The sequence below is a fragment of the Rhinoderma darwinii genome, chromosome 3, assembly GCF_050947455.1.
Source record: "Rhinoderma darwinii isolate aRhiDar2 chromosome 3, aRhiDar2.hap1, whole genome shotgun sequence".
NCBI classification, from domain to species: domain Eukaryota; kingdom Metazoa; phylum Chordata; class Amphibia; order Anura; family Rhinodermatidae; genus Rhinoderma; species Rhinoderma darwinii.
Window position 1 is genome coordinate 236397624 of NC_134689.1, and position 144179 is coordinate 236541802.

General features: G+C 44.5%; 1 protein-coding gene across 1 annotated transcript; it reads left to right on the forward strand.

The window, feature by feature from the left end:
- The first annotated feature begins 12048 nt into the window (after positions 1-12048).
- Positions 12049-94276, forward strand: CCDC136 (coiled-coil domain containing 136). The gene is made up of 9 exons (XM_075857553.1): positions 12049-12126; positions 22089-22151; positions 26863-27054; positions 30055-30129; positions 30680-30994; positions 32137-32248; positions 43779-44028; positions 46831-46965; positions 84764-94276. Exons 2-9 carry the CDS (start codon positions 22124-22126, stop codon positions 84845-84847), a joined length of 1191 nt encoding a protein of 396 aa, XP_075713668.1. The 5' UTR covers positions 12049-12126; positions 22089-22123; the 3' UTR covers positions 84848-94276.
- Positions 94277-144179: the final 49903 nt, after the last annotated feature.

A 144179-nucleotide genomic window follows, 5' to 3' on the forward strand; every position in this document is an offset into this window, starting at 1 on the left:
CACGGACCAATTCTAATAAAATCTATAAAACACCTGAGGCCTCAAAATGCTCACTACACCTCTAATTTAATTCTTTCAGGGGTATAGACTCCAAATTGGGATCACATCTGGGGAATTTCTACTGTACTGGTACTTCAGGGACTCTGCAAATGCGACATGGCCCCCAGAAACCAATTCAGCAAAATCTGAGCTGCAAAATCCAAATGGTGCTCCGTCCCTTCTGAGCCCTGCCGTGGGTCCAAACAGCAGTTTATTACCACATAATGGGGTATTTCCGTAATCAGGAGAAATTGCTTTACAAATGTTGAGGTGCTTTTTCTCCTTTATTCCTTATAAAAATTAGAAAATTCTGTGTTTTTTCCAAAAAAAAGTCTCTTTTCATCTTCACAGACTAATTCCAATAAATTCAGCAAAAAACCTGTGGGGTCAAAATGATAACTATACCACTAAAAAAATTCCTTGAGGGGTATAGTTTCCAAAATGGGGTCACTTTTGGGGGGATTCCACTGTTTAGGTCCCTCGAGGGCGTTGCAAACGTGACACGGCACTGAAAACCATTCCAGTAAAATCAGAGCTCCAAAATCCAAATGGGGGTCCTTCCCTTCTGAGCCCTGCTGTGGGTCCAAACAGCAGTTTATTACCACATATGGGGTATTTCCGTAATCGCGAGAAATTGCTTTACAAATGTTGGGGTGCTTTCTCTCCTTTATTTCTTGCAAAAATTAGAAATTTTTACGTTTTTCCAGAAAAAAAGTAGATTTTCATTTTCACAGACTAACTCCAGAAAATATAGCAAAATACCTGTGGGGTCAAAATGCTAACTATACCCCTAGATAAATTCCCTGAGGGGTGTAGTTTTAAAAATGGGGGTCACTTTTGGGGGTTTCCACTGTTTTGGCACCACAAGACCTCTTCAAACCTGACATGGTGCCTAAAATATATTCTGAAAAAAGGAGGCCCCAAAATCCAAGAGGTGCTCCTTTGCTTCTGAGGCCTGTGTTTCAGTCCATTAGCGCACTAGGGCCACATGTGGGATATTTCTAAAAACTGCAGAATCTGGGCAATAAATATTGAGTTGCGTTTTTCAGGTAAAACCTTCTGTGGTACAGAAGAAAATGTATTACATATGAATTTTGTAAAAAAAAAATGAAATTTGAAAATTTCAGCTCTACTTTCCTTCAATTCCTGTAAAACGCCTAAAGGGTTGAAACACTTTCTGAATGCTGTTTTGGATACTTTGAGGGGTGCAGTTTTCAAAATGGGGTGTTTTATGGGGGTTTCTAATATATAGGGCACTCAAAACCACTTCAGAACTGAACTCGTCCCTGAAAAAAATCGCTTTTTGAAATTTTCTTAAAAATATGAGAAATTGCTGCTAAAGTTCTAAGCCTTGTGAGGTCATAGAAAAATAAAAGGATGTTCAAAAAACGATGCAAACATAAAGTAGACATATGGGAGATGTTAATTGGTAAATATTTTGTGTGGTATTACCATCTATTTTACAAGCAGATGCATTTAAAATTGGAAAAATCATAATTTCTTCATATTTTCGCTAAATGTTGGTGTTTTTCACAAATAAGCAATGAATTTATCGACCAAATTTTTGCACTAAACTAAAGTACAATATGTCACGAGAAAACAATCTCAGAATCAATTGGATAGGTAAAAGCATTCCGGAGTTATTACCACATAAAGTGATACATGTCAGATTTGAAAAAATGGGTCTGGTCCTCAAGGCCAAAATGAGCTGGGCACTCAAGGGGTTAACATTTTATATTATGTTTTACAAATATTGACACACCTATATGATAATAAATCATTATTTGCATGTTATGCACTGTGAGGGTTTAGCATCAGGAGAGGTTGGTACAGCGGTTTCTTTGTAGCCAGAGACAGGGACACCGTGCATTAAAAGTCATAACAGGGCTTTGCCTGTGTTTTTATTCTTGTCAAAGAAACAGCCTCTTGTACAACAAGGCAAAATACAAAATAAATCCTGCTCGTCTGAGCACTAACTAAACAAGATATTATCTAACTATACCGAGTGCCTTCCTACCAGGCACTGGACACAAAGTAACACAGGTCTTTACTCACATAGAATACAGGCTACTCCAGCCTTAGTAGTCTCCAGTCTGAGTCAGGGGTGAGACTCACACACACTGTGTCTGCACCTTTTTATACACAGGCTACAGGTGCAGCTAATTGAGCAGCAGCCTTGTCCTACAAACAGAGATGGACTAGGGATTGGGGAACCCGCCCTGCTCTTCTCCAATCCAACTCCAGGCCCTTTTTCTGGCTTTTCCTTAAGCCGAGATTGGAAAGCTAGAGCTTTCTATTGCAAGAACTACTCATTCCCTGGAGCCTAGGATACATATGACAGGATTCTAGGGGAAATGTACCTTCCCTCAATGACTTTACCTGTCACTGTCTCACATACCCTCTTCCTCTGTTCGAGCCCGTGGGATCGGACACATTTAGCTACAAGGCAGTGTGTCCTAGACAAAGCGTCAGCATTGCCCTGCAGTTTTCCTGCTCTGTGTTCCACAGTATATTTGAAGTTCTGCAAAGTAAGAAACGACCGTGTAACTCTTGCATTTCTCTCTTTAGCTTGACACATCCACGTAAGAGGAGAGTGGTCTGTAACCAACCTAAACCGACGACCCAATAAATAATATCTCAGGGACTCAAGTGCCCACTTAATTGCCAAGCACTCCCGTTCAACTATGCTATAGTTTTTCTCAGCCGGAGTAAGTTTTCTGCTCAAATAGGTCACAGGATGTTCCTCACCACCCACCTCTTGTGACAGAACTGCTCCGAGCCCCACATTAGAAGCATCAGTTTGGACAACAAACTCCTTTTTTAAGTCAGGAGTGACTAAGACTGGTTGGTTACACAGGGCCAGTTTCAACTCTTGAAAGGCGCTTTCAGCCTTCGTGTCCCACTTGACCATGACAGACTTACTTCCCTTGGTAAGATCTGTCAGGGGCGCTTCTGTGCTGGCAAAGTTTGGAATGAACCTGCGATAATAACCTACAATTCCTAGAAAAGCTCTGACCTGCTTTTTGGTTGAGAGCTGGGGCCAGTTTTGGATAGCCTCAACTTTGTTGACCTGTGGCTTTCTCATCCCTCTCCCAATTATGTACCCCAGATACCGTGCTTCCTCCAAGCCTAAGGAACATTTCTTTGAGTTTGCTGTTAACCCCGCGGCTCTGAGGGAGTTTAGTACTGCTTGTACTTTTGGTAAGTGGCTTTCCCAGTCATCACTAAAGATTATAATGTCGTCCAGATATGCCGAAGCATACCGACGATGGGATTTGAGGACTATGTCCATTAACCTTTGAAAGGTTGCTGGAGCCCCATGTAGCCCAAATGGTAAACAAATATATTGAAACAGACCATCCGGGGTGATGAACGCAGTTTTCTCTTTGGTGCCCTCCGTGAGTTGTACTTGCCAATAGCCTTTGGTTAAATCAAGTGTTGAAAAATACCTTGAATGGCCCAGTCTCTCTATTAACTCGTCAACTCTTGGCATTGGGTATGCGTCAAACTTTGACATCTCATTTAACTTGCGGAAGTCGTTACAGAAACGCAATGACCCATCTGGTTTCGGAATCAATACAATGGGACTTGACCATTCACTTTTTGACTCTTCAATAATCCCAAGGTCTAGCATTTTCTTGACCTCCTCAGATATGGCTTGTCTACGAGCTTCAGGGACTCTGTAGGGTTTCAAGTGGACCCGAACCTGAGGCTCGGTCACAATGTCATGTTTTATTATACTGGTCTGTCCTGGCAGTTCTGAAAACACGTCTGTGTTTCTCTGCACAAACTCTTTTGTCTCCTGTTTCTGTGGCTTTGCGAGGGATTCTGACACATACACATCTGGGTTAGGACTATAGGGGGTCCTTACTGCCACGAGGGTCTCTCTTTCTTTCCATGGCTTAATTAAGTTTACATGGTATAACTGCACTGTCTTCCTTTTACCTGGTTGGTAAACTTTATAATTTACATCCCCCACCTTTTCAATTATCTCATACGGCCCTTGCCATCTAGCAAGAAATTTGCTTTCTACGGTTGGCACTAAGACCAACACTCGATCACCAGAGTTAAAATTTCTAACTTTAGCAGTTCGATTATACACCCTGCTCTGAGCATCCTGAGCTTGCTCCAAGTGTTCCTTAACTATCGGCATGACCGCAGCGATTCGGACTTGCATCAACGTGACATACTCAATTACACTCCTATAAGGTGTGGACTCTTGCTCCCAGGTTTCCTTGGCTATGTCCAGGAGACCACGGGGTTGTCTGCCGTATACAAGTTCGAAAGGAGAAAACCCTGTGGATGATTGAGGAACTTCACGTACAGCGAACATCAAATAAGGCAGAAGACAGTCCCAATCCTTCCCATCCTTACTAACTACCCTCCTCAACATGCCTTTTAATGTCTTATTGAATCTTTCGACAAGACCATCAGTTTGAGGGTGATATATAGAGGTACGCAGGTGTTTAATTTTCAGCAGTTTACATAATTCCTTGGTGATTTTGGACATAAAGGGAGTTCCCTGATCGGTAAGGATTTCCTTAGGTAAACCAGTACGGGAAAACATGTAAAACAACTCTCTTGCAATGGCTTTTGAAGAGGAATTTCGCAAAGGGACTGCCTCAGGGTAGCGTGTGGCATAGTCCAACACCACTAGGATATATTGATGTCCTCTAGAGGATTTGACTAAAGGGCCGACCAGATCCATGGCAATTCTTTCAAAAGGGATCCCAATGATAGGCAAAGGCACCAGCGGACTCCTAAAATGTGGCATAGGAGCCATTATCTGACACTCCGGGCAGGACTCGCAATACCTCTGAACTTCCGTATATACCCCCGGCCAGAAGAATCGTTGTAAGATACGCTCTCTGGTCTTTTCGCAACCTAGATGTCCACCCAGCACGTGCTTATGAGCCAGGTCCATCACCGTTCTATGATACGGTTGGGGTATCACCAGCTGTTCAACAACCTCCCCACCTACGTTATCTATCCGATACAGCAAATCCTGGTTAACCGCCATGTGTGGAAACACCTTATCAGCCCCTGGATGTTGAGGCACTCCATTTAATACCTTAGTATTTTCCCTGGCTTTTACCAATGTGGGATCGCTAAGTTGAGCGGTCCCAAAATTCTTACGTGATACATTTAACTCTGGTATCTCAGAAATTTCCTCCTGCTCATCTGTTTCACCAGCAAAAACAGCCAGAGGAAATTTATCAGGCTCAGTGGTCACCCCTACTGCTGGCACCTCAGCATCTTTGTTAAAGGGTTCTGGGCTAATCACAGCGCACACATTAATACCATCATTAACATTTACAGTGGAGGTTACATCTTTCTTCCTCCACAATTCCCAGAACACTGGGAAGTCTCTCCCCAGGATCACACTGTGCATCAGGGACTTGACCACACCCACTTCATGGCAAGCGGTTCCACAGGAAGTCTCTAGAGTGACCAAAGCGGTGGGGTATTCTTTAGTGTCCCCATGTATGCACAGGACCCCTATACTATGTCCGCTGAATGTTCCAGGGTCTATCAGGCTGGCATGCACCAGGGTAACCAGACTCCCAGAATCCAGCAAGGCACTCACAGTACACCCTTCCACTTTTACGACACACATTTGTTGCTCAGTCTCGTAAACCGTCTCAGCAGAACAAACAGGACGTGCAAACAAGGATATTCGCCTTGCTGCATCACACTCCATTGGCTCGGTAGTCAGGGGACAATTGGCAGCAATATGCCCAGGTCCATAACACCGCCAGCACTGTATGCGGCCCCGGTCCCCAACTTGAGACCCTGGTCTGGCCTTCAGTGTCTCTCTGGGATTTCTTCCCTCCATCTGCTCCCCTTCTGAGCCACCTCCCTTAAAGACATTTCTCACCCCTCTAGTAAATGGAACAGTCTTACCGGGTACTCCGCACGATTTGCTGTTCCTGGGGTTAGAACATGCAGGCGGTACTTCTTGGAGTAGATCCTGAGTAGCTCTGTACCTTTCAATCAGGTTCACCAGCTGTTCCGCATCTGTAGGATCTCCTTGACCGACCCAATGCTGAACCTTCGGTGGTAAGGAGCGGATGTATTTGTTAAGCACCACTCTCTCCACGATCGGCGCAGGGGTTGATTCCTCTGGCTGTAGCCATTTCCTTGCAAGATGGACAAGATCATACATTTGTGATTGCGCAGGTAGGTGTTCCACGAAAGTCCAGTTGTGCACCCGTCGAGCACACACTTTCATATTAACACCCAGACGGGCAAGGATCTCACCCTTCAGCTTGGAGTAATCCTTGGCATCCTGCTCATTGAGATCAAAGTACGCCTTTTGCGGCTCTCCGGTTAGGAAAGGTGTCACCTCTGCTGCCCACTGATCTGAAGGTAACTTCTCTCATTCTGCCACTCGCTCAAACACCATGAGATAGGCCTCAACGTCGTCGGTGGATGTCATCTTCTGCAGAGATGTCTGTACCGCTGCACGAGTGGTTTGGCGCAAACCATGAGGCCCCGCTGACCTCTCCACTGAGGCCTGAATTTGGTCTTGCAAATAGCGATTAATTTGCTGCTGTTCTCTTAAGGCCAGTCTGTGGGCTTCACCCAGCAGAATATTGGTTTCAGCCTGTGCACGCATGGCTTCCTCAGTCGCGCTGGCTTCTTGCAGAACTGTGCTTATCTTCCCCTGGTTGATATTAGCCTGAATCAGCTGTTTAAGTATTTCATCCATTTTAACAGTCTCTTTTAGCCCTGTTGCCGCCTTCACCCAAGACATACACTTTCAAGCACTCTCGGGGAGAAAAAATTGTGTTGTTGCCCCTAGCAACGATTTTCCACTTGGAGCAGCAAAAGTCCTTTTAAATAGGTGTATGTCTCTTTAAGACCGTGCCCGCATTCTCCACCATATGTGAGGGTTTACCATCAGGAGAGGTTGGTACAGCGGTTACTTTGTAGCCAGAGACAGGGACACCGTGCATTAAAAGTCATAACAGGGCTTTGCCTGTGTTTTTATTCTTGTCAAAGGAACAGCCTCTTGTACAACAAGGCAAAATACAAAATAAATCCTGCTCGTCTGAGCACTAACTAAACAAGATATTATCTAACTATACCGAGTGCCTTCCTACCAGGCACTGGACACAAAGTAACACAGGTCTTTACTCACATAGAATACAGGCTACTCCAGCCTTAGTAGTCTCCAGTCTGAGTCAGGGGTGAGACTCACACACACTGTGTCTGCACCTTTTTATACACAGGCTACAGGTGCAGCTAATTGAGCAGCAGCCTTGTCCTACAAACAGAGATGGACTAGGGATTGGGGAACCCGCCCTGCTCTTCTCCAATCCAACTCCAGGCCCTTTTTCCGGCTTTTCCTTAAGCCGAGATTGGAAAGCTAGAGCTTTCTATTGCAAGAACTACTCATTCCCTGGAGCCTAGGATACATATGACAGAATTCTAGGGGAAATGTACCTTCCCTCAATGACTTTACCTGTCACTGTCTCACAGCACCTATTGGATGACTAATAAAGGTAAGGGTTTTGCTACCAATGGTGATCACATTACCTTGTACATTATTTATAGGCTGTTTATTCACATTATATGATGAATTAAAAAGACCTCTGGGTGGGTTGAAATGTTGCATTTTTTACTATTAAATATATTTTTTGGACATTCGTACACCCAGGTGGACGCTGTCACCTTCTTCCTATGGTGGTGTTATCCAGTCACTTTATGGTGGTGTTATACAGTCACAGAATTATGGTGCTATGCAGTCATGCTATGGTGGTGTTATCCAGTCACATTATGGTTCATATTATTCAATCAAGGTATGGAGTTATTATTCAGTCACTGTTTGTGAGTGTTATGCAGTCACTATATGGTGGTGTTATTCAGTCACAGTATTGTGTTATTCAGTCACGGTATGGAGGTATTATTTAGTCATGATATGGTGTGTTAAACAGCCATGGTATGGTGGTGTTAATGAGTCACTGTATGGTGATATTATTTAGCCACCATATGATAGTATTATCCTTTCACATCATGGTATGGTGGTGTTAATTAATTACTGTATGATGGTATTATCACAATAAGGTGGTGTTATTCAGTCATGGTATGGAGGTATTAGCCAGTATTGGTATGATGGTATATCCAGTCACGGTTTCAAGGTATTATCCAGTAACGGTATGGAGGTATTATTCAGTTACGGTTTTGTAATTTTATCTAGTCACAGTATGGTGTTATTCTGTGACGGTAGGAAGGTATTATGAAGTCACGGTTTGGTGGTATTATCCATTCAAGGTATGGTGGCATTATTCAGTCACAATATGAAAGTATTATTCAGTTACTGTATGGTGGTGTTGTCCAGTCACAGTATGGTGGTATTATTCAGTTACCTTATGATGGTATTATCAGTTATGGTTTAGTTATATTATTCAATCACTGTATGGTGGTAATATTTATTCACTATATTTATTATTTGATGGTAGGGCTAATCTATGTATACAGATTCTGGTACAATGTGGCCTATACTTCCCAATATAGGACGTGAGGCTTGGAAAACATAGTCCACACCACTGAATACCAGGACCGAGCTGTTCTCTAGGCAGCAATGCCAAGTGTAAACGTCACTGACCGTGATTTACATTTATCAATAATGCCACCGATGACAATTATTTTTACGGCATCACAATGGATGTTAGATATAGTTTTGACAAAAGTTTTATCATTGATCTCCTCCTTTTAAACACTGACTAATTCTAATTACAGTTGCTCAGAAACAAGTGGTTTGTGACGATAATCGGCGAGTGCAAATGGGCCTTTAATGGAGCATGTTCAGGCTTAGTGCCTAGGGCAGCGTGAACTGTAAATACAGCCGCCACTAAAACAAACCGCCGCCACCCCCTCCTGCACTATAATTGTATCTGCGTCTATAGGTTGCAGATACAACTACATAAATCACTTGGTAGGGATTAGTTCCCTGCCCTGCCATTCAGCGCCTTTCAATGATACAAGTGGCGCGATGATGTAATTGCGCCCCTTGCCTCATTCATCTCCAGCAGTCTTGGTCAGAAGAGACCAGGCCTGCGTTGCTAGAGGACAGCACGTGAATGGGATTAGGTTAATATGTAAGTTTTTTTTTCAGTTACCATTGTGAGTGCCTCTATCTACAGGGTTGCCCCCATCTACAGTGTTGCCCCCATCTACCGGATGTACCCCTATCTACAGGGGGCCCCAACCTACAGGGGGCTCTATGGTGGGGCACTATCTACAGGGGGCACTGTGTGTGTGTGTGTGTGTGTGTGTGTGTGTGTGTGTGTGTGTGTGTGTGTGTGTGTGTGTGTGTGTGGTACACAATGTATGGTGCTTTTATAATAATTGACACAGTGTATTGCACTATTATATTTAGGGGTGTAGTGTGTGGCACCATGAGAATCTTATCTTTATAGTATAGAAAGGGAGGAAACCTCCAGCTAACCGGTCTGATGCGTCTCCATACTCTCCGCTCGGATCCCCGCTACGGCTGGCGGTACGTAATGGAGAAAGAGAAAAAATGATCCAGCGCTGAGTCGTGCTTTGGTTTAAAAAGGAAGAAGTATTCCCACTTTTATTGGGGAAATGAGATTAAAATTGAAGGGAGACGCAGTCCCAAGATGTATAGTAGTTCTGGGTGATTACCCTGGCCTACGCGTTTCAAGCACGTACCGTGCTCTTAATCATGGCAAAGAAAAACTGCGTCTCCCTTCAATTTTAATCTCATTTCCCCAATAAAAGTGGGAATACTTCTTCCTTTTTAAACCAAAGCACGACTCAGCGCTGGATCATTTTTTCTCAATCTTATCTTTATTTATAGGTGTGGAAATGTTTGAAAAGTGAGAAGCTGAAGACATCTAAACGACAAACTGCAGAAATGGGCCGTGGCTGGGAGAAGTCGTTATGAAGTCTGGACCGAATAGAATAGAAAAGAGAAAAAGAACGATTCCAACCTGAGAAGACGTCACCTGTGAGTCACTCAATGTAAATGTTTATTCTGTCTCAAATCAGTACTGTAGTCACTGTATGATCTGCAGAGAGATGATGGATGGTATGATTTTTTTTCTGTGAAACAGCAACTCCCAGCATATCCTTACTATTGTTCGGGGCATGCTGGAGGCTATAGTTTTATGCTGTACAAACCTGTATGGCAGGAGTTACACTGAATTTGCAAATAATCTCTGTACTGAGGTGTATTTGTGCCGGTGCTGTATATATGTACTGAGCTTGTTCTGGTGCTGTTTTTATGTACTGAGCTTCGCTCTAGTACTGTATTTATGTACTGAGCTTTGTTCTGGTACTGTATATATGTACTGAGCTTGAGTCTGGTGTTGTATTTATGTACTGAGTTTTGTTCTGGTTGCTTATACTTTATATGTACTGAGCTCTGTTCTGGTGCTGTATATATGTTCTGAGATTGGTTCTGGGGCTGTGTAAATGTACTGAGCTTGGTTCTGTATTTATGTACATAGCTTGGTTCTGGTGCCATATATATGTACTGAGCTTGGTTTTGGTGCTTTATTTATGTACTCAGCTTTGTTCTGGTGCCGTATACATGTCAGAGCTTTTAAAAACAGTGCATGCTCTATGCTAATTATTCTTTAAAGGGTTATCGGGCTGTCCTGACTCCAAACACACCTTTCCATGCCTGATTGACATCTTCCTGGCTGTTCTACATCACTACCAGTTTCGTCCAGCTTTCTCGGATGCGGCATTGTCTTGTACTCCATGGGCAGGCACCGTGCACTGCGGTGTATTTTGCAACAGCGCATTCGCAAGAGTTAGAGGAGGCTGGTAGCAATGAAGAAGAGGCTGGAGGATGTCAATCAAGATCTGGGGGGTTCCATTTCAATTTTGGCCTCAGGCAGCAGAAAAGCTAGAATCGGCCCTGAATACAGCCCTTGTCATATGATCATTTATTGCTATAACTGATATTATGGTCAATTTCTGGAAACTTACTTATGACATTTAAAAGTGTGTTAGAAGACAGAGGTCTTAGACTTTGCTTGAACTGCATTCTCTTGAATAGCTCCAGTTCCGCAAGAATGTGTTCACAAATGTCATTTTGTTTTGTGCTTTTGCGGAAGCATTTATAAGGTTTTTTGACAGGACAGAAAAAAATACTGTTAGGCCCAGTTCACACAGATTCCTGTGGCGCTGATTCCGATGCGGTTTCCGCGTCAAAGTTCGGCCAAAATAAATGAGAGGCAGAAGAAGCCATTTTCGCTTCGTCTTTTGCCCGCGGTGCTCACCGGGCGAGGGCGAAAAACTCGGCAAGAAAGTGCAGACAGGTGAAAATCTGCCTCAAAATACCTGAAGGAATTTTAAGGCAGATTTTTTTCTGTTCGCAAAATTCTTTGTGTGAACTAGGCCTTAAAACTGTGAGAAAACCATGGCAAAACTGTACAAATGAGCACAGCCTAACAATTAACATTAACTTCCAGGGCACTGTACATATGCAGTACATAACATATGACCACATAATTAGAACAAGCAAATACAATAAATTACATAAGCTTAGGCTCTCTTATCAGGAGCGCTATCGTAGATTCTGTCACATTTGACGGGGAAAGTAGCACTGCAGGGAAAACAACGGACACCTAAGCGAAACCCAACGGACCCAATTTTAAGTCAATGGGGTCATCAGTGCAGTGGTTGTCCATAACACCACGATGCAGATGTGAACAGAGCCTTACAGAGTAACAGACTGTCACAGAAGCCGAGGGTTAGAAGATTATACGGTTTTGTAGTGGAGACAGGGTTATTGCAGATTGCAAGTTTTGAAGGGGTTGTCGGTGATATAGCTTATTTAATTAATTACATAATTAAACTCCATAGGTCTTTTTACATTCTCAGTATTTAACTAAGGGTACTACCTCACGCATTAAATTGTCAACAGATCCCATCAAAATTGTTTGGGTCTGCCAACAAATATTTAATGTTCATGGCCACCTTTTGTAAATTATGCAATTTATTTAAATATTATAGGTTCCAGCCCAGGCTCATGTTCCTCCGGTCGCTGGCTTCCTCAGCCTTTTACCAGAAGGAATAATTCTTATCCTACAGAGTTGCTGAATGGTGAGTGTAAGTAAAAAGTATTCCGTTTCTTCAACATATTTTGACCGAAGTTGTGTGTGCTGAGCCAAAATATATTTAAAGGTTAAAAGGGTATATAAGAAGTTATTTTAAAAAAAACCTTGTACTGACAGGTATTAATGAATGAACAAAAAGCTTATTATAAATGTGATATGTAATTTAGCGATATATATTTTATATATATATATATATATATATATATATATATATAAAAGTATATATATCTTTAAGGAGAGCAGCACCGTAAAAGTACGGATGCGTGGGTGCAAGCCTCAGGACCCCGACCTTCAGCGCTATCAGGATAGATAAACTTCAATGGAATATGCAGCACTCCAAAAATAAATTTTGGGGGAAAGAAATAGTGTTTTCTTTCACCCTTAAATAAGAATATTTATGCGTAAATCCAAATTTTACAATTTTTTTCACTTCATTTCTTTTTGGAGTGCTGTCTATTCCATTGATCTATCTATCTATCTATCTATCTATCTATCTATCTATCTATCTATCTATCTATCTATCTATCTATCTATCTATCTATCTATCTATCTATCTATCTATCTATCTATCTATCTATCTATCTACTAGTATATGTATATACACTGATAATAATGTAGACATGGGATAGATAGATAGATAGATAGATAGATAGATAGATAGATAGATAGATAGATAGATAGATGATTACACGCAGTAGATTTGTTGCAGAAATTTTAGTGACTGAATATCTGTTCATTACTGTACATGTGAATGGGGTTGTTTTTTCAACAAGCCCCATTCAGATATTTGGAATGGTCACAGAATTTCTCATTTGTTATATTGGGGGACACAGACCATGGGTATATGCTGTTGCCACTAGGAGGCTTGACGCTAAGAAATAAAAAAGTACCCTGCCCACAGACACTGAGCTATTTAGTCATAGCTTAGTGTCGTAAGAGGCAGATACTTCTACTAATGCAGCAGAGTCTCTACCAAAGAGTTTTTGGTTTTACTTTTTATTTTCATTTTTTTTTTTCATCAAGCAAGAAGATGGGACACAGGTCTCCTGAGTCCTCTTCTTGGTGGGCACACAGTGCCATATTGCAAATTCACCAATGTCCAACCTGCATGTGAAGACAAGTGGGACAAGAGCGTCAGCTCCTCTGTCCCCCACCAGCCTAAAGAGTAACACTGAGGGGGTGCTCCTTCTGTTTACTCATCTGGGAGATGGAAATAAAGCGCTGAGAGGATGGTGAGATTTACTCACACCCTCCCCTTCCCCCGGTCCTCCACTTGTATGAAGCATAGGCCCCCTGACCTAATCTTCAGTAGCATTGAGTTTTGGGCTCTTTGGTACATTTCACCTGTGGCACCATTTATTTCAACATGGCTAGCGCCATTTCCAGCTCCATAGTACAGGCAAAGGGGGCGGTCCCTTCCCCCCTTTACAATCACGCTCCCGTGCACTCTTTTCCTATTCTCTCATGGAGACTCAGCCTTCTCCTCTGATTGGCCGGTCTCATCACATGACACGCAAGCGGCTAATCGTGGCGCTCCGGGCAGAGCCTATGTGTCTGTCAGCTCCAATCCCCTCCTGACAGCCGCAGCCACGTTTCGCTTCCACTCACCTCAGCCGAATCCCGTAGGGTGCGTGTGCACGCTCATGCCCACTCTTAAAGGGGCAGCGCATGTACCGGACTTCTTGATGAACTTTGACCCGGGAGTACCCGGGACTATAAGAGGGGTCCAGCCCACTGCTTCTATGCCTGAGCGTTGTTGATGTTTCCTAGTTTGTCTATGTGATCGCCTCCTAGTGTGTTTCCTGTACCTGTTCCAGTTCCTGTTTCCTGTACCTGTTCCAGTTCCTGTTCCTTGCATTCCATACCATCCTGGTCGAGCACTGTGCTGTGCCAAAGTCGTGTCATGCTGTACTCCACGTCTGTCTTGCTTCACCTCACCTGACGTCTACCTTCTGCCTAGTCCTAGCCGAGCCTGCCCTGCTGCTATCTGAGCTGCCACAGGTACCTATACGAACTATAGACTTATAGTTGGCTAGCTGCCTTACCACCAAGGCGATACAGCTCAGTGGGTCCACAGACCCTTCGTGACCGTACGCTCAGGCCATGGACCCTGCTGGTCGATTCAAGACCATGACGACGTCACAGGAGATGCGGGCGGATATGCTGGACCTCCGGTCTCGACAGGACCAACTCCTCTAGGCGTTGAACATACTTGCATGTCGGCAGGTGGCACAAGCTGATGTTCCTTCTACTACACCTCCTGGCAGTGTTGATCCTCAGACTACACCTCTTGTCAGTGTTGACCCGCGTGTTCCTTTGACACTTCCTGACCGCTATGATGGAGAAGCAAGTACCTGACATGGATTTTTGAATCCGTGCCAGATCCACTTCCGCCTGTATAACAGGACATTTTCGTCTGATGGCGCAAGGGTCGCTTTCATCATCTCTCTCCTCACTGGCAAGGCTCTTGCATGGGCGAACCCTATCTGGGAGAGACAAGGACCAGAGACCCGTGACTTCCAAGCCTTCCTACGGACTTTTCGAATGGTGTTTGAGGAGCCTGGACAGGTCTCATCTGCAGCAGCATCTTTGATTAACCTACGCCAAGGAGACACGTACGTGAGTGAGTACGCCATCCACTTCAGCACCCTGGCAGGAGAGCTGTTATGGAACAATGAGGCTCTGGTGGCTGCATTCTGGCATGGACTGGCTTCTAGAATTAAGGACGAACTTGCCGCTCGGGATCTGCCGTCTACCCTGGATGACCTCATCCTTCTGTCTGCTCAGATTGATATACGGATCCAAGAACGCCTCCAAGAGGTTCGACGGGAGGGAGTCCTTCCCAGTCTGGCCCCTACTTTGCAGCAACCCCTGCTGTCCTCAGATGTTGATCCTGCTAAGGAGTCCGTAACCATTGACCAGTGTAAGTTATCCACCCAGGAGAGACTACGCAGACGCACGTCTGGACTCTGTCTTTATTGCGGCCTCGGTGGCCATCTCGTACACCTGTGTCCCCAAAGATCCCAAAACCTAAGGTTGCTAGGAGTGACAACCTTGGGTAAGAATGTACTTCCGTCTAGATTATCCATACCTGTGACCATAGTGTCCGGCGAAAAAACGCATCAGGTCTCTGCGTATCTGGACTCTGAATCCACTGCTAATTTCGTCCGTAGAGACTTGGTGGATCTTCTGCAATTACCCACCACCCCTCTGGAGAACCCGTTGACAGTAGCTTCAGTGAATGGACTACCTCTGCCAGACCCAGTTATAGCTGTGACCAAGCTGCTGAGGCTCCAAGTGGGAGCCCTTCACTCCGAACTTCTGCCTTTCTATGTGCTATCCAAAGCTGTTAACAATGTATTGCTGGGCCTGCCTTGGCTCCGACTGCATGCCCCCGTCCTGGACTGGAATTCTGGAGAGGTTCTCCAGTGGGGCCCTGAGTGTCAAGGTCGTTGCCTGGTGCAGATTCGTTCGGCTCAGCCTTCTCTGCCTCGGTCATTGGCAGGATTGCCGAGTCATTGTGCTGCATTTTCGGACGTCTTCGGCAAGAGGGAGGCGGAGACATTGCCTCCACATTGGGCATATGACTGCTCTATCGAGCTGATTCCTGGTGCATCCCTTCCCCGTGGTAGGGTATATCCTCTCTTTTTGCCAGAGACTATGTCCATGTCCGCCTATGTGAAAGAGAACTTGGAGAGGGGCTTCATACGAAAGTTTTCCTTCCCGGCAGGAGCCGGGTTCTTCTTTGTGAAAAAGAAAGATGGCTCTCTTCGTCCTTGTATCGACTACCGAGGTCTCCACCAGATCACTGTGAAGAATAAATATCCGTTGCCATTGATCTCTGAACTGTTTGATTGTATACGTGGTGCCCAGATTTTTTTCTAAACTAGACTTGCGTGGGGCTTACAACCTAGTCCGGATTCGCCAGGGTGATGAATGAAATACTACATTTAACACCCGTGATGGACACTATGAGTATCTAGTAATGACCTTTGACCTGTGTAATGCTCCCGCGGTCTTCCAGGAGTTTGGTTTGTGAATGACATTTTCTGTGAACTCCTCTATGTTTGTGTAGTAGTCTACCTTGATGACAACTTGATTTTTTTCTCCAGATCCTATGACGCACCAGAGACATGTCCGTCAAGTTCTGCTACGGTTAAGGGAGAATCGTCTGTACGCCAAGTTGGAGGAGTGCGTGTTTGACAAAGATGTTCTACCCTTCCTGGGCTACATCTTCTCGAATCGAGGTCTCGAGATAGATCCTGAGAAGGTAAAGTCTGTTCTGGAGTGGCCATGTCCTCAAGGCTTGAGGGCCATACTGCGCTTTTTGGGATTCGCTCATTTTTACAGGCAGTTTATTCCAAACTTCTACTCACTGACTTCTCCCATCTCTAACCTTACTAAGAGGGGTATGAACGCCAAGGTGTGGACTCCCGAGGCAGAGTCCACATTCATTAGCCTGAAGAGTGCCTTCACGTCAGCCTCTATCCTCCATCATCCGGATGTCTCTCTGCAGTTCTCGTTGGAGGTGGACGCATCCTCTGTCGGTGCTGGTGCACTCCTGTTCCAGAGAGGTCCCAAGGGCAACTCAAGGGTATGTGGATATTTTTCTAAGCTCTTCTCTTCCGCAGAACGCAACTACTCAATTCGGGATCGGGAGTTACTGGCCATCAAATTGGCCATGGAAGAATGGAGACATCTATTAGAGGGCGCAGCTCATCCGATCCTGATTTTTACAGACCACAAGAATCTGACCTACCTCCAGACGGCCCAACGGCTGAACCCTCGTCAGGCCAGGTGGTCACTTTACAAGGTACCAGTTTAAGCTCCATTATCGCCTGGCTGACAAGAATGTGAGGGCCGATGCCTTGTCCAGGTCTTTCGAGACGGAAAACATTTTGGAGAGTCCACAGAATATTATTGATCCGTCTTGCATTATCTCTGTCAATCCCCTGCAAGTTGGGGACATTCCTCCAGGGAGGACTATTGTGCGCCTGGCTGACCGTGGAAGAATCCTCCGCTGGGGACACTCCTCTAGACTGGCAGGTCACGCGAGGGTCCGTAAGACCCGAGATCTGATTGCTCGTCATTTCTGGTGGCCCACACTGCCCATTATGGACTTTGTTTCTTTTTATTCTGTATGCGCAGCCAACAAGGCCGCTCACTCCAGACCTGTTGGTCTGTTCCAGCCATTGCCTGTGCCCAATGCTCCCTGGCAGCATACAGCTATAGACTTTATTACGGACCTGCCTCTCTCTGCTGGATGCAGTGCTGTCTGGGTGGTGGTGGACCAATTTTCGAAGATGGCCCACTTGGTTCCTCTGACCGGTCTTCCTTCTGCTCCTCAGCTGGCCAAGCTGTTCATCCAACACATCTTTTGCCTGCACAGCTTTCCACAGCATATTGTGTCTGATCGGGGTGTTCAGTTTACATCGAAGTTCTGGAGAGCCCTCTGCGTACTCCTCGGTGTGAAATTGGACTTTTCATCAGCCTACCATCCTCAGTCTAATGGTCAGGTCGAGAGGATCAATCAGATCTTGGAGAACTACCTACGCCACTTCATTTCCAAGTAGCATGATGACTGGGTGCAGTTGCTCCCATGGGCAGAATTCTCCTAGAATAATCACACCAGTGAGTCCACAAGGAATATGCCGTTCTTCATTGTTTATGGCCAGCACCCACGAATTCCTCTCCCGGTGCCCGATACTTCCGAGGTTCCTGCGGCTGACTCCACCTTTAGAAACTTCCTACAGATCTGGCAGCAGACTCAATCCTCCATCCTAATGGAGGTCGACCGCATGAAACGGAAGGCTGACACAAGGAGAAGAGAACCTGCTCAGTTTCTTCCTGGCACAAAGGTCTGGCTGTCTTCCAGGAATATCCGACTAATGGTGCCATCATGCAAATTTGCTCCCAGGTTCCTCGGACCCTTTGAGATCCTACAGCGGATCAACCCTGTCACCTATAAGCTTCGGCTGCCTCCTACCCTCAAGATCCCCAACTCCTTACATGTCTCCCTCCTGAAGCCGGTGGTTCTGAACCGCTACACCAAGACTCCAAGCCCTGTGGTTGCCTCCAGCGGCCCTTCAGACACCTTTGAGATTCAGGAGATACTGAACACCAAAAAAGTGAGAGTAAAGACATTTTATTTGGTGGATTGGAGGGGGTTTGGTCCTGAAGAAAGGTCTTGGGAGCCAGAGGAGAACCTCAATTCCTCTGCTCTTCTGAAGAAGTTTCTCTCTCGCTCTGGTCCAAAGAAGAGGGGGCGTAAGAGGGGGGATACTGTAATGTCCGTGGCTGCGGGTTGTCAGATCCAATCCCTTCCTGACAGCCGCAGTCACGTGTCGGCAAGCGCTGGCCCCAGCCTCCTCCTCAGGAGACGCAACCGCTCGCTTCCATTCACCTCAGCCGGATCCTGTTCTTGATGAACTTTGACCCATGAGTACCCTGGACTATAAGTGGGGTCTAGCCCCCATGCTTCTAAGCCTGAGCATTGTTGATGTTTCTTAGTTTGTCTATGTGATGGCCTCCTAGTGTGTTTCCTATTTCCTGTTCCTGTGCCGGTTTCTGTTTTCTGTTCCTGTACCTGTTCCTGTTCCTTTTCCTTGCATTCCATACCATCCTGGTCGAGCACTGTGCTGTGCCAAAGTCATGTTGTGCTGTATACCACGTCTGACCTGTTTCACCTTGCCTGACGTCTACCTGGTACCTAGTCCTAGCCGAGCCTGCTCTGCTGCTGTCTGAGCGGCCACAGGTACCTTTACGAACTATACACTTTCACCTGCGCCCTGTTGGCCAGCTGCCTTACCGCCAAGGCCGTACGGCTCAGTGGATCCACAGACCATTCGTGACACTTCCTTATGCGATGCATGCAGACCTCCTGGCCAAATGCTTGTGGTCTCTGCACCCCTGCCACCCCCAGTATTGCTCACCCCTAGTATGATGGGTGTGGATCCGGAATGGACCCATTCCCTTTTCAGAACAATTGATAACTTAGCGAACATCACTCAGTCCATCTTGGGCGTAATGTCTGCCCGCCCTTCCCTGGACTCCTGTTCTGACTGTCCTTATTTGGACTCCAGGTCCACTCGTTTGCCTTCGCTTTTACTGTCCTCTTCTGTTTCACCTTCCCTATCAGAGGTGAGGTCCGCTGCTTCCTCTCCCCCCAGAGAGGTTTTGTCTGAGGGCGAACTGTCTGATTCAGACTCGGATTCAACTGGTAATGGTTCTACCCCCCTCCCCACCTCGTGGAGGTCCTTATTAGGGCTGTCAGTGACACCGTACAGGTTACTGATTCTGCACCTTCCTCTTGAACTGACTCCATTTCCTTTCTTCAGCCTCAATGTTCTCTAGCGGTGTCGAGGCACCGTGGTCCGACTTAAGTCTCCTATATGTCTTTCCTCCTCCGCCTCTCTTGTCATGGCTCCTCTGACAGCTCAAGGCAGAAGGGATTCCAGCATTCTGGTAGCCCCAAATTGGCTGCGCCATTGTTGGTACGTGGACCTCGTGTGCCTGTTGGCCGACATGCCATGGCCCTTGCCTCTCCGTGACAACATTCTCTCTCAGGGACCTCTCTTCTACCAGAGTTAAAGGCCGCTATGTTTAACAGCATAGCTGTTGATCCCGCTGTTCTGAGGGCTTGTGGTCTCTCGGAGAGTGTTGCTCTCACTATGCTCAAGTGAGGATCGCAAGTTCCCCCCTTGAGTTTTTCCCTATCCAGAGTTGTTACCTTTTTGCTGGGTGGCCTAGATCAAGGTTTGTCACTCAGCTCCCTGGGGTGGCTGGTGTCTGCACCTACCATCTTGTTCAGTCACCCATTGGCATCTAAGGTTGACAAGACTTTTCTGCAAGGGGTGGCTAGTGCAGTCCCTGCTTATCATTCTCTGATCCCCTCTTGAGATCTCAATTTAGCTTTGGATGTCTTACAGTCGGCACCCTTTGAACCCTTGCGAGACATCTCCCTTCGTCTTCTGTCCTGGAAAGAGGTTTTTCTGGTCGCATTGACCTCCGTCTGGAGGGTCTATGAGTTGGTGGCTTTCTCTTCTGTTTGCCATTTCTTACTCTTCATCAAGACAAGGTGGTGCTCCCCACAATGCCTTATTTTTTGCCCAAGGATATTTTGGCTTTCCACATGAATGAGGATATAATTTTGCCATCTATGTCCATCTCCCAGTCATCCGAGGGAGCGTTCCCTCCACAACCTGTGTAACGTCTATGGCCGCGGACCGTCGTCCTGACTCCTTCTCCGATGGCCGCGGCCATGGACGAGCGAGTGCCCGGCGGCATCTCTCTCCTGGGAGACGCCGGCACTCACTTCCTGGTCCGGACACTGTCTCCCGCAGGGCGCGCGCACCCGCATGTGCACATCCTTAAAGGGCCAGTACTCGCACAGTTGCAGAATACTGCTATTAGCCCAGAATGCTTCCTGACTATAAAAGGGGCTCTGCCCTCTCGATCTTTGCCTGAGCGTTGTTGTGTTACCTTAAGTTTGTCCTTGCAAATGGTCTCCTAGTGTTTTCCAGTTCCCAGTGTTACCCGTTCCTGCTGCCTGTACCCTGTATCCCTTGCTACCGTGCCTCTGTGCCTTCAAGAGTTGTAGTCGTGTCGTGCCCTCCGCTGCATCTATTGTGCCGCACCCCGCCGGGTGTCTGTCTGCTGTCGGAGCTTCATCTTAGCCTGAATCCACCGCTACTGTCTACATTGCCTCAGGTACCCTTTCTGGACTATAGACATTGGATTATACCTGTTTGACCAGCTGCTATCCCGCTATGCAGAATGGCCCAGTGGGTCCACACCCCGCGCTGTGACAACCTGGATGTAGTCCACGCCCTGCGGACTTACCTTTCTGTCCCTGCTTCCTTCCGGAGATCAGATTTCCTATTCAGCCTCCCGGAAAGGATCCCAGGAAGGGTTTAGCTGCCTCCAAGGCCACCATTGCTCTCTAGATTGAGATGATGGTTCGTGAGGCTTATCTGGTTTAGGGAAAGGATGTCTTACAGTCGGCTCCCTTTGAACCCTTGCGAGACATCTCCCTTCGTCTTCTGTCCTGGAAAGAGTTTTTTCTGGTCGTGGGATGCTGTCTGGAGGGTCTTTGAGTTGGTGGCTCTCTCTTCCGTTTGCCATTTCTTACTCTTCATCAAGACAAGGTGGTGCTCCGCACAATGCCTTAATTTTTGCCCAAGGTTATTTTGGCTTTCCACGTGAATGAAGATCTTTGTCCATCTCCCAGTCATTTGAGGGAGCGTTCCCTCCACAACCTGGACTTACCTTTCTGTCCCTGCTTCCTTCCGGAGATCGGATTTCCTATTCATCCTCCCGGAAAGGGTCCCAGGAAGGGTTTAGCAGCCTCCAAGGCCACCATTGCTCTCTAGATTGAGATGATTGTTCGTGAGGCTTATCTGGTTTAGGGAAAAGGTTTCTCCTTTCTGGGTTGTGGCCCAATCTACCAGAGCGCTTGGGGCTTCCTGGGATGTGTGCCATGAGGCCTCTGCCTTTCAGTTGTGCAAGGCAGCCTTGTGGTCTTCTTTGCACACTTTTTGTCAAGTTCTACCAGGTGCACACCTTTTCTACTGCAGACGCTTCACTAGGGCATAAGGTCTTGCAGGCATCTGTGAAAAAGCTGACCATTCCTGTGTTCTGTTCCCACCACTGGGGACTGCTCTAGGATGTCCCATATGTGTCCCCCAATGTAACAAATGAGAAAACAGGGTTTTTGAGTTCTAACCGCAAAATCCTTTTCTTGTCCATTGTGTTTTCAAGGTCTTTTGTTCATGGTTGTCAGTTTGAGGGATTCTCACCATGGGTTTGACATACCTCTCTTACCTTGTAAGAGAGGTATGTCAAACCCAAACTACTACTTGCAGACACACTGAAAAGCCCAATGTTTGCGGGCAGAATATATAGTGTAGGAGGGGCCACTTTTTTATTTCTTAGTGTTATTCCTCCTAGTGGCAACAGCATATACCCAAGGTCTGTGTCCCTCAATGAACTGGATGAGAAAAGGATATTATGGTGAGTACTCAAAAAAATCCTGTTTTCTGCAAAATTTCTGCCACATGTGAACATACCCATGAATAGATTCTTATTTGCCTATAGATAATGTTCTTATTTTTGCAGCAATAAAACAACTATTTAGTAATGCCTTTGAGGGAACTTATACAGGTTAATCAGAAACATGGAGAATCAGTATAATATCTTTGTCTTGATCTGTTGAATATCGCATTATCTTCTGCAATGCACCAAAATAACCAAATCTATAGGCTTGCATGTTTTACCCCACATCTACAATTTTTCAATGGCACATTTTGAACACAAGAAAACCCAAAATAGCAATAAATAAGAATAATGTAATAAGTTTAATAAAATACAATAAAGAATAAAAAATAAATGTACAGTATATAGTTAAATATATGGCAGAGTTTTATGTGACATGGCAGTGACACCTTTAGTGAAGGGAAATTATCCTATTACACGTTTTCTACTTGCAGACTGCGTATGTAGTGGGTTTTGTTGGTTATGTCTAGGCATAATTTACATTACATGCACTGGCGTAGCTATAGGGGTCGAAGCGGTCGCAATTGCGACCGGGCCCCGAAGCCAGGGGGGCCCACAGCCCCCCGCACCACATCAATAACTATAACTCTAACTATAACCCCTGTTACTATAGTAACAGACTGTACTTACCTTCCTGGTTCCGGATCGCAGCGGAGGTCCTAACGTCAAGCACTGTGCGCAGCGCATGACGTCACAGCGCTATGCGCCGCGCACAACATCGAGAGGACAGAACTTCCGCCACGGCTGAAGAGGAAGGTAAGATTAGTAGCCCTGACTGCTAAAGCTGACTCCCGAGACCCGCCAATCAGCTGTTTTGAAGGGGCCGCAGCACTCGCACGAGAGCTGCTTCACCTTCATTTCGGTCACACTGTGAATCGGTGTCGGCGATTCACAGTGTGAGCGAGTAGTGAAATGAAGGGGAAGCAGCTCTCGTAGGAGTGCTGCGGCCCCTTCAAAACAGCTGATTGGCGGGTCCCGGGAGACGGACCCCGACACATCAGCTATTGATGGCCTATCCTGAGGATAGGCCATCAATGTTTAGAGACTGCACAACCCCTTTAAGCCTACGATGTAGCAGGCTTAGAGGGCCCATGAGACAGGATCACAGATTGTGTGATCCTGTCTGCTGGGCCCTGTATCTAAGCCAATCACATGGTAGGCTTAGATACATGGCCCACGTGGGATCCTGTCTGATGGGCCCTGTATATAAGCCTACCACACTGTAGGTTTAGATACAGGGCCCCAGCACACAGTAATCTTATACTGTATAAGATTACTGTCTGCTGGACCCTGTATCTAAGCCTACCTTGTGGTAGGCTTAGATACAGTGTCCCACAGACAGTATCACACATGGGCCCTGTATCTGAGCCTAACACATGTGTTACTAATCGTTTTTTGTGTGTTTTCTTACAGGTTCGGTCGTTGGACTACGTCGGATTCCAGGACTACTTCGATGACGGCTTTTTTTTTTATTATCAATAAAATGATTAATGAGGGTTGTGTGGGTTTTTTTTATTTCAATAAAATATTTTTTCTATGTCTTTGTGTTTTTTTTTTAAACTATATTACTGCCGCCTTAGTAATGGCCGCCGGCTGATTGACAGCATCCATTGCTAAGGCGGGGCTTAGTGTTAGCCAGTGCAGAGGCTAACACTAACCTCCTTTATTACCCCGGTACCCACCACCACCAGGGGTGCTGGGAAGAGCCGGGTACGATCCAGTACCTGACCATCTGTAGTGATGGTCGGCCACTGGGGTGGCCGCAGGCAGGTATTATCAGGAGGGGAAAGGCCAAAAACAGTGGCCCTTCCCACCCTGGTAATGCTAGGCTGCTGCTGCTTTATTGTATCTGGCTGGTTATGAAAAATGGGGGGGACCCCACGTCATTTAAAAAAAATAAAATAAAAAATAATTGGAAAGAACGATGTGTGGTCCCCCCCAATTTTCATAACCAGCCAGATACAACACAGCAGCAGTAGGCAGCATTACCAGGGTGGTAGGTGCCACTGTTTTTGGCCTTCCCCAGTCTAATGCTACCAGCCTGCGGCCACCCCGGTGCCTGCCCGTCACTACAGATGGACGGGTACTGGTTCGTACCCGGCTCTTCCCAGCACCCCTGGTGGCGGTGGGTACCGGGGTAATAATGGGGGTTAGTGTTGGCCTCTGCACCTGCTAACAAGCCCCGCCTTAGTAATGGAGGTTGCCAATCAGCCAGCGGCCATTACTAAGGCAGTGATAATAAAGTTTAAAAAGATACAAGCACATAGAAAAAATATTTTATTGAAATAAAAAAACACAACCCTCATTAACCATTTTATTGAGAATAAAAAAACGCCGTCATTGAAGTCCTCGTATCCGAAGTCCAACAACCGAACTTGTAAAAAAACACAAACACACAAAAATAATCAGTAACACATAAAGAAGCAAAATTATTATTCTTACCTTTCCTGGGTGCAGCGCTGGAGCCGCAATGTCAGTGAGCTGAGTCCTGTATCTAATCCGATCATGTGTGATACTGTCTGCTGAGCTACTGTATCTAATCCTATCATGTGTGATACTGTCTGCTGGGCCACTGTATCTAATCCTATCATGTGTGATAATGTCTGCTGAGTCATTGTATCTAATCCTATCATGTGTGATACTGTCTGCTGGGCCACTGCATCTAATCCTATCATGTGTGATACTGTCTGCTCAGCCACTGTATCTAATCCTATCATGTGTGATACTGTTTTCTGAGCCACTGTATCTAATCCTATCATGTGTGATACTGTCTGCTGAGCCAATGTATCTAATCCTATCCATAGTTTATAGGGTCCTAGTGCTATAGATATGCTATGCTGTCTCCTATACACACATTTTTTTGGGCGGACACATATGTATTGGGGCTATTTCCCCTGACATTTTAAGCCCTTAGTGACGCCCCTGGCTGCTAGTGCTGCATTGTTGGGTCACTTAGGAGACCCAGCGATGCAGCTGAAAGCTGCGGACCGTCAGCCATGAGAAGTTTGCGCGGGGGGGGGGGCTCAATAAGAACTTTTGCATCGGGGCCCATGAGCCTTTAGCTACGCCCCTGATTACATGGCCAAACGTATGTGGGTACTTAAATATCACATGCATACACTCTTGTTGAACATCTTATTCCAAAATGATGTGGGTACTGGGGTTGGACTCTTTTGGAAAGTTTTCTTTCCTACCAGATTTTAACCCTGGCCCATTTAGCGAGAAGAACATTGGTGAGGTCAGGCACTGTGATTGAAAGACAAGGTTTGGCATACAGTTAACTTTTCATTTCATTCCAAAGTTTAGGGCTCTGTCTAGTTCTTCCACACTAAATCATTTTTATATACCTTTCAGGTATTGGGGCTTGTCATGCTGATACAGGAAAGTACCTTCCCCAAAATGTTGTCAAGATGTTGGAAGCATACAATTGACTAGAATGACATTCTATGATATAGAATTATCTATGCTAAGCATTACCAGAGCATTATTTCTCTTTCATCAAACTTTAGTTCCTTAGAATATCATTTAGTGAAGCATGATTCACCACCTGCTTTCCACCAGCGTGTTTAAACATCGTAGAAAGCTGGCATACATATTTGTATGCTTGACTTTATGTGCTGGTTAATAATAAGCATGGCTGAAATGGCGGTACTCACTAACTAGAAGTAGTATCCAATATATGGGTTTCAAAGGTAAGATTACTCGGGACAAAATTAGGCCCTTCACTTCATCGTTGGGCCACAAATCGTGTTCATCCAAAGCTGGGACAAAAAGTAGGGATAGACATATATGGGGTATGTTTACAGAGCCGTATATGTGGTCCAAGTTTCTTCTGGATCCGCCATCTGACAGGAACCACCGGTGCCCGACGGACCCCATTGACTTACAATGGGGTCCCTCGTGGTGTCCGACATCAGACGGGAAGAATAGCGATGCATGCAGCGCTATTTCTCCCATCAAATCTGACGGAAATTACAATGGAGGCTTCGACCCAAATGTGATCAGAGCCGTAGATACACTCATATGAACGATTTGCATGCATACAGATGTAGCCAAGTTGATATTGACTCTGATAAATTGCTGCAGCATTATGTCACACAACAAAAGCCATTGAAAAAGTCAAGTTAAAGATTCTTGCCACTGTGTATTTAATGCGTTAAGTGTCAATATAAAGATGGCTACATCTGTACATATAAATATATTTACATAATTCAAACAGATATGCATGTACATATATAAACGAACACACACATACAAGATAGATAGATAGACGGATGGATGGATAGATAGATAGACAGACAGACAAATATATGTACAATAGCACCTACATGATATACATACAGATTAGATGTGCCATCTTCCAAACTCGATGATTTGTTTTTTTCCTGGGACCATTCCTGCTTGGCAGACACATGTGGGCAGCCAGTTGGCAATAATGGTTATGATAAACTCTCACAATTGTTTTCGGCTTGTGATGTTTGTTTGTCAAGGGTTTACTTTTTTGTTTGTTCTACTCTGGCCCTCTTGAATTTTGTTAGAGCAAAGTAGGATATTTTGCCACTAGTCTAAATACTGAACACCGGATACATAATGTATGGAAACTTATTTCATATACAGTCATCAACTTTTTCTAAATATCTAACAGTTTAACTTTCTTAACTGCTCTCAGATTCAGAAGATGAAGAGCCACCGGACCTTGAGTCAGAGTCTGGAGATGTTCCAAGTGGTTCAGAAAGTGGCCCAGGTAGCATGCTTTTAGAAAGCCAAGATTTAAGAACCCAGATCATACAACTGCTCACAGAGCTGGAAGAAACCCGAGAACTGGCACTAAAACATGAAGACAGCTTTTTGGAGATGCAGGGTAACTATTCCAAAGCATCAGATGTTATTAGTAGAGTACTACACTGTGACAATATGTAATATTCACATTTCAGTTCAAGTCTGAATTTTTATACCCTTTTTAGAGTTAACATTTGTTTCCAGGTGACTTTACATACCCATGCTACCAAATATCATTATTGTAAAGTATAGATTGGGAGAGAGGCATTATTAATAACTACTCATATTTAACGTGTGTTACAATTTGACGGGAGGTCATATAAAATCTGTAAAAAACAAACATGGCCACCAATGTCCGAACATCATTAACAGACTCATTCCTGTTACATCATTCTGCTCCCCCCCCCCCCCATCCCTTTGCATTATGTATAACCCCTAGTAGCATTACCACCCTCTGGCATCTCTGCCCCATTGGTACCACACCTTAACCTCTAGCAAGAAAACCCCCCCAGGCAGCGCATCACACCCCACTAGCAGCACATCTCTTCTTGCAACACACCCCATCCCCAGCAGTGCATCTACCGTCTTATACATGTTTATTAGAGATGAGCAGACTTATGAAAAGTTCGGTTCGGCTGGTTCGCCGAATTTCACGAAAACCTGACCGAACCTGTAATTTCCGTGCGCCGAGCATGGTACTGTCCAGGGTGCTGAAAGAGTTAATGGGCTGCACTAACTCTTTCAGCAACCTTGACAGTACCATGCTTGGCGCGCGGAAAATACAATTTTAGTGTAATAAAAAAAAAAAATAATACGTTCATACTTACATTCCTCCTGTCCGGCCTCCAGCGATGACGTTTCATCCATGTCGCCGCTGCAGCCAATCACAGGCTGTAGTGGCGGTCACGCACGTCACGTGACCGCCTCTGCAGCCAATCACAGGCTGCCGCGGCCTCTCAGCGTCATACACTCCTCAACATCTGCACGCTCCTCTCCTGAAATATTCTGTGCTGCTGTGAACTCTGCTCTTACCATTACGTAGCTCTCAGTCTGTTACCACTCCTCCACTCCTGTCCTCAATAACACCTTCACATGATTGGCAAGTCACCACCCCGCACAAAATCCGCACGCTCATCTCCTGAAATACTCTGTGCTGCCTTAAACTCTGTGGACAGGTCAGGATCCTGTTTCTTTTAAATGCTGCTGGGGAACCTGCTCGATCCACTATATAAGGCTGCGCCTCCATCCTCTTCTGCCCCAGTCGCTTATTCCCAAGCACTGTAAACTTTCAGATTGGTTGCGCTGTGAATATTCGGAGAACGTGATTGATTTATGTGCAGGGTAATGAACATACAGACAAGCAGTAGAAGACTGACTAAGGGCTGAGCATTTCATTGAATTCAGTCTTCTACTGCTTGTCTGTATGTTCATTACCCTGCACATAAACCAATCACGTTCTCCGAATATTCACAGCGCAACCAATCTGAAAGTTTACAGTGCTTGGGAATAAGTGACTGGGGCAGAAGAGGATGGAAGCGCAACCTTATATAGTGGATCGAGCGGGTTCCCCAGCAGCATTTAAAAGAAACAGGATCCTGACCTGTCCACAGAGTTTAAGGCAGCACAGAGTATTTCAGGAGATGAGCGTGCGGATCTTGTGCGGGGTGGTGACTTGCCAATCATGTGAAGGTGTTATTGAGGACAGGAGTGGAGGAAAGGTAACAGTCTGAGAGCTATGTAATGGTAAGAGCAGAGTTCACAGCAGCACAGAATATTTCAGGAGAGGAGCGTGCAGATGTTGAGGAGTGTATGACGCTGACTGGTCACTGATTGGTCAGCGTCATACACATAAACACACCCAGTTAAAAACACAATACACGCCAAGTTGGACATAACGGAAAAAAAACGCCCAGTTGTCCATTTCAAAGCTCATTTGCATATATGCACACGACCGTAAAAACTCCCGTTATTACGGGTCGTATTTACGACCCGTAATAACGGGCTAATAGACTTCTATTGGCCACGAGTACCTTCCCGTTTTCTTACGGGAAGGTGCCCGTGCCGTTGAAAAAGATAGAACATGTCCTATTTCAGGCCGTAATAACGGCACGGGCAGCCCATAGAAGTCTATGGAGCTGCCGTAATGATGGGTGGCTACATGTGTGCACCCGTCATTATGGCAGCGTTGCTAGGCGACGTCAGTAAATAGTCACTGACCAGGGGGCTGAAAGAGTTAACTGATCGGCAGTAACTGTTTCAGCACCCTGGACAGTGAATTCTGATCAGAATATAGAGTAACCTGTAAAAAAAAAAAAAGACGTTCATACTTACCGAGAACTTCCTGCTTCCTCCAGTCCGGTCTCCCGGCCGTTGCCTTGGTGACGCGTCCCTCTCGACATCCGGCCCGACATTCCTGGATGACGATTCAGTCCAAGTGACTGCTGCAGTCAATCACAGGCCAATCACAGGCTGCAGCCAATCACAGGCCAATCCCAAGCTGCAGCGGTCACATGGACTGCCGCGTCATCCCGGGAGGTCGGACTGGATGTCGAGAGGGACGCGTCACCAAGGCAACGGTGACGCGTCCCTCTCTTGACATCCAGCCCGACCTCCCTGGATGACGCAGCAGTCCATGTGACCGCTGCAGCCTGGGATTGGCCTGTGATTGGCTGCAGCGGTCACTTGGACTGAATCGTCATCCCGGGAGGTCGGACTGGAGGAAGAAGCAGGGAGTTATCGGTAAGTAGGAACTTCTATTCTTTTTGCACGTTGATGTATATTGTGATCGGAAGTCACTGTCCAGGGTGCTGAAACAGTTACTGCTGATCGTTTAACTCTTTCAGCACCCTGGACAGTGACTATCTCCGCCGGGTTCGGTCAAAACGTGTTCGGCCGAACCCGGTGAAGTTCGGATTCGCTGCGAACCGAACTTTTCCTGATGTTCGGACCGAAACCGGGTTCGGTTGTCCCGGTTCGCTCATCTCTAATGTTTATATGAATATATAAGACAATATGAATATGTAAGATTTATTAAACTGATTTTACATTGGTGCTGCCAGCTACTACTTTTCTTTTATTACAGGTATCCTGGAGGAAGAACGATTGGCGAGTGCTCAACAAGCTGAGATTTTTACCAAGCAAATTCAAAGACTGCAAGGTGGGGTGTGCAGTAACATAAATGTAACTGGGATTATTTAATATATTTATGACTTTTTCTGTGTAAATTTATGATGACATAGAGGAAACATTTTCCTGTGTCGAGGGGCCAATAAATTATCAGGGCAGATCTGCCTGCAATACAGATTTATATGAAAGTGGTACAAAAAATACAAAAGAACTGGTATGAAAGATAAAATATTTCTAGAACAAGCTTTTGTCTGAGAAGCCTAAGATGAAACGGAACATCACGCTAATATGAGAAAAATGGTTTGAAACCCGTATAGTAGTCTGAAATACATACTTTTGTATTCTTAGGTGGGACAGTTTTAGGACCCTCTTACTATAGTTTCAAAGCTATGGACATACCGTAGATACTGGGATAAATGTGCTCATGTCTCATAATGCACATCTTGACACAGTCAACTTTCATTTGTAGCCTGATATAAAGCCGTATGCCACAGCTGCTCCACACTGTTTGGAAATGCATTATGTCGCCCCATATCTTTTCATTTTGTCTCAGAACATGTTTTTTTTCCATCTCTCTGAAGCTCAGCTGCACTCTGTGCAGGAAGAAGTGGACAGCTTGGAGCAGGAGAAGGATTGTGAGTTGCTGGAGGTATCTCAGGAGTTACGATGCGCACAGGAGGAGATCATGTCTCTGCGGCAGGCGGCGGAAGAAGCCGCAGCTGAGCGGGAGAGTGACATTGCTTCCTTGCAGGAGGAGCTGTGCAGGCTGCGAGCAGAGCTGCATGAATTGCAGGAGACACGACAGGAGTATGAAATGGAGATAACCTCTCTTAGAGCAGAAATCAGCATGAAGGGCTGTAGCGGCCATGCAGGTCCGGAGCCAGAGACCCTGCAGGGTAAGTACTTGCCTCCATCCTTATGTACACAAAATGCTATTTGGATGGAATATGTTTTAACTATTCTAAAAATGCAATGCTGTAGGGTAAGCACTTTCACCCTTTATAATGTACTCTGAATGTATCATCAAAATATTTTAATGCAACATTAGGCTGCACAAGAACAAAAACGTCATAAAATAACATTCCTAACTGTCCTATGTTAAAAAGTTTAGAGGGCATTTGTGCATTAAATCCACTTATACATGGATGCAGTCAGCAGCTGAACCATTTACCCTGTCAGATCACTCATCATGGATTTTATGTTTGGGAACATGCAAATACATTTGAAATATTCAGGAACATTTTCCTCTCACCTCGCAGCTTATAATACAGAAAGTACAATTGAGTTCTGTATTTAGGTCATTTGGAAATTTGTATGACTATGAAACCAAGTTTTACAAAACCGTACGATACATTATTTGTGGACTTCTGGCCAGTGTAGGTTCCATGGAGAGTATTATATAATGATGCCAGATGATGTGTGAATCATCCATTGTTCAGAAAAGATGTGAAACAAACAAGGGCCGTCAATTCTCTTTCTCTTGTTCTTTCCATATATGAATTGTTACATTATGATGTACTAAACTTTGGAGTCGCTATATAATTATCGGTAATCGACAAGGATCTACTTAAAGGGGTTGTTTCGTTTACAAAACCCATTTCCAAACACCCTATTTTGGTAACCATCAGCTGTGTGCATCACAGCCTAGTTATTTCAATAGGAAATGTGTAATGCTCGATTGCCCCCGCAGAGAACAGTTGATGCTGGGTTCAACCACAGTTTACAGCTGATCACTAGATGTCTCGGCAGCGAGACACTCTGTGACCAGCTTATTGTCCGAGAAGCCTTATAGCAAGAAAAGATTGTCCACCCCTTTAGCATGTAGGCCGACGAGACATTTGTTTGGATCAGCAAAAAAATTAAATGACAGCATTATTTTAACATTTTCCCTCTTCCAATTATAGCTATAGAGACCAATACTGTGTATTACTATGTCTATTTTTTTTTTAACTCGTTTGATATGCTGCGATGCATTTTATTATTTGTCATGTCTGCACTTATTAGGAAGGTTCACTCCATATTTCTTTCCCTATGACAGGAGAGCTGCAGTTCCTACGCGACCAGTGTCAGCACCTTCAGATGGAACGCAGTATTCTGCAAGAGAGTAACAGTCAACTGAAGAGTCATCTCTTGCTCCTGGGTGGAGAAAGGTGCATTTTTATGTGTTTGCATTTATATTACTTGCTGCTTTTGTCTCCGTTCTGTAAGGTTTTCATTTTTTAGCAGAACCAATAGCGCAATCGACTACGTTATTGTTTCTGCTAAAAAGATGGAAACCCTACGGAACAGAGATAAATGGAAACCATTTGCAATGGAAGCATTACCATTGAAATCAATGGTAATGCAAACGGAAGATATGGTTTCGGTTTGGCTTTTCGTTCATGGGTTCCCCTGATGGAAAGGTCTAATGGAACCCATGAATGGAAGCCCGATGCAGATGTGAACGAGGCATAACCTGCTTTATCTGTGATTTCGTAAAAAAGTTAATTTTGAAAGGTTTTAAAGTTAAAAGGGTTTTCCAGTTTTACTGAAATATAATAATCACTGTATAAATTAAAAGTTCTACAACTTTCTAATATACATTGTGTTTCAATTCACCATGTTTGCTGTCAGTAAATCTGTACATAGCTGGTCCTGCAACCAGCTAGGAAGTGGATACAATTGAATCCAGTCCATGATCGGGCAAATGAGCGCTCATACAAACGCTCATTCCCAATCATCGGCCCCGTGTTAACAGGGCAACTTTTAGCCGACGAACAAGTAGATGTTTGTCTGCTGATCAGATCTAAAATGATAATTTGTCGGTAGCACATATCCCAGTGTAAACCGGAGATGTGATGCCAACAGTATGCAAACTGTGTGGGAACACACTATCTTATTAACATTCATCCACATACAGCCACGATCATTGCTCGTCATGTCATTATCGCCGATCGGTGCTCATTACTGAGCAGAAATCTTTCCATGTAAAAGGGCCCATACCTAAACATGATACAGTTGTATCTGCTGAGAGCAGGACTAGTTATGTATTGGTTTGCTGCCTCCATGGCCGGCACAGGGCGCCAGCCACCACACTGCAAGAGGGGCGCCAGCGAGTGTGTGTATCCCTGCGCCGTTGCAACTACCAGTGGGGATACACACACTAACTGCAGTCGCCTTTCCACTCAGGCGCTTCTTCACTTAGTGGCCGTCGCTACCGCTGTAGCAGCCATAGCGGCTGCTAGCGGTGACACCGGGCTGCTGCGGCTGCTATAGCGGTAGCGACGGCACTATAGCAGAGCAGGGAGGTATCTCCCTGCTCTGCTATCTACTAGCGCCACTGTAGCTACCTGAAGGAGTGGAATCCCCATGTGGCCGGGGATTCCACTCCTGGAGCGCTGCTTGATGTTTCTGTCCATATATAGACAGTGACATCAGAGGAAACTCCTGAAGCGGAATCCCCAGTCACAGCGTTGCAGACTCTATGACCGGGGATTCCACTCCAGGAGAAGCCAATGACGTCATGGACACAGACGACAGGAGCTTCTCCTGGAGTGGAATCGACGGTCATAGCGTCTGCAACGGTGTGACCGGGGATTCCGCTTCAGGAGTTTTCCCTGATGTCACTGTCCATATATGTCCACACGGGGATTCCGCTCCTTCAGGGAGCTACAGTGGTGCTATCCATACTGGAAGGGGGGGGGGGGTTTGCTATCTACAGGGGGGCTGTGGGCTGTGTGGCACTACCTACAAAAAAGGACAACTGTGCAGGAGCACACAAAATACCCAGCTTTTCCGGGTATAAAAAAAAAGTGTGGACATAAACTAAGATATAACTTTTATTTAATGTAGCTAAAAGGATTAATCCTTTACTCAGACTAAATAAAAGTTATATCTTTATTTCCACACATTTATTTGATAGCTGGGATAGCTGGGTATTTTGTGTGCTTCTGCACAGTTGTCCTTTTTTTAATGTCTATTGCCCACCAGCTATCAGGGTCATTTCGTAGTCCTTGCACTACCTACTAGGGGGCTGTGGGCTGTGTGGCACTACCTACCAGGGGGCTGTGGGCTGTATGGCACTACCAACCAGGGGGCTGTGGGCTGTGTGGCACTACCAACCAGGGGGACGTGTGGCACTACCAACCAGGGGGCTGTGGGCTGTGTCGCACTACCAACCAGGGGGCTGTGTGGCACTACCTACCAGGGGGCTGTGTGGCTCTACCAACCAGGGGGCTGTGGGCTGTGTGGCACTACCAACTAGGGGGCTGTGTGGCACTACCAACCAGGGGTCTGTGGGCTGTGTGGCACTACCAACCAGGGGGCTGTGTGGCACTACCAAACAGGGGGCTCTGTGACACTACCAACCAGGGGGCTGTGGGGCACTACCAACCAGGGGGCGGTGGGGCACTACCAACCAGTGGGCTGTGTGGCACTACCAACCAGGGGGCTGTGTGGGACTACCAACCAGGGGGCTGTGTGGCACTACCAACCAGGGGGCTGTGTGGCACTCCCTACCAGGGGGCTGTGGGGCACTCCCTACCAGGGGTCTTTGCAACACTTCCTACCAGGGGGTTGTGTGGCGCTCCCTACAGGGGGTTGTGTGGCGCACTCTACAGGGGGCTGTGTGGCGCTATCTACAAGGGAGCTGTGTGACGCTATCTAAAAGGGGGCTGTGTGGTGCTACCAACCAGGGGGGTGTGTGGCACTCCCTACCAGGGGGCTGTGGGGCACTCCCTACCAGGGGTCTTTGCAACACTTCCTACCAGGGGGTTGTGCGGTACTCCCTACAGGGGACTGTGCGGCACTCCCTACAGGGGGCTGTGTGGCGCTCCCTACAGGGGGTTGTGTGGCGCACTCTACAGGGGGCTGTGTGGCGCTATCTACAAGGGAGCTGTGTGACGCTATCTAAAAGGGGGCTGTGTGGTGCTACCAACCAGGGGGCTGTGTGGCACTCCCTACCAGGGGGCTGTGGGGCACTCCCTACCAGGGGTCTTTGCAACACTTCCTACCAGGGGGTTGTGCGGTACTCCCTACAGGGGACTGTGCGGCACTCCCTACAGAGGGCTGTGTGGCGCTCCCTACAGGGGGTTGTGTGGCGCACTCTACAGGGGGCTGTGTGGCGCTATCTACAAGGGAGCTGTGTGACGCTATCTAAAAGGGGGCTGTGTGGTGCTACCTACAAGGGGGCTGTCTGGCGCTACCTACAAGGGTGCTGTCTGGCGCTATCCACAAGGGGGCTGTGTGGTGCTACCAACAAGGGGATTATGGCACTGTCTACAGGGAGGCTGTATGGAAAAATCTACAGGGGGGCACTATACTGTGTGGGGGTCACTAAGCGGACATTATACTGTGTAGGGGTACTACAGGTGGCATAATAATGTGGACACAATTAGAGGACAAAATACTGAGTCCTTGAAGGGGTTGTAATATATTATATTCTTAAATATTATTATTATACTATATGGGGGCACTAAAGGGGCATTATAATTTTTTTATGGGGCATTTTTTTTTAATGATGGGGTGGGGCACCGAAAGATCATTTCGCCCAGGGCGCCATCTATCCAAGGGCCGGCCCTGGCTGCCTCTAAATATAAACCAGATTGTTCTCATGACCTAACAGCAAATAAATATCTGATACATTGTGGGGATTTTAAACCCAAAGGGAGGAATTTACTTCCTTTTTACAATGTTGGCGTAGCTTAGTGGAAAGGGCATGGCCATCACAGTCCAACAAATTTACTATAATTGAAGCCAGAAACTGTCGTAAATGATAGCGCAAATCTGCCCCAGCTCATAGCTGGTGTACATTAACTTTCTGGCACACACAGACGGCCCGAGATGTACATAATTTATTAAGGGGCGCACTACTCTTAATAACTTAGTCGTATTGTGAAGGATCTGCCAGGCACAGCTTCTGTATCCACGCCCATAGGTAATCAGTCTGCACCTGCTTCTATGTCTGTGAGACTGACTCCATCTTCCACCACTCAGGATGGCAGGCTTAGGAGTGGGAGAGCCTATCACAGCCTGGCCAGACGGAGCTAGCTCCCGCCCTCTGTCTATTTATACCTGCCTTTCCTGTTCCTCCTTGCTTGTGATTCTTCTCTGTTGGTTTCCTGGCCCTGCTGCAGCTTCTTGAACTACTTGTCCCTGCTTCGTATTGACCCTGGCTTACTGACTACTCTTCTGCTCTGCGTTTGGTACCTCGTACACTCCTGGTTTGACTCGGCTTGTTCACTACTCTCCTGCTCTGCGTTTGGCACCGCGTACTCTCCTGGTTTGACTCGGCTCGTTTACTACTCTTGTTGCTCACGGTGTTGCCGTGGGCAACTGCCCCGTTTCCCTTTCTTCTGTGTTTCCTTGTCTGGTTGTCTGTCGTGCACTTACTGAGTGTAGGGACCGTCGCACAGTTGTACCCCGTCGCCTAGGGCGGGTCGTTGCAAGTAGGCAGGGACTGAGTGGCGGGTAGATTAGGGCTCACTTGTCTGTTTCCCTATCCCTGTCATTACATAATCACAAGCCCATATACCTACTCTACCCTGGTCCCTCACACCACTATGGACCCCCTTGAGATCCTGGTTCAGCAAATGCAGGGTCTCTCCCTACAGGTCCAGGCCCTGGCTCAGAGGGTCAACCAGCCTGATGCTACCATGGTAGTGCCCCTCACCTCTTGAACCCCACCTCAAGTTGCCTGACCGGTTCTCAGGGGACCGGAAGACTTTTCTCTCTTTTCGGGAGAGTTGTAGGCTCTATTTTCGTTTAAAGCCCCACTCCTCAGGTTCTGAGAGCCAGCGGGTGGGTATAATTATGTCCCGGCTCCAGGAAGGGCCCCAAGAATGGGCCTTCTCCTTGGCTCCTGACGCCACTGAACTTTCCTCCGTTGATCTTTTCTGCTCTCGGACTCATTTATGACGAGACTGACAGGACTGCCTTTGCCGAGAGTCAGCTTGTGACCTTACGTCAGGGTAAGAGACCTGTTGAGGAGTATTGCTCTGACTTTAGGAAGTGGTGCGTAGCTTCTCGGTGGAATGACCCTGCCTTAAGGTGCCAGTTTAGGTTGGGTCTGTCGAACGCCCTGAAAGACCTGCTAGTTAGCTATCCCTCTTCTGACTCCCTAGACCAGGTTATGGCTTTAGCGGTACGACTTGACCGACGTCTCAGGGAACGACAACGTGAACGTTTATGTGTTTTCTCCTCTGACTCCCCCATGATGCCTCCCGAGGTTCCGTTGCTTCGTTCTTCCACGGAAGACTCGGAGGTACCTATGCAACTCGGGGCCTCCGTGTCCCCCCAACAACGTAGAGAGTTCCGCAGGAAGAATGGTCTCTGCTTCTATTGTGGGGATGACAAGCATCAAGTGAACACCTGTCCTAGGCGTAAGAATAAGCAGCCGGAAAACTTCCGCGCCTAAGTGATCATCGGGGAGGTCACTTGGGCGCACAGGTATTTCCCGTAAATATGAAACGTAATAAAATCTTGCTTCCCTTTCAGGTCTCTTTTGGTGGTAGGTCTGCTACCGGCAGTGCCTTCGTGGATTCAGTGTCATCTGCTAATATCATGTCTGTGGAATTTGCTATGTCTCTAGCTATGCCTTTGATTGATTTGCCTAAACCTGTCCCGGTAGTGGGTATCGACTCCACTCCTCTTGCTAATGGTTATTTTACACAGCATACCCCTGTTTTTGAACTCCTTGTTGGCTCCATGCATTTGGAGCAGTGCTCTGTACTGTTGATGCAGGGATTATCGTCCGATTTGGTTTTAGGCCTTCCCTGGTTGCAGTTGCATAATCCCACGTTTGACTGGAATACTGGGGATCTTACCAAATGGGGTAATAAATGCTTGATGTCATGTTTTTCTGTTAATTCTATTTCTCCCCCTGAGGAGGTGAACACGCTACCTGAGTTTGTTCAGGACTTCGCTGATGTTTTCTCTAAGGAGGCCTCCGAAGTGTTACCTCCTCATAGAGAATACGATTGCGCTATCGATTTGGTACCAGGAGCTAAGCTCCCTAAGGGTAGGATATTTAATCTCTCTTGTCCCGAACGTGAAGCCATGAGAGAGTATATCCAGGAATGCCTGGCCAAGGGTTACATTCGCCCCTCTACTTCTCCGGTAGGTGCTGGCTTCTTCTTCGTATGGAAGAAGGATGGTGGTCTTAGGCCATGCATTGACTACCGTAACTTGAATAAGGTCACTGTAAGGAACCAGTATCCCCTTCCTTTGATTCCTGATCTCTTTAATCACGTTCAGGGGGCCCAATGGTTCTCTAAGTTTGATCTACGGGGGGCGTATAACCTTATCCGCATCAAAGAGGGGGATGAGTGGAAGACTGCGTTTAACACGCCCGAAGGTCATTTCGAATACCTCGTCATGCGCTTTGGGCTGTGTAATGCTCCCGCGGTCTTCCAGAATTTCATAATTGAGATTTTAAGAGATTACCTGGGGGTATTTCTTGTAGTGTACCTTGATGACATACTTGTGTTTTCCAAGGACTGGTCCTCCCACATTGAGCATGTCAGGAAGGTGCTCCAGGTCCTTCGGGAAAAAAACTGTTTGCGAAGACCGAAAAATGTGTGTTTGGGGTGCAGGAGATACCATTTTTGGGTCAAATCCTCACTCCTCATGAATTCCGCATGGACCCCGCCAAGGTCCAGGCTGTGGCGGAATGGGTCCAACCTGCCTCCCTGAAGGCGTTACAGTGCTTCTTGGGGTTCACTAATTATTACAGGAAATTTATTGCTAACTTCTCGGTCATCGCTAAGCCTCTTACGGACCTCACTCGCAAGGGTGCTGATCTCCTCCACTGGCCTCCTGAGGCTGTCCAGGCTTTTGAGGCCCTTAAGAAGTGCTTTATCTCGGCCCCGGTGTTGGTTCAGCCCAACCAAATGGAGCCATTTATCGTGGAGGTTGACGCGTCCGAGGTGGGAGTGGGGGCTGTCTTGTCCCAGGGTACCAGGTCCCTCACCCATCTCCGTCCCTGTGCCTACTTCTCCAGGAAGTTTTCACCCACTGAGAGTAACTATGATATTCGCAACCGCGAACTCTTAGCCATTAAATGGGCATTTGAAGAGTAGCGCCACTTCCTGGAGGGGGCTAGGCACCAGGTAACGGTCCTTACCGACCAAAAGAATCTGGTTTTCCTAGAATCGGCCCGGAGGCTAAACCCGAGACAAGCTCGATGGGCGTTATTTTTTACCAGATTCAATTTTTTGGTTACCTATAGGGCTGGGTCTAAAAATATTAAGGCTGATGCACTGTCGCGTAGCTTCATGGCCAGCCCTCCTTCGGAGGAAGATCCTGCTTGTATTTTGCCTCCAGGTATAACCATTTCCTCTATTGATTCTGATTTAGTCTCTGAAATTGCTGCTGATCAAGGTTCAGCTCCCGGGAACCTTCCTGAGAACAAGCTGTTTGTTCCCCTGCAATTCCGGCTAAGGGTACTTAGGGAAAATCATGACTCCGCACTATCTGGTCATCCAGGCATCCTGGGTACCAAGCACCTCATTGCCAGAAACTATTGGTGGCCTGGGTTGCCTAAAGACGTTAAGGCCTACGTCGCCGCTTGTGAGGTTTGTGCTAGGTCCAAGACTCCCAGGTCCCGACCAGCGGGCTTACTACGTTCTTTGCCCATTCCCCAGAGACCTGGGACCCATATCTCCATGGATTTTATCACCGATTTGCCTCCATCTCAAGGCAAGTCGGTGGTGTGGGTTGTAGTAGACTGCTTCAGTAAGATGTGCCACTTTGTGCCCCTCAAAAAACTACCCAATGCTAAGACGTTAGCTACCTTGTTTGTCAAACACATCCTGCGTCTCCATGGGGTCCCTGTCAATATTGTTTCTGACAGAGGGGTACAATTTGTTTCTTTGTTTTGGAGAGCCTTCTGTAAAAAGTTGGAGATTGATCTGTCCTTCTCCTCTGCCTTCCATCCTGAAACTAATGGCCAAACCGAGAGGACTAATCAGTCTCTAGAACAATATTTAAGGTGTTTTATCTCTGACTGTCAATATGATTGGGTCTCATTCATTCCCCTCGCCGAATTTTCCCTTAATAACCGGGTCAGTAACTCGTCAGGGGTCTCCCCCTTTTTCTGTAATTTTGGGTTTAATCCACGGTTCTCCTCCGTTTCACCTGGTAGTTCCAACAATCCCGAGGTAGAGGTCGTTCATCGGGAACTGTGCACAGTCTGGGCCCAGGTTCAGAAGAACCTAGAGGCGTCCCAGAGCGTACAAAAAACTCAGGCAGATAGAAGACGTTCTGCTAACCCCTTGTTTATGGTCGGGGATCTGGTGTGGTTATCATCTAGGAACTTGCGCCTTAAGGTCCCGTCCAAGTAGTTTGCTCCCCGGTTTATTGGGCCGTATAAGGTCATTGAAGTCCTCAATCCTGTCTCCTTCCGACTGGAGTTGCCCCCATCTTTTCGAATACACGACGTGTTTCATGCCTCCCTCCTTAAACGCTGCTCCCCGTCCTTGGCTCCCTCGAGGAAACCTCCTGTCCCCGTTCTCACCCCTGAGGGGGTAGAATTCGAGGTGGCCAAGATTGTGGACAGCAAGATGGTCCAAGGCTCCCTCCAGTACCTGGTCCATTGGAGAGGATATGGGCCTGAGGAGAGGACTTGGGTACCCGCCCGGGATGTTCACGCTGGGGTATTGGTCAGGAGGTTCCACCTTCGTTTCCCCAATAAACCAGGTCCATCTAGAAAGGGTCTGGTGGACCCTCATAAAAGGGGGGGTACTGTTAAGGATCTGCCAGGCACAGCTTCTGTATCCACGCCCATAGGTAATCAGTCTGCACCTGCTTCTATGTCTGTGAGACTGACTCCATCTTCCACCACTCAGGATGGCAGGCTTAGGAGTGGGAGAGCCTATCACAGCCTGGCCAGACTGAGCAAACTCCCGCCCTCTGTCTATTTATACCTGCCTTTCCTGTTTCTCCTTGCTTGTGATTCTTCTCTGTTGGTTTCCTGGCCCTGCTGCAGCTTCTTGAACTACTTGTCCCTGCTTCGTATTGACCCTGGCTTACTGACTACTCTTCTGCTCTGCGTTTGGTACCTCGTACACTCCTGGTTTGACTCAGCTTGTTCACTACTCTTCTGCTCTGCGTTTGGCACCTCGTAGTCTCCTGGTTTGGCTCGTTTACTACTCTTGTTGCTCACGGTGTTGCCGTGGGCAACTGCCCCGTTTCCCTTTGTTCTGTGTTTCCTTGTCTGGTTGTCTGTCATGCACTTACTGAGTGTAGGGACCGTCACCCAGTTGTACCCCGTCGCCTAGGGCGGGTCGTTGCAAGTAGGCAGGGACTGAGTGGCGGGTAGATTAGGGCTCACTTGTCTGTTTCCCTATCCCTGTCATTACACGTATCTTATTTCAGCGTGTTTTAGATTTAGACTGGCGTATAAGATGCCAGTTTTTATAAATTTCCAACATATTATATTAGAATATTAGAAAGTTGTGTAATTTTGAATTTATACAGTAATTACGTTTTATTTACAGAAAAATGGAAAACCCCTTTTAGAGCTGTGCTGTGTACTCTGAGCCAATGAGATGTATATCCCTGCTGTGCCCTCTAGCATACGTTCTACTGACAAACAATAAGCTTACGTACATAAACGATCAATTTTGTCACCATAGCTCATTCTTGTCATTTACACTGGACGGTTATCAATAGTAATGCTTGTAACTTTTAAGATCTGATTAAGAATTGCTGTGTGTAAATAGAGAAATATTTCCATTTCTTTTTAATGAAAAGGCCAAATCAACAAAAATGTAGACAATGTAGCACAGGACATTTTAGATAATGATGTGCTGGGTGTCTTGTAGATATTTCACATTTAATTTGAACTCTATTTTTGGATCGGTAGGAATTTTTTCATGCTTTTTATATTCACTGATCTAATGTGAACAAGTTAATTATTAGGATTATATATTACAATAATTAGGAAAGAGAATTGTAAGCATCTGTTGAATAGAATTTGCAGGTTACAATGAAAAGAGCAGAATGGTTGAAATTATGACAAAATTATAACCAAATGCAATAGGGTCTGCATAGAAAAATATTTATACATTGTGAGACATAGGGGATTTTATGCAGATCTCAGTCACTCTTATTGAATATTGACTTCTCCTCAAAACAAGAGCTCTGGTGGATATGTTTCCCCTTCCCATAATCCATCATGCCGCCCTCTTACTTCACTCAATATATTACAATTTACACACGTTCATCTCAAGTGACATTTCACAACACCATTATGAGCGATGCTGCAAATAACACCAATGGGGCCCCACTTCATATGCCTATTCCACTGTAGATCCACCATCAAAGGGAGCTGCAGCATGGGACTCTAACATCTAAAAACTTTCCAGGGCTTTAATATTCTTTAGCTATTCTGCTTGTAATTTAGCCACTGAGGGCCTTCATCTAAGCGGGTGATACCTTGGTAGATACAACTTCTACCATTGAGGTGTAGGAGAGGAAGCCTGATACCAACATCAGAAAGGTTTTCAACTTTCTTATACCTTTTCAATCCCAGTCTCCAATGTTTTATGATTTTTCTTTTATTCAAACGTTGGACAATTTTTAAGTAAGAACTTATTCATACGATTGTGTGTCAAGTCGGCTGTGAAAAATGACAGTTTTTTCATGGCTGATTTGCAACCATCCGGGACCCAATTCACAGATCCCACATACAATTGGGTCTATTGAGGGATCCGTGAAAGATGGCAAAAATAGGACATGTCCTATTTTTTTTACAGGCCGTTCACACAGTCCGTTAAAACAACGGCCACGTGAATAGCCCCAAAGAAATACATTGATATTTATGCAGCCGTGTGACGGCCATTAAAAAACCTCCATCACACGGCCGATTTCCACATTCATGTAAATAAGCCCTAACATTCCCAGCATTCAGAGTCGTAACAAATATGTTACTGGGCTCCCTACCATTAATGTGCTATTTATGATACGATTGTCTTCTTATGTGGCAAAGGGGCCTTTGTGCGCTCTTATGCACCAGTTGCCCGGGTGCAATTGGTACTTTTGCAGCACCTATAGCTACGCCCCTGCAAGTATTCTTTGCAAGATCAGGAATATTTCCTCAATACCCACATGATCTTCCAGGCCAATAGCTTTCTAATGTAAATATAGTATATAAACATAGTCTGTCCCATTACAGATCTATCACAGCTGAGTTTCTTGGTTGTCATGATTTGCTGGGATCTTACAATGTGAACAGAAAGAGTTATTGGGAATGGCAAATTTAGCTGTACAGTATCTCTATAGCATGTTATATAAACAGTCCAATAAAACCAACATGGTTGCATTTTAACTCTTTACTACCTCTAGCATTAAAGGGATTGTCCAGTCGCAAAGAATTGATGGCCTATCCTCAGGATAGGCCATCAATAGCTGATAGGTCGGGTTGGACTCCCCGGGCCCCCGCTAATCAGCTATTTTGAAGGGGGTGCAGCACTTGTACGAGCTGTTTCCCCTTCATTTCTATTGCTCACTGTGAGTCGTTGACACATGTAGCGGCGATTCACAGGTATTACAGCCTTCTTTGCACATTCACTTCAATGGGAGAAGGCTGTAATACTGTGAATCGCAGCTACATCCTGAGGATAGGCCATACATTTTTAGGGACTGGACAACCCCTTTAAATTATGATAAATGTGTGATAAAATTATTATAAATACTACTTAGGGTGGAGGAGACAGATCATGGGGATGGCATAGAGGAGGAACAGCAAGACCATGGAGAAGAGACTGACAGTCTGACAGAGACAAACATGACACAGTATGATGTTGAAAACATCATTGCTCTGAGTGGAATTATTGAGACAGAAAGCATGGCTGAGCTTGAGAAATATAAAATGACCCGTGAAGAGGACAAGAACAGACTGCATGTCCAGCTTCAGAGTGCCGAAGAGAAAGTGCAGAGAGCGCAGAGCGAAGTGAGTGTTTATTTAATGTATTATTTCATAATGAAAACCTATTTGCAAAAGTTTCGGACGTGCTCTCATATAGAAAACATTTGCCATGCAAGTAAAACAATCTTATTGTGTTAGAAGAAAAATAAAAATCTGTACCAAATAAAAAAATAAATATTTTGTATTGGGTTGGCTGAAGAGTCTCTGCACATATGGATAGATGGAATGTGAAAAAAAACTTGATAAAAAGGTGAATTAATTGTGGACATTCAAGTACACTCAGACATCCAAACTATGTGAAAAGCTTTTTTCTTAAAATCTCTCTCTTTTATGTAAATATCTATATTCTATTACCATGGAATTGATGAAAACACAAGTAAAATATTTTATTAAATTACTGATACAGATTAGTTATTAAAAGAAAATAAATTATTGATCAGTTCCATAAGTGTATCTCATGTTTTTGTGAAAGCTGCGTGCCACTAAGATGGCTGCAATTATGATGACTGCCATAGAGGTTGTTACCTATTTTTACTAGTCTAAAAGGACAAATCTGACTAGTATATAGCACTTTGGATGTGGGGCTGCATCACTACATAACTAGGCTGGTAAAGCTGGGTGAAAACAGAACAGATAACAGTAGAGCAGGTGTCACACAACCTTCGGCCCTCTCCAGCTGTTGTGAAACTGCAATTCCCAGCATGCCCTGACCGCTTTCGGCTAGAATATTAAAGCCTTTGGCTTTCAGGGTATGCTGGGTGTTGTAGTTTTTCAATAGCTGGAGATCTCTGCAGTAGAGGATACTGTGTGTTCTTCTGACTTTAATTGTAGGAAAATGTTCGATAATGTATTATTATTATTATAGTTTATAGAGCAAGGATAAAAGAGGGAAAGAAAGCCATGCTCAAAACAAGCCTACTGTCTAAAAAATAGTAGGTGAGGGGGAAGAGTGTTTTCAGGAACTGGTAGTTGTTGGCTACAGGTTGAGGGACAATGCGAAAAAACATTGCAACAGCACTCTGCGAGCGCTCAGAGGACCAAATGCTGTAAATAAGGTAGATCATTTTAAATTGCATTACGGCTATGTTTATTATACTTACAAATGTAAGGTTGTTAGTGCAAATTTTAATCATACTGTGTGGGCCAACTTGCCACGACAAGACAACGAGGGACAATGTAAGAGTACAAAGATATGTATGCATTATGGAACAAGTGAGTTTTGTGGTCCTGATCTTTTTGAAGGTATAGGAAAGTCCAATAGGACAGGGTAAAGAGTTCAAAAGAATGGGTTGCCTGGAAGAAATTCTGCTGAAATAATGAGGTGATCAGAAAAGTGGAAAGGTATAAACCTAAAGAGAAATGGAGATGGCAGTTCGAGAAATATCTGCAAACAAGGGTAAAGATATAGGGTAGGTATTTGAAGATAAAACATAGCAGTTTAAATTTGGTTTGCAGGTAGATGGGAGGTTAGTGTAGACACTGGCAAAGAGGAAGAGTTGTTAAAGAGTGCTGGTAGGGATAGATGGGTCTAACAAGAGTCTTCATGATAGATTGAAGTGAAAAGAGTCTTGTTAACCGGAGATCTGACAGAAGGAGGTTGCAGTAGTCAAGATGGGAAATCATTGTGTCACAAATTAGAGCTTTGGTGGACCCATGAGTGTTAAAAGGGCATATATTTGAGATAGTTCTTAATTGTAGACAGCAGGATTTTGGGATATTTGGAATGTGGGGGTGATGTATAGAGCTGAGTCAAAGGTGACACCAAGGCAGCGAGCATTCGAGGTGGAAGTGACGACAAAACCATTCACTAATGTAAGTAGGGGTTTGAAGGGTGAAATAAGAAAGATTATGAGCTCAGTTTTATATAGATTAAGTTTCAAGTACCTCTTGCACATCCGGTAGGATATTGCTTAACGGCAGTTTGAAGCATTAGGCAGAACAGAAGGAGAGGTATTTGGAGTAGACAAGTAGATCTGGGTGTCATTGGCATACAGGTGGTATTGGAAACTAAAAGAAGAAATGGATTTTCAAAAAGGAAGAAGTGTAAATTGAGAAAAGTACCGGCCAAGGACTGAACCTTGAAGTACATAAACAGTGAGCGGTATAGCACAGGATGAGGAACCCTTGAAGGAGAGATAGGAGAAAACCAGAAGAACACAATGCCATGAATGTCTCGAAAATGCTGAATTTGTAGAATTAGAACAGTGTGCACAAGAGAGTGGTCAACATTGTCACATCCAGAGGATAGAGAAAGCAGAAAGAGAAGCATGTAAAAAGAATAAGGGTATGTGCACACACACTAATTACGTCCGTAATTGACGGACGTATTTCGGCCGCAAGTCCCGGACCGAACACAGTGCAAGGAGCCGGGCTCCTAGCATCATACTTATGTACGATGCTAGAAGTCCCTGCCTCGCTGCAGGACAACTGTCCCGTACTGTAAACATGATTATACTACGGGACAGTTGTCCTGCAGCAAGGCAGGGACTCCTAGCGTCGTACATAAGTATGATGCTAGGAGCCTGGCTCCTTGCACTGTGTTCGGTCCGGGACTTGCGGCCGAAATACGTCCGTCAATTACGGACGTAATTAGTGTGTGTGCACATACCCTTAGAACCTAGACTGAAGAGGGTGAAGGAGCAAGTTAGATGTGAGGAATTGTGTTAATCTACAAATGTTTAGAGTATATAGTATTTTATTTCAACATAAATTTCAGATCATATTCACATAATACATAGTTCATATTTCTTCTTAGTTCCTTAGTCATGTTTGGTCACTCACCACACTGACTACCTGGTCCATTAAACTTGTTGCTTATTCTTGCAGTGTGCTGGTCTCCTCTCTGAGATTGAAGAACTGCAACAACGTCACCGTCTCAGCCAGGAGGAGCAGGACAAGTTACAGGAGGAGCTGAGGTTGTGCAGAGAGGAGATCCATAGGCTGAAGGAGAGTGGCTTGCAGGTAACTCTAATGTTTCTTTTTCTACAACATCCCAAAAAAACAGTGCCACTCTTGATAAAGGGCAGAGCTAAGGGACAACGGTGGTGCTGTTTTTTTTTTTAAAAAAAAAGAAAATTTTCCTCATTTTATTTAACCCTTTTAAATTACTGACTTGATTAGCAGTTAAGGTCCTTTTTTTACATCGGCCCATTTTGGCCATAACAACGAGGGCCGGTTAACGAGACAGCTCGTTGATCGGCACTCGATTGCTCCTTTCACAAATAGCTATGTATGGGGACGAGCACTCATAACTACGCTCGTCCCCATACATTATTATCATGTCGGCAGAACGTCACCCTGTTTACACGGGGAAATGTGCTGCCGACAACGACAAATCCTGCAACGGCTGTTCGTTGCCCTGTTTACACAGGGCAATGATGGGGAATGAGCATTCTGCGAATACTCATTTGCCCGATTATTGCCCCGTGTAAAAGGGCCCTTAGTGTACAATGTTTGCTACTCCTAGCTCTAACTGTGTGAATGTAGTATCCGTGTAGTTTTGTCATTCTACGTGTATCCTGGTTCACTGATCAAAGTTCTATGTTCAATGTGCTATGCTGCAAAGTCACCTTACTCTATCTATAGTGTGACACTGCAAAACTACTATGCAAAGAACTGTGAATCTTAACTAATGGCATTTTACTTTCTATGGAATTCTCCATTGTATTAATTCATCAGGAAGTTCTTTAGTTTCCCCATAATCTGTGCAAGGAATGAACCTGTTAAGGACTGCCAGAGTGATTTTGCCAGAAAGAGGTGACCATGCTCGGCCTCCAAACTGTTGTGGAGACCAGCATCTTGACCTTCTATGCTCCAAAAGTGCTAGTGGTGTGTATTGCTAAAAAGCTACTAGAATTTCCATCTGCCTGAATAGGGAAGATCGTATCTAGACTGGTAAGTACAATTATTTTTGCTTGTGTGCTATGGAAATGGTTCAAGGGACGGGTCCAACAGGGAAGACATTGGGGAGATTTTTTCAAAACTAGTGCAAAGGAAAAGTGGGACATAGCAACCAATCAGATTGCGTCTTTAACTTTCAAAAGGGTCTCTTAAAAATGATCTGGAATCTGATTGGTTGCTGCCATCTTTTGGGCTTTTTTTTTCACCAGTTTTGATAAATCTTCCACAATTGATGGGCCACAGAGTTTAAATCATTAGCTACTGTCACTGTAAGCTGTCCACCGAACACCATGGTATGCTGTAGTATGCGTCGCTGGAGAAATCTTCAGTAATCTGCAGTCACCTTCCAACTTGTGACTTAAAGTTGAACTCAGATGACACTAAGGGTATGTGCACACACAAACTCAAAAACGTCTGAAAATACGGAGCTGTTTTCAAGGGAAAACAGCTCCTGATATTCAGACGTTTTTTAAGCACGTCGCTTTTTTCACTACGTTTTTTACAGGCGTTTTTGGAGCTGTTTTTCTATGGAGTCAATAAAAAACGACTCCAAAAACGTCCCAAGAAGTGACATGCACTTCTTTTTTTTGGGTGTCTTTTTACGTGCCATTTTTTTTAAAACGGCCGCGTAAAAAACGGCCTGTTGGAACAGAACGCCGTTTTTCCCATTGAAATCAATGGGTAGATGTTTGGAGGCGTTCTGCTTCCGATTTTTCAGCAATTTTTCGGGACGTTTACGGCCCGAAAAACGGTTGAAAACACTGCGTGTGAACACACCCTAGAAGAGAAGCAAACCTGACAAAACCAAATAACCCTTAAGGTATGTTCACACGCAGTGTTTTCAGGCGTAATTTGGGGCGTTTACGCTTTGAAACACGCATGAAAAAATGGACGCTGAACGCCTACAAACATCTTCCCATTGAAATCAATGGGATAAACAGTATTTAGTTCATATGGGGCGTCTTTTTACGCCGCTGTTTTTAAAAAACAGGGCGTAAGAAGACGCTCCGTAAAAAGAAGTCACTTCTTGAGGCATTTTTTGGAGCTGATATTCCATTGAACACTATGAAAAACGCCTTAAAAAAACGCCTCAAAAGAAGCTCTATATTAAAAGAAGCTTCATTTTAAGGGTATGTGCACACACACTAATTACGTCCGTAATTGACGGACGTATTTCGGCCGCAAGTACCGGACCGAACACAGTGCAGGGAGCTGGGCTCCTAGCATCATACTTATGTACGATGCTAGGAGTCCCTGCCTCGCTGCAGGACAACTGTCCCGTACTGAAAACATGATTACAGTACGGGACAGTTGTCCGGCAGAGAGGCAGAGACTCCTAGCGTCGTACATAACTATGATGCTAGGAACCCGGCTCCCTGCACTGTGTTCGGTCCGGTACTTGTGGCTGAAATACGTCCGTCAATTACGGACGTAATTAGTGTGTGTGCACATACCCTTAGCTTCAAAAACACCTGAAAATGAGAGGCTGTTTTCTCTGAAAACAGTTCCGTATTTTCAGAAGTTTTTTATTCAGCGTGTGCACATACCCTCAGGGTATGTGCACACACAAACTCAAAAACTGTCTGAAAATACGGAACTGTTTTCAAGGGAAAACAGCCTCTCATTTTCAGACATTTTTTAAGCCACTCGCGATTTTCGCAGTGTTTTTCGCAGCGTTTTTTTTACGGCTGTTGTTGGAGCTTTTTTCAATAGAGTCTATGAAAAACGGCTCAAAAAACGTCCCAAGAAGTGACCTGCACTTCTTTTTCGCAGCCGTTTTTCAAAATGTCCACATAAAAATACGGCCCGTCAGAACGGAACACCGTTTTTCCCATTGAAATCAATGGGCAGATGTTTGGAGGCGTTCTGCTTCCAATTTTTCGGCTGTTTTTTGGGCATTTACGGCCCGAAAAACGTCCGAAAATGGGCCGTGTGAAGATACCCTTAGGGTGTGTGTGTGTGTGTGTGTGTGTGTGTGTGTGTGTGTGTGTGTGTGTGTGTGTGTGTAATCACAACATGGTGTTTCTTTTACTACTACTATTGTTTCATACAGTGTGAGTAGGTATTAGTGTCCTTTCTTCGTTCTACATAATTTCGTCACCCTGTTGGAATCAAAGAGAGTGGTAAGAATATAAGAGAGTATGCCATGAATCTGGTTTGGGAACCCGAGTGCTGATAAACATTTCACTTAATTTATTTTCTTTGAATACCATTCACTTGTCCTCTGGACAGCATCAGCTAAGATAATTTCTTCATTTATCAAGATGACATATTTTGTATGTGACTGAGTCCAAAGAAAAACACAAATCTTAAAAACATGTCCTATGTTTAATTTATTTAATTTTCTCTGGTTATAATAATTTTTTTTACCTCCCAGCAAAGATAAGGTAAAAAGGGTAACTGCTTCACTATATGGCTGCTGCTGCTGCATATTTGTATACTGGCCTTTCTAAAGAAATAATGTTAAAGTTATCATAGTAAAATTATGTAAATGGACATCAGTTATCGTTCTTGTATGTGTGATTTGAGCATTTTCATGGTATAAATTTCCTAATTTCAAATTGAGTGATATTAACCACAGTAAACACAAAATAAGAATTTAACAGTATGTTTTAATTAACCAGGTATAGAACATGTACAGTATATAAATGAACATATATGTAATGGCGTGGGGTGTGGACCCACTGGGCTGTACCACGTAGCGGGATATCAGCTAGCCAAACAGGTATAATACAATGTCTATATTTCTGAAAGGGTACCTGAGGCAATGTAGACAGTAGCGATGGATTCAGGCTAAGATGAGGCTCCGACAGTAGACAGACACCCGGCGGGGTGCGACACAATAGATGCAGCGGAAGGCACAACATGACTCCAAGACTTGAAGGCACAGAGGCACGGTAGCACGGGACACAGGGTACAGGCAGCAGGAACGGGAAACACTGGGAACTGGAAAACACTAGGACAAACTTAAGGTAACACAACAACGCTCAGGCAAAGATCGAGAGGGCAGAGCCCCTTTTATAGTCCAAAAGCATTCCAGGCTAATTGCAGCTATTCTGCAAATGTGCGCATTCTGGGCCTTTAAGGCTGTGCACGCGCGGGCGCGCGCTTTCCTGCGGGAGACAGTGTCCAGACCATGGCCGCCAGAGGGTAAGCCAGGACGACGGTCCGTGACCATATACGTTACAATATATGTGAACATTAGATGTCAAAGTGGTTCTATAGGGGTTTAATAGATAAATACACAAAACGCCCTCTGTTCTACAAAGCCACTTAAACTTGTCCTTATCTTACTTTAAATTAGAATCAAGTTAGTCCTGTCATGAGGTAATGGCAGTATTTGTGATGTCTCTTAGAGTGAACTGGAGACTAAAAGAGAAAAAAGACACAGTCCTCCATATCATAATACTGTGCGTGAAGGGTATATCAATAGGAGGCAAACTGTTAGGTGAGCGCTCACCTAATGTAATTGTGCCAGTCAGACACAATAAAAATGAAAAGCGGATGAATGCTGCTGCTCGACCTGTTCCGGATCTGTACTGGCAGTCAGTGTCGGACTGGGGTTCCTTGGGCCTACCAGAGCTGATGATTCTGAGGGACCACACTCCATCTGTATGGAACATGTACATGTCCACTTTTAATTTTATCACAGTCCTTGTTGTTATCGTTGTACACACAGGACATATCATCAATAAGATCTAATAGCTAATTTGTGAATCATCCCATAAGAAATAGAGGCAAGTGATTGGCTCCATAGAGCTCCAAATGGAGTTGTCTTCTGTTGGACATTTAACATTACTGTGTCAGAGCCTGGGCCCACCATAGGCTGCTCTGGTCCTCTAAAGGGCCAGTACGACACTGCTGGCAGTACGTCCGTAGAAGTATATAGATAAAATAGTAAAAGTACAGGTTTTCAAAGCGCTACAGATCCAAGTAAATATGGTCACTGGTGCTTTATTCAGATACTACTCGTTGTGGCTCCGGACCGGAGCCTTCATCAGGTACAAGCAACAGTACAGAAGGATAAGAGAGGCTTCACATTTATACTCAGAAAGTGAGAAGAAAAAAGTGCGTGAAAAAATGCTTAACCCTAAGCGTCTAGTTGCTGTGGCAACCAACTCTGTCGATCTATACTCCGACATTTACCACGCACCGCTGACGACGATGTGGGGACACGGATCGTGGGTTACAGTCCCTGCCCCATCATTTATTTGCTTTGCTGCTCGGCCAAACATAGAAAACATTTAAGGCTATCGGCTATTTAATGGTGCTCACGGAGCACAGGCACCCCGCTCTGTGACTATTATACCATGCTTACCAGGAAACTATTGCATTTTATCTTATTCTTATTCTTTTTCCTAACCATGATTTTTGGTACCTGTTGAAGGCTCTGGTTTGGAGCCGCAAAGCGTATTACCAGAATAAAACACTTTTAACTACACCAGTGACTAGAGATGAGCGAACCGGGACAACCGAACCCGGTTTCGGTCCAAACATCGCGAAAAGTTCGGTTCGCAGCGAATCCGAACTTCACCGGGTTCGGCCGAACACGTTTTGACCGAACCCGGGCGGGCAGAAAAAACATTACAAAAATATTATACTAATCGGCAGCCACTTGTCTCTATCAATCACTGATAGAGAAAAGAGGCTGCTGATTAAAAATAAAATAAAAAGCATTTCATACGTACCCGGTCGTTGTCTTGCTGACGAGTCCCTCTTCTTCCTCCAGTCCGACCTTCTTTCCTGACGCTGCAGCCTGTGATTGGCTGCAGAGGCCGCTGCAGCCTGTGGTTGGCTGCAGAGGCCGCTGCAGCCTGTGATTGGCTGCAGAGGCCGCTGCAGCCTGTGATTGGCTGCAGAGGCCGCTGCAGCCTGTGATTGGCTGCAGAGGCGGTCACGTGGGATGAAGCGTCATCCCTGGAGGCCGGCCTTCTGACGTCATCCTGACGTGCGTGACCGCCACTACAGCCTGTGATTGGCTGCAGCGGCGACATGGATGAAACGTCATCGCTGGAGGCCGGACAGGAGGAATGTAAGTATGAACGTATTATTTTATTTTTTTTATTACATTAAAATAGTATTTTCCGCGCGCCGAGCATGGTACTGTCAAGGTTGCTGAAAGAGTTAGTGCAGCCCATAAACTCTTTCAGCACCCTGGACAGTACCATGCTCGGCGCACGGAAATTACAGGTTCGGTCAGAACTAGTTCGGTCCGAATCAAACTTTTTAGTGAAATTCGGCGAACCAGCCGAACCGAACTTCTCATAAGTTCGCTCATCTCTACCAGTGACCATATCTACTTGGATCTGCAGCGCTTTGAAAACCTGTACTTTTACTATTTTATCTATCTTAGTGTGAATTGACAGAATGATACAACTGTATGGAAGGTTTTAAAGAGCTGTCTTGTAGCACTAATAAAATTAATACGTCATTTTCTTATTCTAAATTCAAGGTTTCCTTGAGGAGAGCTGTTTACAATTACCGTACCAAGGGGAAAAGAAGGTTTCAAATTTCCCAATAGTAATGTGTATCTCCCCGATAGAATGTACCCGTTAAAAGGTAGACACAAGATTCGAGCACAAGGCAGTGCAGATCTTACTATAAGTATTCCATATCCAATGACAGAACATCCCGTTCCATGATGATTTATTATGTAAACTCATCACATCTGTAACATATTGATATAATAAATCTTCATTGAGTGGGATAGCATCATTGGTCCTTGGATATGGAATAGTAGTTACTGTAAAATACTTTACTAGAAATACACAGTAATACTGAGTACTAAAAATGTATAAAGACCAGCCAATGCAGAATGTTTGAGTAACTAGTTTCCATAGGAATAATACTCCATTACATTCTGCAATGCCCAGATATAAACTTCCTAAAAAATAAAGTATTAAAGATAAATGTCCAGGACTTACATTACTGGTCAAAATATACATTATACAGACTCAATACTTCATTCATAATTCAGTGGAGATTGCAAAAAGAATAATCAGCCCCTTAAAAAGTGAAATGAAAACATTAGCATGACATCAAATGTCAAGAAAAGAAAGGGGAAAGAATAAGCACAGAAAATAAGCAAGGAAGTTGTTATACAGTCCCCAAATGTAGAGGTAAACAATCATGTATATAGGATAGTCCACTTCTCCCAAGCAAAATGGCCCAAGCAGCAGGACACGCATTGCTAATTCTCTGAAGGACTATCCATAGACTTCTTTCTCAGCTGGTTATCACCCCTCCTCTCCTACTCTATTTCAGATCTCTAAATCATGCCTAATTTTTTGACAGGTCAATGACTATTTCTATTTTTGTCTATTTCAAGTCTACAAATTGTAGGTTTTTGGTGTCATCCGTCCCTGTTGTATGGTGAAGGTGATCATTATCAGTTCTATATACAAGTTATTTTTCTCCAATCAGGTTGGCTCGGGGCAGTGAATCCTTTTAACTTTCTTTGCTTTTGGAACCCAATGATTAAGCATTTCTAAGTTGCGGGTTTCACTAGTACATTAATTTATAACATATGCAGTATCAGGCCAACTGGAAGTGCAACCTGGTAATAAACGTTGCCACTTGTTACTTCGTCAGCATGTATAATCAATAGCAATATGGCTGCACTTCCTGTTATCTCTTTTCTAAAAATGTCTGATGACAGTGAATAAAAGAATGTCAATATCTCAGTAAGTAAAACAAACATAATGAACATTGAATATGGCAACTGTTCTAATTTCTGATTTACAAATATATACTATTTAATAAATTTGGGTGGAAATACTCTCTAAGTATTTTTGTAACAGAAGATATATTTTTTATGGTGGAAAACTCCTACCGTGTGTAGGAGTGTAGTTCTCGCTAAATATGTAGCTACTCCGACAGAGTAAGAAACCTACAATAGTATATTGAAAACTCCTAATGGATAAAAAGAAGCCCATTGTAATGGCTTTGCTGACCACTAAGTCGACATCTCATATACAATGATGTTTTATTTGTTGCTTATTATTTGACATCTAATAGCAAAAAGTCAACTCTGAATATTATTTTGGATTTAATGATTACATTTCGCAGACTTACCTTTCTACTGACACCTGTGTAACCAATGTATTTCTCTTTTTCTCTCCATATTTCTATTTCTCTCTCTTCCTATCTCATTCTCTTTATTCTTCCTTTCTCTTCTCATATCTAATCTGGCTGCTTTTTCACTATTTATAATTCCTATTACCTATGTTCTACTCTTGACTCTCCTGACTTTACATTACTCTGTCCATTATTCTCATCATCCAAAAAAATGTCACTTCTTTTGTACGTCAATGTGCCTCATGCCTCTTTCACAATGTTTTTGTCCAATGAACCGTCTGCCCGTTCCTGTTGGAATTTACCATCTATAAACAATTCTTTACATGATTTTTTGGCGGAACTTGCTTTCCTTCACTGCATTTATTACTCACATATTCAAACAATGTACAAATGCTAACTTTCTGACCGGCTTCATCAATTTTCCTTTGCTATGGGCCGTTACCAATTGTGTTCATTAAATGTTTATACATCAATCTCTGTTTGCGTCCATATGATGTGATGTTAAATTCTCTGTGGTTGGACCGATCACTCCGATGTATACCATCCTTACTGGCTTCTGTCTCTTCTATTGCGCATTACTTTTCTGTTCCATTCTTCTTCTTCTTGAAACTATGTTCCTATATTGTATGATACACAATCATATGCTTTCATTTATTATTTGGCCTTGATATATTTTTTATTTGGTATGAAATAATCATTCTCATTCAATACAACTCATATTACTGTCGATTTTATTTTGCATTACATTCTGGATTCTCTTCCACATTTTACCATTCATCGATCTCTTCTTACTCTTTTTCTCTCCTGCTTTTTTCTCCCTCCTCTTCGTCTCTCAGGCCCCCTGTGGATCTGACCCTCCTGTTCTCTCCCTTCCCCTCCTAGGACTTATTGTTATAATGGGAACACTCTGGTGCTGGTGGGCTGAGACGTCCTAGTGTACATCAGGTACTGGTTTCCATGTGACTCCTCGTGCTCTGCATGCTTTGCTTTGCACGGCTAGGAGTATCTTGCTGTCTCTGCTTCCATGCCTGATGCCGCATATGTCCTTCCAAACTCTTGTCTCCCTTTTCATCTTAACTCTCTATTCACCTCACTGTATATTATTGTTTATATCGTATGTTCTTTAAAAATGGCAAACACCATAAGAGGCAATATCTGGTTTAATTCCTTGCAAATTATGGATGTAAGTAAATATTTGTTTTTATTCCTACTCATTGTCAGTGTTTCATTGGTCATAGATGGAGGTCAGTAAATATCTCCTTTTAATACATTATATACCTCTTCCTGCCATTATCAGTCGGCCACCTGTGTTTAATACACTTAGGTCCAGAATTATTGGGACAGTGACACAAGTTTTGGCATTTTAGCTGTTTAACAAAACATATTGAATATACAGTTATATAATCAATATGGGCTCTCAGCTTTAATTTGAGGGTATTCACATCCTAATTTGAGGAAGAGTTTAGAAATTACAGCTCTTTAATTTGTAGCTGCCTCTTTTTCAAGGGACCAAAGGTAATTGGACAATTATCTCAAAAGCTATTTAATGGGCTGCATGGGCTATTCACTCATTAATCCATCATCAATTAAGCAGGTAAAAGGTCTGGAGTTGATTCCAGGTGTGACATTTGCATTTGGTGCTGTGAACCCGCAACATGAGGTCAAAGGAGCTCTCAATGCAAGTGAAACAGACCATCGTAAGGCTAAAAAAATGCAGAAATCAATCAGAGAGATAGCACAAATGTTAGGAGTGGCCAAATCAACAATTTGGTACATTCTTGAAAGAAAAAAAAAAGAGCACACCGGTGATCTTGTGAATTCCAAAAAGCCTGGACATCCACGGAAGACAACATTGGTGGATGATCGCAGAATCCTTTCCATTGTGAAGAAAAACCTAGACTCTAAGTCTACCATAAAGAGAAGACTTCATGAGAGCAAATACAAAGGGTTCACTACAAGGTGCAAACCATTAATCAGACTCCAAAATAGAAAGGCCAGATTAGACTTTGCCAAACATCATGTAAAGAAGCCAGCCCAGTTCTGGAACAGCATTCTTTGGACAGATGAAACTAAGATCAACCTGTACCAGAAGGATGTGAGGAAGAAAGTATGGAGAAGGCTTGAAACGGCTCATGATCCAAAGCACACCAGATCCTCTGTAAAACATGGTGGAGGCAGTGTGATGGCATGGGCATGCATGGCTGCCAAAGGCACTGGGTCACTAGTGTTTATTGATGATGTGACTGAAGACAGAAGCAGCCGGATAAATTCCGAAGTGTTCAGGGATATACTTTCTGCTCAGATTCAACCAAATGCAGCAAGGTTGATTGGACGTCGCTTCACAGTACAGATAGACAATGACCCAAAACATACTGCGAAAGCAACCCAGGAGTTTTTTAAGGCAAAGAAGTGGAATATTTTGCAATGACCAAGTCAATCACCATATCTCAACCCGATCGAGCTGGATATCACTTGCTTAAGACAAAACTTAAGGCAGAAAGACCCACAAACAAGCAACAACTGAAGACAGCTCCAGTAAAGGCCTGGCAAAGCATCACAAAGGAGGAAACCCAGTGTTTGGTGATGTCCATGGGATCCAAACTTCAGGCAGTCATTGCCTGCAAAGGATTCTCTACAAAGTATTAAAAAACCCATTTGATTTATGGTAATGTTAATTTGTGCAATTACTTCTGAGTGTAATGATAGGGGTGGGGAAACAGACAAGTGAGCCCTAATCTACCCGCCACTCAGTCCCTGCCTACTTGCAACGACCCGCCCTAGGCGACGGGGTACAACTGGGCGACGGTCCCTACGCTCAATAAGTGCATGGCAGACAAACAGACAAGGGTACACAGAAGCTAAGGGAAATGGGGCAGTTGCCCACGGCAACACCGTGAGCAACAAGAGTGGTGAACGTGCCGAGTCAAACCAGGAGTGTACGAGGTACCAAACGCAGAGCAGGAGAGTAGTCAGTAAGCCAGAGTAAATATGAAGCAGGGTCAAATAGTTCAGAAGCTGCAGCAGGGCCAGGAAACCAAACGAGGAGGAACAGGAAAGGCAGGTATAAATAGACAGAGGGCGGGAGCTAGCTCCGTCTGGCCAGGCTGTGATATGCTCTCCCACTCCTAAGCCTGCTATCCTGAGTGGTGGAAGATGGAGTCAGTCTCACAGACATAGAAGCAGGTGCAGACTGATTACCTATGGGCGTTGACACAGAAGCTGTGCCTGGCAGATCCTTTACAGTACCCCCCCTTTTATGAGGGGCCACCGGACCCTTTCTAGGTGGACCTGGTTTATTGGGGAAACTAAGGTGGAACCTCCTGACCAATACCCCAGCGTGAACATCCCGGGCGGGTACCCAAGTCCTCTCCTCAGGCCCATATCCTCTCCAATGGACCAGGTACTGGAGGGAGCCTTGGACCATCTTGCTGTCCACAATCTTGGCCACCTCGAATTCCAACCCCTCAGGGGTGAGAATGGTGACAGGAGGTTTCCTCGAGGGAGCCAAGGACGGGGAGCAGCGTTTAAGGAGGGAGGCATGAAACACGTCGTGTACCCGAAAATATGGGGGCAACTCCAGTCGGAAGGAGACAGGATTGAGGACTTCAATGACCTTGTACGGCCCTATAAACCGGGGAGCAAACTTCTTGGACGGGACTTTAAGGCGCAAGTTCTTTGACGATAGCCACACCAGATCCCCGACCATAAACAAGGGGTTAGTAGAACGTCTTCTATCTGCCTGAGTTTTTTGTATGCTCTGGGACGCCTCTAGGTTCTTCTGAACCTGGGCCCAGACTGTGCACAGTTCCCGATGAACGACCTCTACCTCGGGATTGTTGGAACTACCAGGTGAAACGGAGGAGAACCGTGGATTAAACCCAAAATTACAGAAAAAGGGGGAGACCCCTGACGAGTTACTGAGCCGGTTATTAAGGGAAAATTCGGCGAGGGGAATAAATGAGACCCAATCAACAGTCAGAGATAAAACACCTTAAATATTGTTCTAGAGACTGATTAGTCCTCTCAGTTTGGCCATTGGTTTCAGGATGGAAGGCAGAGGAGAAGGACAGATCAATCTCCAACTTTTTACAGAAGGCTCTCCAAAACAATGAAACAAATTGTACCCCTCTGTCAGAAACAATATGGACAGAGAACCCATGGAGACGCAGGATGTGTTTGACAAACAAGGTAGCTAGCGTCTTAGCATTGGGTAGTTTCTTGAGGGGCACAAAGTTTCACATCTTACTGAAGCGGTCTACTACAACCCACACCACGACTTGCCTTGAGATGGAGGCAAATCGGTGATAAAATCCATGGAGATATGGGTCCAAGGTCTCTGGGGAATGGGCAAAGAACGTAGTAAGCCCGCTGGTCGGGACCTGAGAGTCTTGGACCTAGCACAAACCTCACAAGCGGTGACGTAGGCCTTAATGTCTTTAGGCAACCCAGGCCACCAATAGTTTCTGGCAATGAGGTGCTTGGTACCCAGGATGCCTGGATGACCAGATAGTGCAGAGTCTTGATTTTCCCTAAGTACCCTTAGCCGGAATTGCAGGGGAACAAACAAATTGTTCTCAGGAAGGTTCCCGGGAGCTGAACCTTGATCAGCCGCAATTTCAGAGACCAAATCAGAATCAATCGAGGAAATGATTATACCTGGAGGCAAAATACAAGCAGGATCTTCCTCCGAAGGAGGGCTGGCCATGAAGCTATGCGACAGTGCATCAGCCTTAATATTTTTAGACCCAGCCCTATAGGTAACCAAAAAGTTGAATCTGATAAAAAATAACGCCCATCGAGCTTGTCTCGGGTTTAGCCTCCGGGCAGATTCTAGGAAAACCAGATTCTTGTGGTCGGTAAGGACCGTTACCTGGTGCCTAGCCCCCTCCAGGAAGTGGCGCCACTCTTCAAATGCCCATTTAATGGCTAAGAGTTCACGGTTGCCAATATCATAGTTACTCTCAGTGGGCGAAAACTTCCTGGAGAAGTAGGCACAGGGGCGGAGATGGGTGAGGGACCTGGTACCCTGGGACAAGACAGCCCCCACTCCCACCTCGGACGCGTCAACCTCCACGATAAATGGCTCCATTTGGTTGTGCTGAACCAGCACCGGGGCCGAGATAAAGCACTTCTTAAGGACCTCAAAAGCCTGGACAGACTCAGGAGGCCAGTGGAGGAGATCAGCACCTTTGCGAGTGAGGTCCGTAAGAGGCTTAGCGATGACCGAGAAGTTAGCAATAAATCTCCTGTAATAATTAGCGAACCCCAAGAAGCACTGTAACGCCTTCAGGGAGGCAGGTTGGACCCATTCCGCCACAACCTGGACCTTGGCGGGGCCCATGCGGAATTCATGAGGAGTGAGGATTTGACCCAAAAATGGTATCTCCTGCACCCCAAACACACATTTTTCGGTCTTAGCAAACAGTTAGTTTTCCCGAAGGGCCTGGAGCACCTTCCTGACATGCTCAATGTGGGAGGACCAGTCCTTGGAAAACACAAGTATGTCATCAAGGTACACTACAAGAAATACCCCCAGGTAATCTCTTAAAATCTAATTTATGAAATTCTGGAAGACCACGGGAGCATTACACAACCCAAAGGGCATGACGAGGTATTCGAAATGACCTTCGGGCATGTTAAACGCAGTCTTCCACTCATCCCCCTCTTTGATGCGGATAAGGTTATACGCCCCCCGTAGATCAAACTTAGAGAACCATTGGGCCCCCTGAACGTGATTAAAGAGATCAGGAATCAAAGGAAGGGGATACTGGTTCCTTACAGTGACCTTATTCAAGTTACGGTAGTCAATGCATGGCCTAAGACCACCATCCTTCTTCCCTACGAAGAAGAAGCCAGCACCTACCGGAGAAGTAGAGGGGCGAATGTAACCCTTGGCCAGGCATTCCTGGATATACTCTCTCATGGCTTCACAAGAGAGATTAAATATCCTACCCTTAGGGAGCTTAGCTCCTGGTACCAAATCGATAGCGCAATCATATTCCCTATGAGGAGGTAACACTTCGGAGGCCTCCTTAGAGAAAACATCAGCGAAGTCCTGAACAAACTCAGGCAGCGTGTTCACCTCCTCAGGGGGAGAAATAGAATTAACAGAAAAACATGACGTCAAGCATTCATTACCCCATTTGGTAAGATCCCCAATATTCCAGTCAAACGTGGGATTATGCAACTGCAACCAGGGAAGGCCTAAAACCAAATCGGACGATAATCCCTGCATCAACAGTATAGAGCACTGCTCCAAATGCATGGAGCCAACAAGGAGTTCAAAAACAGGGGTATGCTGTGTAAAATAACCATTAGCAAGAGGAGTGGAGTCGATACCCACTACCGGGACAGGTTTAGGCAAATCAATCAAAGGCATAGCTAGAGACATAGCAAATTCCACAGACATGATATTAGCAGAAGACCCTGAATCCACGAAGGCACTGCCGGTAGCAGACCTACCACCAAAAGAGACCTGAAAGGGAAGCAAGATTTTATTACGTTTCATATTTACTGGAAATACCTGTGCGCCCAAGTGACCTCCCCGATGATCACTTAGGCGCGGAAGTTTTCCGGCTGCTTATTCTTACGCCTAGGACAGGTGTTCACTTGATGCTTGTCATCCCCACAATAGAAGCAGAGACCATTCTTCCTGCGGAACTCTCTACATTGTCGGGGGGACACGGAGACCCCGAGTTGCATAGGTACCTCCGAGTCTTCCGTGGAAGCAACGGAACCTCGGGAGGCATCATGGGGGAGTCAGAGGGGAAAACACAAAAACGTTCAAGTTGTCGTTCCCTGAGACGTCGGTCAAGTCGTACAGCTAAAGCCATAACCTGGTCTAGGGAGTCAGAAGAGGGATAGCTAACTAGCAGGTCTTTCAGGGCGTTCGACAAACCCAACCTAAACTGGCACCTTAAGGCAGGGTCATTCCACCGAGAAGATACGCACCACTTCCTAAAGTCAGAGCAATACTCCTCAACAGGTCTCTTACCCTGACGTAAGGTCACCAGCTGACTCTCGGCAAAGGCAGTCCTGTCAGTCTCGTCATAAATGAGTCCGAGAGCAGAAAAGAAAAGATCAACGGAGGAAAGTTCAGGGGCGTCAGGAGCCAAGGAGAAGGCCCATTCTTGGGGCCCTGCCTGGAGCCGGGACATTATTATACCCACCCGCTGGCTCTCAGAACCTGAGGAGTGGGGCTTTAAGCGAAAATAGAGCCTACAACTCTCCCGAAAGGAGAGAAAAGTCTTCCGGTCCCCTGAGAGACGGTCAGGCAACTTGAGGTGGGGTTCAAGAGGTGAGGTGAGGGGCACTACCATGGTAGCATCAGGCTGGTTGACCCTCTGAGCCAGGGCCTGGACCTGTAGGGAGAGCCCCTGCATTTGCTGAGCCAGGGTCTCAAGGGGGTCCATAGTAGTGTGAGGGACCAGGGTAGACTAGGTATGTGGGCTTGTGATTATGTAATGATAGGGGTGGGGAAACAGACAAGTGAGCCCTAATCTACCCGCCACTCAGTCCCTGCCTACTTGCAACGACCGCCCTAGGCGACGGGGTACAACTGAGCGACGGTCCCTACGCTCAATAAGTGCATGACAGACAAACAGACAAGGGTACACAAAAGCTAAGGGAAATGGGGCAGTTGCCCACGGCAACACCGTGAGCAACAAGAGTGGTGAACGAGCCGAGTCAAACCAGGAGTGTACGAGGTACCAAACGCAGAGCAGGAGAGTAGTGAACAAGCCGAGTCAAACCAGGAGTGTACGAGGTACCAAACGCAGAGCAGGAGAGTAGTCAGTGAGCCAGAGTCAATATGAAGCAGGGTCAAATAGTTCAAAAGCTGCAGCAGGGCCAGGAAACCAAACGAGAAGAATCAAAAGAAAGGAGGAACAGGAAAGGCAGGTATAAATAGACAGAGGGCGGGAGCTAGCTCCGTCTGGCCAGGCTGTGATAGGCTCTCCCACTCCTAAGCCTGCCATCCTGAGTGGTGGAAGATGGAGTCAGTCTCACAGACATAGAAGCAGGTGCAGACTGATTACCTATGGGCGTTGACACAGAAGCTGTGCCTGGCAGATCCTTTACACTGAGCCCCTGAAATGAGGAGTCTGTGTAGAAAAACGGTTGCAATTCCTAAACGTTTCACGAGATACTTTTGTTCAACCCCTTGAGTTAAACCTGAAGGTCTACACTTCAATTGCATCTCAGTTGTTTCATTTCAAATCCAATATGGTGGTATGCAGAGCCCAAATCATGAAGATTGTGTCACTGTCCAAATAATTCTGGACCTAACTGTTTTTCATATACATGGTATCGTAATTTTTGTAGTATTATCATTATTAATATTATGCACTTTTACGTAAATAGTCTGCTTTATCTATAGATACCAATAGAGATCTGTCATATATATAAATATAAATATATATATATATATTAAAGAAAAACATGTACTACTGTATAAACCCATGTAAAGCTCTATTTAAATAGAAGATACCAGAAAGTGTAGAATAAGAACCAATCCTATTCAACATAACGAATATTTTATTATTATTATGTATTAGGCTAAGTGCACACAGGATGGATACACTGCATAAAAGTACACAGCGTACCCATCCTGCAACCCACAGGGAATTCAGCCCGAAAAACAGCACCAAATTGTGGTGCAGATTACCCTGCAAAATCTCAGCTGCGGAAACAGTGCTAGAAAAAAAAGAAGTTAATACTTACAATCTGGGCGTTGTCATAGTGACGCGTCCCTCTGTTCACCAGCCTGTGATTGGTGACAGCCATCACATTGGTTGAATTGTCATCCCAGGAGGCCGGCCTGGAAAGAGAACAGAGGAACGCATCGCTATGGCAAAGCCAGGAAGGGGGGGGGGGGGGGGTAAGTATTAACCTTTTTATTCATTTTGAACAAAAAAAAGTAGTTTTTTTCTGATTTGCGATTTTTGCAGTGGAATTGCAGATTTTACACCGCAAAAATCACAACATTTTCTATACCCTAAGGCTAAGTTCACACACTTAACAAAAAACGACTGTAAATATGGAGCTGTTTTCAAGGGAAACAGCCTCTGATTAACAGCCATTATCTATGCATCAAGCGTGTTTTATGTGTTTTTTTATGGCCCTTCTTGGAGCTGTTTTTCTTCTGACCCAATGAAAAACGTCTCCAAAAATGGCTCAAGAAGGGACATGCACTTCTTTTTTACGGGGCGTTTTTTCACGCAACATTTTAAAAAATGGCCGCATAAAAAACGCCCCGTGGGAACGGATCACCGTTTTTCCCATTGAAATCAATGGGCAGAAGTTTGGAGGCGTTCAGCTTCCATATTTTCATTGTTTTTTTCGGGGCATTTATGGCCCAAAAAACGGCTAAAAATAAGCCGTGTGAACATACCCTAAAAGTTATAGCAATCTATTTACCAGGAACACAAGACTTTATCTAAAAGTTCATAAAAGAAAACGGTATTGTCTATCATGTGATGAAACGTCTACATTCAAAACTATTCTGTACAGATTTATTCTCTGCCACCTTTGCCTGGAGATATCTGAGACAACTAGGACTGTTTTAATAGGCCACTCTGCTATGTTCGAGTGACTTAATAATCTGTATAAATACTTCGAAAAGAACAATGGATTCTAAATTTCTCCTGGATCTAATATGCGTCTCTGAATGATATCAACTTCTATTCCTCCAAGAATTGAAAATAAATACAGAACAGCCTCTTTAGGGTTTGTAAAAAATGTAGAAACAGAGGGCAGTATTCATTAACTTTTCTATGCCGCAAAAGTGGCAATTTGCAGGAAAAATTTCAATTTTTATTGCCGATTCTGCCGATTTTTGCAGAATATGTGATTTGATGTGTAGAATTTCAGCTTTAGTTCAAGTGGTTTAACAAAAGTATTGCATAAACCATTTAGGAACTTTAGCCTTTTTTTTTTCCATAATCCCTCCATTTTCACAGGTTCAAAAGTAATTGAACAAACAAACATAATTATAAATTCAAGGATTATTTCTAATACTTAGATGAAAATCCTGTGCAGTCAATAACTGTCTAAAGTAGACATCACCAAATGCTGGGTTTCCTCCGTTGAGATGCTTTGCCAGGCCTTTACTGCAGCCGCCTCCAGTTACTGCTTGTTTGTGGGTCTTTCTGCCATAAGTTTTTTTTTCAGTACTGTAAATGAAAAACATGCTCAATTAGGTTAAGAACGGGTGATTGACTTGGCCATTGAAGAGTATACCAGTTCTTTTCCTTTAAGAAGCTCTTGAAATGCTTTTGCGTTATGTTTTGGGTCATTATCCATTGTACTGTGAAGCACATCCTATAAGTTTTGCAGATTTGACTGAATCTTAGCAGTAAAAGGATTTTTTCCGGCTTCCGAATGAGGAAGCCGGATAGGTGAAACTGGTTGGTACATAACTGAGAATTTTTATGGTCAACTAAAGATTTTAAATTTGCTGTCTGCCCTACAGGCCTTTTCACCTTGTAAGTAGGATAGTAAAACGTGCTGATCCTATTACAAATGTTGTCGCACAGTGGTTTTGCTCTTCTTTCTTACACAGGTGTGACAACACTGGTTGCACTAGAGTGTACAGAACATCTGGAAAAGGGAGAAGTTCGAGAGACTAAAGGGATATAAGTGAAACAGTCTGTCTTCTCCAAATAATTGACACAATAGACTGAGCGTGGGTATAAAGTGGGGGTAGGCCACAGCTTTATTATTTATAGCATGGAGGGAAAAAACCTTGTCCGCAGCTAAAACCGGAAGATCTTGATCTCGTTGACAATAACCGTCACCTCGCATGCCACGCCACCGCTGCCGCAGTGGGCACGTCCTAGTTGATACGGCAGGTGACTGTACTCCCGTCGCCCCTAGCTTGACCGGACAAGGCCCCTCCACACCGCCACAGGAGTGAGGTGTACCCCTATACCGAGCTCCTACCCCCACCAGCAAAAAGGAAAAGCGCCCTATCAATGGCATCCTGAAGGCCTGACAGGAAGATGTCCAGCCCTATGTCATTTAAATGGACACCATCCTGTAACATCAACCCCTTGTTATCCCCCTCCAATTGTCGATGGCGTATAACCACTCCTCCTATAGACCTAACATGCCGGGACACCCGCATGTTGACCATACGCCTTGCCCTTTCAATGGCCGAATGGTTGCGAGCACCATTCCACAACACCCTTGGGACTATCTCGGACCATACTATAACCAATTCAGGAAAAAAGGTGGCAAAACGATTGAAATCAGCCCTAATGATAGAAATGAGTTCCGTCACCCTAACAGAACATAGGTCGTTTCCCCCCGCATGCACGACCACAACTGCTGGTCCATTTGTGACCTTGCTTAAATTAACCACTTCAGGGAGAACCCTAAAACCCTTCCAATGCACATCCGCTTGACGGAAGCCGAGACTGGTACCCTCGGGCCGATAAGAAGCTTGTTGTGCAGCCCAATAAATGTATGAGTGGCCCAGCAGCCACACCACAGGCCTCCTGAAACCTAGAAAGAAAGAAAATAGAAATAATTATCAAATCAACAAATGAGGGCGAACATAACGGCGGAAAGCATCTGACTTCCAACGCCCCAACCTTTTAACCTCCGCATCAGACATGCCCCCAGCCTCCGCTACTGTCGCAGCGCCAATGCGGAACGAGTGAGTACCATATTCCGACGGATTTACCCCAGCTACGCCCAAACAACGCTTGAATACCTTCGTAAACTGGAATTTTGTTAAGGGGGTGCTATCGGCGTGTACCAAGAAACAAGGACCGGAGGGACGAACTGCAACATATCTCGTGATAACGTCTACCAGGCACAATGATAAAGGAAGACTAAAAATGGACAACCACGCGCCCTGCCCATATAAGTCTGTTTTGAAACGACTAACTCTCACCCTGATTGAATCGGGCAGCAAAACTACATCCTCTCTGAGGAGGCCCGCTACACGCATGCGCGAAGGGGAGACTAACTCACTTATGCGCAACGCACCAAAGAATGCTAACATAAAAGCACACTGAAACAATAAACCCTCGTACGCGGATGCGCAGGTCTCCGCCGTGCTACCTACTATCCGCTGCAATAATGAGAAAGAAACAGGCCAGCGCATGTCAACAGTTGGCTCTTCCTTCTTCCAACCCCGCAAGATCAACGAGAAAACCGGACTTTTAGTGGCGTCCAGCAAACCCAACAACTTGAACGCAAAGGCTACCCCAGACAAACGCTTTTGAGCCACCCCGGCAGACACCCCTTTATCCCGCAACCAAGACAGGTAAGTAACAGTAATACCATGGCAATTCTGATGAGAGAGGAGCACATCCTCCTCCGCGCAGGCTAACCACTCTCGCCACGCCTTACCATGCCCGCGCCATGTAGCAGGAGCAACCGAGGACTGCACCAATGGTATCAGATGTTCACTGGCAGATCCCAAAGGAAAGAGGGGCATGGGTAACCCTCCTGTTCTGCCAGCGGGTGCAGGTCCCTGAAACGATGCCACTGGAAACGAGATAAAGAGTCAGCAATCTCATTACATACACCAGGAACATGACGTGCCTTGACAACCATATTAAACGACAAACACAAGAAAACAAGATGACGTAACAAAGCCAGAACTGGCGGAGAACTCGAGGTAAGTTTGTTAATGGCTATGACAGTGCTCTCATTGTCTGACCAAAACAATATCCTCTTATTGCGCATGTCACCTCCCCATATTTCTAAGGCAACAACGATAGGGAATAACTCCAGCAGTGTCAAATTCCCAGTGAGACCTGCTGCAAATCAATCCTGGGGCCACTGATGGGCCGACCATTTATTGCCAAAAATCACGCCATAACCCAAAGACCCTGCCGCATCGGTGAACAATTCGAAATCTGCATTGCAACACTCCCGTTCAGGAAAACAAGAGAGACCGTCGTAATCCGACAAGAATTTCAACCACATACGCAGGTCGTCCTTCAAGGCTGCCGGCAGCCGGATGAAGTGATGAGGTTGCTTAACACCCGTCGTAGCCAGTGATAGACGACGCAAAAAAAACTCTACCCATGGGGAATATCCTACAAGCAAAAGCTAATTGACCCAAAAGGGATTGTAAGTCCTTCAACGTCACTTTCTTTACCTTAAGACACGAACCTATGCAGTCCTGCAGCCGGGCTAATTTGTCCTGTGGTAAACTAAGAATAATTTTTTCGGTGTCAGTCATGATACCTAGAAAAGACAAGGACGTAGAGGGACCTTCCGTTTTGTCCTCTGCCAACGGGACCCCGAACAGGGACATGAAATAACGAAAACAGTCTAACGTAGAACGACAAACCGGCGAATCAACTGGGCCAACGAACAAGAAATCATCGAGATAATGCAATACCGCGGAATTACCCGATTCCGACCTCACCACCCATTCGAGAAAAGTGCTAAACATCTCGAAATAGCGGCAAGATATGGAACACCCCATTGGTAAACAAAGATCAACATAATATAGCCCATCCAATTGACAACCAAGCAGGTGAAAACAGTCAGGATGTACTGGGAGGAGACGGAAAGCGGATTCAATATCTGACTTGGCCAGCAGGGCACCCTGGCCCGCTTTTGATACTACTTGGACGGCCCAGTCAAAAGACATGTAAGACACAGCCGCCTCCTCCTTAGGTATACCATCATTGACCGAATCACCCTCAGGGAAAGACAAATGATGGCTGAGTCTATATTTGCTGAGTTCTTTCTTGGGGACCACACCCAAAGGAGAAATCCGAAGATTCTCCAAAGGTGGGGAGGTGAAAGGGCCAGCGACGCGGCCCAGGCTAACCTCTTTATCCAACTTTTCCTGTACCACTGAGGGGAATTCCGTAACAGATTTTAAATTTGCGGCAAAAACAACCGCCACTTGCTTAACGTGCGGAATATAAAAACCATGTGAAAAACCTTCAATTAGCATTACGGCTTCCTCGGTCCTATGATACCTGTACAGACATGGGCGCATCTTTGTGATGCTCACTGGTGTCCTCTGGCTTACCTGAAGGCACAAGTCTGGCAGGCATCTTCCCCTTTTTGAAACAGCGCAAGGCTGTATGCGAACCACCGCAGAATGAACATTTGTGTTTAAATTTACATGAGTTAAAGAACCTGCAATGACCCTTGTTAAAGAGCCAGCACGCTCCGGGACGTCTCCCCACCGCTGCAGACTTTCCGGAATGTCCCGAAGCGGCGGATGACTGAAAGGAGTTAGACGGTTTTTGAGACAACATATGTTGAATCCAAACATCCGTAGCCTTTGAAGACCAGCCTCGGCGCCAGACGTCGTCTGAATTCCTCATCGTATCTCCACCAAGCTGTACCACCATGCAATTTATAAGCAGAATATATCGTATCCAAATATGTAAACAACTCAAAACTTTTTTCCGGGTGCTTTTTGCTAAACGCACTCGCTAAAACCGCAAAAGCTTGCACCCAATTCCCAAATGTTTTAGCCACTTTAGGCTTTTTATCCTCAGTTTTCTCAAACCGTCTCTCCTTATCCACTGTTAACTGTTCCGGGGACAATAATGTCCATATATCCACAAATTCACATTTCTCCACTTTTTCCTTTATGTCCGAGGACAAATGCGTCCCCAAGGGGGCGACGCCACAAAAATAAGAATCCCGAAATAATAAACCCGAATTAGCCGGGGCCAACTCAGGCGGTGCGATTGGCGCCCCTGGAGAATGCACTGACCCTCCATTTTAGCCAACATACATTTTAAAATATCCAACATTTCACCCCCGCCATTCAAGGCGGCCTTACCCCAAGCTGGAACGCAGGACAACTCACCAGTCATATGCGTCGAGGCAAGTGCATCAGGAGTCGACACGGTAGGCAGCGGAGGAACTACGGTAACCGCAGCAGCAGGTGCAGATGGATGTCTCTCCTGCCCTCGGTCGTGTGACCGCCTGCTCCGCCCATGTCTCCGGCTCCTATGTGAACACCTCGTAAAGCGACTGTCCCTACTGCTCACAGACGATGACGATGAATGGTGACCAGACCAGCCCCTGCGGGAACTGCGGGAACGTCTTCTACTATGCTTGCTCCTGGAATGGCGTATATAACCGCTCCGGCGTTCCCCGCTACAAGAACGCCCAGGTGATCGACTGCGCCTCCTACGCCTATTATCTATGCAGCGACTCGACCCAGCCACAGATGGGGAAATGCTACGCCCACCACGGGGCCCATCTCTCTGGCATGATACACGGGCCCTGTGACGCTGTCCAGCAATGGGGACCTGAGCGCCATCCGTAGGCGTGCCTGGCACGCAATCAAAAAGCTCATCCGAGCTGTGAAAGGCCTGAGAGCCAAGCTCCTCTTGGGGAACTACATCACTATAGATTCTTCCCTGTTGAGCCTGCAATTCCGCAGAACCGACACTAGGTGGCAGTGTTGCTGCATTTACTGTGGGAAGCTGTAGTGCAGGGGGAGGAGGAGCTGTTTTACTCCCGAACCATCCAGCTAAACGGCCTTGTGGCCTGGTGACTGGCTCTGTAGTAGCCTCTAAAGCCACCCCATTATCAATAATATGTGGACTAGCAGCAGGGGAACTTGCCCTAGCAATCCCCTGCTGCCCTGAACGCTGCTCTGCTGCTAATGCAGAGCGGTCACGTGACAGGGCTCCCTCAGCTGTACTAGGCAGCGCCTGTGGGTTTCTAGCTGGAGCTCTGCCTCTTTGACGAGGCAGAGCAGGAGAGGGACTCAGACGGGAGGGGGGACGGCAGCGCCGCGCAGGCCGCGCCTGCCTACCTGTTGGACGCCCAGCGACATCAGACGGCTGATCAGGGGGAGACACAAGCAGAGAGGAAAGCCATCCTGCTCCCTCCCTCTCAATCTTCTCCTTCAGGAGTGCCATCAACGCTGCGTCCGCCATGCTACTACTCTAACAAGGTTAGTAGGACAATCTCTAGGGTTCCTGCCACGATCCAAAGGGGGGTCCAAGAGGAAGCAAATCCCCCGTGTAGCCTAATTTATATGGGTGGGAGAGGGCCCACCCAGGATACTCCCAACAACCCCACCCTACCTAGGGGATAAGCCTGCTGGGTAAATCCCTTAAAGGGAATGTGTTGCCAGCAAAACATGTTTTTTTTTTTTTAGTTAAACAATTAGTGTGTAGGTGATTAAACATTGTTCACATTTTTTTTATTTTTTCACGAGTCAGGAAATATTATAAATTAGATTCTAATTTATAATATTTCCCAGCGCTGGTCACTAGATGGAGCTATTCCCAAAATTGCAGCATTGCATGTGGTAAAGCAACCACATTGCTTTTTGCTGCAAAATTGGGATAAAATCACTCGCTCTAGTGAGCTCTGAGAATCCCCCCCTCCTTTATCCTGGCTAGTGCCGGGAGAAACAAGGGTATTGAACTGTCTAACCTCCTACACTGTGTGTCGCCATTTTTTGAGCTAACACACAGTGTAGTAGGTTTACATACAGTAGTAAACACACACAAACACGAACATACATAGAAATCTCTTACCTGCTCCTGCCGCCGCGGCTCCCTCCGGCCCGTCCGCTCCGTCTGCTGCCGCTGCTTCATGTGCACAAGTCCGGAAGCCGCGACCGGAAGTAGTAATCTTACTGTCCCGGCGCGACTTCCGGTCCACAAGAAAATGGCGCCGGACGGCGCGCATTTCAAATTGGTCTGTGTGGGAGCGGCGCATGCGCCGTTCCCACACAGACGGCGTACACAGAAGTGGATGGGACGGGGCCCGTTCGCAGTCCCTATGGGACTGTGGCTGCCGTATTCCATGTCTGTATGTGTCGTTAATCGGCACATACAGAAATGGAAAAAAAAATGGCAGCCCCCATAGGGAAGAAAAAGTGTAAAAATAGAAAAAAGTAACACACAAACACACAAATAAATAAAAACGTTTTTAATAAAACACTAACATAAAACTGACATGAAAAAAAAATTTTTGGCGACACTGTTCCTTTAAGGGGACATACCCTATAGTCACCAGCTCCCAAGCCTAAACAGCATGGGAGCTGTGAGGAACATGGTATTGCCAGATTCTAGCTAATGATCGGCATCCATAGCATACAAGCAAACAAGAGGTACGAGAGTGAGAAGATGGACGAGATCACCGATCGAGTTGGGCTGCGGTATATACACCTTTGGGAGAAAGAACCGTCATGAACGGTGAGGTAGAAGTTCTTCTGGACAGCACTTGACTGGAGCCAATTTCATCCTTACAACAGAACAATAAAGAAGTACAGTTTTTGAAATTTTGTGTTCACGTAACTCAAAGTAGAAAATATCGCCTGGACAAGAATGCTTAAAAAATATTTTAATTTTATTAAGTCTTTAAAGTGGTCTAATCAAGCCAATAATTCCTATAGATACCAGGCTAAAAAGGTAGGTAAGACTAGATAAGGGTGCCAATATACTTGGTTTAAATTATTATGGAACTATTCCAAATATCTCGTTAAAACATATAAATTCAGTCCCTACCTGGACTAGATAGCAGTGTGCATTCACACCGAGTAAAGATCTGATACCTAGCAGCAGAGTCTGTGTGAACACTCAGTAGAAGAAACGCAGCACCTGCGACACAGTGTGCATTCACACTGGAATGAGCCACAGCACCTACATTTCTTGTGCACTAGCACCCAATATAGGGCTGGATTCACACGAGCACATTACGTCCGTAATGGATGGAACGTATTTCGGCCGCAAGTCCCGGACTGAACACCTTGCAGGGAGCCGGGCTTCTAGCATCATAGTTATGTACGATACTAGGATTCCCTGCCTCTCCGTGGAACTACTGTCCCGTTCTGAAAACGTGATTACAGTACGAGACAGTTGTCCTGCAGCGAGGCAGGGACTCCTAGCGTCGTACATAACTATGAAGCTAGGAGCCCGGCTCCCTGCAGTGTGTTCGGTCCGGGACTTGCGGCCGAAATACGTTCCGTCCATTACGGACGTAATGTGCTCGTGTGAACCCAGCCTCACAGTGCAGCACCTAGAGCAGTATTGTGCATTCCCACTTACAAGGGACTGTACATTTAAACAAATGTGTGCATTCACACTAGATAAATATATACTAAGTGTGCATTCACACTAAATAGATATGGTATACTAAGTGTGCATTCACACTAGTCAGCAATATCTACAACACAGAGTACATTATCGCTGAGATGAGCATCAGCACATGCAAGTAGTGTGCATTCACACTCCCCAATTCAGCGTAACACCTATAGCAGTAGTGTGCATTCACATATACCACGTTTCCACGTCCTTATTTTATTTAGAGCGTTTCTTCATAGGCATGTGTATTGAGACAGGGCAGATTAGCACATCAGTTTCTTGTGCAATATTGTCTAACCGCTCTGTATCTGCTAGAGCTTTTCTCCTAACAGCATGGTTCTGGTATCTGACCGCAGCGATGCAACAGAACGCCAGCTATTTAGGCTTTTAGCCCTGCCCTTTGGGAGGCTGGACGATTACCTCAAATTCCCAATCAGAGCGCGCCACGTCATCAGACGCCGTGCTCATTCAAGAGCTCATCTAAATCACTCCTCCCCGGGCATTTGGAACGACATTTAACGTCATGTAACTATGGGAATCACCAAGCGTCTGTATTTCTAAATAATGACGTATATATAGGAGGCGTTTAATTTTTGTTCAGTGTGAATATATATTTTCTCTAAATTGTTCCACCCTTTTAAATGATAGGATATGAGGACGTCAATGACAACATTGCAACTGACAGAAATCAGAATAGGGAATGTCATCAGGATCTTTTAGGCCTCATGCACACGACCGTAAAAACTCCCGTTATTACGGGTCGTAATTACGACCCGTAATAACGGGCTCATAGACTTCTATTGGCGACGGGTGCCTTCCCGTTTTCTCACGGGAAGGTGCCCGTGCCGTTGAAAAAGATAGAACATGTCCTATTTCAGGCCGTAAGAACGGCACGGACAGTCCATAGAAGTCTATGGAGCTCTCGTAATGACGGGTGGCTACATGTGTGCACCCGTCATTACGGCAGCGTTGCTAAGCGACGTCAGTAAATAGTCACTTTCCAGGGAGCTGAAAGAGTTAACTGATCGGCAGTAACTCTTTCAGCACCCTGGACAGTGACTACCGATCAGTATAAACCTGTAAAAAATAAAAATAAAAGACGTTCATACTTACCGACAACTTCCTGCTTCCTCCAGTCCGGTCTCCCGCCCGTTGCCTTGGTGACGCGTCCCTCTCGACATCCGGCCCGACGTCCTGGATGACGTTTCAGGTCATGTGACCGCTGCAGCCAATCACAGGTCAATCACAGGCTGCAGCGGTCACATGGACTGCCGCGTCATCCAGGGATGTCGGGCTGGATGTGAAGAGAGGGACGCGTCACCAAGACAACGGCCGGGTAAGTATGAATTTCTTTAACTTTTATTACAGAAAAGGCTGTCCCTTCTCTCTATCCTGCACTGATAGAGAGAAGGGGCTGCCGATTAGTGCAGTGCTATTTTGCCGCCAAAAACGTGCCCGTAAATACGGGTGGAATACGGGTGACACCGGACCCATATTTACGGGCACGGGTTCGTAAATACTGGTGCAAAACGGGTGGAATACGTGTGACACCGGACCCGTATTTACGTCAGTATTTACGGGTGGGAAAAAATACGGTCGTGTGCATGAGGCCAGAGTGTGACCTCATTCATAGGCGTATAATAATTTTTTTGATATATACAAAGGGGCGTTTTTTTTATTTTTTATCTGGTAGTTATCCTTTAAATTATCAAAAGTTAAATTATAGAATGGAATATTACACTAAGGGTATGTTCACACGCAGTGTTTTCAGACGTAATTCTGGCGTTTTACGCCTCGAATTACGCCTAAAAAAAAAGCCCCTAATACGCCTGAAAACATCTGCCCATTGCTTTCAATGGAAATTACGATGTGCCGTTCCCACGAGCCTTTATTTTACGCGTCGCTGTAAAAATACGGCGCGTAAAATGACGGCTCGTCAAAAGAAGTGCAGGACACTTCTTGGGACGTTTTTGGAGGCATTTTTCATTGATTGGAGGCATTTTTCAAACAGCTCCAAAAACGGCCGTAAAATACGCAGCGAAAAACGCGAGTTGTTAAAAAAAGTTTGAAAATCAGGAGCTGTTTTCGCCTGAAAACAGCTCCGTATTTTCAGACGTTTCTGGTCACTGTTTGTGAACATACCCTTACACTGCCTCAAACGTCAGTAATCTGAGTTAATTCTCAGTCTGCGGTTACTATCGTAAAAGACAGGAACAACCAGCTCAACTGCTTCCAGTATCTGATAGTGGCATTATAACTAAAATTCATCCTGATTTAGGAGTTAACTAACCACAATGCATGTTGTGCTGAGAAAGTCAGCATCAGCCCACACTGAAATCCTATTGTGAGAAGTAGGACACTGGGAGCTGTACATTGTAAAGAAAGAGGCTGGAACCTGTCTTCTGAGCAGTGGCGTAACTACCGCTGTAGCAGCCTTAGTGGCTGCTACTGGGCCCGCGGCATAAGGGGGCCCTTGCCACCAGCCGGCACGGGCACCCCATGCCCTGAGGCGCCGCTAGCAGCCGCTATGGCTGCTTCAACGGTTGCAACACCACATTCAATAGATGCTATTGGACACTATGACAGAGCAGGGAGGTATCTCCCTGCTCTGCCATAGGCTACTGAAACAGTGCCGTAGCTCCAGGGGTCGCAATTGCAACCAGCCGGCACGGGCACCCCATGCCCTGAGGCGCCGCTAGCAGCCGCTATGGCTGCTTCAACGGTTGCAACACCACATTCAATAGATGCTATTGGACACTATGACAGAGCAGGGAGGTATCTCCCTGCTCTGCCATAGGCTACTGAAACAGTGCCGTAGCTCCAGGGGTCGCAATTGCAACCTGGCCCCTAATCCTAAGGGGCCAACAGACACACAGTGCTGACCGCACTGGTACAGCTTCCCGAAGCTGATGGCTCCTTGCTCCAGCATTCACTCTGCCGTGAGCGGCTCGGCACAGGCAGGCGCGATATAGTGACGTCATCGCGTCTGTCTGCGCCGAGTCACTCACAGCACAGACCGGAGAGGGATCCTCCACCCGTCGTGGGAACGGGGATAGGTAAGTAATTATGTTATTATTTTTCTAATAGGCACTATGGGGCATTATACTGGGTAGGAAAGGGGGCTGATATGGTCGCTGCTATAGGAGCATTTTACTATATGAGGGGCATTATCTGTATGGGCGGCAATACACTGTGGGAACATTATATGATGGGGACAGCTATGGGGGCATTATACTGTATGGGGGCATTATACTGTGTGTTCCTCTATAAATCCAGTGACTCTTTTATTTTCTTCTCCATCTGACAGACATTTATGGCGATTTTTCCTGACCACTGCAGAGTTTCCTGCCGAGATATATGTGCCCCTCACTTTTGCAGCCATTTCAAGCCTCTATAGAAACACAACAATTCAGACACCAAACACCCTAAATTGTTCCATACCCCAGACCAGATCCATAAGTTATTCCAGACCCCAGACCAGACCCCTAAATTATTGCAGACCCCAGACCACACCCTAGAATACATACAGATCCCATACCTTCTAAGCTTTTACAATATCCAGACCCCGAGAACAAACACTCTAAATAAATACAGACCCCAGACCAGGCCCCCTAAATACAGACCCTGGACCAGACCCCTAAATACAAACCCCCAGACCTGACCTCCAAAACTAATACTAACCCAAACCACCTAAATACATACATTTAAAGTAATACAGACCCCAGATTTGACCCCTAAACTAATACAGACCCTAGGCCAGACCTTTAAATACAGATCCCTAAACTAATGCAAACCCCAAGCCTGACCCCCTAAGTACAAACCCCTAAACTAATACAGACACCAGGCATGATCCCTAAATTATTACAGACCCCAGGTCTGACCCTCAAAACTAAGACAGACTCCAGACCAGACCCCCTAAATACAAACCCCGGGCCCCTAAATACAGACCCCTTAAACTAATACAGGCCCCAGACCCTATATACTTACATAGCAGCTTACACTCTTTTCTATGAAGTCTTGCTGCGCTACTCTTGCAGTGAAACCTGCCCACATGGTCATGTGAACTTATGTCTGCAGGTCTATCATTAGTAACAAGGCCTGCAAACATATGGTCATCTGACCTTATGTCTGCAGATCTTTTTGCAGGTCATACACAAAGCACCTCTGTCGTGGTTTTTGCCGTGATTCTCAATGTGTTTTTACTCTTTGGGTAGTCATGGGCCCCTATGGTAATCCGCCACTGTTGCAGGTCATACACAAAGCAGTTTTTGGGCAAAAAAGTGACACAACTGCAATGTGCTTTTACTCTTTGGGCAGCCATGGGCTTCCTGGGAGCCTTGGAACCCCGAACTGCCATCCCAAACGCCCTATGGTAATCCGCCACTGACTGTTCCTCACGTAGGAGTATATTAACACAAGAACTATGGGCCACATTTATTACAACAATAGCACAAGTATTCTGGCGTAATTAATTTAAAATGATTGGTTCCCTGAGTTACATTTATCACCATGTTTTCTGACAGTTTTTTCCTAACTGACACTAAAGTGGCTGTGGCAACTTTACAAAAGGACTTACAAAGCTCAGTAGCTGCGCCGTAATCCTCAAACTATGCATGCGGTGTAAAGAAATATGACATGCGCTACCATAATATTCCATACCTGCCAATTAATATGCCCATGTGTTTTCCTTGTGATGACTATACTGTATGTATGCTTGATACCTTTGTGATAGCATTTCTTATTCTGGCTCTCCAAGTATTTTTTCTTATCTTTTAGTCATCTTAACTGATTATAAATAATCATCCTTCTTCACTACCAGTTTTACTGTGCTAAATGTCGAGTTCAGTGCTAGGTCGGACACCCTGGAGGGAAGACAAGATCGTTTTTTATACCACTATACTGCTATTTTATACCATATAGGATAGGGACACCACTGCTGCCTCTATTACCTGTACCTCATTGCAATTCACTGTCACAGTGGCTACCTGCAACTGCCATGAGGGGGAGCTCACTGCATACAGATATATACCGCTTCTATTTTGAAATAATATACTTAGTACCATAAATATGCAAATAGCTTATAAACATGGGAGGACTCCATGTTATTTGTTAACGTGGCAACACAACAAAGGAGAAACTTGGGGTATTGCACATAGCACGTTGCACATGATTGAAAGTCCATAATAAGTATCAAAAAGAAGGCAAATTTGCTCATATCAAAATGTCAAAAGTTAAAACACATCTATTGTGGTGCACGTCTAAAGTCACAGATAATACATTCCTGAATACAAAATACCCAATATAATAAAGTATAATGTCATAAGTTACAATATACAGAATATCAAGTGATTAAATATTCAAAGGCATTCATTGTATTAGCGCAGGCATAAAATACCGTGCACATCCATATATACATGTTGGCAAATGACATATGAATAAAAAACTATTTTACTATATCATATAATGACACCATAAAGAACATGGAGTCCTTCACACTAAAAAAAATACAAATATTATACCCAGTGTGTTAGCTACAATTGATGACAAAAATCTGTGACAATAATTATCCTAACGAGGTGACTAAGAAACCAACTTAAACATGTATGACATTTACACAGGATATGCCATAAATGCCTGATAAATGCATTTCCCAGAGGCTCCTCACCTATCAGGAAAACAGGGTCCCCTGACCCCTGTTTGCCGATTTACGGCCACCGCATTCACCGTAGAATTTTATTTAAAGGTGGTTGCAAGCAGTGCTCAGCTCTTTATGTAACTCCCATAAAACTCAATGGAGAGTGTATTGGTAAATGGGTGTGATGGGCCCTTCGTTCTCTCAATAGGTGAAGAGGTAGGACCTACACCTATCAGGCAGAATACTTCTTTAATCCGGTGTAGCCTTGACAGCATCAGACGGGTAGACCACAAGCGGGATTTGATGTAACAATACAGGGTTTTATTCAGAGCAAATTAAACAGGGTGTTTTTACAGTAACAAATAAAGTCCAAAGAAAAAGAAACAATAGATGTGCTTTCTTCAGCCAAACAGAAATGTTTAAAGACCCTTGTTTTTTAGTAACCAACACTCAGCTTGTTGCTCACCCAGGAACCGTGTAGGCAGTGGCGTAACTACCACCGTAGCAGCAGTAGCGGCTGCTACGGGGCCCGCGGCATGAGGGGGCCCGTGTCGCCCGCCGGCACGGGCCCCCACCATGGCCGGAGGCTCCGCTAGCAGCCGCTATGGCTGCTACAGCGGGACGCCACTGAACACTACGGCAGAGCAGGGAGGTATCTCCCCGCTCTGCCATTAACTGGTTCCCGACCGCTGGCTGTATTTTTACGGCCAGCGGTCAGGGTCCTTAAAACCCGAGCCATAGACTTTCTACGGCTCGGGTTTTAACTTGCTGCCCGCGCGATCGGGCAGCTGAATGTCGGGTCTCCGGCTGTCAGTGACTGCCGGGGACCCTGAGGAGAGGATAGAAGCAGCTTTCGCTGCTTCTGTCTTCTCCGATCACTTGTACACAGCGCTGAATGTGCGCTGTGTACAGGAATAGAGACAGCAGCAGCGGTGCTGTCTCTATTCCTCCCGGTGATCATGTGACTGGTCACATGATCGCCGGGTGCCGTTAGTGGCAGACTGTTGCTGGGTCTTACTAGACCCAGCACAGCCCTATTAGTGACAATAGTCACTATTAGAGGGCTGATTTCCCCTGTAACTGGGGCTGCTGTGCATCTCCAGTTACAGTGGAAAAACATGGTGTAAAAGAGAGAAAAAATATATATAAAGTTCCCCAAAGGTCTTCTTTGACCTTTGGGGGACAGACTTATAGTAATAAAAAAATAGTAAAGTAAAGTGCAAAAAAAATGTAAATAATAAATATACATAAAATACCCACCCCAAAACAAAACGTTCCCCCCGCCAATCATTGTTGTAACGCTAGCGCTGACCCAATTACCCTAATATAGACATGTAATATATAAAAATTTACGGTAGACAATGGCGATCACAAATAAAAGGTCTATTTTAGGGTAAAACTATGTTATTACCAAAAAAGCTTAAATGTAAAAAAGCTTATTGTAAAAAGCTTAAATGTAAAAAAGCTTATTTTTTTACTATTATTTTCAAACTTTATGAATAAAAATTCTAAAATAGCAAAAAAGGTGTGTATAAAAACGATAAAAAATAAAACCTGCATTGTCTACGGAAAAAACGTCGCAAAAATCACGTCGTTAGCCCAACAAATAAAAAAGTTATAGCCATTTAACTAACAAATGCTAAAAATGGCTAAACGGTGTCTGGTCCTGAAGGCGCAAAATAGAGCAAAAGACATGTATCCCCTCTCCACAGGATCTCCACAGGACAGGGGATACATGTGTGATCGCAGGCAGGGATAGGGAGAACGGGGGACTGAAAGTCCCCTGAAGTTCTCCATCACAAACCTCGGACTTCCGTGGTCTGTATCGGCAGCTCCGTAGAAATGAATGGAGCGCCGGTCGTGCTTGTGCGCATGCGTGACCAGCGCTCCTTTCATTTTTATTGAGCTGCGCAGACGCCGGAAGTCAGAGGTTTGTCATGGAGAAGTTCAGTCCCCCGTTCTCCCTATCGCTGCCAGCGATCACGCATGTATCCCCTATCCTGTGGAGATCCTGTGGAGAGGGGATACATGTATTTTGTAGGACACATTGTAGGTCGAATTTTTTTGGGAGGGGGGACGCTGTATGGTGTTCCCTACAGGGGAGGGAGCGCTGTATGGCGTTCCCTACAGGGGGGGTGTGGCTGTATGGCGTTCCCTACAGCGGGGAGCTGTATGGCGTTCCCTACAGGGGGGGCTGTATGGCGTTCTCTACAGGGGGGGGGCTGTATGCCATTCTCTACAGGGGGGGCTGTATGGCGTTATCTACAGGGGGGCTGTATGGCGTTCTCTACAGGGGGATGCATGGCGCTATCTACAGAGGGGTAGCTGTATGGCGTTATCTACAGGGGGGGGCTGTAAAAAAGGCACTATCTACAAGGGGGGGGTTGTGTGACACCCAGAGGAGGGGGGGCCCCAGTCAAAAGTTTGCTATGGGGCCCAGTCTTTCCTAGTTACGCCCCTGCGTGTAGGTTCTGGCAATAGTTTGCCACTTCAGTAGAGCCCGTCAGACTCAGCACTTCACCTTCATGCCACTCACACATAACATAATCTACTGCCCAAGTCAGTTGGTCTCTTTTAATTAAACGAGGAGCCCAACTGTACTCTAAGTCAGACAGGGAGAAATCATGGAGTGCCCATTTACTCTGGAGTTTATACCACTGAGAGTAAAGTAAAAAAAATAGTGTAGTACCGTGTTAGCCAGAAACAATATGCAATGTTAAATACTTTTGTGTCAAAAAAGACAAAAGTATAGTAGGTATAATACCTTTATTGGCTAACCATAAAAATTATAAATGCAAGCTTTCAGAGCACAGAGGCTCCTTCTTCAGGCAGGTTTACAAATGAATGACTTAGAAAAAAGCACAACATTTAAGATGTTACACAAAGACAATTAGTACATGAGGTGATACATCATTAAAGAGGCTCTGTCACCACCTTGTAAGTGCCCTATCTCCCACATAATCTGATTGGCGCTGTAATGTAGATAACAACAGTGGTTTTTATTTTGAATAACGATTATTTTTGAGCAAGTTATGAGCAATTTTAGATTTATGCTAATTAGTTTTTTAATACACAACTGGGCGTATGTGACAGCACAGCGTGATCTCACGAGATTACGCTGTGCTGAGTACAAATGGACATGAATGGAGAGAACTGTATGACACTGATTGGTCAGCGTCATACACTTCTCTTTACACCGCCCACTTGGTAAAAAGGTAAAAAATAGCCCAGTTGTCTATTAACAAATGAATTAGTATGAATCTAAAATTGCTCATAACTTGCTAAAAAATGATAGTTTTTCAAAATAAAAACCACTGTTGTTATCTTCATTACAGCGCCAATCAGATTATGTTGGAGATAGGGCACTTATAATGTGGTGACAGAGCCTCTTTAAGATAAGCCGGGGCAATACAACTGAGGTTATAGGGGTGATGACTTAGGAGTTAAGGCATCTGGAATCAGTCTGATGGTGTGTCCATGTAGTGGCTCATAAATCCAGGTACTTATCTTAATGATGTATCACATCTTAAATGTTGTGCTTTTTTCTAAGTCATTCATTTGTAAACTTGTCTGACGAAGGGGCCTATGTGCTCTGAAAGCCGCATCATTTTTATGGTTAGCCAATCAAGGTATCATACCTACTATACTTTTGTCACAAAAGTATTTAACATTGCATACCACTGAGAGTAGCAGTCTCAGTGGCACATACCTGCCATCTAGCACTTTGCTTGCTAACTGCTTACACAGGTTATTTATAAACAAGACGTTTAAAGCAAACCTGTCACCTTAAAAATGCTGTCCAATCTATGGACACGATTTGGTATAGCTTGTATTTTATTATTTTAAATCCCAGCTCGTCTATGCTTAGAAGTCTAGTGGGTGGTACTACTCAGTGATTGACAGCGTCCCCCGTATTAGTGTACATACAGGATAAGTGTAATATTTTCATTAGGATCCCCCACTGGACTCCTAAGCACAGAATAAGCAGAGATATAAATGAATAAAATACAGGTCATCCTGAATATTTTCCTAAAGAACTATATATTAATCTACTCAGTTCTTCCTGCTTTATATCATGAAAATCATACTGCATGTTCAACATGACAGGTTACCTTTAAGGAAATGACAACATGTAGAAAAGAAGACAGCACGGCACTCACCATTTGCAAAAGGTTTCTCTTTATTCCAAGATTGAGGCAGGCAACACGGGATTCAAAAGACAACAGAGCCCTTTAAGGAACACTGGGAAATGGCGTCCATGGTAGAATACCTAGGAAACTTCTAAGACAAAAAAATAAAAAAATTCTAACTGGAATTTGCCAAAATTAATGTTAAAAAGTTTATTCTAAGGAAGTTTCCTTTGCCTAGATAAAACACAATTAGATATTATTGTTGAACCACGCCAATTCTATATTTGCTAAAAACGAGACAAAAGCTTTCAAAGAAAAGTCTTAGCCGAATAATAACTCAAACTTTCCATAAAAGCACACGGGGACATAAGAGATTAAACATTAGGCCACTGTGAAGTGCCTTGCTATGAGTCCTGACGTTAAAGGGGTCGTCTGATGAAGAACCTAGCTGCAACACTATTATTACTAAATATTGTCAAACAAGTGCTGTGGACTCAACCATGTGGTTAGAATACGGCGCACGATTCTGAAAGGCTGCATCACTTTATGAAGAGCAGCTTATAGATGTGTGATAAAAAAAATCCCTATAAAGTAATAGATCTGTAATACATGGTTGTGCCAAGTTCTCCAAAGCAGGACGGCTCTTTGCAGCATCACTCAATTCTTGTTATTAGTCGAAGGTCCTGAGCAGGGGACCACCCACTAAACGGGCCATCTTTCCCAATAGGTCATATGGAGAAACTTTTTTAACATTTTATTTAAAAAACAAATATTGGGACCCTTTAACCTAAACAAGAATTTTATACTGCTTTACTGATAGTTTGAAACACTTTACTCAAGAAAACCGCTACAATTCTCTCAGGATTGACGAGTACTTGCTCCCAACTGCAAGTTTCAGCTCTTTACCGAAATATTCAGGCTGGGAGTCGCCATAATTAAAATACAGAGTCCTTTTTTGAACCCTGCCCTGAATGAAAGTTCAGCGAGCTAATAAACCGTAGAATTTTGCCCTTGCAGCATCACTTTATAAATAGATGACGAAATCAGTTTAAATTCTAGAAAAAATATGAATCTGTTGAATGTGAAATAAAGAATGGTAGATACCGAATACTTTGGCTAGTTTTAATTCAGCTTAGGAAAAAAGATGAAAAAAAAACCATGGATTATAATTTTGGCAATATCTATATATCTTATATGCCAATGCAACCCTACCATCTTAAAAGTAGCAATCAACAATGGTCTTATATTATATTCACTGTGACCTTTACAAGGGTCATTAGCTGGAATTAAACTGATTCACTGATATTCATCACATGTAACCCCATCATTATATTTAGTGTAGTAGTAATATTAGTATGTAGATGTGACTGTAATTCACAGGGCCATACACCTTAATAACCGTCGGCTTGGTGGTCTAATAGTTATTTCTCCTGATTCCCCCATAAACATTTCAATGGGAAGAGAGAAATAAACCACTGGGAAACCCATATGGCAGCGTCTTATCTCCCATGGGAACAAAGGATCGGGCATGCTGAAATCCAACATTTCTAATCCTTCCTTCCCTTGCCATCCGCCTTTGGAGAATAATCAGGTGGCACCCACACACCTTAGATTGTTGGCCAATCTTTCTGAAATTGGCACATTTTTCTGCATTTTGTCTAATTTGTATGGGCACCTGTAGGCTCGATTCACACCACATTTGTGGCACACTGTACCATGTGGGATAAAAAATTTTTATGGCAGTCAATGACAGATGTATGCAACAGTATAGGCAATACAGTTGCATATGTCTGTCCGTACATTTAGTGGAAACATTTCGAACAGTTCCGTCGGACGTACATATTAAACGCTAATTTTACTTTATATGTTTGGGTCAATTATGCATGTGAAGGAAAGATATGGAAAACTTTGCTAGCTCTTCTTTTTACTGTCTACTTCTTATGTCCCATTCTCTCTCTCTTTTTTTCTAGGCCGCCTGCTGGAATCCACTCCTCCTCCTGGCAGTGGCAGCAGCCGTGGTACTACTGTGTCCAAGTTTGAGGAGAGGCGCTTAAAGACTGTGGACGGCAGCAACACAGCACAGCTTTTCTACACAATATCACACCGTGCACCATATATACATGATGCCATATTTACACTGTACACGTTACACCAACACATTGAGGCAAACTTGTCCTCTGCACAACTAGCACCCCACATAATAAGTATAACAGTGCACACAGTATTTCTAAAGCATATACGATATTTTGTATGTTGTGCATTCTGTCTACATATTGTGAAATAGGCTAAGGGACAAAGTATAGTGAGCTTTCTAACCAATGCTTACCGTATTGTGCGCACCTTCAAATACATTGCTCATCTCAGCATGATGAATACGTATACAATCCAGCAATGTTTAAAACTAGTTTACACATTCTGCACGATTGATTTATATTGCCATTGTGCTGCGACATGGGCTTTCATATATTTATCAAGTAGAGTTTAGAATTTAGAATATTCTCTTTTTGGAGTTGTAATCCTTCCTGTCTGACAGGCATTATCTTGTATACAGACACTTTTGTGAGTGGTCATACTGTATTGTTTATTAGTCTAGTTTTTGGGGTGCCTATCTATGTGTATTTTAGCAGCAGCAACAGGCTCTGTGTTCTCTAGGTGCTCCATCCTAACGGTGCAAAGCTCTGGCATATTTTACCATATAGACCATGCTTGAATTTACTTTACCTGTTCACTTATTTAATGCCCTGATGCATTCATGGGCTTGGTGGTAGATTTGCAATGCTTTTAATTGTATTACATATTATTCGGTCAGCGGGTGGCACATTCTCACGTGTTTGATTTTATGGGTACCAGTTTTATTATTAGTTTTGTTTGTTATATGGGTGCTAAGATTTTCCTGTCTTTGGCTAGACTATCATTTTAAACAAAGCTCGTTTTATAGTATTATATGAAATTGAACCCTACACTTTTTAGAATCATTTTTTTATCTTACAATGTAAAATCCCATCCTTATTGCTAATACATTTCTAGCAGAGAAGCCATTTATCATGTTATTGTTTTGCAAGCAAAACAATTGGAAAGTTACTGTTTAGCTGTTGATTGTTCTGACTGTTATATTTCTGTGTTACATAGTAAGGTTTAGAAAATACATGTCCATCCAGTTTAACCTATTATCTTGCAGTGTTGATCCAGAAGAAGGCCAATTGTACTCATTTTTGGGATTTAAAAATCCAAATCATGTTGACAGTCTCTTAATACTGGCACTTACCGATGCTCATTTATCAAGTATAGGAAGCATAAAGATAACGCTGATACAGTATATATGGAATATTCAATATATGACATATTGGTAAAGTCAATTACGCTGTGTTTTACACAGTTTTCAGCATCTACAACTTAAAGGGGTTGTTTTATGATGATAATACTTGCCCATATGCCCTGTTAGGGTGTATGGATACCATATAGGGACGTCCCCTCTACTAGCCAGAGTGAAGAGCCACTGTAAACGTGGTTTCCACTCTGGAAAACTTAGCCTAGCCATGTATTAAATGGTCACTCAAGGACATACATACCATAAGGGAAGCCGTGCAGTTGCTATAAGACCCATGGAGAAATGGTTTCATCCCCTTTGCTATGAGGTGGCAAGAACCTGTGCTGGGCTCCCCAGGACAAAGCAAATTAGAGGGTGGGGAATCTCCCCAAGATTCATGGAGGGGGAAACAAATATCAAATCCTTCAGTCCCGGGTAGCAAATGCAGGTACCATAATGGGGGCCCCAGTTTGGTCTTTGATGTGGAGCCCTGTCTTTTCTATGTATGTCACAGTGACCACCCATTTATATGAATGGACGCAATGTAATTTCACAATTTCCCTACAGTGTATGCTGCTAGGAAAATGTGTGGCTTAGGGTGCCAGAACCACAGTGAACACCTGACTGTTGGCTCACTTCTTTTTTTTTTTAGAGAATCAGATTTTGTTACCAGTACAATACCATATTTATTGAACTGAACCATCATAATTAATGACGCAAGTCAAGCAGTACATTTTACATTTTAACAGGTTAGACCAGAGAAGGTCGGCAGTTTAGTAGAAAAAATAGAAAATTTAAAGCTTTACATGTTAGGAAAAAACCTTCAGGTTTAATGGCAGAGACCTTATCAAACAGACCTTTAAGTTTCCATTCTAGGCTGCTCAACTGAAGTGGAATATTAACCATGAACAGAACATATTTGATATCTGTCTCTGTATCAGGCAGGCAGTCCCTGCAGGTCTGACCGGTAAATACTTATGACAGGGTTAGTATGAAGTCTGCACACAATTTTTATAAACCTGGATAATTGATACTTTTGATACTGATAAAAAGGCAACAATCATGGACATTACAGCTTTTGTGCACCTTGAATTTTTCTTATATTTATACATGACTATATAGTTGGTGAATAAAGCCATAATTGGTGCTTCCAGTAGTAATAAATAATGTTAGATTTCAGTGAGTATATAAAATGTAGATGCTTACCATGAATTCAGTTGTGAGCTGTTTGTTTTTTTTATTCACATCACCATTCACTTTCTCAATACTGACTTACAGTATCACGTCACTAGACCACGTAGATCACATATCAGTGATTTACATCTTATGAGCCAGGTTTTTACTATGTCTAGTACATTCTCGTTAAACATTTCTAAAATTGTACTAGTCTCTAAATCATACACTTTGTGTAAAGACCCAATGATATGTTTCCCTTCCATTACATCCTGCAGAGCTGTAGCTACGGATGTAGCCATCTTTATCTTGACTCTGATAACTTGTTGCAGCGTGATATCCCACAACAAAAGCCATTGAATAGCCATTAAAAAGGTAAAGTTAAAGTTTCTTGAGACTATGTATTTAATGTGTTGAAAGTCAAGATAAAGATGGCTACATCTATATGCTTTCTTTCACTCTGGGCAAGGATTGAGACATATACACCTAGAACTAAACTAAAGTTACCCCCTCTCCCCCATAAAATGTACATAACTTTGTATTATCTATCTATCTATCTATCTATCTATCTATCTATCTATCTATCTATCTATCTATCTATCTATCTATCTATCTATCTATCTATCTATCTATCTATCTATCTATCTATCTCTCTACCTCTCTACCTCTCTATCTATCTATCTATCTATCTATCTATCTATCTATCTATCTATCTATCTATCTATCTATCTATCTATCTATCTATCTATCTATCTATCTATCTATCTATCTATCTATCATCTATCTAGAAGTGGTGATGCAAAGTTATACTAACAAAGTGTTATGGCCTCTCATTTACAGAGGCAGGACTACAATTACAAAATTACAATTTGGACTGATAGTAACACATAAATAGTGGTGTTATATCGCACACATAAAAAGTACGTCTATTGAGACCCCGAACCAGATCCCAAAATAAATCCAGACATCAGACCACAGACCAAACCCCTACATTAATTTTTACCCCTAAATATATTCAGACCACAGACTAGATCCCAAAATAAATTCAGATACAAGAACCCTAAATTAATTCAGAGCCCAGATCAGCCCCATAAATTAATAAGACTTCAGACAAGAGTCCTAAATAAACTCAGACCACAGGCCAGCCACCTAAATTTTTGAGCCCTTAGACCAGACCCCTAAATAAACTCAGACCAGAACAAAAAAAAATAATTCAGATCCCAGACAAAACTGAAACTTTACACTACTCTACCCTGGCTCCTCTCAAGCCCCTCTTTAATGGAAAAACATCAGCTCAGTCTAAGATTATTCAAAAAATTCAGATCCCAGGCAAAACTGAAACTTTACACTACTCGATCCTAGCTCCTCTCAAGCTCCGGGGCGCCGCTGCATTGGGTCCACACACCATCCAGTGTCAGGACGTTGTGTTCGCCGCTGCACACTACGTTCTGACACTGTACGGAATCAGGACCAAGTGTACTAGGGTCCACATCTGAAGAAGCGCCAGCAGTGTAGAGGGTAAGTTTTAGTGTCCACAATCTTTTGAATTAATCTGGGGCGCCCAGGGCAAGTGGTCCCGGTAGCCCCCTTGCTACATCCCTGGCATCCTGTACTTGTTTTTAAGTAAAATAAAGGTATGGATGATAACTGACAGACCAGTTTTTGTTTGTTATTTATAAGTCTATAAATTAAGCTGCAAGAATAATTGTGTTCAACAAATATCTTGTTATCTTGAATTCAAAGCTGCTTAAATGTTTTAAATTGAGCACCAAATCCCCAGCTAAAAATATTTTGCCTGCCCCAACATTTGAAGTGAACCTGCGGCTTTAGGTGAAGGGTTACCTGCACATTGAATGGGAGATGGTGGAATGGCTGTAATATGGTAACAATGTTTCTCTGCTTCATGCATGAACACTGCAACAAAGTAATAGCAGAAGCATGGCGAGAAAGACGTTGTTACTATAACGTAGCTGCTCAGCCATTTAGATTAGGGTTCTACAGCTCACTTTATGCTAACAAAGTTTACCTGCATATCTGAGTGGTGTTAAATTTGTATTATCAATTCATGTCGATTTTGTATATGTTAGTAGTAATTTGTAGTTACTTGACTTGTTATGAAATTATCCAGGACTCCTTGCTTAGTGAAGTAAATCGCATATATTAGCATAATAACGTAGGTTTAAAGCTTATTTCCATGGTACTTGAAGCATGTTAGAGAATTTTTAAGCATTCCGTTTCTCAGTTGGCGTTAGTGTATGATGCTAATCTCTCTTGACCTGGAAAAAAGGCTTTTGTAAAAGATACTAAGGAAGTGGAAAGTTTGATCCTTGATGTTTTTGTGAATTCTCTCCATCATTCTGTTTTTGATTTGTTTGAAATATTCTGTAAATTCCATTTTATATATCCATACTACATTTAGTTACCGTTGCCGCTGTATTGTCTTTACATGCATAAGAAACAAGCTTTAATTATGGGTTTATGTAAAAACATTTATGTACAGTAAGCGATTGATAATCTGGCATGCTGAGAGCTGGTGAGATGTAGAATTATCTGATTTTCAGCAGAATTTGATTTTATAAATATTACAAACGATTGTGCAAACGAAAGTTGAAATAAGGTTGCTATTAAAAAAATATATATACATTTAATTATAGCACAATGAAGGAGATTTATCACAACTGATGCAAAGAAAAAGTGGAGTATTTTCCCATAGCAACCAATCAGACTTTACCCTTCATTATGCCGAGGCCCTTTGAAAAATTAAAGCAGTAACCTAATTGGTTGCCATGAGCAACTACTCCTCATTTGCCTCTTAATAAATGTGTCAGAGTTTACTCGCACTTTTCAGTCTATTAAGACCGGCGTATGAAACGCCAGTCTTAATAAATTTCCCCCAATGACTGCACTGCAGAAAACATTGTGGCAGGTTTATCAACATATTTACACCAGTTTTCTGGTGTAATCACATTTTAAAAAATATGGGATTTGGGCCAAAATCCATATTGATGAAGCCGGGCCCTGCACCACTTTCCCCAACACATGTGCATGTGTCTGAAACAGTGGGTCGGCTATCAGAGTTGCAACTTATTTATTACAATTTTCCACCACTTTTGTACTATGGTCTGGCCTGTTGTCATTTCCAGCCTATGCCGGATTCATGACCAGGACGTGCGTCTTTTTACTTAATCTGTTGCATGCCGCATTGGGGGAGGCATACCGGTGCTCTGCTCGGATATATTAGTTAAACTCCACCTTTGTATCAAAACATGTAAGAGGAAGCACAGATTGTAATTTGGCAGATATACCTAATCTGTAATTATGATATTTAAAAAAATAAAATAATACATGCTGTTTAAATTTATATAAAAAGCTAAGGCATTGCTTTGATGTTCCTGTATAGGTTTTAAAAGGGTTTTCCAGTCCCTAAAAATTGATGGCCTATCCTCAGGATAGGCCATCAATAGCTGATCGCTCGAAGTATTGCAGCCTTCTTCTCCCATTGAAGTGAATGTGAGAAGGCTGCAATACTGTGAATCGCCGCTACATCTGTGTCAACGATTTACAGTGAGCAAGTAGAAATGAATGACTAAGGATAGGTCATCAATTTTTAGGGACTAGAAAACCCCTTTAAATTATTTGATGTATGTTTCTCTATACATATGTATTCATATGTATAGTTCTTTCACAATTTTTGTGGTTGCCTTTGGAAACAGACAGAGGCTCATCTTCACTAGACTGTCAGGTCTTTGATCCAACTGTGTAGCTCTAAACGTATGACTGTTATTTGTAATTTCGCTGAGCAATTTAAATTAGCCATAAATTAGCCATAAATTAGCCATAAATGGAGAAGAGAACTTCACGTACCTCGTGATTAATAGAAGACAACTAAACCAAATTATTTACTAAGTTACTCAACATTTTATAAAGATTTTAGTCGTGGAATGCTGAAAATGTTGAACAAAGTTTACCTCTAACTGTCAATAAAAGACTAGGTTCAGTGATGTGTCCTTGTTCATTAGAAATACTATAATTTATTTATATTTACTTAATTGGTACAAATTTTTTAAAAAAATCTGTGGCAGCATTGCTGTCATACATATTGTAATACCTTCTATACAGTAGATTCTCTAACAATCCAATATTTGTTGTTTTATAAATATGACTGAGACAGACAAAAAATTCTGAATAACTATCAAGTTCAAGACGATCCTTCAACTCTTATATTTACAGGTCATAATATATTGTTCACACATCAGAGTATAGAAGATTATGGTTTTTTATATTTTTATATATATATATATATATATATATATATATATATATATATATATATTATGCTCCAGATATCCACTCCTGTTCATGCAGAATGCTGTATAAAGTAACCTGCAGTGTCTATAGTATAGTATACCTATGAAATCTAAGGCATCCTAAACTTGAATTTGGCCCTTAGTACGAAATAGTGGAAGAATGGGTCTCAGTCCAGGTAAAAATAAGTTAGATGAAGAAGTAGATAAGTAGGCTCTACATAATATATAATATTAGTATAAAATTTTACATTACTGTAATCTACAAAGATTTTCTCAAATAAATGATTGGTTACAGGGGTTACCACATTGCATAATCGCTTTTTGTCAAAATGCCCCAAAGATAGGTTGATCCAGGGGCGGACATACCATTGGTGCAATTACCACCATAAAAGCAGCTGTGGATTGCATGTAAGGAACTAAGCTATTGACAATGGCTCACAATTATTGGTGGGTTGTTAGAGAGATATAAGGGCAGGGTGTTCCTTACAGAGCTGTTGGTGAATAAGGGGCCCATATATTGTTCTTGCACGGGGTCCTCAAGATGTCTGCCCCTGTGTTGATCACAGTGTGTCCTTCTTTCTAGGACCCCCAGCCATCAACTATAATCTATGGGGGCACCCAGTAACAAGTGTTCAATTCCTCATTAGCGCTACTGCAGGGAAAATGAGTCACTACAGAGATTCAATTGAAATGAATGGGTGGATTGTGGACTACGGAGTAAGAAACGGTCTTTGTAGCTGCGCTTTGCTATGGTTAATACATGAGGGTTCTGAATGATATGTTTGAAAATAGGCTTTCTAAACCAGAGAGCCCCTTTCATCATGGCCCCACTGTAAATAGACAAAAACGTTATCTTTTCTGCATGCTCTCTAGCATGTCCTCTAGTTCTAGAGAATGTAGCTATACCGTGTTTTGTGATTTGGCACACAGAAGAATTAAAGGGATTTTCTTATTATGATAATGCATCACCTATCCACAGGTGATGTGTGATCGGGGGGGGGGGGGGGAGTCAGACTGCTCGGAAACCTCAACTGATAATGAGAATGGGGGTCCCAGAGTGAACAGAGCATAACTGCTCATACTCGGCCACAGTTACATTCACTTTCTATGGGGCTGCCGGAGATAGCGCTTGGCATGAGTATGTGTAGTCCCGCTCCATTCACATAGCACACTTTGGCACTCCAAGAACCCCGTTCTTGGGATCAGACGTTTATCACCTGCCCTTTGGATAGGTGATAAATGATCATAATGGGAAAACCTCTTTAATGGAAAAACATCAGCTCAGTCTAAGATTATTCAATTTGCAGCCATAGATATATTTATTAAAATGTTTGAACAATTGTAAAATAATTTGTGGAACTATTGGTGCTATTGTGGGGATCCCACTTTAAAAAAGCTCCCCCTTAAAAAGGTAAGCTGTGAAATAAGCTAACAGTGTGGCCAGTGCTGCTATCAAACACGAGCACTTTGCTTTTTTATTTCTTTTTATATGCAGATTTAACAATTTTTCATAGGCTTTAAAAACAAGTTAAAAATCGAGTTTGTGAATGCCGCTTTTTAGAGAGATTTCATATATTTCTGAAAAATATTTATTGTTTTTAGAGATCTCCAGTCATTTCTGAAAAACTGGACTTGCCATTCTGAGCTTTGTAATAATTTTGAGGAAATTTTGATGTATAAATATACGAAGATATGCTTGTGTGGGGTGGAGGGCATTGTGATCATCTTGGTGTTTATGTAGTAACATTACGCAAAATAAGCCACATATGACAAAGAGGCTCTTACCTGTCACTGTCCCTCTAAACACCCCAGACTACCTCCCATGTGCATTTGGATTTTCCTTTATTATGTGTGAAGCTCACAATATTATCGCATTGCTTATCATTGTAACTGTATTCAACTGTAGACTTTGCATCTATAGCAGCAACATTATTGTTTCCAACCACTGACAATCTATTTTAATGGTCGGAAAATTTGTATCTCTAATGATGGTTGATATTAAAAACACCGAGACCTCATTGATTCTGCACATGAAGCTCTTGTAGCACTGTACTACAGAGCTGTAGGCAATCCATGCTATATGGCACCTCCAGACTGCACAATATTATGTAGGTATTGCTTGCAGGGGAGAATATTACCATAGTACAGCATCCGAGAGAAAAAAGTGCATACGCCTTTGTGTAAAATCAGAGGCATATGAAGGTACAGTATAGACATCTATAGGTGCCATATTATGACTCCATACAACCCGAATGTTGTACAGAGCCATAACACAGTTATGTTCATGAGTCCTTACATTCAAGAGTAAAATATCTCATTTGCAGGACAATCTAATAATTTAATTGTTCTATTTCTTGCTATGAGCTGCGCATGGCATATTATTATAACATAGTAAAATATCTGTGCATGAATCTTGTACTAAAGTATTGAATCAGTATTAAATCTAATACTGCCTGATTGTTTACTATGATAACGTATTACTGCTTGTTAAGATACCCTTTCAATCCCATGCAAGGTGACGTCTGGCTATTGTCTTGGAGCTCTAAGTGACAGTCTGGGCCTTTTTGACATTTTCTGAGATTTCTGTCACTTAATACAGGTGTAACATCATTCTGCTTCATCACAAGCTTTTTTAATGACAAGGTTAGGAAATGTTTGTACAACTAACATGTCAATAAAATCATATTTAATTCCTGTATTGGTTTCCAGTTCTGATCTGTTATGGCATGTTTTTGAAAAATTGCAAGAGAAGCAGCGGCTGTATATATTATGTTTGTGTAGTGGTTCTGCGCATTGTTTAATAAAAATATAATATATGGAAAGTCTTTATCCCCTTAACGACATGTCACGTACTGGTACGCTGCAACCGTTAAGGGGAAGTATGGAGCGGGCTCACGGGCTGAACTCGCCTCATACTCAGTGTGTGTTATACAGCCGACACCTCACTGCAACGGGTGGAATCAAAGATCACTTTGATTCCGCTCGTTTAACACCTTAAATGCCATGGTCAATCGCGACCATGGCATTTAAATTGTTAGAATCAGGGGGCGCCCCTCGAACACGGCATCACGTCCCCCACGATGGGATCGGCCGGTGATGACGATAGTTATGGCAGCCTGGGGGTATAATGAAGGCCCTCAGGTCTCCCATCTTTGTACTCCTTTGAAGCCCTGCCTCCGGTAGTGCACAGCAGGCAGGGCTTCAAAGGAAACTGTCAGAATCAAGATATACTGCAATATATTAGTATTGCAGTATATCATGCAAGCGATCCAATGATCGCTGCTTCAAGTCCCCTAGGGGGACTAATAAAAGAGTAAAAAACAGTTAAATAAAGATTTTTATAATGTTAAAAGTTTAATAAACCCCCCTTTTCCCATTTTTTCCCTGAAGCAATGTTAAAAATAAATAAAAGTTAACATAACGGGTATCGCCGCGTCCGTTAAAGTCAGAACTATCACAATATAGCATTAATTAACTGGCTCGGTGAATGACATAAAAAAAACAAAAAACCGTGCAAATTGCTATTTTTTGGTCACCTTAGCGCTCAAAAAAAAAGGAAAAAAAAAGTGATCAAAAAGTCGCATATACCTCAAAATTTTATCGGTGAAAACTACAGTTCGTCACACCTCTAAATTGATAAAAAAATTAAAACGTTATGGCTCTCAGAATATGGCGACACAAAACTTTTTTTTTTAGTAAATATTTATATTTTTTTAAAGTGGTAAAACATAAATCAAAACATATAAATATGGCCGTAATCATATCAACCTGTAGAATAAGGTGAATATGTAGTTTTTACAACCTGATGGACTCCGTAAAAACAAAACCCCCCAAAAAATGGTGTAATCGCAGTTTTTTGCTCATTTCACCCCACAAATAATTTTTTCCAGATTCACAGTACATTATGTGGTACAATAAATGGTGCCATGAAAAACTACAACTTGTCCCGCAAAAAACAAGACCTCATATGGCTATGTCGATGAAGAAATAGAAAAGTTACGGCTTTTAGAAGGCAGTGAGGAAAAAACGAAAATGAAAAAACTCAAGTTGGCCTAGTCTTTAAGGGGTTAAGGGTCTGATCTCATCTGCACTTGTATTTCCGTAATCCTGTTTTGTCATAGGAACAGAAACTCCTGAATCCATCAAATGACGGACACCAATGGCACCAGATGGAACTCATTGGATCCAGTATTAGAGAAAAAGGGAAGCTTGGTAGTGCTACTTTATCATCAAAGTCAAGGAGTGAAGAAGTATTAGGAATAATCCAGTTTTATTTTTTGATGCGTTTCAACACCGGCAAGGTGTCTTCATCACACCATATCATATTACATTGTGGTGAGGGTAGGGGTTAAACATGAACAATTTTCTGCTTAACACATTTTGATAGATCATACTGTACACTGCACAGGTTAGATCAGGGGTCTCAAACACATGGCACGCATGCGGTCCTTGAGGCTGTCATCTGCGGCCAACGGGGCACCGTAGCTCCCTTGGGAGAGCAGGCCGAAAGACGAGTGCACCGATGAATGATGAAGCCCCTGACGTCACTGTCCATATATGAATGAAAAAAATACCTTACTGCTGCACTTTTCCCCTCGGATCTTCTAAGGCTCCCTCATTGGGCCACGGCGCATAAAAGGTGCATAATAATTAATTAGACTAACTCCTTTGATCTCTGATTACCTGTCTCTATAATACAATTCTGATTCTAATCTACAAACATTCCACAATGCTGTATTTTACATAATTTTTCAGAAAATGAATCATCCTATGGTCCATATACAAATTGAAGTGGTTAATCACAGCTTTTCACTTAAAGAGGCTCTGTCACCACATTATAAGTGCCCTATCTCCTAGATAAGGAGATGGGCGCTATGATGTAGGTGACAGCAGTGCTTTTTATTTAAAAAAACGATCTATTTTTACCACTTTATTAGCGTTTTTAGATTTATGCTAATGGGTTTCTTAATGCCCAAGTGGGCGTACATTCACTTTAGACCAAGTGGGCATTGTACAGGGGAGTGTATGACGCTGACCAATCAGCATCATGCGCTCCTCTCCATTCATTTACAGAGCGCATAGGGATCCTGTTAGACCCTTATGTGCTGTCTTATACTTACACATTAACAATACTGAAGTGTTTAGACAGTGAATAGACATTCCACGGGATGTCTATTCACAATCTCTGCACTTCGTTACTGTTTCTATGGTAGTTACAGCCGAGGAAGCGTGATCTCGTTGCAACCTGTCATTTACCGCGTAATCTCGCGAGATTACGTGTCTGCTGTAACTACCACAGACAGAGTAGCGAAGTGCAGACATTGTGAATAGATATCCCGTGGAATGTCTATTCACTGTCTAAACACTTCAGTATTGTTAATGTGTAAGTATAAGACAGCACGTAAGTGTCTAACAGGATCCCTATGCGCTGTGTAAATGAATGGAGAGGAGTGCATGATGCTGATTGGTCAGCGTCATACACTCCTCTGTACAACGCCCACTTGGTCTAAAGTGAAAGTACGCCCACTTGGGCATTAAGCAATCATTAGCATAAATCTAAAAACGCTAATAAAGTGGTAAAAATAGATCGTTTTTTTTTTAAATAAAAAGCATTACCGTCACCTACATTACAGCGCCCATCTCCTTATGTAGGAGACAGGGCACTTATAATGTGGTGACAGAGCCTCTTTAATTCTATTATCCTTAAACATTGCAACCCTCCTTGCATCACATTGCATGTTTCAATATGTGGGATAAGCAATCACGACCTGATCAGTGGAGGTCTGACCACTTGGACCACCACCGATACCTACAAACTTAATGTGTTAAGGCTTGTAGGGAAAATTACAATGTACAAATAACCTTGCACCATTTTTCCCAGAGGGCTTTTCCAGATGGATGATGAGGTTGATGCTAATAAAATGTATTTTTGCATGTTCGTGACAGTATTAGATGGTGGGATGTTTGGTACAGTATCAGACTTTTTGTTTCTTTGTGATAGTCTCAATGAATGCACCCTAAAAGTTAATCGGACCCTTTTGATCAGTTGGACAATGGATACGTCACAGTATCCATAATGCTAGTGTAAACAGAGCCTACATTGTGTGTGACAACAAGGGTGATTCAAGTCCTGGTTGACAGCTGTCATTATTATAATAACAGATTAGTGTTTACTTGCATTTTAAAGATCATGTTCTTAAAAAAAAAAAAAAAAGGAAGAATTGACCTTGACATATTTGTCACAAATGCATACTTTTTATTAACAATAGTTGTTATTTTATTTGACACATATCATAACTAGTTTAGACTTTTGTAACCTTTTTTTCCCATATCAATTCATATACAATTTTGGACTTGAAACAGCCGCCGCTACTGCTACTGCTAACTCATAGTTATTTATATTGATAATAAAAATTTATGTATTTGCATTTAGCGCGAAAATGGGAAAAAGGACAGCATCAAAAGCCAAAATTCAATAGTATGCGTGGTGGAATTCATGGCAGGGGCTCGGTCCAACTAACCCCACAATAATGTCCAAAAATAAAGTAAAAAAATAGACGCCACTTACGTCTTGATGCAAACATTAAATATAGTGGTTTTAAATCCGGTTGTGTAACATTTCGGCTCAGAAACCTTGATGTGAATCTGTATAAATTTTGCAATTTTTACTTTATTATAGAATGCAGCACTTTACACATGAAAAATGCTTCTTCACTTATGTGCTGGTAATCCACTATAGTGTACTGTCAGTGTGAAGGATTCATAGACAGGCAGGATTTCACTTAGTTATTTAGATAAAAGGCGATAGATGGTGCTCATGTCACAGTGTATGCTGTAAACTAGTGTGACCGGTTGCATGAGATGGGATATGCTTCAAGTTTATTCTATTTTATTACAGACCAAATAAAATAAAAAACTTCCAAAAATCAACTTAAGAAGTCAATTAATAGTCTACAACTAATGTGATTTCCAAATCTGCTTATAGCTTATAAGAAAATAGTAAGTGAATATCAAGTCCAGAGTCAGCCCAGCCGTCTAGAAGGGAATTTTGGAGCACTTCATGCTTCCCTCTGCTGACAAGCTTTATGGAGATGCTGATTTCCTTTTCCAGCAGGACTTGGCACCTGCCACACTGCCAAAAGTACCAATACCTGGTGTAATAACCACAGTATCACTATGCTTGATTGGCCAGCAAACTCACCTGACCTAAACCCCATAGAGAATCTATAGGGTATTGTCAAGAGGAAGATGAGAGACACCAGACCCAACAATGCAGACAAGCTGAAGGCCGCTATCATAGCAACCTGGGCTTCCATAACACCTCTGCAGTGCCGCAGGCTGATCGGCTCCATGCCACGCCGCATTGATGCAGTAATTCATGCAAAAGGAGCCCCGACCAGGTATTGCGTGCATATACTGTACATACTTTGCAGTAGGCCTACATTTCGGTATTAAAAATTATTTTTGAAATTGGGCTTATATAATATTCTAATTTTCTGAGACACTAAATTTTGGGTTTTCATTAACTGTTAGCCATAATCATCCACATTAAAAGAAAAAAAAATGCTGGAAATAGATCACTCTGTGTGTAATGAATCTATATAATATACGAGAGACACTTTTTGAATTGAATTACTGAAATAAACTAACTTTTTGATGATATTCTAATTCATTGAGAAGGACTAGTATACTTGATAAGGCGATGCTTTTCCTTTGTCCCTCACACAATTATAAAGATCTCTTCTGCCTGTTAATAGGGGTTAGATACATTTGTATGATTGTATATGGTGCTTATTTACTTGGATATGTGAAGCATAGAAATCGACCCTTGTGATGGCAACAGGCAGCTGAGATTTGTACGAGTATTTGTGTGAGGAAGTGATCAATTTGTTGTAAACAGGGACATGAAACTTTGTATACTAGTAAGCTCAATTTCTCCTGTCATTTTGCTAATATACTAATGCACTAAAGTATGTAATTTGATGCATGGAGGTGTTTTATCTTCTAAAATATATAAATTAAATAAAGACAGTAGAGATAGTTGTCCTGAATGTAGCCATGATAATCAGATTAAAAACATAGTTGACTATATTGGTGGCTTTCAGAAAAGTGGAAAAAATGCACAACAGAAAAAGAGTTATATTACATAGTAACATTTTTACATTTTATTTAGAAAATATTAAGAGCCTCTTTTTAGGGAACTTGTCACGTCGAGCATTCTGTCCTATTCGTGGGCATTACGGCTTACACACACGACCGAGCGTGCCGTGCGTGCCATTTTTCATGGACCTGATTCACCCGTCAAAGTGAATGTGTCCGTGAAGACTATCGGGTGCCACTTGGATGCCGTTAAAAATGGCCCGAGTGGCACAACGGTCGCGTGCAAGAGGCCTTAGGTTATAAATCAGGAGGAGCATTCAGACTGACGTATAGTTTTGTGGGAAAAAATTCAGGGTAACTTGTTGTTTTTTTATTTATATCCCTGCTAAATTGGGCTAAATGGTCCAGTGGGCGGGTTCAGTCATTAATTGATGATCATCCCTGCATTAGTGTGCACAGAGAAATAGCTTCCTGTCACTGTGTAGAACTGCCTACTGGACTCTAGCCCAGAGTGCACAAGAATTAAAATAAATAATTTACTACTTATGCTGAACTTTTTCCAACAAAAATATTTATCAATCTGCTCAGCTCCTCCTGCTCTATTGCATGCTGCCTGCAGATCGGACTGCATGTTTGACGTGATAGGTCCCACTTAAAAATCAAGAGTTGATAATATATCAAAGTAGCTTAGAAATGTAATAGTAACCACAGCATTTTATTGAAACTAATAAAAAATTTCCCTCAGGTTCTTAAGTTATGAAAACCATGATGAACAACAGATAGATCAATTAAATCGTCGAAAAAACGGTATATTCCAGATAGATGGCTGCCCCGAATAACTTTTTCATCCCTGTCGACTTTTGTACCGTCTGAGGCCTCATGCACATGACCGTAAAAACTCCCGTTATTACGGGTCGTAATTACGACCCGTAATAATGGGCTCATAGACTTCTATTGGCCACGGGTACCTTCCCGTTTTCTTACGGGAAGGTGCCCGTGCCGTTGATAAAGATAGAACATGTCCTATTTCAGGCCGTAATAACGGCACGGACAGCCCATAGAAGTCTATGGAGCTCCCGTAATGATGGGTGGCTACATGTGTGCACCCGTCATTACGGCAGCGTTGCTAGGCGACGTCAGTAAATAGTGACTGTCCAGGGTGCTGAAAGAGTTAACTGATCGGCGGTAACTCTTTCAGCACCCTGGACAGTGACTACCGATCAGAATATAGAGCAACCTGTAAAAGAAAAAAAAAGACGTTCATACTTACCGAGAACTTCCTGCTTCCTCCAGTCCGGTCTCCCGGCCATTGCCTTGGTGACGCGTCCCTCTCGACATCCGGCCCGACACCCCTGGATGACGTTTCAGTCCATGTGACCGCTGCAGCCGATCACAGGCCAATCACATGCTCCAGCGGTCACATGGCCTGCCGCGTCATCCAGGGATGTCGGGCTGGATGTCAAGAGAGGGACGCATCACCAAGACAACGGCCGGGTAAGTATGAATTTCTTTTACTTTTACCTCGGAAAGGGCTGCCCCTTCTCTATCCTGCACTGATAGAGAGAAGGGGCTGCCGATTAGTACAGTGCAATTTTGCATCGAAAACGAGCCCGTAAATACGGGTGGAATACTGGTGACAGCGGAACCGTATTTACGGGCCCTGGTCCGTAAATGCTGGTGCAAAATGGGTTGAATACGTGTGACACCGGACCCGTATTTACGCCAGTATTTACGGGTGGGAAAAAATATGGTCGTGTGCATGAGGCCTCAGCACACAGTCTCAGGAAGTCACTTTAGCAGGGTTCAATTTAAACTTCATTTTAAACTTTAGGGTTAGGCTGTGTTCACATCACGTTTAGAGAACGTATGCGCCAGAAAAGCTCCTGGCGAATATGTAGAACATAGCATCAGGCCCTCAATTCACTTAACGGAGGACAAAATGGTGTCCTTTGGCCTCCGTTGGGGTGGTTACAGTGGGCCGTCGCAAGAAAAGTATACCGCGCAGTATACTTTTTTTTAACATAGCCCACGTTCGCCACTGCAGGGTTTTACAGTGGTATACTGTACATCGTAGGTATACACTAGGGAATATTCCCGACGCATACAGTGAAGGAAATAAGTATTTGATCCCTTGCTGATTTTGTAAGTTTGACCACTGTCAAAGACATGAACAGTCTAGAATTTTTAGGCTAGGTTAATTTTACCAGTGAGAGATAGATTATATTTAAAAAAAAAAAAGAAAATCACATTGTCAAAATTCTATATATTTATTTGCATTGTGTACAGAGAAATAAGTATTTGATCCCTTTGGCAAACAAGTCTTAATACTTGGTGGCAAAACCCTTGTTGGCAAGCACAGCAGTCCGACGTTTTTTGTAGTTGATGAGGTTTGCACACATGTTAGATGGAATTTTGGCCCACTCCTCTTTGCAGATCATCTGTAAATCATTAAGATTTCGAGGCTGTCGCTTGGCAACTCGGATCTTCAGCTCCCTCCATAAGTTTTCGATGGGCTTAAGGTCTGGAGACTGGCTAGACCACTCCATGACCTTAATGTGCTTCTTTTTGAGCCACTCCTTTGTTGCCTTGGCTGTATGTTTCGGGTCATTGTCGTGCTGGAAGACCCAGCCACGAGCCATTTTTAATGTCCTGGTGGAGGGAAGGAGGTTGTCACTCAGGATTTGACGGTACATGGCTCCATCCATTCTCCCATTGATGCGGTGAAGTAGTCCTGTGCCCTTAGCAGAGAAACACCCCCAAAACATAATGTTTCCACCTCCATGCTTGACAGTGGGGACGGTGTTCTTTGGGTCATAGGCAGCATTTCTCTTCCTCCAAACACGGCGAGTTGAGTTAATGCCAAAGAGCTCAATTTTAGTCTCCTCTGACCACAGCACTTTCTCCCAATCACTCTCAGAATCATCCAGATGTTCATTTGCAAACTTCAGACGGGCCTGTACATGTGCCTTCTTGAGCAGGGGGACCTTGCGGGCACTTCAGGATTTTAATCCATTACGGCGTAATGTGTTACCAATGGTTTTCTTGGTGACTGTGGTCCCAGCTGCCTTGAGATCATTAACAAGTTCCCCCCGTGTAGTTTTCGGCTGAGCTCTCACCTTCCTCAGGATCAAGGATACCCCACGAGGTGAGATTTTGCATGGAGCCCCAGATCGATGTCGATTGACAGTCATTTTGCATGTTTTCCATTTTCTCACTATTGTTGTCTCCTTCTCACCCAGCGTCTTGCTTATGGTTTTGTAGCCCATTCCAGCCTTGTGCAGGTCTATGATCTTGTCCCTGACATCCTTAGAAAGCTCTTTGGTCTTGCCCATGTTGTAGAGGTTAGAGTCAGACTGATTAATTGAGTCTGTGGACAGGAGTCTATTATACAGGTGACCATTTAAGACAGCTGTCTTTAATGCAGGCACCAAGTTGATTTGGAGCGTGTAACTGGTCTGGAGGAGGCTGAACTCTTAATGGTTGGTAGGGGATCAAATACTTATTTATCTGTGCACAATGCAAATAAATATATATAATTTTGACAATGTGATTTTCTGTTTTTTTTTAAAATATAATCTATCTCTCACTGGTAAAATTAACCTAGCCTAAAAATTCTAGACTGTTCATGTCCTTGACAGTGGTCAAACTTACAAAATCAGCAAGGGTTCAAATACTTATTTCCTTCACTGTACCTCCGACCAGAGGTGTAGCTAGGGGGGGGGGCAGGGAATGTGCCCCAGGCACAACTTGGAGAAACGGTAGGCGGAGGGCATTCACAGTTAAACTTAATGCTGAAGCACGGAAAAGGAAGCTCCCTGATTCAGCACTAGTTCAGAGCGGAGGAGCAGAGGTAGCTCCTCCGCTCGCCACTACTTAGAGCGCTGTGTCCGGGGAAGCCCTTGACATTACTGTCAATATATGGACAGTGACGTTAGTGGCTCCTCTGAAGCGGAATCCCCATTGCCGATGCTATGGCAGGGGACTCCGCTCCAGCAGTAGCCCCTGACGTTACTGTCCATAAATGTAACATGAGGGGCTACTCCTGGAGCGGAATCCCCTGCCATAGCATTGGCAACTGGAATTCCGCTTCTGAAGTGGAATCCCCATTAGAATACCCTGCCATAGCATCGGCAACGGGGATTTCGCTTCAGAGGAGCCACTGATGTCACTGTCCCTATATAGACAGTGACGTCAGTGGCTCCTCTGAAGCGGAATCTCCTTTGCCGACACTATGGCAGGGGATTCCAATGGGGATTCTGCTCCTGGAGTAGCCCTGACGTTACTGTCCAATAATGTAACGTCATGGGCTACTCCTGGAGCGGACTCCCCTGTCCATATATGGACAGTGACGTCAGTGGCTCCTCTGAAGTGGAATCCCCGTTGCCGATGCTATGGCAGGGGATTCCACTCCAGGAGTAGCCCCTGGCGTTACTGTCCATATATGGACAGTGAAGTCACTGTCCATTTATGAACAGTAGCATCTAGGAGCGGAATCCCCGGCCTATGCTCTGGCTAGGGAGTCCCAATGGCACTATCTACAGGGACAGTGGTGCTATCTTCAAGGGGGTGTGGCACTATCTACATGGGCACTGTCACACTATATAGGGGCACTATCTACAGGGGACACTAGCGCTATCTACATGGGTACAGTGGGTACTATCTACATGGGCACTATCTATGTGGGCACTGGCACTAGGGGCATCTAAGGGGGTATTATACTGTATGGGACAGTTATGGGGGCATTTTACTTTATGGAGGCATCTAAGGCAGCATTATACTGTATAGGGGCAGCTACGAGGGCATTATACTGTATGGGGGTATCTATAGGGGCATTATACTGTATGGGGCAGCTGTGGGGGAATTCTGCTGTATGGAACAGCTATAGGGCACTATACTGTATGGGGGCATTCTGTATGGGGCAAGTTTGGGGGCATCAAGCTGTATGGAGGCAACTATGGGGCATTATACTGTATGGGGCAGCTATGGGGGCATTATATTGTATGGGCAACTCTATAGGGGCATTATGCTGTATGGGAGCAGCTGTAGGGGCATTATGCTGTAAGGGGGAATTTTATTGGGTATTATACTACATGGGGCATCTTTGTGGGCACTATAATGTATGGGGGCATCTGTGTGGGCATTATACTGTATGGGGGCATCTGTGTGGGCTTTATACTGTATGGGTGCATCTATGGGGGCATTATACTGTATGGTGGCAGCATTAGGGTCATTATACTGTATGGTGGCTGCTAGAGGGCATTATACTTTGTGAGGGCAGCTAGAGGGCATTATACTTCGTTGCTATGCGTGCCACATCGGCTGTCCCTCTTTGTTATACTTGAAAGTTAGGAAGTATGGAGGAATCCCCGGCCAAAGCGTTGCCGAAGCTCTTCACGGGGATTCTGCTCCCTGACGTCACTATCCGTACATGGACAGTGACATCAGAGGCTCCTCTAGGGAGACCCAATGGTGCTATGTACAGGGAAAAGGGGTGTAGTGCTATACACAGGAGGGTGTGCGTGGCACTATTTACAGGGGGATGTGTGGTATTATTTACAGGGGGATGTGTGGCACTATTTACAGACGGCTGTGTGGCACTATTTACAGACGGCTGTGTGGCACTATCTACAAGGGGACTTTATGGTACTATCTACAAGGGAGGGTGGCACTATCTACAAGGGGGGGGTGTGTAGCACTATCTACAAGAAGGTGTGTGGCACTATCTACAAGTGGGTGTATGGCACTATCTACAGGGGGCTGTGTGGCACTATCTACAAGGGGGTGACTATCTAAAGAGGGCACTGTGGCACTAATCTACAGGGGGCTGTGTGGTACTATCTACAGGGGGCTGTGTGGCACTATCTACAGGGGGCTGTGTGGCACTACCTACAAGAGGAGGTGTGTGGCACTTACTACAAGGGGCTGTGTGTTACACTATCTACAAGTGGGTGTGTGGCACTAACTACAGGGGGCTGTGTGGCACTATCTACAAGGGGGTGACTATCTAAACAGGGCACTGTGGCACTATCTACAGGGGGGCTGTGTGGCACTATCTACAGGGGGTCTGTGTTGCACTATTTACAGGGGGCTGTGTGGCACTATCTACAAGAGGAGGTGTGTGGCACTAACTACAGGGGTATGTGTGTGGCACTATCTACAAGAGGAGGTGTGGCATTATCTACAAGGGGGGGCTGTTCATTTTGTGACCATATAGTCTCATTAGCCTCAGTCATACAATCTGTTTTAGTCTGGCACTGACCTCTTTAGTTACTTTCTTTTACTTTATTGTTATGTTAAGGCCCTTATAGAACTACATTGCTTGTAAAATGTACAAATGATTTTGTGCTCGAGCTACATGAAAAAAATAATTACATCTCACATCTGATTGGTAGAGAAAGCAAACCCAGCGAGGGGGAAGGAGATGTCGGGAAAGAGGTTTGGGGGGGGGGATGAATCTTTGCCCCAGGTGCTGGAGAACCTAACTAATCCCCTGCCTCCAACATATAGCCCAGATTGATGTGAACCGAGCCTTACATACTATCAAAAGAGAGTTAGAGAACAGGCCAGGATAACAGCATATAGCACAAAATGAAGTATACAGGTACAAAAAGAACATGTCAAGATTGGTACAATAACTGTACTGACCGTCAAGGAGTGGGTCTAAACAGAAAGAGCTTGCGCAGCCGTGTGGACTAAGAGTCCATAGGGTATAATACTAATGTATATGTACACATGCCGTTAAATGGATTTTCTGGGACTTAAGCACTGATGGCCTATCCTTAGGATTGACAATGCAGGGGGCATTCATTGTAGTAGCATACTATTCAAGTGCATGGGGTGAGCTGCAGTGCCTGTGTAAACAATGAAGGGGACGCAGTGATCACTGGAGCACCACAGCCCCTTCATTGTGTTATTCAAAGGGGGTCCTGGAAGCCCCATCGATCAAACATCGTGTAATGATGGGGGTAGGGAAACGGACAAGTGAGCCCTAATCTACGCGCCACTCTGTCCCCGCCCACTTGCAACGACCCGCCCTAGGCGACGGGGTACAACTGGGCGGCGGTCCCTATGCTCAGTAAGTGCATGAGACAAACAGACAAGGGAACACAAAGCAAAGGGAAATGGGGCAGTTGCCCACGGCAACACCGTGAGCAACAAGAGTGGTGAACGAGCCGAGTCAAACCAGGAGTGCACGAGGCACCAAACGCAGAGCAGGAGAGTAGTCAGAAAGCCAGGGTCAGTATGGAGCAGGATCAAATAGTTAGAAGCTGTAGCTGGGCCAGGAAACCACACGAGAAGAATCACAAGCAAAGGAGGAACAGGAAAGGCAGGTATAAATAGACAGAGGGCGGGAGCTAGCTCCGTCTGGCCAGGCTGCGATAGGTTCTCCCACTCCTAAGCCTGCCATCCTGAGTGGTGGAAGCTGGAGTCAGTCTCAGAGACATAGACTCAGGTGCAGACTGATTACCTATGGGCGTATACACAGAAGTTGTGCCTGGCAGATCCTTTACAGAACCCCCCCTTTTATGAGGGGCCACCGGACCCTTTCTAAGTGGACCTGGTTTATTGGGGAAACGAAGGTGGAACCTCCTGACCAATACCCCAGCGTGAACATCTCGGGCGGGTACCCAAGTCCTCTCCTCAGGCCCGTATCCTCTCCAATGGACCAGGTACTGGAGGGAGCCTTGGACCATCTTGCTGTCCACAATCTTGGCCACCTCGAATTCCACCCCCTCAGGGGTGAGAACGGGAACAGGAGGTTTCCTCGAGGGAGCCAAGGACGGGGAGCAGCGTTTAAGGAGGGAGGCATGAAACACGTTGTGTATTCGAAAAGATGGGGGCAACTCCAGTCGGAAGGAGACAGGATTGAGGACTTCAATGACCTTATATGGCCCAATAAACCGGGGAGCAAACTTCTTGGACGGGACCTTAAGGCGCAAGTTCCTAGACGATAACCACACCAGATCCCCGACCATAAACAAGGGGTTAGCAGAACGTCTTCTAACAGCCTGAGTTTTTTGTACGCTCTGGGACGCCTCTAGGTTCTTCTGAACCTGGGCCCAGACTGTGCACAGTTCCCGATGAACGACCTCTACCTCGGGATTGTTGGAACTACCAGGTGAAATGGAGGAGAACCGTGGATTAAACCCAAAATTACAGAAAAAGGGGGAGACCCCTGACGAGTTACTGACCCGGTTATTAAGGGAAAATTCGGCGAGGGGAATGAATGAGACCCAATCATATTGACAGTCAGAGATAAAACACCTTAAATATTGTTCTAGAGATTGATTAGTCCTCTCAGTTTGACCATTAGTTTCAGGATGGAAGGCAGAGGAGAAGGACAGATCAATCTCCAACTTTTTACAGAAGGCTCTCCAAAACAATTAAACAAATTGTACCCCTCTGTCCGAAACAATATTGACAGGGACCCCATGGAGACGCAGGATGTGTTTGACAAACAAGGTAGCTAACGTCTTGGCATTGGGTAGTTTCTTGAGGGGCACAAAGTGGCACATCTTACTGAAGCGGTCTACTTTCACCCACACCACCGACTTGCCTTAAGATGGAGGCAAATCGGTGATAAAATCCATGGAGATATGGGTCCAAGGTCTCTGGGGAATGGGCAAAGAACGTAGTAAGCCCGCTGGTCGGGACCTGTGAGTCTTGGGCCTAGCACAAACCTTACAAGCGGCGACGTAGGCCTTAACGTCTTTATGCAACCCAGGCCACCAATAGTTTCTGGCAATGAGGTGTTTGGTACCCAGGACGCATGGATGACCAGATAGTGCGGAGTCATGATTTTCCCTAAGTACCCTTAGCCGGTATTGCAGGGGAACAAACAACTTGTCCTCAGGAACCTTGATCAGCCGCAATTTCAGAGACTAAATCAGAATCAATAGAAGAGATGATTATACCAGGAGGCAAAATACAAGCAGGATCTTCCTCCGAAGGAGGGCTGGCCATGAAGCTACGCGACAGTGCATCGGCCTTAATATTTTTAGACCCAGCCCTATAGGTAACCAAAAAGTTGAATCTGGTAAAAAATTGCGCCCATCGAGCTTGTCTCGGGTTTAGCCTCCGGGCAGATTCTAGGAAAACCAGATTCTTGTGGTCGGTAAGGACCGTTACCTGGTGCCTAGCCCCCTCCAGGAAGTGGCGCCACTCTTCAAATGCCCATTTAATGGCTAAGAGTTCGCGGTTGCCAATATCATAGTTACTCTCAGTGGGCGAAAACTTCCTGGAGAAGTAGGCACAGGGACGGAGATGGGTGAGGGACCTGGTACCCTGGGACAAGACAGCCCCCACTCCCACCTCGTATGCGTCAACTTCCACGATAAATGGCTCCATTTGGTTGGGCTGAACCAGCACCGGGGCCGAGATAAAGCACTTCTTAAGTACCTCAAAAGCCTGGACAGCCTCAGGGGGCCAGTGGAGGAGATCAGCACCTTTGCGAGTGAGGTCCGTAAGAGGCTTAGCGATGACCGAGAAGTTAGCAATAAATCTCCTGTAATAATTAGCGAACCCCAAGAAACACTGTAATGCCTTCAGGGAGGCAGGTTGGACCCATTCCGCCACAGCCTGAACCTTGGCGGGGTCCATGCGGAATTCATGAGGAGTGAGGATTTGACCCAAAAATGGTATCTCCTGTACCCCAAACACACATTTTTCGGTTTTCGCAAAGTTTGTTTTCCCGAAGGACCTGGAGCACCTTCCTGACATGCTCAATGTGGGAGGACCAGTCCTTGGAAAACACCAGTATGTCATCAAGGTACACTACAAGAAATACCCCCAGGTAATCTCTTAAAATCTCATTTATGAAATTCTGGAAGACCGCAGGAGCATTACACAACCCAAAGGGCATGACGAGGTATTCGAAATGACCTTCGGGCGTGTTAAACGCAGTCTTCCACTCATCCCCCTCTTTGATGCGGATAAGGTTATACGCCCCCCGTAGATCAAACTTAGAGAACCATTGGGCCCCCTGAACCTGATTAAAGAGATCAGGAATCAAAGGAAGGGGATACTGGTTCCTTACAGTGACCTTATTCAAGTTACGGTAGTCAATGCATGGCCTAAGACCACCATCCTTCTTCCCTACGAAGAAGAAGCCAGCACCTACCGGAGAAGTAGAGGGGCGAATGTAACCCTTGGCCAGGCATCCCTGGATATACTCTCTCATGGCTTCACGTTCGGGACAAGAAAGATTAAATATCCTACCCTTAGGGAGCTTTGCTCCTGGTACCAATTCGATAGCGCAATCGTATTCTCTTTGAGGAGGTAACACTTCGGAGGCCTCCTTAGAGAAAACATCAGCGAAGTCCTGAACAAACTCAGGTAGCGTGTTCACCTCCTCAGGGGGAGAAATAGAATTAACAGAAAAACATGACGTCAAGCATTCATTACCCAATTTGGTGAGATCCCCAGTATTCCAGTCAAACGTGGGATTATGCAACTGCAACCAGGGAAGGCCTAAAACCAAATCGGACGATAATCCCTGCATCAACAGTACAGAGCACTGCTCCAAATGCATGGAGCCAACAAGGAGTTCAAAAACAGGGGTATGCTGTGTAAAATAACCATTAGCAAGAGGAGTGGAGTCGATACCCACTACCGGGACAGGTTTAGGCAAATCAATAAAAGGCATAGCTAGAGACATGGCAAATTCCACAGACATGATATAAGTAGAAGACCCTGAATTCACAAAGGCACTGCCGGTAGCAGACCTACCACCAAAAGAGACCTGAAAGGGAAGCAAGATTTTATTACGTTTCATATTTACGGGAAATACCTGTGCGCCCAAGTGACCTCCCCGATGATCACTTAGGCGCGGAAGTTTTCCGGCTGCTTATTCTTACGCCTAGGACAGGTGTTCACTTGATGCTTGTCATCCCCACAATAGAAGCAGAGACCATTCTTCCTGCGGAACTCTCTACGTTGTCGGGGGGACACGGAGGCCCCGAGTTGCATAGGTACCTCCGAGTCTTCCGTGGAAAGGCGAAGCAACGGGAGCTCGGGAGGCATCATGGGGGAGTCAGAGGGGAAAACACAAAAACGTTCAAGTTGTCGTTCCCTGAGACGTCGGTCAAGTCGTACCGCTAAAGCCATAACCTGGTCAAGGGAGTCAGAAGAGGGATAGCTAACTAGCAGGTCTTTCAGGGCGTTCGACAGACCCAACCTAAACTGGTGCCTTAAGGCAGGGTCATTCCACCGAGAAGCTACGCACCACTTCCTAAAGTCAGAACAATACTCCTCAACAGGTCTCTTACCCTGACGTAAGGTCACCAGCTGACTCTCAGCAAAGGCAGTCCTGTCAGTCTCGTCATAAATGAGTCCGAGAGCAGAAAAGAAACGATCAACGGAGGAAAGTTCAGAGGCGTCAGGAGCCAAGGAGAAGGCCCACTCTTGGGGCCCTTCCTGGAGCCGGGACATAATTATACCCACCCGCTGGCTCTCAGAACCTGAGGAGTGAGGCTTTAAGCGAAAGTAGAGCCTACAACTCTCCCGAAAGGAGAGAAAAGTCCTCCGGTCCCCTGAGAACCGGTCAGGCAACTTGAGGTGGGGTTCAAGAGGTGAGGTGAGGGGCACTACCATGGTAGCGTCAGGCTGGTTGACCCTCTGAGCCAGGGCCTGGACCTGTAGGGAGAGACCCTGCATTTGCTGGGCCAGGGTCTCAAGGGGGTCCATAGTAGTGTCAGGGACCAGGGTAGACTAGGTATATGGGCTTGTGATTATGTAATGACGGGGGTAGGGAAACGGACAAGTGAGCCCTAATCTACCCGCCACTCTGTCCCCGCCCACTTGCAACGACCCGCCCTAGGCGACGGGGTACAACTGGGCGGCGGTCCCTACGCTCAGTAAGTGCATGAGACAAACAGACAAGGGAACACAAAGCAAAGGGAAATGGGGCAGTTGCCCACGGCAACACCGTGAGCAACAACAGTGGTGAACGAGCCGAGTCAAACCAGGAGTGCACGAGGCACCAAACGCAGAGCACGAGAGTAGTCAGAAAGCCAGGGTCAGTATGGAGCAGGATCAAATAGTTAGAAGCTGTAGCTGGGCCAGGAAACCACATGAGAAGAATCACAAGCAAAGGAGGAACAGGAAAGGCAGGTATAAATAGACAGAGGGCGGGAGCTAGCTCCGTCTGGCCAGGCTGCGATAGGCTCTCCCACTCCTAAGCCTGCCATCCTGAGTGGTGGAAGCTGGAGTCAGTCTCAGAGACATAGACTCAGGTGCAGACTGATTACCTATGGGCGTATACACATAAGTTGTGCCTGGCAGATCCTTTACACATCGATTGCATATCCTGAGGATAGACAGTTGATGTTAAAGGCTTGGAGAACCCCTTTACATTCAGATCTATACATTGCATTCTATACCTTGTTCCACGTCAAGTTTTCACATATATGCTCTCAAACATGTACAAACCAGTATACTCAGCATATACTTACTGAACTTATGGACCTTGGCTCCATATAGATTTTTGGTAGCACAACTGTTAAAATTGCAGTCAATCGGATTATAGAATGGGACATTTGCACTTGATTTGGAGCCAGGGTCGCCATCAGGAATTTCTGGGCCCCAAAGAGTCAAGGAGTTTGGTCACCCCCAATTACCGAAGTCACAGATGCATATTGGCAGTGGCTTTGTGATGGGGCAGGGCAGGGACAGAAGGCGGGCAGGGGCACTGTCAGAGGATAAGGGGGAGGGAATAGCTGTAAGGGCTCTGTAAGGGTAGGGAGATAGCTGAAAAAGCAGAAAGTGGTCGGAGTAGGGCCAGGGGGGAGAACAAAAAAAAAATCATTTCACTGAACTACTGCTTTTACAAAGCAAAGTCAGGGTCTAACATCTTCCACCACCATGACACGCAGTGGCGGATTAAGTAGACCATAGGCCCTGGGCTGTTCAACAAACTTGGGCTCCCTTCCGAACCACCACCGCTCTGTCATGTCTATAGTGAACACCATCTTTCTGTGCGAGCATTAACAAATGGGTGTTACGATTCTGCTTGTCAAAGGGCTGTGTCACTACATACTGACAGTCTCCAACCATCGCTGACAGTATCACACTGTGCAAGCACACATCCTCCTGACAATGGGAATGGTAACCAGCACATGTTTTTTAGTCCTGGGTACATAAAGATTTTATGTGGAATACAAGGATTTCCTATAACAGACATGTCAGCAGAGGGGACAGATCCTCTATAGATCCAGTGACTCACAAGTGATATCTTCTCTGCTGGGAGTCGTTCCCCTTTCTTCTCCATCTGACACAGACCGGTGTGGTGACTTCTCCTGATGAGACATCGCTTCTGAAACCATTTCCAGCCTCTATAGAAACACAACAATTCAGACACTAAGGCCCAGGCACATACATTAAAGGGGTTGTCCGGGCATGGACCATTTTTTTCATACTGATGAACTATTGATGTGCCCAGACCACCACTTTTACTCAGACTAATAAATTTGTACCCCAGACCAGATCCTAAAATACATACAGACCCCCAAACCTTCTAAACTATTGCAGTCCCCAGACCAGACCTCCCTAAACAAATAAATACAAGCACCCTTAATGCAGACCTTGGACCAGATCCCTAAATACAGACACCAGACCGGACTCCCTAAACTAATAATGACCCCAGACCTGACTCCCTAAACTAATAGACTCCAGACCAGACCCCCTAAATACAGAACCCTAAATAAAGACCCTTAAACTAATACAGCCACCAGACGAGGCCCCCTAAATACAAACCCCTTAAACTAATACAGACCCCAGACCAGACCCCCTAAATATAGAACCTTTAAACTAATACATACCTCCCAAATACAGACCCCTTGAAGGGGTTTTGCTTTCAGGGACATTTAGGACATATCCACAGGATATGTCCTAAATGTCGGATAAATGCAGGTCCCCTCTCTGAGACCTGCACCTATCTCTAGAACGGGCCCCCTAAACCCCGTTCTACCACTCTTTCTTCTGGCTGAAACGCATGATTCTCGACCATGTAGAAGAAAACAGCGTAGCTCACTGAGAAATTAGAAACAAAAATGCGACAAAACGGCATTGTACTTTGGGTCGGCCATGGGCCCCCTGGGAGCCTTGGGCCCCGGGTGGTTGCCCAAAATGCCCTAATGATGATTCGCCATTGTCGGCACGCCTGGATGTAGTCTACACCTCCTCCTTACACATTGTACATAAAACACCTGCATAGACCCAAGACCAAATGACACATTTATTTGAGATCCCAGACCAGACCTTTAAATTAATTCAGACCCCTGACCTGACCCCTAAATTAAAGGCTATGTACACCTTCGAAAACATTTTTCAAGTTAATTCAGACTCCCAATTCATTTGGACCCCATTCCAGACCCCTAAATGAATTGACACCCTCAATCAGACCCCAGAATAGACCCCCAAATTAATTCAGACTCCCAACCAGACCCCGAAAGTAATTCAGACCCCAGATCAGACCACAAATTAATTCATCCGAGACCAGATCCTAAAATACATACAGACTCCAGACCTTCTAAACTATTGCGGTCCTCAGACCAGACCCCCCTGAACAAATACAGAACCCAGAAAAAGCACTGTAAATAAATAGAGACCCCAGAACAAGCACCCTAAATACGGACCTCGGACCAGACCCCTAAATACAGTCCCCAGAACAGACCCCCAAATTAATTCAAACTCTCAACCAGCCCCCGAAATTAATTCAGACCCCAGATCAGACCACTAATTAATTCACACACGTAATCAGACACGAGACCAGACTACAAAATGAACCTATGAAATTAAATGTGATTGGTAGCAACTCAATCCAGCTTGTCAGAGATACACAGGACCCGCTGACACTGAACCCGTCAGTGCTGCTGACCTGATGGATACAGGTTTCAGTGCTAGATACAGCCGCTCTGTATACAGGATACAAAGCAGCTGTATCTCAAAAAGTAAACATAATTTGCAATAAAAAGTATTTAGAAAGTTGCACCAAACACACTGATAGACATTTTTATTGAAAAAAAATAAATAAAAAGTTATTTCAAACGTGTTTATAGCCTTTAAGGGTTTATGACCTATCAGTATCCCATAATAGTGTATGGGCGACTGTTAGCATCCGTCACTGCCTACGTTTATGTTCACGACAGGAGCTTTTCCCTGCGTATAAACTCAACCAGTGTTTCCCAAAATGTGGGTTGTGACTCGCTGGGGGGGGGGGTCGTGTGAAGACCTCTGGGGGGTCGCGAGCCACTCACAGATGTCCCGGTTTCAACTGTATCTGCGTCCTCAGGATACTGGGTATGGAGGGCCGTTATGGGGCAATTTACTGAATGGAGGTAGCTATGGGGTCAACTGTTTGGGGGAAGCTATGGGGGCATTATACTGTGTGGGGGTAGCTATGGGGAATTATTCTGCATGGAGGCAGCTATGGGGGCATTATACTGTGTTGGGGCAGCTATAGGGGCATTATACTGTGTGGGGGCAGCTATGTGGCCATTATATTGTATAGGAAGGCGCTATAGGGGTATTAGGGGTATTATACTGTGTGGGGGCGCTAAGTGGGGCATTATACTTTCTGGGATCTGCTATAGGGCATTATTCTTTGTGGTGGCCAGCTTTAGGAGCATTATACTGTGTAGGGAGGCACATAAGGGACATTATACTGTGTGGGGGGCACTAAGGGTTCATTATACTGTTTGGGGGCCCACTGGGTTGGGGCCCACTCAGATATGTCACCCCCTTGTGCTAAACCCCTAGCTACCCCTCTGATGGCCACTGATGGACGGGTCGGGTTACATGACCCATTATCAGTGGCCATATTTGGGCCTCAGCGACACACAGCAGCCGGATACGTTGAGCCTGCCCCAACCCCCGCCAACACAATTATCATTGTTTTCGATGTTGCAGGGACTTATTTTTCAAGTACCGGCATCTAGCTTCGAATAATGTTGACATATGTCAGATGAAATGGGGCTAAGTATGGTAGTGGGAGGTTTCATATAAATGTCTCGGCCAAAAGTGGGTCCCGGATCCACTGTGCTAAACGAAGGCCAAAAAATGTCATGTGAACAGGGCCTTATTTTGTACTGATCGTGACTTATAGCCTTTGTGATAATCCAGAGCTTTATTCACAGTTCTACTATTTATTGTCAGACACATTCCTAACAGCTTATCTGAGCTCCTATAATGCAGGGGACAGTTAGTTTCCATCAGATTACCGCACAGTGCCTGGTTCGAAGACTGTTCATCGCACAGTGCAAATTACTATATCACGCTTTCTACAGACATTGAACCAGCAGGGAATGCATGTAGATTTCAGCTATGAAGTCTACAGAAATGTAAATACAGCTCTGGGCTACAATACAATTTGTTTATCAGGATCAGTATGTAATGTAAGATGCATAATGCAATGTATTTACAAAGTAACTTATGTAAAGTCATTGTATTTGCTGCCTGTAAAATAAAGCTGTGCATGCCCTTTTACTTTGTGGAAACTGTTTGCTTTTCCTTAATTTACAATTTCTTTAACGGCATGGCCATACGTGGCGGAATTGCTCTGGAATTCCGCTGCGGCCAGTCCGCTGCGGAAATCCGCAGCGGTCATTTTCTCCATTACTTTCCACTGCTTTTTAGTTAGGTTCGTGCACATGTTGCGTAAAATTCTGCTGCGGACCATAGGCTGCGGTGCGGAATTTGGTGTCCGCAGCATACACTGGCTGTTGCAGACGTGTAGCGGACTTGTTGCTGACTCATTGCGGAATTTCTCCATTGACTTCAATGGAGATTCAAAATTCCGCAATGAAATCCGCAGATGTTATGTGTGTTGCGTAGCGTATTGGTTTTAAGAAAATGATATTTCTTCATTCTGGCTGGGCCTATGTATTTCTAGGTCTATAGCCAGACTGAGGCCCCATGCACGTAAAAACGCCCGTAATCACGGGCCGTTATTACGGCACGGGCAGGTCCATAGAAGTCAATGGGTCTCCCGTAATTACGGGTGACTACATGTGTGCACCCGTAATTACGGGAGCGTTGCTAGGCGACGTCAGGAAATAGTCACTGTCCAGCGTGCTGAAAGAGTTAAACGATCGGCAGTAACTGTTTCAGCACCCTGGACAGTGACTTCCGATCACAATATAGATCAACGTGTTACAAAAATAGAAGTTCCTACTTACCGAGAACTCCCTGCTTCTTCCTCCAGTCCAGCCTCCCGGGATGACGTTTCAGTCCATGTGACGGCTGCAGCCACTCATAGGCCAATCACAGGCTGCAGCGGTCACATGGACTACTGCATCATCCAGGGAGGTCGGGCTGGATGTCGAAAGAGGGACGCGTCACCAAGACAACGGCTGGGTAAGTATGAATTTCTTTTACTAGGGAAAGGGCTGTCCCTTCTCTCTATCCTGCACTGATAGAGAGAAGGGAAGTACTCTTCACCTGAAGACGCAACGGCTAAGCCGCATCAACTTCCTGCCCATTTTAGGCAAGGCCGCAACAGAATCTGCAACGCAGATTATGTGCGGCATTGATGCGGACAATGGCGGCAGAAACACGCCACGTCTGGCCATGCTGTAAGATGTGCTTAACTGGGACTGCACACAGACTTTTGTTGCACTACAGGTATAAATAGCAACTTTCATACCTTTTCATCCACTCTTCGTGTGACTTGTTTGCATGCAACTTAGAATACATTCACACACTGCGCAAAACCGTAGCATTTCATCGTCACTTCCTGAATAATCACGGCAAAAAAAATGCTATATGACCCCAACGTGTGAATATACCATTGCATGCAACTTTGTTTATTCCATATCTTTTCTATTTATATATTCTTGGTGCATGACAGTCTCATGAAAGTCTAATGTACATTGTTGTATTCCTATGGACTGCAGCTGTCATCTAACAGTAACTGACTGCAGAGATTATAATAACCACCTGGTATTATTGCCCTTTCTGTTTTCCCTCCATGAAATTAACACACAACAAACTTATACCTTTTTTGTCACAGCTTTATTATAATTTGTTTATAATCATATTTGAAATATTTATTATTTTCCAAAACTAAACACATGATCTGAAGTGGTATGCCAGCGACCAGCCTCCTAGCGGCCAAGTTCCGCCACCCTGAGAAAGCAGAGGTCATTTCCTCCGGCATGTACAACTAAAATCACCAGAGACTGAAACCCTTTACTAATGTCAATGGCGTCAGGAAGAACTTGCAACCAGCGTGATCCCTGAATACCCCTCCGGGAAACATCCACATACCGAAATCCAAGGCACTTCCCACCAGGTCGACATTCAGCCCATTGGGCCACCCAGAATATATAAAACTGTCCCAAGAAGTAAACAAAAGGGGTATGGGAATCTGAAAAACAAAGAATACATTAAGTTAAAAGTTCCAGTTGAACATAACTGGCAAAAAAGCAGATTTCCAGATCGCAATCCTCTCAACCTCTGTTTCAGGCAAGCCCGGCCTGGCGACCTTAGTGTCCGCACCAATACGGAGTGAATGCATTCCAGAATACCCCGGTAGCAGCCCCAGCCAGACCAAACATTTTTTTAAAACCGACTGGAACTGTAAATAAGTTAATGGAGATCCGTACGAATGGAACAAAAAACAAGTCCCTTCACGAGGAACCTCCATGTACTCTGAAACCACACGGACAGAACATGCAGGTCCATCAACGTTGTGCAAAGGGATTCACACGCCCCTGCGAAAATAATCCGTCTTGGAGCAGCGAACGCACAGGCAAAGGGCCACGTTGGCAGACACTATATCGGACAATAATGAGCCACCTGGCATAGTTACCGAAGACGGGACCAACTCGCGAATACACAAAGCACCAAAAAATGCCATACAAAAACTGGCATTAAACAGAGCAGCTTCGAACGAGGAAGAGCAAAGGTAGGTAGTAACCTGGAGCAAGCAAACCAAAAGGGAATAGGAAACCGGTCGCCTACGCTCTTTTCCAACATACCCCTTCTTCCATCCGTGCAAGGCTTGACGGACAACTAACTGCCTGGAGACATCCGTCCAACCTCGCATTTGGAAATGAAGGCTAATCCCCGCTAGCCAATGCTGCGCAACTACAGCATAAACCCCTGACTCCCGGAGCTGAAGCATGCACTCTACAGGAACCTCCAAACGACTACCCGACTACCAACAGCCAAGGATAACCCTGCCTCTTACGACTTACCATGACTGGTCCAAGTGGTGGGAGTGTATTAGAGGCATCAGCCAATCTACACCAAATTCCACAACAACTGGGGGCATGGAGTACCCTCCAGAGCCGCCCGGAACTCCTGCCAACAAAATCGGGAAAGGGAATCAGCAACTACATTCACAACACACAAAACATGAGAGTAACGGAACCAGATGTTGAATTCCTAACAACTCAACACAAGATGTCTCAGCAACGACAAAACTGTAAGGGAAAAAGAGGAAAGGTTATTTATTCAAAGCACCACATTCAAATTATCTGTCCAGAAACATACTTACTCAGAACTGAGCTGGAACCCCAAAGCTCAACCACAACGACAATGGGGAACAACACAAGTAGCGTCAAATTGCGACAATTGGTGTGTGGAGTCCTGGCTGGATTCGTGGAGAACGGCGGTTCTCCACTAACCCAGCCAGAACTCCGCACACCAATCATGAACCAGGATCGCGCCGAAACCCACAGAGCCTGATGGGTCAGTAAATAGCGAGACCTCAATATTAGATACCTCCTGGGACTTCCAACAAGTGCGGCCATTATAGCGGTGCAGAAATACACCCCAAACCGCCAGATCCATTTTCAGCAAGCTAGTATCCTGGATACGGTGTTCTGGTCTTTTCGCCCTTGCAAAGCCAATGATAAGCGCCGGGAAAAACTCGGCCCATGGGCATAATCCTACATGCAAAGACCAGGAGACCGAGGAGGGGTTGCATCGGTTTTAAGGTAACTTTCTGGACAAATAAAAAAACATCCACCAAACCCAACAGCTTTTCCAATTTATCCCTGGGCAACCGAAAAACCATTTGAACAGAATCTATCTAGATTACTAGAAACGACAGGCTGTGTGTCACGCTCACGGGGAATGTGGACCCACTGGCATACTCTGTGTTATGAAGTAGCTGCTGGCCAGACAAATATATAACGGTCACTGGTCAATGGTACCCTGATGGTTGGCTTGTGCTGGATTAACGGAAGCTGGTTTGTGCTGGATTATCGGAAACTGGCTTGTGCTGGAGTATTGGAAGCTGGCTTGTGCTGGATTATCGGAAGCTGGACTGGTCATGGACACTGTAGTCGTCACAGACACTGGAGTCATCACGGACATTGGGCACGGATACAGGAGTAAACACGGACACTGGACTGGGCACGGTTACTGCATAGTTACGGACACAGGTTTCAGGGAACTGGATACAAAACCTTCACAGACTAACTCTGGGTTAGCACTATCAGTGCTCAGGCACTGGGCTAGTCGGCAGGGTTCTTTAAATAGTCCAGGGATAGGCTGGGGAAACTTTACTGCTGCGCATGCTAGCCCTTTAAGAACAAGCACCAGTGCACGCCCAATGGGCACAGTCCGGTCCAGGCTGCTGGTAAGTGGGGAATGCTGGTGTTCAGCGACTTTAGGCAGCACAGTATTACCGGATCCTCCATCTTTTCCTCTGAAGAAAAGAAACGTATCCAACTAAAATTTGCACTGACTGCTATCAAGGGGACCAACAAAAAATAAGTCATGTAAGTAGTGTATGACAAAACGGGACCTGGTTTCATATCTCACCACCCATTCCATAAAAGAGGCGAACAACTCAAAAAATGGCAAGATATGGAACATCCCATGGGCGTCATAATAAAATATCCCATCCATCTTACAGGTCATCAAGTGAAAGCAGTCAGGGTGGATAGGGGGGAGGCAGAAGGCAGACTCGATATCCAACTTGTCCATACGGGCCCCACTGCCCGCAGCACGCACCAATGCCACAGCCCGATCAAAGAACGCATAGAAGACTGACACATCTTCCTTAGATATTATGTCATTTATTGACGAACCCTGGGGATATAAAAGGTGATGGATCAATCTAAATTACCTAGTTTCCTTCTTGGGGACCACCCGTAACGGGGAAACACGAAAATTAGTAAAAGAAGTTTCCAAAAAGGGGCCAGCTATACGGACTAAGGCCACCGCCTTGTTAATTTTGTCCCGCAGCACTCCAGGGTTATCGCGGGCAGATTTAAGGCTATCAGCCGAACACAGGGAACCCACTGTAATAAAACAGGATAAAAAAAACAGATGTAAATTAGAAACACAATTAACTAGCCACCTCCTTATTAGGGTGCAGGCCTAACCACGGGCCCATTGCGTCTGCACTCACCAATGTCTTTTGTGTCACTCGGTTCCGCTGGTTTTCCCATGGGCTTCGCCAGATGAGAGCATTGCACTGCAGATTGGGCCCACTGCAGGAGGAGAGCTTGTGTTTATATTTACAGAGCCCGAAGAACTTGCAGTGCCCATCATTAAATAACCAACAGGCTCCAGGTTTTCACACAGCCACTGAACCCTGGGCACCCTGACTAGAGGCAGTGGCCGTGGAAGGAAAGGGCGTTGACTTTTGTGACATCATTAACCGAAACCACATGTCAGTGTCCTTGACCCCCCCAGCAGCGGCGTCACTAGCACCGGGCCTCCGGAACCCAAGCCCCGGATCTTTGGCCTGATGCCCCAGAGACTGCCACATTCGGGTCGTATCGGTCGCAATTGCACCGCATCTATAAAAGTTACTATAGTAACTGCGACCTATGTAATAAAATACGCAGGCCCCTGTTACTATAGTAACGACACATACCCATCTTCCTTATCGAGCGCAGCGGAAGTCCTGACGTCTTCTCGCGTCATGACATCACGACGCTGTGCGCCGCGGATGACGGCACGACGCTAGATGGTGTCGGGACATCCGGAGCTGAAGAGGAGGGTAAGTGGAACGTTACGGTCTGCTGGGGTCCTGTATCTAAGCCTACCTTAGGCTTAGACACAGGGTCTAATAGAGTCTGGCTGGTTAATGAAAATTGGGGGGGACCCCACATCATTTTTTTTAAAACTTATTTATTTTTTAAATAAAAAATTAGACAAAACGACATGCCCCCCCCCCCTCCATTTTTCATAACCAGCCAGATACAACACAGCAGCAGCAGCCTAGCATTACCAGGGTGGGAAGGGCCACTATTTTTGGGCTTTCCCAGCCTAATAACACCAGCCAACCCAGCTCTTACCGGCACCCCGATGTTGGGTAATGGGGTAATAATGTTACTTCACAGCCTAACACTAAGCCCCGCCTTAGTAATGGACGTTGTCAATCAGCCAGCAGCTAGTAACCCCTTAACAACATGTCACGTACTGGTACGCGGCAGCTGTTAAGGAGAAGTATGGAGCGGGCTCACGGGCTGAGCTCGCTCCATACACAGCGGGTGATGGCTGTGTTACACAGCCGACACCCCTACTGCAATGGGCAGAATTAAAGATCACGGCATTTAAATTGTTAGAATCAGGGGGGCGACCCATCAAACACGCCATCGCGCCCCCCCCCCCTGCGGCACGATTGGCCATTTACAGTGGTTGTTATGGCCAGTGGCGGATTAAGTAGACCATAGGCCCTGGGCTGTTCCACAAACTTGGGCCCTCTTTCCCCACTGCCGCTCTGCCATGTCTATAGTGAACACCACCTTTTTGTGCGAGCATTGACAAATGAGTGTTACGATTCCCCTTGTCAAAGTGCTGTGTCCCTACATACTGACAGTCTCCAACCATCGCTGACAGTATCACACTGTTCGGGGACACTTCCTCCTGACAATGGGAATGGTAACACACATTTGTCTATTAGTCCTGGGTACACAAAGACTTTTTATTGAATACAAGGATTTCCTACAACAGACGTGTCAGGAGAGGGGACAGATCGCCTAAAGATCCTGTGACTCACAAGTGACGTCTTCTCTGATGACGTTTTCTTTTCTTCTCCATCTGACGCAGACCGTTATGGCGACTTCTCCTGATGAGACATCTTTGCCCATCACTTCTGCAGCCATTTCCAGCCTCTAAAGAAACACACAAATTTAGACACCAAGGCCCAGACCCATACATTTTTACTCAGACTAATAAATTTGTACTCCAGATTAGATCATAGAATACATACAGACCCCAGACTTTCTAAACTATTGCAGTCCCCAGACCAGACCCCCCCTAAACAAATACGGACCCCAGAACAAGCACCATAAATAAATACAGACTCAGACCAGACCCCTAAATACAGACCCCAGACCTGACCCCCTACACTAATAATGAACCCAGACCAGAGCCCCTACACTAATAATGACCCCAGACCTGACTCCCTTAATACAGACCCCAGACACGACCCCGTAAATTAATACAGACCCCTAAATAAAGACCGCTAAACTAATACAGACCCTAGACCAGGCCCCCTAAATACAGACCCCATAAACTAATACAGACCCCAGACCCCTAAATACAGACCCCCTAAATACAGACTCCAGACCTCAAACTAATAAAGACCCCCGATCTGACCCCCTACACTAATAATGACCCCAGACCAGACCCCTAAATACAGACCCCTAAACTAATACAGATCCCAGATATCAAACTAATACAGACCCCAGACCCCTTAAACTAACACAGAGCCCTAAATATACAGAACCTAAACCCCTTAAACTGATACATACCTCAGACCTCCTAAATATAGACCCCAGACCACTTAAACTAATACAGACACCAAACTTCCTAAATACAGACCAGAATCCCTAAATACAGTCCGCAAACCAGACCCCCTAAATACAGTCCCCACACCAGACCCCTAAATACAGACCCTTTAAACAAATCCATCCTCTTATACTTGCATAGCAGCTCACCTCAGTCTTCTCTGTGGAGTCTTGCTGCTGCTCATGGACGTGCGGTCATGTGACCAGCAGTTTTCTAAACAGTAGTAAGAACTTCAGAGATGAAGTCATGTGACCTTATGTCTAAAAGTCCTTTTGCAGGACATATGCAATGCCGTTTCATCTCGGTTTTGGCGCGATTCGTGGCAAATACGCGGCAAAACTACATTGTACTTTGGGCAGCCATGGGCCCCTCCGGGAGCCTCGGGCCCCGGGCGGCCGCCCAAAATGTCCTATGATGATCCACCATTGGTTATGGCAGTCTGGGGGCCTAATAAAGGCCCCCAGGTCTGCCATCTTTGTACTCCTTTAAAGACCGGTCTCCGTCAGGGCTTCAAAGGAAACGGTCAAAATTACGATATACTGCAATACATTAGTATTGCAGTATATCATGCAAGCGATGCAACGATCACTGGTTGAAGTCCCATAGGGGGACTAATAAAAAAAAAAGTAGAAAACAGTTCAATAAAGATTTTTATAATGTTCCAGAAAAAGTTAAAAAAAAAAACCCTTTCCCATTTTTTCCCTAAAGCAATGTTAAAAAAATAAAAGTTAACATAAGGGTATGTGCACACACAAACTCAAAAACGTCTTAAAATATGGAGCTGTTTTCAAGGGAAAACAGCTCCTGATTTGCAGACGTTTTTTTTAAGAAACTCGTGGTTTTCGCTGCGTTTTTAACGCCCGTTTTTGGAGCTGTTTTTCTAGAGTCAATGAAAAACTGACCCAAAAATGTGCTGCAAGAAGTGACATGCACTTCTTTTTCACGGGCATCTTTTTACGTGCCATTTTTTCAGCCGTCTTTCAGGACGTATACGGCCCGAAATACGTCTGAAAACACTCCGTGTTAACATACTCTAACTGATATCACCGCGTCCGTAAAAGTCCGAACTTTCACACTATAGCGTTATTTAACCCGCTCGGTGAACGACGTAAAAACAAAAAATATATAAAACAAGCAAATTGCTGTTTTTTGACCACCTTAGCTCTAAAAAAAGGAATAAAACCTGATTAAAAAGTTGCAAGTATGCCAAAATTGTATCGGTGAAAACTACATTTGATGGAAAAATAAAAAAGTTATGGCTCTCAGAATATGGCGACACAAAAATATATATTTTTTTAGCAAATAGTTTTATTTTTTTAAAAGTGGTAAAATATAAAGCAAAACATATCAATTTTGTATCTACGTAAGTGTAGAATCCTGTAGAATAAGGTGAGTATGTAGTTTTTACCGCCTGATGGACGTCGTAAAAACAAAACCCCCCACAAATTTATTTTTTTCAGATTCCAAGGAGATTATGTGGTACAATAAATGGTGCTATGAAAAACTACAACTTGTCCCGCAAAAAAACAACACCTTATATAGCTATGTCGATGAAGAAATAGAAAAGTTATGGCTTTTGGAAGGCGGGGGGACGAAAATGAAAAACTCAAATTGGCCTGGTCTTTAAGGGGACTTTAAGGGGTTAATAAGTAGAAGTAGTCCTCGAATCCGACGTAGTCCAACATCCGAACCTGTACGGAACACAAACACACAAAAATAATTAGTAACACATAAAAAAAGCAAAACAATTATTATACTTACCTTTCCTGGTAGTACAAGGATACTTACTGCTGGTGCCCTGTATCTAAGTCAATCATGTGTGATACTGACTGCTGGGGCACTGTATCTAAGGGTATGTGCACACGGTGAGAGGCTTTTACAGCTGAAATGACAGACTGTTTTCAGGAGAAAACAGCTGCCTCGTTTCAGCCGTAATTCCTCCTCCTCACATTTTGCGAGGCTTCTCTGACAGCCGTAAATTTTGAGTTGTGCTTCATTGAGTTCAATGAAGTACGGCTCAAATTATGTCTGAAAGAAGTGTCCTGCACTTCTTTTGACGAGGCTGTATTTTTACGCGTCGTCGTTTGACAGCTGTCAAACGACGACGCGTAAATGACAGGTTGTCTGCACAGTACGTCGGAAACCCATTCAAATGAATGGGCAGATGTTTGCCGACGTATTGTAGCCCTATTTTCAGACGTAAAACGAGGCATAATACGCCTCGTTTACGTCTGAAAATAGGTCGTGTGAACCCAGCCTAAGTCTATCATGTGTGATACTTTCTGCTGGGCCATGTATCTAAGCCTATCATGTGTGATACTGTCTACTGGGCCAAGTATCTAAGCCTATCATGTATGATACTGACTGCTGAAACAAGGTGGGTATGTGGGGCTTCCTACAGGGGACTGTATGGCATGGGGCGTAGCTAGGGGGGGGCAGGTGGGGCATGTGCCCCGGGCGCAAAATAGAGGGGGCGCCAGCGCCACATCCTCCTGCACTATAATTGTACCTGTGTCTATAGGACACAGGTACAATTAGACGCAATGAATGACCGGGCACGTTCCGTGCCCGGCTATTCAGCGCTTTTGCACCAGTGAAGCTACTGGTACCTTTTGTACCAGTGAAGCGTCCGTCGATGAAAGGTGCTGATTGACAGGGAAAGTCATCCTGCCCAGCCAATCAGCGCCTTTCATAGACGCTTCGTTCAACCCCCAGGAGACCTGCGCAGAAGAGAGCAGGTTTCCATTGCTGCCGGACGGCGTGGGAGCGGGCTTAAGGTGAGTTTGAATAGTTTTTTTGTTTTTTTTTAAGTGTGTGGCTGTATCTACAAGGGGGACTTTATCTACAAGGGGGACTTTATCTACGGGGGGGGGGGCTTTGTCTACACGGGGGGGGGGGGCTTTATCTGCAAGGGGGACTTTATCTACGGGGGGGACTTTATCTACGGGGGGGACATTATCTACGGGTGGGGACTTTATCTACGGGTGGGCTTTATCTACACGCGGGGGGGCTTTATCTACGGGGGGAGGGTCTCTACAGGGGTGGGCTATCTATGAAGCACCATATACAGGGGTGGGCTATAGCAACAGGGGGGCTATATACAGGGGTCGGCGATCTATGGATCACTATATACAGGGGTGGGCTATATCTACAGGGGGGCTATATAGTATATAGCCCCCCTGTAGATACAGCCCACCCCTGTATATAGTATACCACAAATAGCTCCCCCTATAGTGCTCCACGGAAGGCCCACCCCTGTATATAGCCCCCCTGTACATATAGTCCACCCCTGTATATAGTGCTCCACAGATAGCCCACCCATATATATAGCCCTCCTGTAGATATAGCCCACCCCTGTATATAGTATCCCACAAATAGCTTCCCCTATAGTGCTCCACAGAAAGCCCACCCCTGTATATAGCCCCCCTGTGCATATAGTCCACCCCTGTATATAGTGCTCCACAGATAGCCCACCCCTATATATAGTATATACAGGGGTGGGCTATCTGTGGAACACTATATACAGGGGTGGGCTATATCTACAGGGGGGCTATCTGTAGAGCACTATAGGGGGAGTTATTTGTGGGACACTATATACAGGGATGGGCTATATGGGGGCACTATCTACACGGAGCTCTATGGGGGCACTATCTACAGGGGGCACAGTGTGTGTGTGTGGGACACAGTGTATGGTGCTATTATAATTAGAGGTGCAGTGTATGGTGCTATTATATTTAGGGGTGTAGTGTGTGGTATAATGAGAACTTTATCTTTATTTATAAATGTTGGAAAAGTGAGAAGCTGAAGACATCTGAGCAGCAAACTGCAGAAATGGGCTGTGACCGGGAGAAGTCATCATAGAGGTCTGGACCAAATGGAGAAAAAGAACTAGAATCTGAGACGTCACTGGTAAGTCACTTAATGTAAATGTTTATTCTGCCTCTAATCAGTAATGCAGTCACTGTATGATCTGCAGCGAGATGATGGTTGGTGTGATTATGATAGGATTATGATAGGATTTATTTTTTGTGAAACAGCAACTCCAAGCATATCCTTACCATTGTTCGGGCCATGCTGGGAGCTGTAGTTTTACGCTGTACATACCTATACAGCAGGGGTTGCACTAAATTGAGCTGTATTTGTGCTGGTGCTGTATATATGTAATGAGCTTTGTTCTGGGGCTGTATTTATGTACTGAGCACTATTCTGGTGTTGTGTATAGAACTATATTGCTTGTAAAATGTACAAATGTTTTTATGCTCGCATTACATAAAAAGAAATGTGGAAAAGAAATGACACGTCGATTGGTAGAGAAAACAAACACAGCGAGGGGGAAGGAGATGTCGGGAAAGAGGTTGGAGGGGGCGCCAAACTGAATATTTGCCCCGGGTGCTGGAGAACCTAGCTACGCCTCTGGCATGGCACTGTCTACAAGGGGGATGTATGGCAGGGGGACTGTGTGTGGAACTATACAGGGGTGTTGTGACACTATATACAGGGGGCATTGTGTGGGGAACTCTCTACAGGTGTCTTTGATTAGAGCCCCGCGACATAACTTTGCCTGGGGCCCCAGAAATGCCAAATTTGTCCCTGAGGGTTAGTACAAGGATACTTACTGCTGGGGCCCTGTATCTAAGGCTACATTCATACGAGCGTGACAGATTTATGGGCGTAAAAAACGCACGTAAATCTGGTCGTGTGCGTTGTGTTTTGCATCAGTGTTATTTGTGTGTGGCATCTGTTTTTCACGCACTTGCAAACACATTTTTTTTAAATTCTAATTGATGCGTCAAACACTGACAGCACACGGATGTCGTACGTGTGCTGTCAGTGGTTTTCACGCACCCATTGACTTCAATGGCCGACTAGGTGCGTGAAAACACACGAATATGGGACATGCAGTGAGTTTCACGCAACTGACACTTGCTACATGAAAACTCACGCATGTGTGAATAGCCCCACTGATATGAATGGGGCCGTGTGCTGTGCGTTGTTTCAACGCACAGCACATGAACGATAATCACGCTAGTCTGAATGAGCCCTAAGTCTATCATGTGTGATACTGTCTGCTGGGGCCCTGTATCTAAGCCTATTATGTGTGATACTGTCTGCTGGGGCCCTGTATCTAAGCCTATCATGTATGATACTGTCTGCTGAGACATCACATCCATTTTTATCCAGCGGTGTAGCTGTAGGAGCCTTAGTCTCATAGATATGCTATTTCTGAAATATACCGTATGTAAAAAAAGATATATATTTTTCGGGCGGTGGGGGGGGGGAATATATGTCTTGGGGTTCGTGCCCCTAATCTTTTAAGAACCTAGCAACGGTCCTGCCCCCAATCAATCTCAGGCTGCAAGGCCAAGCGCCAACTAAATTCCTCGTCATATCTAAACCAGGCACTGTCCCCGTGACTGGAGGAGAAAAAAGCATAGAAACACGGCGCCACATTGTGCAAAATAAAAGCTGATGGAAACAACAATTTTAGGGGAGCAGGGAAATTGCTCATCTTTTGAGTTGGTGCAAACCTCAGGCACAATACTGGTGTAAACAGAAAACAGTAGGAATATTCAGCTGCAGCCAGGTCCAATCCGGTAACACGAAGAGGTTACCGCCAATGCATGGAGGTAATTTGAGATAAAATATATGTTAGGGACCTATGATAGGCGCTACTGATTTTTAAATGAATGATGGGATAAGAAAATTATAAATTATAACCGCACATGTTGCCACATACCCTGAAAACTTTCAGAAATGCAAAGCGAAACACTAATGGGTATGTATAAGGCAAAATACCTGTAATGGTATGTGCACACGATAACGTCAATTACGGCCGTTTTGCGAGGCGTCAATTACAGCCGTAATTTGGAGCTGTTCTTCATTGAAGTCAATGAAAAACGGCTCAAATTACGTCCCAAGAAGTGTCCTGCACTTCTTTGACGACGCTGTTATTTTACGCGCTGTCTTTTGACAGCGACGCGTAAAATTACAGGTGGTCGGCACAGTACGTCGGCAAACCCATTGAAATGAATGGGTAGATGTTTGCTGACGTATTTGAGCCGTGTTTTCAGGCGTAATTAGAGGCGTAAGACGCCTCGTTTACGCCTGAAAATAGGTTGTGTGAACCCAGCCTTAAAGTCACAATGTATTCCACAAAAATATAGTTTAATTAAAGAGAATGCACCACATAGACATCTAAAAACAATTAAAATAGAAAAGACATGCTAGTTCTAATCTATTGGGGGTTGCCACCCTGGTAAGTGGCTAAATACAAATCCCCCACAACAACCACCTAGAACCCCTCAGCATATATAGCTAATGCATAAATATAGAAAAACAGAACATTGCATCAAACCGTTTGCATTGGTACAACGTAATAGCATAGAATCCAAAGAGGGGAAAAAAGGTTTCTGGATGCATCCACCGTAATTGGTGGGGGGCCTGGGTTGATGTTGGCAGGAGTGGCAGGAGGGAGTGGAGGAGTTATGGCAAAATGTTGTGTTAGAATAGTTTGCGGATCAATCTATTCAGATCCATAAAAAGCTCGAACCCACCGGAGACACTAGTATGTAGTGACTCCTACTTGAAAAAATATTTATCTGCAACACCTAAAATCACCTACAGAAGGTCACTCTCAGACATTAAGAAATCTTTGCCCCCAGCAAATTACGCAACCCTAAATCCAGCTCCATTACAATGTTCCCTTCATTATACGGATCCTACCGCTGTGGCCATCCTAGATGTATGTGCTGTGTAAACATAGCACATAGAATCAAGACCTACACGTCAGTTGTAACTTTAGAATGTTTTAATATCAAAACATTTTTAAACTGTGGACGCAACTAGGTGATTTACTTACTGCAATGTCCAGGCAATCTCCAGTATATTGGAAGAACGACCCAGTTGTTACGCTGTAGAGTCAACAAATATCGGTCAAACGTAACTAACGGTTTTCTTAACCACAGTGTATCACTCCATTTCTCACAGATACACGATTATAAGTTCGATAGCACTCTAATCATACCAATTGAAATACCGTATTTTTCAGACTATAAGACGCACCTGACTATAGGACGTACCTAGGTTTTAGACAGAAAATAGGAAAAAATTTCATATTTTACTTCTTTTACAAAGAAAAAACTATTGGTTAAAAAAAATAATTTGTTCAGTTTCACCACATTCTGAGAGCCATAACTTATATCTTTCCATCATTTGAGCGGAGTGAGGGCTTATTTTTTGCGGGACGAGCTGTAGTTTTAATTAGCACCATTTTTTTGGGTACATATGATTTTTTTTATTTCATTCTTTTTAGCGCTAAGGTGACCAAAAGACAATGATTCTGGGGTTTTCATTTTTATTTTTTTTACACCGTTCACAGTGTGAGTCAAATAATGCTATATTGTAATAGTTTCAGACTTTTATGGACGCAGCGATACCAATTTTTTTATTATTTTTTTTATAGTGGACCGGACTACGATTGACCAGGTTCTCCTATGTCTTGTTCCCTTACCTGTATCCTTCTTGTCTCGTCACTCTCCAATGCCATGGCTGCTTCTCCGTGTCCGTCGATCACCACCAGTAAGCCGGCACTGCAACTTCCCGCAAGTTTTCGTTTCTCTTTATTTCCACAAATACTTGTATACAAAGTTATTTATAAGCCACGCTCAACTTTGCACGTGTTTTTTTATTGTCTTATTGTAGTATCGTTTTTATTTATTTATTCTTTCTTGTACTAGATTCTTACTCTCTGTTCATATATCACTCTGACCCCATGTGACGTCATGGCTGAGCTTTGACCTCAAGGTTTTAACGCTTTTTTTGATGAATGTGATTTTAGTTTTGTTTTATTTCCCTCTATAAAAGAGGTATTATTGTGTCCTTGTACCATTGGCCTAATGAAAATGTTGGTTCAACGTCAAAACGCGTAGCCTGTATATTATAAACCCTATTGTGATATTATAACTTTCCTATCCCATCATTCATTTAAAAATCAGTAGTGCCTATCATAGGTCACTAACATATATTTTATCTCAAATTACCTCCACTGTCCTCGTGAGACTTCTAGGCATTATACACCATGTCCATATATAAAATCAATTCTGAGCAACGTTCCAGGTGACATTAACACAACCCAGAACAGCAAAGGCCTGCAGCCAGTTGCCCATAGTCCTAGCAACCTTGGGTTTTCTATCAATGGGTTTTTCGGCATAAGGCTGGCTCCCCTTAATCGTATACTGGACAACTGTCCTGTCGAAAGACTAGGCACCCGCCTCTTGCTCTGAGAAGACCTGCCAGAGCTAGAAGAGCTGCATCCATTGGACGAAGTGGGCGACTGCCACCTTGAAGACCTGAATCTTCCCAACCGACTGCTCCTCCCAGACACCCGGGAACGGTGGCTGGAGCGACGCCGTTGGTGACCAGATTTCTGTCTATGACTACGGCGTCTAGAACACGGGGAGGATGCCCTGGTGGAGGAGCAGGAGCCCTTGCATCCGCTGGACCCTCTATCCCTAACTCAACTAATAGAAGGAACAGGCACTAACAGCGAAGCTAAAGGGGAAGCCTGTGCCATAGGGACAGAACCAGCAGGCCCCACAGCATAAAAAAGGAGGGTCAGCCTCCCCAAAATATTCAGGGGCTAAGCCACCTGGCAGCTGAGTAGCAGGGGGAGTCAGGGTCTCATCAGTGGTTGCAGTGGATGAACTACTCTGCTGATTCCCCATAACTAACGGCGGCATGGGGACAGTAGAACTATTACTAATCCCCACTAAAGCAAGTTGCCATGCAGTAGCAGGGGCGGGGGGCAGAGCTATGGACGAGACCACAGGAAGGGCCGCCTCCTGCAGAGACGAAGAAGCAAGCGCGGCGGTTACACTACCCCGGGCCCGACCTAGCCTATGATCCACAGCAGAAACAGAGGGACTGAGGCTAAGACGCAGGGATGGGCAGGAGAGCCTGGCGGACTGCCAGCCATACGCAGATACCGGGACTGGCACAGCAGGGGATGGAGGTAGGCTGAGCCCAGCCAGCTAGCGGGACAACCAGCCCTCCCCTTCTGATGCCATCTTCTCCTGAATAACGCGCAGCAAGCTCTTGTCAGCCATACCTGCAGCGCTATAGTTCTGATGAGCCAGCCAGATAGAGGCTGAGCAACGGTTTCCAACTGAATTTATGCAAGTGGAAGGTACCATCCGGAAAAATAACTCAATATAACTATATATATATAATGAATGCTCACTACACACTCACCCACGTGTGTAAAAGGGCTGGTATAATAGTTGGGTTTGACCTACTTGTGTCACCCACTATTACTACCTCCTTTATAATCAGGGTGACTAGGGTTATGCCTAGTTCCCCTACCTTTTCCATATACTAACGTCTACTTGCTTTGCTTCTATGGAATAAGACCGTATAATAAATTCCTCTTGGTTACTGCTGAAGACTCTAATATCTTGCTCGATCGCCCGACGATTTGTCGCCGTAGATCAGCACGCCGCAAAGCAAAATAAAAACGTTAATACCTCAGAAAAGAAAACAAAAAAACAATAGGTTCGCTGTTCTCAATTGTAACCTGTATCAAGCCTTAAATAAAATTGTGTTACTCGTCCAAACTTCAAGGTCTAGGCACACAGTATAACACAACACTTCACCGTGTACGTATATTATCAGATCCACGCCTCTCTGCCTATTTTAGTTCACGTTTTAACACAATTTTATTGTACAAAACACAGAAATAAATTGAAAACAGTTTGGGCCTCGGCTCGCCAATGAAAAAGGACTCAATATCACTATATATATATAATGAATGCTCACTACACACTCACCCACGTATGTAAAAGGGCTTGTATAATAGATGGGTTTCACCTTCTTGTGTCACCCACTATTACTACCTCCTTTATAATCAGGGTCACTAGGGTTATGCCTAGTTCCCCTACCTTTTCCTTATACTAACGTCTACTTGCTTTGCTTTGCTTCTACGGAATAAGACCGTATAATAAATACAATTGTATAGTAAGGGTAATATTTATTACTAACAATAATCACACTTACATATAAAATACACCAAACTAAACACAGAACACAGTAACTGATCACAGTATAGTATCAGTATACCCCAATACATATAACACGTTAATATATACTGAGTATACTCACACTATACGTAGTACAGTATAAACACGGTATACTATGTTATGCCCCCACCCACATATCTAAACATACATATGAATACAGTTACGTTACAATACAATACAATACACGCTCACTATTTCTGTCCCACTTTCCCTATACACTAAGGTTTAATAATCAGGATAAGAAGAAACAAGGGGAATGTGTTTCTGTGTACCTGGGGATGTGCAGGTCAAGGGTAACTGCAGGGTAGTGCAGCAAGGATAAACAGGGAACAAGAAGGGTGGGGGAACCAGGGGTATGGGAATGTGCAGGTAGGGGTACAGGTAATGTAGGGGCTGCAGGAAAGGGTTACTGGGGAGTATAGGGGAGAAGATACTTATCAGTTCATCTGGTCCAAGGTTGGTGTGGGGCCATCAGGGCCATGAGGCAGGAGCAGGCCAGGAGGCTAGAGGAGACCCTTAGTGGAGCCAGGGAGCAGGAAAAAGAGAGAGTGTGAGGTCATTGACCCTCTCATACCTTGTCCGTGCACATCTGTGTGACATCACAACTCATGCACGTGAAAGCGGGGGGCCTGGGCCTCATGAAATACCATTATCTAGTAGGGGGATGGAAGGGCAGTTGGAACTTCCTGCTTCCTGGATTAGTTCATTGTTTGTTTTCCATCCCCCAGGGTGTCTGATTAGATGACACCTTTCTGGAGGGACAAATATATATATATATATCAACTCTATTAAGGGGCCCCCCTTATGCAGTCAGTGACCGCTTTCCTATACGGTCTGGTATCATACAACTATCACTGTAATGCAACAAAAGGTTTGTGTATAGCTACGGCCTTTGAGATATTGCTTTGTTTTCAAATGCAACAACCAATTTCAAATGTTGTAAACCAGTTTCCATTTGAAGTGTCCACCTGTGTCCTTTCTGTAGGGTGAGAGAAGGGTGAGAAATCTCAGGCTACACACTGGCATCTTATAAAAATGAATAGCGTAATAGTCTTTAGTATACTAGGAAAAATACTTTCTCTGCCAGCAGGCATGTCACATTTTGTCCAAAATAGAATCATGCAGTTACATTTGAAGGATTAAAACAATCACAAAATAATAATAATAATAATAATAATAATAATAATAATAAAAAAAATAATATACCATTTTAGTGGTATGCTTATTTGGTAGGTTGTGTTAATGATAAAGGGATCTTCTGGTTTATTGAGTAAAGTCTCATTAAATGTAAAAATAAAAAATGCTTCAGTATCCTGCCCATTGCTTTCCCCTGATGGGCTAATGTGAATTTGGGAAAACATAAGTTGGTAACATAGGAACAAGAGGGAATGGCAACAATTGACTGACAAACTCAAGTGCAGCTGCATTGAAAATGACCCAGTGTGCGGGTTCTCACTGCTGGAGAACACACATAATTCATCTACATTGACAGTTTATTGGCAGTAAGATTTTTAATGTCGTATATAATGGTACTGGTTCTTGCACAGATGAAGTACCTTTCACAGAGGCATGACTTCAAGCTCCTGGGCCTCAATGCAAAATCTGTAATACGGGCCCCTTTCTACCATGTGCAATTTACAATACGGGTGTGCCTTCAAGAGGCTCTGTCACCACATTATGCGTCCTGGCTGGAGGTGATGTCTAATAACTCCCAAGACACTTCGGTAAAGTTAATATGGGAGTATGTGACTGCACAGCATGATCTCGCGAGATCACGCTGTGTTGCGAGTACTGCTAAAAATGAATAGAGAGAAGCAGGGGCGTAACTAGGAAAGACTGGGCCCCATAGCAAACTTTTGACTGGGCCCCCCCTCCCCTGGGTGTCACACAACCCCCCCTTGTAGATAGTGCCTTTTTTACAGCCCCCCCCTGTAGATAGCGCCATACAGCCCCCTCTGTAGATAGCGCCATACAGCCCCCTCTGTAGATAGCGCCATACATCCCCCTGTAGATAACGCCATACAGCCCCCTCTGTAGATAACGCCATACAGCCCCTTCTGTAGATAACGCCATACAGCCCCTTCTGTAGATAACGCCATACAGCCCCCTGTAGATAACGCCATACAGCCCCGCTGTAGATAACGCAATACAGCCTCCTCTGTAGAGAACGCCATACAGACCCCCTGTAGATAACGCCATACAGACCACCCTGTAGATAATGCCATACAGCCTCCTTTGTAGATATCTACAGAGGCGGCTGTATGGCGTTATCTACAGGGGGTCTGTATGGCTTTCTCTACAGAGGGGGCTGTATGGCGTTATCTACAGGGGGACTGTATGGCGTTATCTACAGGGGGCTGTATGGCGTTATCTACAGGAAGGACTCTCCTCCCTTTCTGTATACTGTACAGGGGGGGCTGTATGGTGTTCTCTACAGAGGGGGCTGTATGGCGCTGTCTACAGAGGGGGCTGCATGGCGCTATCTACAGAGGGGGCTGTATGGGGTTATTTACAGGAAGGACTCTGTATGGCGTTCTCTACAGTGGGGGCTGTATGGCATTATCTACAGGGGGGCTGTATGGCGTTCTCTACAGGGGGCTGTATGGCGCTATCTACAGGGGGGCTGTATGGCGTTATCTACAGGGGGGCTGTATGGCATTCTCTACAGGGGGATGTATGGCGCTATCTACAGGGGGGCTGTATGGCGTTATCTACAGATGGGGCTGTATAGCGTTATCTACAGGGGGGCTGTATGGCGTTCTCTACAGGGGGGGCTGTATGGCGTTATCTACAGAGGGGGCTGTAAGGTGCTAACGCCACACAGCCCCCCCTGTAGAGAACGCCATACAGCCCCCCGTGTAGAGAACGCCATACAGCCCCCCCTGTAGGGAATGCCATACAGCCCCCCTGTAGGGAACGCCATACAGCCCCCCCCCCCCTTGTAGGGAACGCCGTACAGCCCCCCTGTAGGGAACGCCATACAGCCCCCCCTGTAGGGAACGCCATACAGCCCCCCATAGGGAACGCCATACAGCCCGCCCTGTAGGGAACGCCATACAGCCCCCCTGTAGGGAACGCCATACAGCCCCCCCCCTGTAGGGAACGCCATACAGCGTCCCCCCTCCCAAAAAAATTCGACCTACAGTGTGTCCTACAAAAGACATTTATCCCCTCTCCACAGGATAGGGGATACATGTGTGATCGCTGGCAGCGATAGGGAGAACGGGGGACCGAAAGTCCCCTGAAGTTCTCCGTGACTAACCTCCTGACTTCCGGCGTCTGCGCAGCTCAATAAAAATGAAAGGAGAGCTGGTCACGGATGCGCACAAGCGCGACCGGCGCTCCATTCATTTCTACGGAGCTGCCGACACAGACCCCGGAAGTCTGAGATTTGTGATGGAGTTCTCCCTATCAATGCCAGCGATCACACATGTATCCCCTATTCTGTGGATAGGGGATACATGTCTTATGTTTAATGGCAGAGCGGGGAGATACCTCCCCGCTCTGCCGTAGTGTTCAGTGGCGTCCCGCTGTAGCAGCCATAGCGGCAGCTAGCGGAGCCTCAGGCCATGGTGGGGGCCCGTGCCGGCAGGCGACACGGGCCCCCTCATGCCGCGGGCCCCGTAGCAGCCGCTACGGCTGCTACCGTGGTAGTTACGCCACTGGAGAGAAGTGTATGACGCTGATTGGTCACTCATTGGTCAGCATCCTACACTTCTCTTTACAACGCCCAGTTGGTAAAAAAGTAAAAATACGCCCAGTTGTCTATTAAGAAACGAATAAGCATAAATATAAAATTGCTCATAACTTGCTCAAAATTGATTGTTTTTCAAAATAATAAACACTGTTGTTATCTACATTACAGAGCCTCTTTAAACTTTTTGGTTTAGGGGGTCATCAATATTCTGATAAAAGAATGAGTTAATGATTGTAATACCCTTTTGTCCCATGAAGTGGTCCTATAAAATTGTTAACTGTTTGTTTGACAGATGACATTCCCTGCTATTAATATATGTACATGTGTCTGGAATTCCATGAATGCTTGCTATTTGTCCTGTTGTCTTATCACCATTCTCAGCTGCAGCCAAGAATTTTCTGCCATGAATGAATAAAATAGGATTAAGCAAAATATTGAAAATATTCTATTATTGCAGGTCATCCATACAGAAGCTTTAGGTAAATGACAATATGTTTCAGTTAATATTTCAGTGATTCAGGTGTTTAAAATAGAGATGTTCTGAAGGTGTCTATGTGAGAGTAGCTGTTAATCCTTTGCTTAGATTGATATTGTGGTAATCTGTGCATCTTAGAGTATTCTAAGATGTCTTTGCTGTATTCTAGAAATAAGTGGTCACATTAGAAGCTATGATGCTTTGCAGTGGCTCTGTCAGATGGTCTAGATGTCACAATCCTGATTTAGAGGGTGAGGCAGCCCCCTGTGCTCGCTGACTCATCCAGACCGGGATGGCCTGTATTCCAGGCACAGCTGACAACCCCCAGGAGGGAGATGGAGGGGCAGCTGTCTGATTCACTCTTGGAACCCCTCGTATCTATACAAATCCCCAACAAAACCATCACACCATGGTGAAAAAGTTAACAAAATAAGAGTTGTTAATAAATTTTACATCTGGGGAAAACATGATTTTGTGTCTACACAATTGCTTCTTAATAATACACTGGGCGCATGCTAGTTATGTTTAGGAATATTAATATGCAGAGAACTGGAAAACCAAAACTAAGGTTGTCTTTATTTTATTATTTATTTATTTTTGCCTCGTTGCCTATATAGTGCCAACATATTCCGCAGCCCTGTACAGACATTATCATCACTCACATCAGTCCCTTTATCCACTGAATGAGTATATTCTAGCTTCATGCATTGTACAAACTAGACATATAATTCCAGCCACCTAAGTTTATCTGTACTTTGACTGCTGCGCCTTCTGCCTTTGTAAATTTTTTAAATAACCAAAATAAATGGGGTATCAACATTTTTGCATAAGTAAAAAGATGGGATGTGAATGCTATGTAGAAATGAGCAAAAAAGTCATTCATTCAGAGTAAACAGAGTGATAGAAAACTTTGAATTCATGGCTATAGATAAAACAATATTATAATCGGAGTGCTCATCACATCAGAAGTCGGAAGCAGCCGATAACTACCAACATTGTGAATCATTTTCCAACAGCACAAATTAAATTTTACAGATTTAGTGGCATGGACCCCTTCTTCACGCTTACGGACAGTAATGGAGTGGCTCAACTGTGATGGCAAGTTCATACTCTGGGGATTCTTTCCGCAGCATTACCTGAGAAATCTTTATATATAAACAATTTCTATACAATAATTAAAATCCATAGCATTTCTATAATCTTAATTTATGCAGCATACCCATTTGTTGTAAAACCCCATTCAAGCGGGCCTTGTGTGTCTCGAACAATACATCTTCTATGTATAGAGGATACCTAAACAGGCGAGTCACATTATTATGACCACCAGCTAACATGACCACCAGCTAATATACAGAGTAACCACTGTGTGCATCACGGACAGCAGCTAGACAGTCTGGGAGTGGCTCAATAAGGTCCTGGTAGGTTGTCTCAGGTTTCTGGAGACATGCTGACTGCAGTGCATCCCAAATTTGCTAGAGGTTGCATGGGGGAGGATCCATAGCGAACAAGATGATCGAGGTGGTCCCACAGATGCTCGATTAGGTTGAAGTCTGACGAATTAGGGGGCCAGGAAAGTACTTGGAAGCCGTGGTAGTGCTCTTCCATCCACTGTTGGACATTTCTAGCCATGTGACATGTCGCATTGTCTTGCTGGAAGATTCTATCTGCCCCAGGGAAGACACACAGCATGTATGGGTGGACGTGATGTGCAACGATGGATTCATACCCAAATCGGTTCAGAGTACCTTCCACGAGAATGCCATGAAAAAATTCCCCAGACCATAATGCTGTCGCCATCAGCTTGTGTTCTTCCACAATAATTGCAGGGTGTTTGTTCTCTAATATTTCTCGCCTGACACGCCAACGTCCATCCGTTCGATGAAGCAGAAAACGTGACTCATCGGAGAAGGCAACCCTTAGCCAATCATCGGTGGTCCAATTCCGATAGTGCCGTGCAAATTGAAACCTTTTTTTCCGATGCACCTTTGTTAGTATAGGAGCAGTGACCATCCTTCTGCTTCAGAACCGCATACGCAGTAGGGTTCGCTGAGCTGTTGTTTTAGACACATGTCTGGTAGCCCCCTGGTTGATTTTTACGGTGAGCTGCTCCACTTTGGCATGTCGTTCAGCCCTTGCACACCTTCGTAGCCGACGTTCACCTCTCACATCAATGGCACGTGGTGCTCCCCATTTTCCACATCGGTTATTCTCAATGGTGCCATTTGTCCACTCACTATATACTTTCACCACAGCAGCACACGAACAGTTCACAAACTGCGCTGTTTGAGAACTATTGCCACCCTTGGTCCGAAAGCCAATAATGATCCCTTTTTGCAACTCAATAAATCGCTCCTTTTAACTCATGGCAACAACGAGTGATATGTGTTCAGCCTATCGCACACCTTATATACCCACCAAGCTATCCCGCGACACATCACTTCCTTCATGGGCTATGCACTGCCGACGTCGAAAGTAGGAGGTGGTCATAACAATGTGACTCGACTATGTAGAAGCTGTATTATAAAAACGAAACAATTTTTTTTTATAAACGACAATTCAAAATATGTTCGTAAACACATAAGCATAGATTTAAAGGGGTTTTCCCATCAGGGACATTTATGACATATCCACAGGATATGTCATAAATGTCAAATAGATGCGGGTCCCACCTCTGGGACCCACAGCTATCTCTAGAACGGTGCCCCTTAAACCCCGTTCTACCTTTTTCTGCTCCCACTGCCTCCCGGCCACTTCCTGACTATATGGTTGGGAGCTACGAAAACAAAGTAGCTCGCTGAGCTACGCTGTTTCCTTAAATCCCACAGTAGTGAATGGCAGTCGACATAGCTGTATAAGGTCTTGTTTTTTGCGGGACAAGTTGTACTTTTTAATAGCACCATTTTGGGGTACATATAATTTATTCATTAACTTTTAATAACTTTTTTGGGGGGGGATAGAAGAAAACCTGAAATTTCACCACTCTTTATTTGCACCCTAAATGTACGTCGTTTACCGTGTGGTATAAATAACACAATAACTTTAATCAGTGGGTTGTTACGATCGCAACGGTACTAAATTTGTATAGATTTGTATATTTTACTACTTACTCAGTAAAAACACTTTTTTTTCAAAATTATTTGTTCTTGCGTCTCCATATTTGAAGAGTCATAACTATTTTATTGTTCCGCCGATGCAGTTGTATGTGGGCTTTTTTTTTGTGGGAAGACTTGTAGTTTTTATTGGTACCATTTGAGAGTAGATGTGACTTTTTTATCACTTTTTATCACATTTTTTTAAGGTCATGATTAACAGAAAACAGCAATTTTTCCATTGTTTTTTATTTTATTTTTTACGGTGTTCACTGTGCGGGTTAAATAATGTAACAGCTTTATAGTCGGGGTCGTTACGGACGCGGGGATACCAAATATGTGTAACCTTTTTGCTTTATTGTGGGTTTTTTTTAATAGTAAAGCATTTTGTAAGGGGAAAAAGTGGCTTTTTCATTTTTATTTTTTTTCAAATTTTTTTTAAATTAACTTTATTCAACTTTTTTTTAACTTTTTACTAGTCCCACTAGGGGACTTCACTATGCGATCCTCCGATCGCTATTATAATACACTGCAATACTTTTGTATTGCAGTGTATTACTGCCTGTCCGTTTAAAACGGACAGGCATCTGCTAGGTCATGCCTCCGGCATGACCTAGCAGGCATTCACCACAGGCAGACCTGGGGGCCTTTATTAGGCCCCCGGCTGCCATCGGAGAAACAGACACTCGGCGATCTTATCGCCGGGTGTCAGTGGGATGAGAGGGAGCTCCCTCCCTCCCTCTCTCCATAACCACTCAGATGCGGTGCACGCTATTCAGCACCGCATCTGAGGGGTTAAACGGGTGAGATCGATACTAATATCGATCTCACCCGGTAGAGCAGGGTCGCCCACAGCCCTCAGCTGCCTCTGGCAGCTGAGAGCAGGGAGATTTGACAGCTCCCTGCTCTGTTTACTTTATTCTAATGCAGCGCCGTGGAATGGCGTCGCTGTAGAATAAAGCCCACTAATGACCGCCGTGAAAAGGCTTATCGGCGGTCATTAAGGGGTTAATGGTAAGCCACTTCTGTATTTTACCAAGAAAACCAAAGGGATAGACAGAACAAAATAAATGTCCATACTGTGACAAAAGATGGTCAGAAGACACTTAAAATACTACTGAGCAGAAGCTTCCTCAAAGGGATTATCATGTGGGTAAAATGAAACTTTCTGATCACCAGGCGACATCTGATGCCATGTGAGAAAAGAGAATCCAAAGCTGCAAAAACAGAATTCCCATGTGCAGATCTAGGTGATCTAGGGGTAGCTAAGATGGAAAAGGATCACTTATGCATCAACACCTACTGTAAAGGAATATAATTATTGCTGTAAAGGTGATATTGCATTGGAAAAATAACAAATTATATTTTATCGATACCAGATTTCTGTCCCAAGATGCCTTGCGCCTCAACTCTCACCATCATTGTCAACAAACAAAGCCTACAGTTTAAAAAACTTTTGATATGTCATAAAGACATATCAGAAGTTTTAATCAGTGCTGAGACCCCCACTGTCGCTGAAATGAAGTTGCAGAAACGCTCAGCTGAATGCCCTGCGCCTTCAGCTGTGATTAGCGCTCCTCGTTAGGCTGAAGACGGACTCATAAATGTTCTATGGGAGCCCGTCTTTAGCCTGAAGATGAGCCCTGACCACAGCCGAAGGTGAAGGGCACTCAGCTGAGTGCTTCTGCACCTTTGTTTCAGGGATGGTAGGGGTCTCAACACCCGGACCACCACCGATCAACACTTCTGATATGTCTCTCTGACATATCGAGTTTTTAAAAAATGCACTTACTCTTTAAGAAAATAAACATGCAAACATATTTTTGTATTGAACAAGAAGCATGAAAAGTTGATTATATGCTGTCTTTCCACATAAACGTCATCCGTGTTATATAAGAAAACACATATTTCTAAAATTTATTATAATAATAATAATAATAATAATAGATTAGATAAAAATTAAATAAAACATTTTTTTAACTTGAACTAGTTGTTAGGAATTGTAATCACTATAGGGATCTGACAAGTACACTACTCACAGGATTGAAACTTGATAATATGATAAGTCTTGATAAAGTACAGTAGCAAACCAGGTGAGTGACATTAATTAAAAAAAAATCTTGTGTCTATATAATAGTTAATAGATCATTGTAAACAACATATCCACACAATAATAAGCATGGATTTAGTCATGATGAATATGAAACATTTCATATTTTAAAGTGCCTTGAGGGTTCACACCTAATAACATGTCTAAGGGAATCAGAAGACGTAGCTTGAAGTTCCTGGGCCCCCGGTGCAAAATATGTAACATAACACTCCAACTTTACTAGTTATTTATAGTACTAATATCAAACATCAGTTTCTAAGTGTGACTGCAACCTTTGCAATTCATACACTTAATAATTCTTACAATTATGGCACAGAATCTGGATAAATACACAATTCTATAACGCTACATGGATAATAAACAGTGAAGTTACAATACAGAGATATTATGTGTTGAGTAGTCTTAATCTGGCAGGGCTAGCTCTTGCCATGTTTTAGAGCTTATGGACAAGGCCCTTTTACATGAGCAAATTATCTGGCAAACAAGCGTTCATATGAACGCTCATTCCCGATCATTGCCCTCAATGCCCTGTGTATGCAGGGCAATGATCAGCCGATGAATGAGCAAACGCTCGTTCATTGGCTGATCGTATGGTTTATGCAGCAATAAAGATTATCGTTGTTGGCAGCACATCTCTCTGTGTAAACAGGGAGATGTGCTGCAGACATGATGAAAATGTATAGGGACGAGTGATCGTAGTAACAATCGCTCGTGCCCATACATAACCAAGCATTGCTCATTGTGTAAGCCGTAAACGAGCGCCGATCAATGAGCTGTCTTATTGATCGGCATTCGTTTACACGGCCCATATCGTACATTGTAATAGGACCCTTACTCTAGCACATTGTGTTGGTCTGAGGTCTTCTGTGTCTTAGAATTAGGTTTAGATCATTACTATTGTATTGACTACTGTATCTTTCATATTTGTGGGTGACTACTTCCTATTGTGTTTAATGCGTTTCTTGTATTCATTTGAAAAGTTATAATATCTCTGCACAGAGATAACAAGCAGTGATATCTCTACACAGAGATAATAAAAACATTGACGTGAGGAAAGGGTTATTCCACACAGTGATGTCAGAGTGGAGTAGTGATGCGCAGAGTATTTCAAAATACAGTAATAATGCACAAAATGAGGTCCCAAAACAGGAATAAAACACACAGTGATACCACAGTACAGCAAACAATTGTGAAATCATATGTAAGGGCTGTTGCACACAGTGATGACATAGAATGGGAATAATGCACATAGTGATGTCACAGAACATGGGTAATGTAACAGAACAGGAATAAGGCAC

What these genes read in the sequence shown, in the direction of transcription:
- CCDC136 (XM_075857553.1), top strand. Translation starts at nt 22,124, where the DNA reads ATGAACTGGATGAGAAAAGGATATTATG. An exon ending in GCAAATTCAAAGACTGCAAG is followed by an intron (nt 30,130 to 30,679) that starts GTGGGGTGTGCA and finishes ATCTCTCTGAAG; the next exon opens with CTCAGCTGCACTCTGTGCAG. An exon ending in TGCAGAGAGCGCAGAGCGAA is followed by an intron (nt 44,029 to 46,830) that starts GTGAGTGTTTAT and finishes TTATTCTTGCAG; the next exon opens with TGTGCTGGTCTCCTCTCTGA.